The 144,179-nt window shown below is 43.7% G+C and overlaps 4 protein-coding genes across 4 annotated transcripts in view; all 4 read right to left on the reverse strand.

Moving 5' to 3' along the window:
* Positions 1-7,327, reverse strand: part of mrtfba (myocardin related transcription factor Ba) — a 36,738-nt gene extending 29,411 nt beyond the window's left edge. Inside the window, exons 1-2 of the mRNA XM_080456095.1 lie at positions 7,226-7,327; positions 705-792 (exon numbers count right to left, since the gene is read on the reverse strand). The gene's annotated coding sequence lies outside the window, so the exon portion shown is untranslated. The remainder of the gene's footprint in view (positions 1-704; positions 793-7,225) is intronic.
* A 2,557-nt stretch (positions 7,328-9,884) lies between these two features.
* Positions 9,885-20,467, reverse strand: ercc4 (excision repair cross-complementation group 4). Its single transcript, XM_080456099.1, has 11 exons — positions 20,152-20,467; positions 18,041-18,221; positions 17,541-17,736; positions 16,801-17,008; positions 16,254-16,434; positions 15,594-15,722; positions 15,251-15,355; positions 13,303-13,885; positions 12,635-12,727; positions 11,980-12,092; positions 9,885-11,079 (listed from the first exon to the last, which is right to left on the reverse strand). Exons 1-11 carry the CDS (start codon positions 20,326-20,328, stop codon positions 10,337-10,339), a joined length of 2,709 nt encoding a protein of 902 aa, XP_080312225.1. The 5' UTR covers positions 20,329-20,467; the 3' UTR covers positions 9,885-10,336.
* An 8,972-nt stretch (positions 20,468-29,439) lies between these two features.
* LOC308105032 (protein diaphanous homolog 1-like) lies at positions 29,440-32,845 on the reverse strand (the record flags this gene model as incomplete). Its single annotated transcript, XM_080455667.1, is given in 2 exon segments — positions 29,440-31,531; positions 31,533-32,845. Coding segments are annotated over 2 exon segments (3,405 nt in total).
* Positions 32,846-50,007: 17,162 nt separating this feature from the next.
* cpped1 (calcineurin-like phosphoesterase domain containing 1) lies at positions 50,008-112,102 on the reverse strand. The gene is made up of 6 exons (XM_080456269.1): positions 111,921-112,102; positions 105,273-105,491; positions 82,910-83,082; positions 82,091-82,222; positions 80,806-80,938; positions 50,008-53,324 (listed from the first exon to the last, which is right to left on the reverse strand). The coding sequence occupies exons 1-6, from the start codon at positions 111,985-111,987 to the stop codon at positions 53,092-53,094; spliced, it is 957 nt and encodes a 318-aa protein (XP_080312395.1). The 5' UTR covers positions 111,988-112,102; the 3' UTR covers positions 50,008-53,091.
* Positions 112,103-144,179: the final 32,077 nt, after the last annotated feature.

The raw sequence follows: 144,179 nt of genomic DNA on the forward strand, positions 1-144,179 counted from the left end.
TGGGGCAACCTACTCATTATTTCAAGAAAGGTTCATGAAAATCCACCCATCTGTTATTCATTTTGACCTTTTTCAACCTAAACAGTAATGAGTTATGTTGGGCAGCCTACTGATCATTCCCTTAAAGTTTATTGAACATCTGTCCATCCAGTCTGAACCTGTTACATCCAGTCTGAACCTGTTACATCCAGTCTGAACCTGTTACCTTGCAACATTTATTTTGAGATAACTTTTTTACTTTAGTGACAAGATATAACTGTAGCAACCACAAGCTGCTCAAATAAATGTGTTTAAACATGACCATTTTCCTTCTATTTTGTTTTCTTGTTTTGGTCACAATTTAAAATCTGGCAATTTCCCACGTCCTCAAGATACATGGGGTGTAATTCACTGCATGAGCATGCTGACATTTTGTGCGAGGGTTTTATCGTCGCTGTAAAAGGAAACAAGAGCTTCAAAAGAAAACAGGCAGAATTGAACATCCCTGAGCATGCAATGATTCACAATGTGGTCACCCGGTGGGCTGGGGATCCAACCATGATTTCCAGGTTCGTGGCGCCGCAGCAGGCCAATCACACCATCAAAATCTATAATCAGTGTATGCCTAAACTATGTGCTGATAGTCTATTGATCGTCGTAGAGGATCTAAAACTTTCTAAACACAATAATGCACAATTGATTTATATTTATGAGTCTGTGCTTACCTCCGATGGAAGAGAGGAGAGGAGGGACAGAGGGAGAAAAGGAGACGTCTCACTCTGCTTGCAGATACCCTAAGCCATGTAGTCCAACCTGGGGAGGAGACGAGAAAGCAAACATTACCATCTCAATTGGCTTGATACCGGAACCTGAAAGTTTTGCCTATGAGGGTAAAGAATGCATGCATGCTTAATGCAACAATCAGATATCTACGCTCCACGAACAGGCGGCGTTGGTAGCGCGGTGAGAATTAAAGATTAAGTAGCACTTTAAAGTTGCCTGATTAAAAAGTAGTGGACGCCCCTTAATTAAGGCTGCGCCCGGGGACAACCTCACGATAGATGCTCGCGGGTTGCTAGGGCAACCCGCAGCGGTCTCTATGGCGATGGAAGTGGACACGCAGTGCAGAGACAATGGCGGGACGAGCTGCAGAGTGCTCTTATCGCTGAACGCTCTCAGGTTTGAGATTAAATCAGCCTGAAGACGGAGGCTCTGGGTAGCCTTTCAACAGAAGTACACTTGGTTTACAAAGAAGCTGGGCTGCATCGCAGTTGGGATTCAACCGGATACAGCCTTGCTAAGTCATTTCAATTGAGACATGAGTTTGTGTAAATGTGAATCAGAGGGTGACAGAGACAAAGGGAGAAGAGAGAAAGGACAGGAGGGACTTAATTTTTTTAACCACTTAATCCCTACATAGTGTACAACAGTACTTTGTGAAATTAATAGCAAAAATAGCTGATCTACAAGCTCACAACGCATCACATCGTGTCTTTTTGAAAATGTTTGAAAATGTTAAAAAAAAAAGAGCAAAACATTTGAAATTTTCATTTTCGCTTATAATAACGTACCCCAAAACAGGGATGCCAGGTTGAAAGTGGTTATAACGACTTCAAAGTAGTTATAACTACTTCAACCTACAGTATATACTTCGTTGACAGGTTTGTACTTGGCCCCCTCCTTTTCCCCTCTACATCAAATCGCTTTGCTGAAGACTACAGATCTACAAGTTCACAACGTGTCTCATTGCAACGTATTGTGAGCGTGTATATCTGTCTGGAGTCCTGGACATAAAGAGCTACTACATGCTTTATGTGGAGGAGGTGTATAAAGTGAGAGTGAGAAAGAAAGAGAGAGAAAGAGCGATCAAGTGAGTATGAAAATACTATAGTGAAGAGGAAGAGATGAGTGAATCAGTAGGAAAGGGGGGATGAAAGAAAGAGATAAAGAAAGGAGGGAGGGAAAACAAGCAAACGACTATCATGGCTGACTAGGCAGCGGGGTATAAACACGGATGCTTCCCCGGCAGAATCAAAGTGCAGGTCCAGATGGCACAGACCCGCGTGCTGCTCTGCTAACAGTGCTAGCAGCAACAAGTACCATGTGTTTCATCAAAGAGGCCACACACACACACACACACACACACACACACACACACACACACACGCGCACACGCACGCACGACAGTCTTAAACCTGGGTCTAATGGTAGATGATGGTGGGCAGATATGACATCAAGAAAAATTAAATCTGCACACTCGGGATCAGGGGGGCCTGGGTTTTTAGGTTCACTTCACCTGAGAGCTATTCTCACTTGGTTCATGACAATCACAGAGGCTTTTATATGCCAAGTACAAAGCACAGACAGGATTGTTTTCTTATGACCGTGGTACACAGGTCATTTGGTACACTGACTCATTCATCACAGGGACTACAGGAGCATTACATTATATATACATAATATGATATACTGTATGTGTGTACAGACAGACAGATATATATGGATATATACTGTACACGTACATATTTTCAGCAGTTAAGTCACATGTTTTCATTGTGACCGTTGGGTGTATGCGGCTGCTCTCTCACCACCATATAAAGGCATAGTTCTGCTGCACAGTGCAGGTGTGTGTGGAATTTCTTCTTTACGACTCTCTACCTGCCTGCCTGGTATCAGCCAGCTGACAACCACAAGGCTGATCCAAACAGCAGTTCCGTGTATATAGGGCTGTCACGATTATGTGTTTCTGTTGTTGAACATTGGAGCATTATGAATAGAAATTATATTTCTGTTTGACTTAGCCAGGCTTTGTAAACTAAAGTTGCACAGGGCAGATATGACAAATAACTATTTAATAACTTTATACAAAAAAAATAAACATTAATAGTGGAAATAGTCGATCTACAAGCTCAAAACTCATTGCGATGTGACGGGTTTTGAGCTTGTAGATCGGCTATTTCCACTATTTTTGAAAATGTTTGAAAATATGTGAAGATTTTTCGACATGGAAATAATTATGACGATTATGCAAAAAACTATTGCGATTATTTCAAATAATTGCGATTAGGCGATTATATAATAATTGCGACAGGCCTATCAGTGAACACATTGGTGGCAAACTGGCCACTCAGGTTTAGAGTGCATTATGCTCCTGTACTTTGCCTTGTTGTGATACATAAAGTCTAGGAGCTCATACGTAATGGGGAGGCAGTGTCTCAGGAGGTAGAGCATCAGCCGCCTGAGAATCGGAAGGTTCCCGTTTCGATCCCAAGGCCCCTCCCGACTTAGTGTCGAAAAGGAACCAAAGACATATAACCCCTAAGTGAGCTGGTTGGTGTGTAAAGGCACTATACTGTAGAATGCACCAGGCACCATTTAATGCAGTGGCACAGTGTAATGGATACAGTATATACACAGTACTGTCTATCCCACCCACCTGTATGAATGAATGAACCATTGTAAAGCGCTTTGAGCACTTGGAAAAGCGCTATAAAAATGCAATTCATTATTATTATTATTATCTCTCTGCCTCAAATCTATACAACATGCATTGTTGAACCCAATATTTAATGGAGTGCGGCTTTCAGTTCGGACAAAGCCATTCATTCTTTGACAATACGACTATATGACTACTACTCTCAATTACTTACACAGCCGTAAGGGGGCTTATATTTACAGGTATACTGTATACAGTAATAGGACATTCTTTAGGAGGAAAGCATGGCTGGATTTAGACACTGCGAGAAGGACTGAGTGCTCTCAAACACACTACAAACTTTCAGCAAAGACAACTATGAAAAAGAATGACTGACACTTAGGCCTATAATTGTGCACCAAAACATAAATAGGAGGCGATTTCAAGACACACCCGTGGCGTTGTAGACGTACGACTATGCAGGACAATAACAAACACAGAGAACAGAGGTGCTCTGTGCTGCTCCCAAGGCTTGGCATACTGTCAAGAAAAGGTCAAGGGTCAACTACACTACAAATAGACCTGTCTTTGAAGCCCTTGGAGTGACAAAACACAGTGATGCTCACACACGGACAGCATGCGCACGCACACACGCACAGCACACGCACGCACGTCGCACGCACGCACGCACGTCGCACGCACGCACGTCGCACGCACGCACAGGACACAAACGCACACACACTCATGCATTGCATACTGTACACATTGCCAAAAAGAAAAAACTCAAACTCACTTGTGCACACATGCATGAAAACCCGCTCACGTGTTTGTGTGTGTCTATGTGTGTGTGTCCACATGAGATAACTGGTAGCAGTCTAAGGTCTAGCTGATAAACAAGGTTCAGTCAGGGTGGTCTGGTCTATGTACGCCCATATAAACACACTCCATCACCTGAGTGTGTGTGTGTGTGTGTGTGTGTGTGTGTGTGTGTGTGTGTGTGTGTGTGTGTGTGTGTGTGTGTGTGTGTGTGTGTGTGTGTGTGTGTGTGTGTGTGTGTGTGTGTGTGTGTGTGTGTGTGTGTGTGTGTGTGTGACAGAGAGAAAGACAGAACAGAGAGAAAAACAGAGACAACAGAGAGTGAGAGAGAAAGAGATTTGAACGGTGAGTGCAACCAGCAGCAAAGAGAGCATACTCTGTTTACTAGCCTCAAAAATGCATTCGCTCTCTCGACCAATCAGTATGTACAGCTATTTGAGTCAACAGTTTTGGGGCCTGAAATAGACCACTGTCTGTTCCAACGAAAATGACCGCTTTAACCCGGAGATAAGACAACACAGTGATGTCATTCATTTGGCTCATTCTCTCCAGTCACTGTTCCGCTCTGTTCCCGCAAACACACAGAGGTTTGGTTGTGAGTTTCCCCCCTGGCTGTCTGGTCGTCAGCGAGGGTTTCCTTTTAAAAATCAGTAGTACAAAATGATAAGAGCACACACGCACACACACAGGCGTGCACACACACACACACACACACTCTGAATTCTAAGGCTACAGAGCAAGAGACAAATCCCAAGGGACAGGAACTAAAAGGTGAAACAGGACACAACAGATTCCACTGCAACACACTGAACACAGTCATACTTCAGCAGGATTTAACAGAACACAAAATAGATAAGACATCAGTAGGAAGTCAGTCTGTCCTTCCATGTTCCAACAATGACTACACAGTCAAATCCTCACAGTTAATTTAACTAACCCGTAATATGGTCCATTTGTACACTCAGAGTAAGAAATGGATAAATGAACACTTAGTAGACGGTTGTTGGCTATATTAAAACAGATCCAGGACAATGAAAACAACTGTAAGCGTGAGGGCAGTAGTCTAGCAGAAGGCCTAGCTTTCTGGGTAATTATTACATTTTCTGGGTAATGATAAATGATGATTTTTTTTCTATGGCTCCTTTCTCCAAGACACTTTACAACGTGCATTACATTCCCCCCATTTTCACACATCGAGGATGGAGGAAAACCATGCAAGGAACCAACCTGCTCAGCAGGAGCAGTGTCTTGCTCAAGGACAGTATGACACTAACGGAGGAGGAGCTGGGGATTGAACTTGGAACTTTCTAATCCCAAGCAGCTGCTCTATCCACTGAGCCACCTCTGCCCTGGGTGAGTTAATCAAGATCAAGATGTTGCTAAAATACCTAAACCTGTTTTGCAAACAGTAATAACAACATAAAAAAAACTTTGGCAAACAACAACCTTTCTGCACAGAACTAATCTGTCATGATTGTGGTAACCCGTCCCTAGGCTTAAATGACCATTTAAAACCCTGATGACAAAAGAGAGAGTGAGGATTGGGCCAAGACTGGAAGAGCTATCACATCATTTAGGGGCCAAGAATGTAAATAGAGTCTGCAAAAGCTTGTGCCTGGATTACCTTGTCTCACTTTTATTGTCATTCAACCAGACAACACAGTGGAAAAACACATCTAAAATGAGCTTGGTAGGCACAAGCTTGCAAAGCGATACTGTGCCCGCCACTCTGCCCGGAGACTGAAATTAGTCAAACAACTGGGCATACGGTTTACTGAAGAAACAGCCTGTGGAGATAATTGCTTTCCCATCCGGCCGCATCCACACAGCAGCATTTGACAGCTTATAATTCACACTTTACCATGAAACAAAGCCAAGTTATAGGACAGACAGGACCTCCTCTGAGAGAAAACACACACACACACACACACACACACACACACACACAGAGGTTTGGATTTAATACAGTGCTCCATCTCTGCTACCCTTGATCAGATTCAGTGATGCCACCATTGAAGGCTTAATGTTAGGTACAGCCTGTGTACCTACATTAAGCCTTTAATGGTGGCTGATACCTGTACCGTACAGGTATCAGCCCACCCCACCCAGAGATGACAAGCCAACAGTCAGTCAGCATTTCCAGCTTTCAAGACCAAAGACGCCTAATGATGCCCCATGATTTAGACCTTGGGAAACATCAAGCTGTCATGAAAAAGGTATAACATTGTCAACTAACCTTAAACCCCACCACTAGGCCGGTCACAATTATTACATAATCGCAATTATTTGTGCATAATCGTCATAATCGTTTCAACGTTGAAAAATGTCCATACATTTTCAAACATTATTAAAAAATAGCAGAAATAGCAGATCAACAAGCTATTTTATATTTTTTTTATTAAAAAAATGTATATATATATATATATATATATATATATATATTTAAGTTATTTGTCATATCTGCCCTGTGGATTTTTTTATTACGAAGCCTAAAAGGCCAAACAGAAATGTAATTTTCATTCATATGTTCCAATGTTCAATGCCAAACACACAATCAAGTCGTTAATCACAATTATGTGTGACAATTAATCGTCAACTTAAATGTTGTAATCGTGACATCCCTACACCCACCACCACACAGCATGTTAACCTTGGCAGAAATACTGAGTCAAGGTGCAGGCAGATGCTGTCATGGTGTTGGTGGGTATAGGTAGGTAGGTATAGGTAGGATGAGGGAGAAACTAACATCAATCTGACAGGTGAACACAGCAAAGTGCTTCGACTGACATGTTCACCCGTCCCGCACAAACCATGTTGTCGTTCTATATTCTAACCGTGATGATGGAGCCACTGACTGAAACATGACGGATCATCAACAAACAACCTCTTCAGTTCACATCCATCCACACAGCTAGAAGCTATAGAGTGTATTAACTGACAGCAGGCTAACATCATGCTAAAAACAAGACCGTTATACACCGCGACATCATGTGACATCACCCGATGTCATCTTACCGAATCTGCCAGAGAGGATCTAGATCCGTGCTGAGAGACTCACTGAGGGTGTCTGTGTGGAATTATTGTGTGGAATGTTTTTTCCTGGACATCCAAGTTTATTTCTGCGGAGTAAAATGGCTGCGACTGTTCCACTCACTGTTCGGGATGCACGGGGTGACGTCACCACGGCTATCAGACAGGAAAGCCTGTGGGAAGGGGGTGGGGGGAGCAGTGGTGTACAGTAACTATAAGTACATTTACTCAAGTACGGTACTTGAGTACAATTTTGAGGTACTTGTACTGTACTGGAGTATTTCCAATTTTCTGTACTTTTATTTCTAAAAGATATCAATCCAATTTACTGTGTACCCAGCCAGAGATAAATTATAAATATAATATAGACACACACACAGACAAACTATGCATTCAGTATGGGAAATCATGTTGAAATGACAGTATTCAAACACATTTCAAAATAGGATCAATGTAAGGATCAATGTATCAATTAGCAAGTATTTATTCATTTTTGGGCCAGAGTTTAAAAGCCAAATGCCATAAGCGATATTGCATTTGGCAAGCGCACAGCATTTGAGCTGCCATATAACATCTCTTCAACTCCAAATGGAGTGCTTTCTTTTTCAGGACAAGAACATATTGCACTTATTCATAGTTAAAAATGTTTACTTCATAAATGGACCCTTTTCACAGATGTGTTGAATGTCTATGACAACATATACCATAAGATGAAATTTGCCAAAGTGGAAGGAAGCAGCACTCCAAAATAAGGGTTTGCGAGACACTGTGGTAACTGCTTTCTAAAGAAATAAAGAAAAAGGTAACTGATTGACAGTATCTTGAAAACCCTTATTTTGGAGTGCCGCTTCCTTCCACCTTGGTGGACTTATTGAGTTAACCTTATCAGCTGAGCACCCACGCCCAAAGGCAAGCAGGGGACGCACACCTGGCTCCAGTTTCAGACCAACATACAATATACCATATTACAGGATACAACAATCAGAGTTTGGTTACTGTACCAGAATTCTCTAGTAAACAGGGAAATAGTTCTGTAAGATTGATTGTAATGGATGAATTGCACTGAGTCAGGCTGACCCAAAATTATGGAATCTAATGTCAATTTCTTAGTCTTTAGGCCTACACCTGGATACACTAAAAGAGCATGCACACACACTATATTCATGTATAACATTCTCTGCAGTAGGTTGCCTAAATAATCACCCCCCACCCCCCTGCAAATGAAGGAACAACATGACCACCACTTAAAATGCTATCATTACTGCCATCATGGGTGGGGTCATCTGATGCTCTGTCACCTTGGTACATCCAGTGTGAAAACAGTTAATGTTTTTTTTTTCTTTTTACAGATGACAATGAGTAGGCCTAGTTAGACCTGAGAACAATAGTCTAAGAATTGTGTATTGTGACCAAATATGACAGCATTCTTGTATTTCAGTGTTGTGAGCACACACACACACACCCAGACAAAACGTATATATAACAAAAATGTATAAGAAAATTGTGACGACCCTCATCCACCCTGCTTGTTGTTGCTTTAACAGTGTCAACAGTAAGTCAACAACACACTGAAGCTTTATTGACAAAATGTACAAAACACACACACACACACACACACACACACACACACACACACACACACACACACACAGATACGTACATACAGAGCGAGAACATCTCGCACCCAAAGCGAGAATCATACCTCTAGACCAGGGCTGTCAAACTCATTTTGGGGTGCAGGCCACATTGGTCAAAATGTGGCCCGCATCACAGAGTCTAGACTATGTGAATCTGGTGAAATCAGACAATTTGGTGGTGGTTAAGGTTAGGTAAGTAGTAGTCTGGGAGGCTTCGGCTCAAAGCCTGGACAGCAGGGGCGCGGCCACTGATTTCTGATTCAAATCAACAGCCAATGAAGAAAAGGGGGCGGGATCCACATGCAGTGGGTCTTACATGTAAATAGGAGCGACGGGAAGCAAATTCCGCTTGAGAAATTGCGGCCGCCATTGTTGTGTACTGCTGTTTGCCTCTCGTCGGACTTTTTAGACGAGTAGACCGGTAAGAGGCGTGTCCGCTCAGATTCTGAGCGCAACGCACATCCGGCCCACAGATAGCAGGGCTTTGGCCCAGAAGTTCCTTCGCCGCTCCCGTTTGTATGCGAGGCGAAAAACTTCTGGGAACTCAGATTAGGTAAGTAGTGGTTAAGGGTACAGTATGTAGTGGATGGATAGGGTTAGGTAGCCTATGTATTGGTTAATGTAAAGGTTACGTATGTATTGGTTAGGGTCAAAGGTAAGGTAGCCTACTATTTTGGTGTGTAGTAGTGAATTCATGTCAATAGAAATCAGGTCCAAGTACAGTATATACGTGCTACTACGATGTGTTTACCATAAGGAGACTCCTCCCCTCCTTCCTCCAGGCTCTTCCCCTCCTTCTCCGTCCTATGTTTGCCACGGTTACCAGTCATCACCACAGACGTTCTCTTCCTGTGGACCTGAAAACACATAAGATTATAATCTACTTTAAGATAGTAAACACAGCTGTAGTTAATTAAATTGATAGTGGGTATGTTTGATTTATGTATAGCAGTTGGCAAGCATTGACAATACTATTGACTTGTCAGTGCTTACTCTTTGGTATACCTAAATCAAACACTCATTATTTATTAGCTACAGCTGTCATGACACATCAGTGAAAAGGGTCCATTCCATGAGTTCTACAGAATTGTGTTCTACATACAGAATCAACTTTATTGTCACATCACAGGTTTACAGGTGTATACAAAACAAAAGTATTTTTTACAATTACTACATAATTTCCATATTTAATATTCGCCGACAAACAATTTATACAAAAGTACGAGACCTGAGTTAAATACATAGATTCAAATGCACCAAAGACACTTTAACCTAGTTTGAAATTCACTGAAGGCAAAGTCAGTCCTGACAGTCACAAAACTGTACATATAAAAGAAGGGCTGCATGATACTTGGCTCCAAGCATGCAATTGCTCTATTGGTTACAATTTATAAGGAAACACATTTTTTTCTGTCTTTTTAAAGCTTAATACACCCTTATATATAAGCTTTCATGTCCATCATGTCCGTTTGCTCTTCTGGGCAGGTGCAGGGACATCAGCAATATTGTGCAGAAAGTCATAGAGCATCTTAGCATTGGAAGTATGCCCCAGTATCTGTGCAAGCTTGTCCTGACTGAATTTAGCTAAATCTGCCAGGCTGTCAGCATTGCTGATAAGTGCCCTGTAGTTCTTGGCGTTGACCCCCGGCATCTTTAACAGGAAGTCGTACGGTCCGGGGTTGTAGAGGTCGGCTGCCTCGGCCACCGTGTCGGACGACTCGCCCGTCACGGCCTGTGCCACCGCAGCATCTGGTTCTGGGCGACCTTTCTTCAGCTCTTTGAAGAGCTCAGCTGTGGCGTGGGGTGAGGCGCACCATAGGATGCGGAGGCGGGGGAAGTGCAGGGTGAGGAGGGTGAGTCGGGAGATGACGTCGTTGGGCGATATCTCCTGGCGGAAGTCGGTGCGGGCCACAAGGGAGAACGGTTTCGCCGGGTCAAACTCGATCAGCAGCACAGGCTTCTTGTAGTAGCGCGTCATGGACAGGCACTGGGTGTAGAGGCGGCCGCTCTGCAGCGATCCGATCAGGTCGCTGACGCTCTTGCGCTCCACACAGATGTCGTCGGTCAGGATGTAGTCCCCCACCTCGAGGGTGATGGGGTCGATGTCTAGCCCGCGCCGGTGGAGCAGGGAGGGCAGCTCGCTGCGGAACTCCCGCATGTCCACAATGACACGTGACGGCTCCTTCGGCTGCTCCTGTCCCCCTGTTCAAAACCAGACACAGATGTCCTTCACTTTATTTTATTTCATTCACATATTGTTTTTTTTTACGGCATGGCTCTGAAAGAGGGCAGCCGCCTATAAGAGGGTGTGTGTGTGTGTGTGTGTGTGTGTGTGTGTGTGTGTGTGTGTGTGTGTGTGTGTGTGTGTGTGTGTGTGTGTGTGTGTGTGTGTGTGTGTGTGTGTGTGTGTGTGTGTGTGTGTGTGCGCGAGCATGTCATTCTGTCTGGAGCTAATCTCACAAACCGCTGGACCAATCAGTGCCAACGGTGCACACTGCCACTAATTATAGTTCGCATGTTTATGATTTTTGAAATATTTACCCTTTACTTTTCTTAATTACTTATAAGGGAGGTCAAAGGGGCTTGAAATGCCCAAATTTGGACATGGATGACCCATATACTATATGATGACGTCATAGGTTACATTTAACTTATAACTGTTTGACTTTCTACATAACTAGCTAGCCTCTTTCAGAGCCAAGCTGTCTATAAGTGGGATGAATGACGGTCGAATCAATATGGAGTCATTTGTCATAGATACGTCATAGAATGGCCACATGAACTCCAAGATCTACATGAAGCCACGCCGTTATTAGACTCCATCTTGTTTCTTTTCTATTTAATCATGTTCTGTGCACATCCTTGACGGTCAGACGGTGAGAATAACACATTCAAATCCAGGTATAAAAGGATTATTGGCTCCTGGACAAGCACTAAAGTAACACTTTGAATTCAGATTTTCTGAGAGGGGAAGGAGGGGACATTTCACACATAGTGATCAGTGAACAACAATCCTGATGGAATGCAGAAAGCAATGTTTGTACAGAGTCTAACAACCACAGCTAGTGCAGTAGAACAGTACAGTAAATGAACGGGACATGCCTGCTTTGCGAGTGTTGACGGTGGCGTTGGCAGGCTCCAGATTTCTAGCCAGGTCCAGGTTAGTGTCTTCTCTGCCCTCCCTCTCCTCTGGAACCACCATGGTGGCCTTCTCCCTGCCGTGTCACACAAAAATATTGGGAAATGATATATTGTCGCTGTCGGGTGCTTCCAATGAATCCAAAGTATTCAAAGTTATTATTTAGTCACATGCTCTTGTGAACACTTTTTATTGGTTAATATTTATAAAATTCACAGACAGACTTAACCACTTTCGACCTGGTAGCCCTATTTTCTTGACAGAATTCAAAATACTTCCAACAATGACTAATACATATATATATATTGAGCTACTTCGGAGTGTTAAGGCCGTTTCAGACAGGGAGCGAGTGACGCGGGCGTTCATTGTTGTTTTGTCCTCCTGCGGGTAGCAGGGGAAAAAAAGCTGACCACAATCCAGCTCTTGCCGCCCGCGGGTGTGTGCACGAAACGAGCACGAGAGCGAGAATTTCACGGAACCGCGCCCGCTTGCCTCTCCGCCCCTCAACTTCTCCGTGCGTCCCAAATAATCGCCCGTCCATCTCACATTGAAAATGAATTACTAAGGCGCGTCACTCGCTCCCCGTCTGAAACAGCCTTTAGAAGAAACGGTTCTCACCTGATCAGGTGTTCAAAGGCTTTCTTCTCCTTAGAAAGAGCCGTCAGATACCTCTGCTCCTCTGTTGAGCCCCCATAGATAAGGAAATACACCCTGAGAAGTACAATGACAAGACACCATGAGCTGAACAACAAGACTTGAGTGAGAATGAGACCAAACTAAGACCAAACTAATATTAAAACACTGAAACATGTAAGGCCATTTCCATGTTGAAAACAGCCATATTATAAAACATCTAAATAAGGCAATACTCTTTCCAAATCTTCAACATTTATAATAACTTAACACATTGATTGCCAGAGTTATTTCAGATTTTTTGCATTTTATTGCCAGAGATCTTTCATTGAAAAAAAAAAAGTACTCAGGAGCATTTTTTTCTTAAAAACGAGTTAACTCGATCTTGGCAATCAAGTGATGGATTTTAAAAACGAGTAAAAATGAGTTAACTCGTTCTTGGCAATCAATGTGTTAAGGGCACCGGCGTACTCGGGATATGATGCAAGTTGGGAATGCATGCTCCACCCGGTCATGCAAACGATACCCATTGTACCCGTCTTTCTGTCTGTGTCCCTTTTATACCCATATCTTTTTTTACTGAGCATCACAATGAAGGGAAACTGTGAAGGGGTGTGGACTGTCAGCACTCACATAAACACACAAACACACACCTCAGCGGCGTCCCCGGCCGACTGGCCTTGTAGATCTCCAGCTGGCGGACGAAGCTGAGCTCAGCGTCATACAACACCACAAAGCTGGGTTCCACCTCGTGGAGCACACGTGTCAGGCTGTATGGGTCGCTGCAGCCCCTCAGCGGGTGGATAACCGTCATGGGCTCCTTCAGCAAGCCGTAGTAGGCGTCGGACGACAGGTCCAACTTCAGCTGCTCTTCCTCTTCTTCCCCGTCCATCAGTCCATCATCGTCTATGCTACTGGCCGTCCTCTCAGCTTCGTCCCTCTCAGGGTCTTCGTCCTTCCCCATCATCTGGGTCAGGGTCAAGGATGGTCTGCTTTTACTTTTAGAGGTCTTCTGTGCTGCTTTCTTCCCTTTGGATGTCTTCTCAGGCTGTCGGTTCACGGTCCAGCCTTTGCCATGCCTGTGTGAGTCCATTTCTAAGGTGGCGGCAGCGGCCGCGTCCCGCTTGCCGACAGTACGCGTGTACAGCCGGTTGAGCAGCGCGTCAGAGCCGCGGTTGATGTACTGCTGCAGCTGGGCGCATGTCCTGTCATCACTGGCACAGATCAACACACGGCCTGCAGGGAGAAAGCAAGTGATAGACGATAGAGGATGCTTGGTTGATAGATAAGATAAACTGATAACAAAACAAGCAATCCATAAGGGTTTAAAAAAGCGGTCAGACGTTGTTCCCTCTAGAAGGTCAGATAAGGCTACCTATACTGGGACATGAGCTGAGAGGAGGGTTTAAAGGAGGTTGATTCTCCTTAGGGAAGGGTGTCTAATACAGCACAGGGGAAGGCATGATTAACCTTTTAAAGTATAATTTCAGAGCTCCAAAGACACTAACAAGTCATATTAGGGATTTTGCCATGCAAAGTGTGACGGCCAGAGTCATGACCAATTGACTCTAATTAACGAGCCATCACCAATTGACACTGTTTAACCATGATTGACACCTGACAATTTCCATGCTCAGGACTGAGATTTCTACAGGTGTGTGATTAAGTGTGGGAGATTCAGTCTGCATGCTGGCAGCAGCACTCAAGGACAGTTGTCGAGCATTCTTTATCCGTTTTTTATTTTGTTTGAAAAACATTGCTTGAAAATAATTTGGTTTTGGGGTTGCTATTGTTGATTGGTTCTTGAATTACTTTGAATGCAATTTATGTTGAGGTTGATTTATTTTTTCTTATTTTTTATTGAATACAAGTTTTTTGTAACCCACCTCTGGTTAATACAAAGACTGTTCTAAAAAGCTACAGGTTCTTTATTTTTTTATTGAGTCCTTTGTTCGGCTTCCTTCGCACCACCTGGCTAAACAAAAAAAGGAGAGACTTCACACCTACCTGGCACCACTAAAAAAGTAGCTAATTGTGGACTCTGTTACAAAAGGCAAGCAGCATTAAATGCTTGAACAGTGAACCTGAGAAAAAAACATGACTTCAGAGATGACTTCCTGTTCCAACAAGCCATAGACTGGTACTATGTTAAATGATGTTGGGTACCGCACAAACTACTCTGACAAATGCGTACAATGGGTATCGCATAACTGGAGGGGCATGCGTTCCCAACGGTCATGCCCCGTAGTACACTTATGTGCTATGTTTATGCATCCATTCTTAACATTCAATTCAAAGGGAGTTTATTGGCATGAGAAAACATACGTTTACATTGCCAAAGTAAATATCAAACAAACCAATAACTAAGAAATGTATGTACAATTAGTAGATTTTGCCATGCAAATCCAAGCAGCTTTAAATACTTGAACAGTGAACCTGAAGAAAAAAACATGACTTCAGAGATGACTTCCTGTTCCAACAATCTGTTGGTAGGTATCTGTTGGTAAGATCTGAGTGCATTTTATGTTGTCTTGATATCTAAGATGTCTGTAGACCTTTTTCGAAAAATGCACATAATTAGTGTAATTATAGTAGTCTGACCTGGTTTATGTTCAGAGCTTTTGTTCTCCTTCTCAATCTCCTGGAGGACCTCAGTCAGAGCCTCCCACTTAGGACTCTTCTCCAGCACCAGCTCTCGCTTCGACTCTGAGATGCACACATGTACACGCACAGTTTAAAAGAATATTCTCTGATTCAAAAACTAATACAATAACATTAATTATTACAAGTATAATAGTAGTAATTTAATTAAGATAAGATGTAACTGAATTCCACACCCCAGGTTACTGTTGCTTGCTTACAATGTTGATGATTTAAGAATTAACTTAGTCTGAACTATGTAGCTCTGGCCAAAACTATTAATTCAAAATGCTTTGTCAGTTACCCGTGCCTGAGGTCTGCTTCTTCTCCGTCTCTGCTGCCACTTTGAGCTTCTTCTTGCTCTCTGGGATGCGGTACACTCTGTTCCTGGCATTCACGAACATGGAGGTGCTGGAGTCCAGGAAAAGCCAACCTGGTGGTAGCATGTTCACATGATAAACCAAATAGCAGCTCAGTAGTAGCAGCAAAAGCAACAATTGTAGTGTAAGGGTACAGTGAGGGTGTGTAATGCAACACAGCCTGGACAAGAGCTTGTACTCATTTTCAAAAGTCAAATGCAAGCACATTACAAGTAAGTACCATAGTTTCAGTAAAGTATTATCTGAAGAGAACACCCGTCGCTTTAGATATTACTATGCTATTACCATATTGTGCTGCACATTATTCAAAATTGAAGCACTTGCCTGGCATACGTTTCTGTACTCCGCATACTGCCTCTATCTAATCCTACTGTATGCACCTGTTGTCAGCCATGCTTACTGGTGTGCAAAAGAATATAAATGCTTTATAAAACTACAAATGACAGGACAAAGGGTGTGACAGGGGTGTTTTGCTGATTCAAAACATATCCAGCTTCCAATAACCTTACAAGGCAAGACAGGACCTCCCCATGGTGAAGTTGGGGTTGGATGCCAGCAGTGCAAACACATTTAGTCAGCCTCACCAGAGTTGTTGCCAAAGCTCTTCTGGCTGGTGTGCAGGGACTCGAGCAGGTTGAGGAAAGTGACACAGTCGTACTGGGTCAGGTAGAGCAGCAGAACTCTCAGCACCTTCAGATCTTGGACCAGGGCCTTGGTTTTGGCCCCCAACTGGTGCCACAGAGGATCCAGGTAGTGACGGATGGTCTGGGTGGGGGGAGAGGGCAAAATAAATAAATAATAATAATCAGACTCCATGACTGGAATGAGTAATTACTTAATAATCTTGAGCATGTAAGCTAAAAGCTGTAGGCAGCTTCCCTCCTTGTTTATAGATTATTGCACTTGTGTAATAACCATTGTTTTTATATTGACTCTCTCAATGTCATTGTTCACAATATTTATATATTTTTTTCTTTTCTATTAAGAAACAAATCAAAAAGAGGCTTTGCAATTTTGACAGTTATAAAAGGTGTGGGTCTTAATTGCAGTTAATTTCCCACAATGTCTCGGTTCTATCCTCTATTCTGTTCTCTAGTCTAATCTCTCTGCAATGGTGCCATTGTGGCAGACCTTCTCGAAGGCGTTGCCCAGCGTGTTCTCCAGGGAGAGGTCTTCTGCCTCCAGTGTGGGGTTGTAGCGCTTCAGTTCCTTCAGGCAGGCACCCATGATGTCCAGGATGGAGCTCTGGATGGTTTTCATGGCCGGGGTCAGAGTCACATGCAGCTCCACCACCTCTGGCTTGTGTCTGTCTAGAGCCGTGTTCACCGACGCTTGGAACCTGGGAGGGAGGGAGGGAGGCGGGTGAGCGAGTTAAGAAATAGAGAGACGAGAGGGAGAAAGGGAAAGAGATAGAGAATGGTATCAGACTTCAATACTTTGCCAAGTCTCAACCTCATTTCCATTTGTTAGTTAGTGCATAATTGGTGGCATGTCTATAATGTCTACAACACTTGCCAATGTTCTCTGTATCGCTAGTAACCTAGTTTTCTACCCATTGTGACGTATCTGGGTCACAGAAGAACTACAGGCAGGGTTTCAACTCTGTGGCTGAGGCCCACGGAATGAACGCAAAGTTAGTAACCCCGACAAACTCACGAAACATATTTGGATGTTCAACTTCCTCCCTTGCAATGCACACTGGTAAATGAAGACATCCTCTGTGTCTGTGAGCAGAATTCTGCTTTCTCAGTGAATGCGATTCCATTGACAACACTGACCATCAGAAATGATTGCACATCCACAAAAAAGTGGCAAAGTTATCCTTTAAATACCAATGCAGAAGTCATGGTTTTTATCAGAATCCACCAGACCTGGGCCAGAGGTAGAGTTTCTTGACAAAAAGGTTCCTCATGACGCGCTCCACCTGGCAGAATCCAGAGGAGAAGGCTGTGGCCTTGTCTGTGAAGGCCTTAATGAAGCCAGTCTTGTTCTTCTGTCTAAACAGGCGCAGGATGAAGGCCTCCTGGCATGACTCGATGATCTTATGGGCCCGGTACACCAGGATGCCTGGAGACAAGGGAGTGACACAGCAGTGAAAAGCAATATCAGTTTTATTTGCTTGTTTGTTTTTTCTGCAACCATGATAGATTCCACAGAGTCAACTGTTTCAGGGTTAACTCTTGAAAATAACCATTTCAAAGTAAAGCACTACTTGTATAACTTACAGAAAGTTACCATCTTGCTTAAAACATTCAGACTCTTGCACAGACTAGACAATCTATATTTTACAGATATTGAATGGTACACTTCAGATGTACACTTTTTTATTTTGTGAACACAGTTTCAGAACACAACTTGAGCTGTATGAGACCTGATATGAGGTGTGCAGGGATGCGGTCTGTGAGGAAGTCCACCACCAGGATTCTGCTGGTAACAAACAGGACCCCTCCCTGGGTGTACACATTATAGCGCTCTGCGCTCTGGATGTCACTTGTCACTGTCCTAGGCAGGTGCGTCACACCCTCAATTCTCAGCTGCTCTGTAAAATACTCCTGGGAAAGACAGGGAAGGAGGACAATGTAAGCATTGTTCATTCTGCGTTTTTTCAACATGTGTTGTTAAGTCCCCCTACATGCTAGTAAAACGTCAGGGGACACCATGAATGATGACCTTTCTGTAGAGGAACACAATCAGAAGTAAATGTATAAAAATAAAAATGTAATCTTGTGTCTAGAGCTGGGCAATTCATAAAAAATATATCAAAAACAATATTTTGTATTTATTTATTTCTTATATAATCAATGAATTGTCACAAGCTAAATTCTAATAATCGACTGAATTGATTAGTCAGATTAACCACTTAAGCTCTATATTTAACTTGATTGTACAATGGTGCCGTGAAAAAATAACAACGCAAATATATGTAAATAATATCTACAAGCTCGCAATGCATTGTGAGCTTGTACATATGCTATTTTCACTAATTTCTTTTTTAATTATCGTTCATTAACATAATCGAGGAATAACTTTGAAATAATCGTGATATTGATTTGAAGTCATATCGCCCAGCCCTATTTGTGTCCTTGGCACAATGATAAGTGTTTATCATCACTTGTCTAGTCTATATTAGGGGCAACTTTATTTTTCTAACTTCCTGAATCTTACAGAACTTGGATGCTTGCCACCAGTTCTGCAACTGTTACACAGCCACTCTCCCTCGAGTCCCTCCCCTACACAAACAAAGTGAAGGTGATGACGACATGGAGTCGCCTATGTGATGCAATCACTGCACATATAGGCTCCAAGAGTAAGACAGCTACTTCCTCCAGGCAACCACCTGACACACACAAACAGGCAGTTACGCACACACAATCATACTCGTAACACCACAGACACCTGCTCTATTATTTAAAAACACCCCCAAAACACACAGGCACCTGACACCTGAGTTGATGTCAGTACATAGAACTACATGTACACACAAACAGAGCAACTACCTTTAACCGCTGTCATTTGTCTCAAAGGTTTTATTCCAAGTGACTGCAAAATCTTGAAATATTGGTAAGCACACTGACTTAAATGTACACACACACACACACACACACACACACACACACACACACACACACACACACACACACACACACACACACACACACACACACACACACACACACACACACACACACACACACACACACACACACTCTCTAGTGCTATGACGTCATATTGATCTGTGTATGCCCATATATAGAGATCAGGGATCTCTATATATGGGCATACACAGATACAGACATGTATTGTATATGATTGAAGTTTTTATTTTGTTTCTTGAACTTGGGAATAGATAGCCCGCATAAATATCCTTATGCAGAAGGATATTTCAGAGCACTGCGGTACCTAGCCCTGAAACATGACAGTCATGGATGAACTTCAGCGTGGTGTTTGCACTTTCTCTGTTTACGGTCCGTACATCTACATTAACGTTCAGGTTTCAAATATAAAGTACTTACCCCATGGCCACGTATGTTACAATTATGTACGGGCCGCAGAAGTACCCGTATCTTCCGTATTGTTCAATAAAACGCATTTTAATCCGATCGGTGGCCATTTTCTCCGTATTTTCTCAATGCTTTCAACCATGCGACCCTATCGGTGTATTGCACTCATTACAACTATGAGAAAATGGCCACCAGTCGGATTAAAATGCTTGCTTTTTATTAAACAATACGGAAGATACGGGTACTTTTGCAAGCCCGTACAGAATTGTAACATCCGTGGCCATGGGGTAAGCACTTTATATTTGAAATCTAAACGTCTATGTAGATGTACGGACCAAAAAGGGAGAAAGTGCAAACACCAGGCTGAAGTTCATCCATGACGGTCGTGATAGTCGTGTGATCCATGGCTATGCACTGCAGCTCCCATCATAAGCCAGGTCTGCAAGTGGGAAATGTAACGTTGTTATGTAGTTGTTCTGACCTGTTCTGGAGTGGTTGCGTTGAGCAGTAGGACCAGGCTGTCCTCCACGCAGTGAACCCGCATGAACTGCAGCAGAATGCGGTCTATCCCCAGACCCTCCGCCGTCAACAGCAGCCCGTCATTTTCCAACACGTTCAGGAACATCTCCGTCTCAAACTCCAGCAATGGCCCCGCCATGATTGAATAGTCACGACTTACATCAACTGAAACAAAGATAGAGTCTCGTCTTCACAATGATAAAAAAAAAAGATTTATAGCTAAAAATGTAGGAGAAATTCATAGAGAGCCACTTATGTCACAGATGTTGGACAATGTTTTGAACTTGCACTTCCGGTCACGTGAGACGGCACAACACTACAAACAAGGAAAAACAAGTCAAATCTAAAACCTAGCGCCATCTGCTGCACTGGAAGTTATAAATAGGTGAAGGTTACTTTGAATTTAATCTCTCAAGAACAGATTCTGCACTGGAACAAACAGCAGAGGGCGCTGTTTTTCATTTTCAGTTGGCGATGGGTTCCCAGATTGCTTTGAATTTGACAGTGGTGGGAAAAGTAGCTACTAATTTTTTTTTTACTTAAGTAAAAGTATAAATACTGAAATGTAGAAATACTCTGTTACAAGTGAAAGTCCGGTATTCAAAATGTACTTGAGTAAAAGTACAAAAGTATTGGCATCAAAATAAATTTAAAGTACCAAAAGTAAAAGTACTCATTGTGCAGAATGTCCCATTTCACAAGTTCAAAATGTGTAAAAGATCTTTTGAAAATAGCAGATCTACACGCACTACACGGCCACGCATTGCGAGCTTATAGATCTGCTATTTTCAAATTGCCGAAATATATGTAGGGCCCGGCTGAAGTGGTTAGTGCGTTTTGTAATAATCATCAAAATCTACAAAGTAACTAGTGAATGAAGTTTTCATATAATTGTAGTGGAGTAAAATTACAATATTTTCCTCTGAGATGTAATGGAGTAGAAGTAAAATTATTGAAAATTGGAAATACTCCAGTAAAGTAAAAAAATGTAATGTAATGTACTCAAAATTGTACATAGGGACCTAAGTACAATACTTGAGTAGGCTACATGTGCTGTTACTTTACAATTTGAAACACCAGAATTGTGTTACTTCCCGGTTTATTCTATTATGGTTATGACTCATGCATGTCTGCACCTTTAACCAGTTTATTTGTTTGTTTGTTTGTTTGTTTGTTTGTTTGGTCAGAGGGATTGAATTTAAATATACCCCCCATTCATGCTATTCTGTCATTTTGTGTATATGTGTTAGTAGTGATGTGGAAATAATGTTCATTCAAAACAACTGATGATATGCGACAGGATTTGTAATACTGAAACCCAAGAGACAGTGCTGTGCAAGTAATTTCTTCCTTCCTTGACAATGTAGAACAATGCAGCTGACCATTTCATTATGATTCCATGTCTCCAGCTCTTTGGCAAAACAGAAAATACGTTTTCAGGTTGGGATACCAATTTAATCCAATCAGAAAAGAGAGAGAGACACCATATAAACAAGTGAAATTGGAAGTTATGAAAGGAATAAATGAGCAGACAATATTGGAACCTGGCCTGGCATTGGCCGGACTGATGGCGTGGATTCATTCACATACGTTCCAAGTGTGAGTGGATCCACACCCAGATGACTCTAGAAAACAACACTGATGATGTGTCCAAGTTTGTGCATCAGTTGATGTTTTATTAACTGAAAACTCTGGGAGTGGGAGTACCAGTGACAACCAGGAACAGACTGGGTGACGACCACGAAGAGTGTGATGACATCTGGAGAGACAGAGGACGGCCAAAAACTACAGTATGTGGCAAAACCTGCAAGGAGGGTTTAATCCATCAAGGCAGAATGAGATGTTTGTGCCCAGCAGCAACGACAAGGCAACACACATGAAGAATGCTCACTTCTGGTCAGACGAAGGAGGAGCCAGGCCCGGAGGCAACCCACGGTGCCTGGGGCCTCTTAGTGTCGCCAACACCTGCTGCAACATCTCACCTAACCTGGCCTGGCATTGGCTGGACTGATGGCATGGATTCACTCACATACGTTCCAAGTGTGAGTGGATCCGCGTTGTCGGTCTGGCTAGTGCCAGGCTAACCCTAACCCCTAATTAGCACTGTCTCTAACCCCCAAGAGACAGTGGGGCAGTAGCATGCCACTTGGACAGAGGCCGGGGTCTGATCAGCCTCGGTCGGGTCGCCTGGAGGAGGGTGTCTATTGCAAGACCCGAAACACCCAGTGACTCCAGGTAACAACACTGATGATGTGTCCAAGTTTGTGTATCAGTTGATGTTTTATTAACTGAGTACTTTTTCCACCACTGCTCAGAACGCAACTGCATCATCTCCTCCGGACAGCCCCAGCATGGCTCATGATCAGTGGTGGAAGAAGTACTCACATTTTGTACTTAAGTAAAAGTACCAATAACACAATGTAAAAATACTCTGTTACAAATAAAAGTCCGGTATTCAAAGTTTACTTGAGTAAAACTTTACGTATTCGGATTAAAATATACTTAAGTACTGAAACTAAGTAAAAGTGCTCATTTTGCATTTCACAAGTTTCCAAAACGTATTAAAAAGCTTTGAAAATAGCAGATCGCGTTGTGAGCTTGTAGATCGTCTATTTTAAAATAGCCAAAGTTTAAATAGGGCTGAATTGGTTATGTATGTTTTGTAATAATAATTAAAATCTACAAAGTATAACTAGTATAAAGGTTTCAAATAATTGTTGTGGTGGAGTACAAAGTAGGCTACTATATTTGCCTCTGATGTAGCAGTGGAGTAGAAGTAAGAGTAATACTAACTGGAAATACTCCAGTAAAGTAAAACATACCTAAAAAGTGTACTTATAAGTACAGTACTTGGATACATGTACTCAGTTACTTTACACCACTGCTCCAACGATGAAGGCTGAAACCAAACTACAAACATGAGTATCCATGCTCTGACCTCAACACGCCCATAGAGAGCAGTAGAGCACTTCGTTTTGCCAACATAATGTATTGCAGTCTAATCCCCTCATATGTGTCCAGCTGTACAGGACATGTTCAATCTCCTTGAGGAGAGACGCTCAGTGTGTTGGAGTGAGAAATCACTGTTGCCAACTCTGCTTTTTATAAGCGACTTTGGGCTTGTTTTTTTTATGTAAAGTTGCTTGTAAATATTGGCAGTTGCGGGTTGCGGTTTTTCGGGCTTGTTTCTAAAGTGAAGTTGCTTATTTGGGCTTTTTTCCTGATGTTGCTTCTTCAACCAGTGGTTCTCAAACATTTTCAAATCCAAATTAATATGTTTTTGTCCACGCCCCCCCCCCCCCCCCATCTGAAAATATTTGTGTCAGGTTTGTGTACAATCTTTCAAAAACATATACATAATGTCAAGATCTTTTGGAAAATAGTAGATTTACAAGCTCGCAACGCGTTGCATTAGTGAGCTTGTAGATCTGCTATTTTCAAATAGGCGACGCATATACAGGTAGCCTACTGGTAGTGCTCATGTGGCCTATAGTCGCTTCTTTTGGGCTTGTTTTCATAGGGTTGCCTATTTCTCTCGCAAATTCTGGCAACGCTGGTGAGAAATGAAGACGAAGCCATTAACGGCTGAGACGAGAGGCAGGAATAACTTGCCAGCTCATTGCTTCCGTATTTATTGCATTTTTATCGCACATGAAATTTAATCAAATGATCCGGGGAAAAAAAAAAACACACGGTCACGGAGTGGCAGGTTAGCGCATGTGAAAAGATGACATGTGATGCCACTATTGAAGGGGAGTCACAGTGTTCATTTGGCCATATATCCTCATGTCATTGGGGATGATGCTGTAAATGTAAATGAGTGGGAGCAGCTTGACATTGATGACGGGCTCGAGGGCGAAATATGGGATGTTTAACTGCTTGCAGAGAGAGAGAGAGAGAGAGAGAGGGGGGGGGGGCTTCCTTCTAACCAGTGGTGGAGGGCGGGGGGGGGCTTCCTTCTAACGCTAATTAGGAAAGGAGAGAAGCAGCAGGGTTTTTGGCAAATGGGGGTTTCAGTCTGTGAACCGGCAAGGCTCTGAGGGCTGTAGCTAACTCAGAGTTTACTAAAGTTAACAGCCACTCTTTAAGGCTCATCTGTCATTCTAAACCAAAACTGGAGGAGCCTGCTGGTAATGCTAAAACAGAGCCGGAGGCACAGTTAGTTATGTTTTTCAACCATTTCAAGTGAAATGAGCCCCGAACCTCCAGGCAGAAGGAGCGAGTGCATTCTCCGGCAGCAGCACTCGCTCTCCCTCCCTCCAGGGGGCCCCTGTAGGCATCCCCCCAAAAACAGAAAAACAAAACAAACAAAAAAAACACAAAAAAGACAATTTTGTTTCTTTTTTTGTTGTTTTTGTCGTTGTTCAAAACACATCCTCAGGAAAAACGTTCCTCTTCCTGAACCTTTTGGTCACACATGCCACATTGCAGGCAATTGACCATCATCACCTGCCAAGGTGAAATTCATATCTTGTCAGGGGGGCCTATCTGGAGGAGGTGGCAGATCTGTCACGATGGTGCCAGGAAAATAAAGACCAAGACGTTGTAGGCCTATGCATTCCCGCAGGATACAACAAGTGCTTGAGCAGGGCAAAAATGATTATGAAGGACAAACACCACCCCAGTAATGGACGGTTTGTGATGAGGACTGGCAAGCGTCTGAGGTGTCTCAAAGCCCAGGGCTCAAGGTTCAGGAAGAGGAACGTTTTTCCTGAGGATGTCAGAGTGCTGAACAAAGGACAAAAACAACAAAAAAAGAAAAATAATTGGGTTCAATTTCTAATTACCCCTTGGAGTTTTTTCTCACACTTGTACTAACGTAGATATATGTGTATTTATATATTATACTGTGTATACCTTACTGCACATTACATAAATCCACTACCCCCCATTTAAAAAAAATGTCTGCACATTTCCCATTGCTGCTATAAAGTGTTTATTTTGCTGCCAATTAAAATACATCTCTATTACATCCTTTATTATAATTTTGTTCATGTACAACAGTATATACAAAGTAGGTGTGCGTGCGTGCGTGCGTGCATGGACGCCGGCTTTTGTGCGTGGCCATGGGGGCTGAACTTGACCACCACTCGGCCCCCCCACTCCCCCCCCCCCACTGCGTCGCGGGCATGTACGTGCGCGAAGCGCGCGATTTTTTTTGCTTAATTAATTCATTAAATGACCATAAAACAACATTAACAACACTCTACCCATCCAGTGTCCCATGCATTAATAATAATAAAAAAATAACTGTGCACAGCTGGACAAACTGCAATAATATTATAGCCTAATAATAAAATACCTATACCATATAGAAGAATTGAGGTACTTTTACTTTACTGGAGTATTTCCAATTTTCAATACTTTTACTTCTACTCCATAGACAAATATTGTACTTTTACTCCACTACAATTATTTGATTTGTAGATTTGGATTATTATTACAAAACTATTTATACAGTATATATACTTTGGCAATTTGAAAATAGCAGATTTGCGACGCGTTGTGAGCTTGTAGATCTGCTATTTTCAAAGATTTTTTATACATTTTACACATTTGAAAACTTGTGAAATGGGACCTTCTGCATAATGAGTACTTTTACTTTTGGTACTTTAAAAACATTTTGATACCAATACTTTTCTACTTTTACTCAAGTACATTTTGAATACCTTACTTTTACTTGTAAAAGAGTATTTTCACATCGCAGAATTGATGCTTTTGTTTAAGTAAAAAAATGTAGTACTTTTTCCACCACTGGTATTCTGTGCATGCAGTGAGTGACTGTTACACAGGACCTCCAGAACATGTTTAGCACAGCCAGGCACGCCGATTTATGTGCACGGCCGTGGAGCCGCAATAGCCCCGCCCCCCCGCCGCGAGCCGTTTCTGTCTGGGCTATAGACCGCCGAAGTCTGACGTCATTTACACATCCTTTGTTTGTCTACCTGGTTTGCAGTTTTCCACCCCCGTTCTGAATCCCATAGACGTATTGAATATCGCGTCAAATAAGAACTGTGTTCCAAAAATAAACACATGACCCCGGCGGGTTGACTCTTATGGATATGAAGCATCAACTGACGGTGAGAAAACGCTAATGTTACTTCCGCCGAATTGGTTACATTTTCGCCAGAAACAGACTGTATCAAATATAAGTGACTGACTATCATAAACGATACAGAACCCCCTCCCTGACAATAACGCCGACACGCGGTGTTTATTTTTGGACCACAATTCTTATATGAGACGATTCTAAGATGACCCAATGTTATTCTCCATAGAGAAATTACTTCCGCAAACCTGGGGATGAACGAGTCACGTCAGGACTTCGGTGCTCTATTGTTCTAGGTGTCAACGGCGTTAACACCTATCTGCGCCCTGCTATAGTAATGGTAATGGTAATGGTAGGCTACTGTAAGTTTGAGCCTGACATCTGAGATTCATGAGGGGGCTGACCAATTGACTGTGGGGGCGCTAGCCCCGACGCCCCCACGTCATCGGCGCCCCTGCGTGCGTGTATCACAGTAAATTAGAAAATCAGTCAACTGAGTTTGCAAACTGACTGATTTCAGCCATCCTAGTCGACAAAATGTACTGTTTTGTAAACAGTACATTTCTTTAATTTGTTTTATTTGTTTATCTCTAACTGTGCGTGACATACAAACCAGAGAGTACAAACTGCTCAGTCATCAAACATACCAGTAGTGTTGTAGACCCAAACATAGACAGGAGGATGCACAAAGCAAGCGCAGATCACACCTCACAGGGAAAATGCATGATACGTGAACACAATGATTATTTAATAATAATATTAATCTAATTTAATGATAAAATACATAAATAACTTTGTGGAGTGTGTATGAGTGGTGGCCCCACAACAGCAGTTTGAAACGAATCCGCCCCTTAACAGAGCATTATAAAGAATTTTCAATCACAAATTGATGACAAAGCTCTCCATGCAAGGGTTGGAAGTACAAAAAGCCATCCGCTTTAGGGCTGTAAAGTTCTCTGTTGAATTGCAAAGCTGGTATGTGTTGTTGCTAGGAATAAAATATGCGTTGGAGTGAGCAAGTGTTCAATTCACTGACTAGGTTGTCTGGAAAAATCTCTCTCTCTCTCTCTCTCTCTCTCTCTCTCTCTCTATCTCTGCCCCAATTCATAATACACTGTCAGCTGATTGGTTCCCGCTGTCTGTCTACCGCCAATGGTATGGGTCACTCACATTATAGTACCTTCTAAAAAATGAGATGCTACATCTTGAGGGGCTACCCTTTCAATAAATGATGACACCGCAGGAACAAAGACTGATTGTACTGTTCGAGCTCTGGTCTGATGTCACACATGTGTTGGTTCTAACTAGGCCGATGCCCGTTTGGAATGATTAAACGATGCCTGTTGGGACAACATGCCCCTCTGGTTATGCAATACCCCTTGTACCCTTTGTTAGGGTAGCTGTTGTACCTGTTGTGAGAGTAGTACCCATTATCATGACATGACATAGACCTTGGCGGCCAGTCTATGACGTCGGTACTATGACGTTATATTGATGACATCAGGGATCTCCATACATAGGCATAAAAGGTAAGGTCCCTGGGGGACTTGGGGCAACCAAGCATATAGTGCACCCGGGAGAATACAATCCATTCTGTGTGTGTGCACAGAATGGAATGGATTGTATTGCGTGTGTGCGTGTGTGCGCGTGTGCATGTGCATGTGCATGTGCATGTGCATGTGCATGTGCATGTGCATGTGCGTGTGCGTGTGCGTGTGTGCGTGCGTGCGTGCGTGATTGGCACTTATTTCTTAACATACAATGTAAAAGATTAACATTAACACACAGTAGGCTATATCAGACAAAAGCAATTCACATGTTTTAAACAAAACAAAAATATTGAAAGAAGCAAGCGTAAAGTGGTCTTGGCCTGGGACATGGAAAACGTCATACTGCATCATAGTATGTTCAGTTTAAAATGAACACCAAATCACAATAATGAGATTGGGAATGATTGTACCTTTGCATTTACATCCAACATAAGTAAGTCTTTGTGTTAAACTGATAATCGGCTGGTTGTTTAGAACCGGACTCAAGAGCCACTGTGAGGCCTAGCTGGGTTGTACGGCCAGCTAGTCGTCCTGGTACTCTAGAGAGAGTTAAGATGATCTTCGAGCGTCGCTGAGGACACTGGGTTGTCAGGTGAGTTAATCCTGCTTGGATCGCTTGCCGATGAGGAGAGAGAGAGTGGTTTCAACCATGACATCCAGAGTGTTTTATCCTGCTGTGGGTAGCCCCTGACATCACTGTGGTGATGTCAGATAGTGTCAGACATCTCCTCATATGGAGCTGCCTATGTCAGTTATGCCCAAATATGGGACCAGGAGTCAGTCCTGGACGTGACGGTTATCTCCATATATGGAGTTTCTGGGAAGGGTTCATGTCAGACCCCGTATCTATGACACGTCTTGGGTCTCTATGACGACCTTGTAGGTCGATCGTCTCCATTTATGGGGATCTCCATATATAGGCCAGTGCTGGCAAGTATGCCCTGAACGTTCGCAACACTTTGGATTCTCCCAATATAAGGCAGTGATATAGAAATACAGAGAAAGACAAACATTGTGTAGAGCAGGGATCTTCTAAATGTTTAAGGCCAAGGACCTCTTAGTTAAAAGAGATGAAGCAGAGACCTATAGCCTGGCTCCAGACCATAGACCCCACCCACTCCACTGAGTGAACTGCTTGAAGCTTCAATCTGATAATCAGGCTGGCAGAGACCCCACTACATACGTATATTGTATAGGATTGTGTTGCATATTAGATATTATTATTACTACTACTAATAATTATGATAATAAATTATTATTATTAGTATATATTATTTAGAGCTTTCCACGCAATTTGATGAGAAGCATTGATGGTTGTCTCATCAATGTCTGTTGACTGTTGAGAGATTTGAGACTAGCTTGGAAGTATTCCACAGGTTTTTCATTTAAGTGACTTTTTTTGGTGGATGTGAGAGAGTCCTATAGTCCTTGGGAAACCATAAACCATTAACCTACGTAGGCCTACATCTAAATGATTTGCCATATTTACATTTCCTTACCAATTACAAATTACAAATCCTTATAAGCTATATATTTCTGGGATACATAGAAGCTGAAACTCCACAAGATATTCCTCTACACTTATTTAGTGAGAACATTGCTCCTCTTGCTGAGAGCATCTCAGCAGGCGCCCCCCCCTGCCCCCTTGCCTTCAACTCCCTTGGAAAACGCTGTTCGCAGCTGGGTTGGGCTTCCTCCTAAAAGCAGCACCAGACTGCAGTGCCTCCAAGAGGCCATACATGATACCAGTTTCATCACCCTCTACGTTGACTTTAAGGAGCAGACTCTTCTTGAGTTTCTGCCCCTTCTCCTTTTCAGACTTCTCTCTGGCCAGCTTGTCTCTCCTGATCTTCTCCTCAGACTCCCTTCTCTTCTGATTCTCCATCACAGCTTGCTGAAACATGTTCTTGAAGGTGTTGAGGTCTCCAAAGAACTCCTCAACAGAGATCTTCCGTGGGTCAAAGACAAAGTACACTCCCATGTCCCTGTACTGCTTCTCCATGTTTGTATGCATCAGGTCCAGCTTCTTGTACTGCTCACGGGCGCTGCCCACGAAGCTGGACATCTTCACCACAAACAGGTCCCTGTCACTCTGCGGAGGAGGAAAGGTTTTTAGGACTTTCTCAATGTTCTTGATCTGACATCCCATCTGGTCCAGGTTCTTCTGAAGCATCTCTGCCGACACTCTGCTGGCCCTCTCCACGTGGACCAGCTCCTCAGGGAAGCTCATGACGTTAGGGTACTGTTCCTGGCACACGTCAGCCAGGAAGTGGAGCAGCGTCTGCTTCTGGTCAACTGACTTGGTGTCACGCAGCTTGCAGAGGTAGGATACGGTGAACCCGAAGGCCTTGGCGTTGCGGGAGCCGGCGTTCATGTAGTTTCCCAACAGCAGGATGATCTGCAGCAGCTGGGAAAAGTTCTGGCTCTTCCTCAGCTCCTCACAGGCCGCTGTCACAGATACCACGTCTGACTTGAGGTTGTCCAGCTGCTCGTCAAACTGCAGCTTGAACAGGATGGCCTGGAGGCGGGGCTTTAGACACTTCACACTGGACATCACCACTCCAAACTGTTCGGCTTCAGCAAGGTCGTCGTACTGATCCTTCATCTCCGCCAGGACATTCATCTGTTCCTGTTCCGGTAGAAGTTTGATAAGGTTCTGCAGTATGGACTCAGTCAGAACCTTCTCATTGACCTCCAAGATGAAACTTTTGATTTCTTCATAGAGTGCACGGAATGAACCCAGGAAGATAGAGAGGTTCTGGGAAGACTTGGAGTCCAGCACCTTCAACTCCTTTACTTTCTTCTGTGTTAGTTTCTTGTCCTCTCCACCATTCTGCAGATTTTTGGCTTGGGAAGTCTTGGCCTGTGAGAAGGCAAGGGTCAATTTGGCAAAGAGCTCGTTGTTTTCAAATTGCTCCTCTTTGACGTTGGTCCAAAAACTCTTCTCTGATAGATCCTCTGGTCCAATCTTTCTCCAGTTGGCTCTCTTCAGCCGCACCTCAGGCTTGTACTCCTTCTTAGCCTTGAGACCAAAGGGGAGTGGCAGGGGAGCAGGGGCTGTCCAGGCACTCATGCCAGGCGGAGGAGGTGGTGGAAGGCCTGGACCGCCAGGAAGTGGTGGAGGTGGTGGCGGTCCCATCCCAGGTAAGAGCGGAGGGGGTGGGGGTCCTGGCATGCCAGGGAGGGGAGTAGGAAGAGGCATGCCTGGCAAGGGTGGAGGTGGAGGGGGTGGAAAGAAACAAGAATGCCCGGGTAAGGGTGGTGGTGGTGGTGGTGGTGGGGGAGGTGGGATCACCACTTGGCCCGGTAGGGGAGGTGGGGGAGGCACACCCGTTTGCGCCCCGGGGGTTGGTACAGGAATGTTAACGGTGACAACTATAGTCTTGGGCTCTTCCAGATCTTTAGATAGCTTCTCAATTCGCTCATGCAGTGTGCTAAGCTTTTGCTGCAGTCCCTGGTTCTCTCTGTCTGTGCCCGGCTTGGTAGAGGCCAGCTGTTCCTTGAGCTCAAGCAGACGCTGCTCATAGTCTCCCTTCAGCTTCTTCCACTCTACCTGCCGCTTGTGGCGTGCCATCAGCTCCGCCTCCAACTTCTTCTCCAGTTTCTTGGCCTTGGCCTCGCTGGACTCCACCTTGGTTTGATTCACCATGTTGTCTATCAAGCCCGCAATATCAAGGCTGAGTTTGCGGCACTTGAAGTCTGGGTCGGCACCATTTCTGTGAAGCACAATCTGACCAATACACCATCAACTTGTAGTACTGAGGCCTGGCCAGATAATCATTGCGGATCAGCAGCAGGTGCTGTAGCAAGGACAGGAAGTAGCCTTTGGCTTTTGAGTCCTTCACTGTGTTGACAAGGACTTCAAACACCTCCCTCACATCGTCCATCTCAAACTGTATGTCATTCAGGCGTGCTTTGAGTTCATCATAGTCCTCCTCTGCCTGCTCATCAAACACATTGAGCTGCACCCTCAGTTCGTCGTTGTCGATCATCCTCACCTCCTCCGTTAGCTGGTCTTTGAATCCCAGTCTCATCAGTTCAGAGCGGATGTGGATCCTGAAGTCTGGCTCCTCTCCTCGACTGATCAGAGCATTGATGAGAGTAATGCAGCCGACCTTTAGAGCAATGTTTGGTTTATTCATGCCAGTCAGAAGAGGCTGAAACCGCTCAATGCCCTGTTTCTCTGCCTCCACTGTTATGGCCTCCAGAACACGTTTGTGAAGGTTGTCTGAGTGATCTAAGATGCAGATGGCGGAGAGCAGCTTGACGGCGTCCAACATCATGACGGGCATCCTGGGGTTGATGGCTCGAACCAGCAGAGGAATCCCCTCAGCCGAATCCAGCATGGATTTCAGTCCATACTTATTATTCATGAAAGCTTTGAGACAACGGATGATCTCATGTTGACACTTTACTCCAATGTCGGGGTACTCAACTCGTTCCTCTTGCAGTCTCCTCAGCAGGCTGAGCAGCAGGGCAAGGCCCTCATCTCCAAAATTCTGCACCCAGCTGACAGGGTTGTTATTGAGTGAGACTCGTAGCGACTCCAGACAGCCCAGCAGTTGTTTGTCTCGGATATCGGACTTCAACTCCTGGATGTACACCATGACTAACTTGGTGCCCTCCTTCTGGTTCTGACCAGCTTTGGAGGTGTACAGGTACTGGGAGACCATCTCTCGCTTAATGGTGATGTCTTTAGCTCGCAGTGGCTTCTGCTTCTCCTTGTTCAAGTTCATGTCCACCAGCATCTGTTCAAACAGCTCCAGGATGTATTCGTCAGTGTGGTCGTGCAGCATGGCACTCTGGGCGTGGATCTCATAGTTGGATGTTGAGGAGTGGTGCCTACTGGGTGCAGAGCCCATCTTCTTGTCCTTCATCCCCATGATGGTGAAACGCTCCAGCTCGTCGGGAATCAGCTGTTTGAGTTTACATTTCCTTTTCACATCTCCATCCTCGTATCTCTTTCCTTTCTTATCCTTCTTGGGAACAGAAGCTGAGGCCTCGTTTGGCTGAGGCGCGGCAGTAGATTCTGCTAAATTCCCACAGTATGGATTCATTACTTGAATTCACTGCGCTTTCACTGGTTGTACTTTGCCCAAAAGTAGTTTTTGCCAGACCCAGGGGGTCGGCTGGTTGTTTAGAACCGGGCTCAAGAGCCACTGAGAGGCCTAGCTGGTTTGTACGGCCAGTCGGCCAGTCGTCCAGTCGTCCTGGTACTCTGTATAGGGTACTCTGTATTGGCCCCCGCAATAGCTCTATCCTCTTTTATGTCTCGGTTGTCTCTTCTGTCTTCTATCTTCTGTCTTCTATCTTCTGTCTTCTATCTTCTCCGTCTTCTATCTTGTCTGTTTATGGTGTCTCTTTCTCAATCGTCTCCTTCTGTACGTCTTGACTGCCTTCACCCGACTCTCTCTCGCTATGGGGACGTGTGGTGGTCAGATCTTATAGGCTTGGCACAGCGCTGGGCGGGCGGACCTCTGACGTCACTCTGACACAGCCATAAGGAGTTCCCAATGCAGCCACGCCCAAATATGGAGTATGCTGTCCTCAATGTGTTGTTATGACATCAGCGGTAAACAAATCAGTCAGCTCCATGTACGGTCACAAAATGGGGCATGCATGTACTGATGACATCAGACCCAGGGGGTCGGCCTACAGGAGGCTAACTAGCCACAATTAGCACAAAGTGGCTAATCAACAAAGCCGCCAATCTATGGGAGGAAAAGTAGGAATTCCAGCTGCACACTTTCTTCCTTGCAAAGAAGTACGGTCACCAGCCAGTGCAACCACATTAACCAAGTGTCTTCATCATATTTAACTTAAACTTTTATACATAATGGAAGTCAATGGGGCTCTGATCAGGCTGAAACCATGCCCAAATTTGGAATCATTCGTCATAGATATGTCATAGACAAATGACATCATAGATGAATGATGTCACAGGCTGGCCACATGAAGTCCGAGATCAGTCTATGTTCATAGAAACACTTTTTCTATTCAAGTTCTTGAATTTTTATGTATTTTTGTTGCCAGACCCAAGGGGTCGGCCTACATGAGGCTTTGTCCCTATTTCGTCCATACATGGGCATAAAAGAGGGTTCAAGTTTCGTCCCCCATAGTGATGGAGCTCACTTAAAAAAAAAATATTTTTTGAAGTGCATAATCCTATTTATAGGTTATTAATGTCATCATGTGTCTCGCTAGCCAATCACAGTGCTGAATAGAGTCAGCCAATTTCGTCCCCCTTAGTGACCTATTCAAATCCATGACCTATTCAGTCCCGACCCTTAGTGACATATTCGATCCCAACCTTCCCATATATGGAGATCCCCATAGATGGACACAACCGAACTACCCAAGTCTGACATCATAGAATCTCTCCTAGACTTCTATACATGGAGATAAACATACCATAGCTCTGACATCAGAGAACCCCTCTTGGAACCCCATATATGGAGCTAACCGAAACGTCCAGGACTGACATCATAGGCCCATCTTTGGGCATAACTGACATAGCCCGCTCCATATATGGATATGATTGACATCACCGTAATGACACCAGGGCTGCAGCCAACGAGAAAGGCAACGGAAATCCCTGGTTAATTGAGTTCCATCAGCGATCCTGAGCAACATTAACTCCCTCCAGAGGAATAAGCATCAATACAACCAATAAGTAGTTGGCTCTACAGCCTAAAACATTACATATCAGTTTACCTACTTCTTGGATACTATCATAGCGGCTTTCAGAATCAAATCTGATCGTACATACATTTCATGAATGAGGCTTAAAGAGAGTAATATTAGCTCCCCACCTTATTCCAGGCTTTCGCCTGTGAGAAAGCCTGGAACAAGGTCAGGTGCGACCTCAGTTGTATGTGACTCAGCCTTTTGGAAATGGCAAAATGTCACAAACTGTATTCGCAAATTGAGCTTATTACACTACAGCATCGGCCTACTGAAATATAGATGAGAAGAGAAGGATGTTGTCATGTAGCGGGCCATTCAAACAAGTCAGTGAGCCTCCGTGCAATGCTAATAACACTCTCACAGTTAATTGCTTTGTTTACATAAAGGGGGAGCTGATTACCCCGCAAAAAGCGAGGAGACCTACTTTTCTGGGGCTACTGTTTTGACAAAAACAACAAGCTCAAATAAAGAACGATAAGGAGATACGTAGATAAAGCGAACCGTTCCTCATGATTAAGATGAATGCATGGATGAAAAAGCACAAAGGGGGTGGAGGGGGGACTGGAGAGAAATGAAATGATAGATGAAAACAACATTAAAGCAAATGTATGGCTCTTATAAGAGGCATGAACAAACTCCTTGCCTGTCATATCCACTTTGGCAAATCACTGTGACAGTCAACGGCAATAAGGATGGTGTTGGGAAACATACAAAGATAGCAAATAAAGAGAGAAAAATAGATACAGAGAGGGAAGGACGAAAGAGCGAGCGGGGGTGAGAGAAAGATACAGTATTCAGAGGGAGATGGGGAAGGAGAGGAGGAAATAGTGTGAGGGAGAAACAGAAAGAGTTAGATGGATGGTTGGGGAGAGAAAAGGCTATGCGAGATATATACAAAAAAAAGTGGCTGAAGTGGACGAGATAACAGAAAACGGGAGGAGAGAAAGGAAAGAGAGAGAGATAAACAAATTGTCCCTGTAATGTCGTTGAACTAGCACAGCGCCTGGCTTTGTCAAAGAACATATTAGATGAATAATTCAAAGCTGGCAGTCTGGATGTTTGGGGGGATATTGCTTAACTTATAGTGTGTCGTGTGCCGAAAATAGCAGATCTATAAGATCACAATGGGTCGCAATCGTAAGGCATTTTGAGCTTATAGATTGGCTATTTTCGGTGTACAACACCGCCGTACGTAAGTATAATTCCGGCTTATTTCAGTGGGTGACAGAGGAGGCACTCTACTGCCTGGAGAGGATGGCAATGATGTGTCAGTGCAGTGGTAATGACAACATGTGTGCATGTGTAAGTATGTGGGTGTATGTGGACGCGTGAGGGTTTGTGGGCGTGTTTGTGGGTGAGAAGTGGAGGTGGGATTTTGTGTGTGTGTCTGTCTTTCTGGGTTGTGTGTTGAAGCAATGGAGAATTAATGATGGAATTGGTTTCTGAGTCTAAAGATAAGATAAGATAAGCTCTTATTGATCCCCGCAGGGAAATTCAGATAAGAGTGTGTGTGTGTGTGTGTGTGTGTGTGTGTGTGTGTGTGTGTGTGTGTGTGTGTGTGTGTGTGTGTGTGTGTGCGTGTGTGCGTGTGCGTGTGCGTGTGTGTGTACACAGGCACGTGTGTGAGTAAGCAGACACAAACTGAAACAACCCCACCTGGTGTGGGATTTGCATGGATGCTACCAAAGGACATTAACATAGTTTACACCAAGTCCTGAATCTCATGAATGATGATTATGGCTTGTTTCAGTTGCCTGTTCCCCAGTACGAGACACAAACTGAGACTTTGTCTTCATCAATGTTTAGGATCCAGGTCTGGAGACCAAGAGAGGCCTGTCACATCACATCAACTTTGAATGGAATGGAATTTGAATGGATTGGTCACTACTGAATGCTTTTGCAATGAGTATCCGTCGATTAGGCTACCAGCCGGCATATTCTGTTCCCTGTTGGTTCATGCCTACAGGTACTGTAAGTCTTAGGGTCTGAATTTCCAAGGTCATCCTTGTTAATCCTAAATTATGCTTCAGCGAAAAAGTGATGTGTGTGACATGTCACTCAACAAAAATAATGTTTTATTTTTTTAAACTAATAAAAGGGTTGACACTCAAGTAAAGTTGATAACACGTTTTTCACGTAATTGTTCATGAGCGACATATCGCACAATGCTTTTTTGCTAAAGCATGAATTAGGCATTACGTTATTAAGGTGGACTTGGTGGAACTCACTAATGCCTAATAGCTGCAGAGCCCTGTCACAAAGTTTTTGGAGAACCATTACCGGTTGTTACGAGCTATGTGCTGCCACATTGGAAAAGTGAAAACAAAAGATGGAGATCTAGGTTGTTTCTTTTGTACTGTTGTTCTCCTTATCAGTGTCTCACCTTAACCGCAACACTTTCCATTGATTTCCATTGACTCTATTCGTCCCCAAAACCCCATAACCCGACTCTATACTAAACCTAAACCTAAGACCCTTGAAAATGAGCACCAGCTAAAGTGTCCTTAATTTCCATGCTTTTCTAGTCCTTATATCCTCACAAGAATAACGATGCAAGAACACATGGTGTCTTTCTCTCACACACACACACACACGCATGCACGCACGCACACACGCACGCATGCAGGCACACACGCACACACGCACGCACGCACACATGCACACATGCACGCACACACACATGCATACTCCCAATTAAAAGGCTGAAAGCTGTCAATGTGATACAGAGAGTCAGAGATGGAGGCGGATTTCAAACATTAACCTTCCACTGTAAGTCCTGTTAATCCAAACACTCACACAACACCAGGAAGTTCACACTAAATGAGTGGGGGATGAAAGCCAGGGATAGCCTGTGTGGGAAAAGATATCTGGATTAATTAAGTATTGTAACGGATGAAGTTGGTGTGTGTGTGTGTGTGTGTACGTGCGTGTGTGTGTTTAAAACAGCGTGTAGCCAATGCGCATTATTGTGTGTGCGTACATAATACATATGACACTGTGTATATGAGCGTACATGTGTGTGTGTGTGCACGGTTATGTTTAAGCATATCATTTATGCACGTAGCCATGTGCGAGGGGGATAATTGTTAGTGTGACATACATGCAGAGCAGCCACCTCATCAGTGAACCTACACAGTCATAAAGAAGCATGTTTGATTGGATTTTCCTGTTTTAATCAGAACGGCTCTATTTTCGATGGGTGGTGGGACCCGACTAATTAGAAAGCTGGATTAAAAGTGAATGTCAACATGTTAAAGACACGCGATCTGGCACTGTAAACAGAATGTAAACTACACCTTTTAAATGAAGCCTTTAAATGAAGCAAGTGTGTGTGTGTGTGTGTGTGTGTGTGTGTGTGTGTGTGTGTGTGTGTGTGTGTGTGTGTGTGTGTGTGTGTGTGTGTGTGTGTGTGTGTGTGTGTGTGTGTGTGTGTGTGTGTGTGTGTGTGTGTGTGTGTGTGTGTGTGCGCGCGCGTGCACGTGCGTACTTGTATGATGTGGTGCATAGCTTGGTGACATGCTGAACGCAGAAAGAGAGGTGGACCAGTGATGGCAAGGGTTAAGGAGGGATGTAAGAAGTTCAGGGAACTCATGCCTTTCCCATAGCATCCAAGGAGCCATCACTGAAGATGAAAGGGCAAGTCTACTCAGCCTGCATCAGATGTTGCATGATGTACAGAAGCGAGACGTGGGCCCTGGGGGTGGAGCGCGAGGAGAAGCTGGACTGAGTGGAGATGAGGATGATTAGATGGATGTGCGGCATGTCAATGAGGGAGAGAATGACGAGCGCAGAACTGTAGATGGATGACGTGAGAGGAGGCGATAGCAGATGTGGTGAGAGGGCGAGGCAGATTGAGATGGTACGGACACATTATGGATGGAAGTAAATGACTGAGTGAAGAATGCAATGACGTTGAACTTGGAGGGGACAAGACCTATTGGCTGGCCAAAGACGAATAGGCAGATGACCATGTCAGCTGCCATGAGAGCACTCAACATCGACCAGGAGGTGGTCATGGACTGTCCCGGGTGAAATGAAGCCATAGCGAGGATTCAGTCCAATCCAGTTCGGCCCTGGACAGAGGACTTAAAACAGATGATGATGCGAAACAAGAGTTAGGTGTTCTAAAGAGTTAGGTTTTCTCACTTTTGAATAGAAGAGATAAAATAGAAGACAACGCAGAGATTTAAGCACACTAGAGATCCTCACTTCTACAAGGTGATATAAAGTGTGCAACCTTGATGCACATACATAACTACAGTAGTAACTACATAACTACACCTGTATTAATAGGTGTTTTACATAACTTCCTAGTTAGTCACTCATCTACATATTTATTTATTTATTGTTTCTTTACAGTCCATATTTAACCACTTAAACACCATATACTTTGTTGACCGGGGTCCCCCAGGGCTGTATCCTTGGCCCCATCCTTTTGTCACCTTTTGTTATGTGCTTGTAGATAATGCTGTTTTTCACCGAATGTTCACCTATTATGACATGCCCAGAATAGGCACACTAGGCCCCTGTGGTTACGTTTTAGGACTTAAATATTTGCATCGTTCTGCTAAATACTTAAATTACAAATTGTAAATAATATAGGTTAAGGAGAGGTCAGCCTTTTTCTCCACTATACAGTGAATAACCTAGAGATTTTACTCGTCTCACATTTCTGTACCCAGCCAATGGCAATTGAAAAGGATGCACGGGGTACTAAGCTCTCCACTTACACGCACCATTCAAGTTAAAGCAGCGGAGCATTCCACATTAAATACTCGTACTCAAAGGATCAAAAGGAAAGGAGCCCAAACTGTTCAGGATAATGCATTACTTCACTCTGTGGGAGCAGCAAATGCATGTGTGAGCGTGTGTGTGCGTGTGTATGTGCACACGCTCATGCGTGCCCCTGCGTGTATACGCGCACCCTGCAACGACTGGCCGACCACCGGCTTTTCCCCATGCGCCGCAATAAGCACCACCTCATGTTTCTCACATCCTCCCACAGTGTGCTGCCGCCCCCATGTGAGATACTCCCTTCTGCCGTAATGAGTTCTGTTCCCGCAGGGGGATGAGAAGTGGGGATTGACTTGATCGGGAATGAGCGCGGCGCCCCACAGCATCGTACATACGATAAGCCTGAGCCGCCTCCCTCCCTCATTCTCTTTCTCCTTCCTTTCTCCTTTCATCCTCACCCTGAGAAAAAAGAAAAAAAAAGAAAACAGAGTGCCAGAATATTAATATTTAGAATGATTGTTGCCTGGCTTTTCCGCCTCGCCTCAGAGGCGTTTTTTTTTTCCAGCGATGCGCGGCACGTCGGTGCTCGTCACTTTAGCATGTTCTTACTCGTCATCTCCACGACTAATGTTCCCTCCACAGTTTATTGCTTGACGAAATGGCTCCATTAGTGTCGAGGCCTGTGCTAATGGCATGCAGATGGGGCCCGTCGGCCGCTGAGAGCTAGCTTACCGAGTTTGCGAGAGGGTGGGATGACTGACAGGCAGTGAACTGAAAGTCTCTATCTTTCCTGTGCGCGCTCTGCTGGGTGCACCTGTTTGTGTAGCCTATTTATGTGTGATTGTATCTGGCCCTGTATGTGTGTGCGAGCGTGCCGTGCATGCACATGTGTTTGCATGGGCGTGTGAAAGAGTGCGTACGAGAGCGTGCATGTGAATGTGTTGTTGCCTATGTTGGTATAAGCTTTTTGCATGTGTGTGCGTGCATGTGTGTGCAATGTGCATGCATGAATATACTTATGTGTGCATGAGAGAGAGAGAGAGAGAGAGAGAGAGAGAGAGAGAGAGAGAGAGAGAGAGAGAGAGAGAGAGAGAGAGAGAGAGAGAGAGAGAGAGAGAGAGAGAGAGAGAGAGAGAGAGAGAGAGAGAGAGAGAGAGAGAGAGAGAGAGAGAGAGAGTGTGTGTGTGTGTGTGTGTGTGTGTGTGTGTGTGTGTGTGTGTGTGTGTGTGTGTGTGTGTGTGTGTGTGTGTGTGTGTGTGTGTGTGTGTGTGTGTGTGTGTGTGTGTGAGTGGGGGTGTGTGTGTGTGTGTGTGTGTGTGTGTGTGTGTGTGTGTGTGTTGGTACCGTGTTATCTTCCCTTTCCCGTTCCCTGTGGAGGGCAGACGTTTTAGAAAAGTGTTCACCACTACTCAGCTGTGAAACCTCTCTGCTAGCATTCAGGGAACTGGGAAATCGTCACAGGAGACTTGAGGGGGAATGCTGCTATGACAGTTGGAAATGGCTGCTGTGCCAGTGAGGCTACATGCTGCACAGAAGAAACAAACTACAAGCTGGAGATGGTGGCCCTCAGGACCCCTCAAACCCCAAGCTAAGAGGACATGCTGTCCATGTCCTTTTCATGTTGTAAAAAGAAGAACGGATCCGCCACGCTGGCAGCTCTGCCTGGCCCTGGTTCAATCGATCTATCTATCAAGTGATAAATCCTTCACCAATGATGGCTGGTCATGGAAACTAATATTGTGCCATACGATAATTGGATACTATGTCAAATGTTTAGGAGGAGAGACTCTCTTATTTTATTGCTCCCCAAGCCGGAGCGTTATTTCCAAGCCTGCCTCTGTCCCCTGGTTAAAGGGATTATCACACCCTCGAGCCTGTTATGAGATAAAGCGAGTTTCAAGTGTGGGCAAATTTTCCTACCGTATTGAAATTAACGGAAACCAATGGCTCCCTTAAGAATCAAACAAGCAAGCAACATATATTATATATATATACACTATACAGTATATTGTGAGCCATATTCAATGGGTTGAACATGCTTGCATCTGAAAGTGTGAAAATGGACCCGGGGTGTGTTTCATTACATTACATTACATTACAGTCATTTAGCAGACGCTTTTATCCAAAGCGACTTACAATAAGTGTATTCAACATAGGTAGGGAACGAAAACTACTAATCACCAGAAGTCTTTAGTGCATTTTCTGCAAAAACAAGCAACCAAGAGTATACCTAGCGCTAAGGTAAAAGTGCAATATATCAGCTACCTATTTCCTTAAACAGATGAGACAAAATAGCTAAATCAAATGAGCATGAGCTAAAACAAATAAGTGTATCGACTAAACAAGATCCAATAAACAATACAGCAATAGAAAACAAGCGTTCGTACAACTAGTTAACAACAAGTAGGTCAGGCAGAGAGGAAGGGTAGTGTTTCCTGAAGAGGTGGGTTTTCAGCCTGCGGCGAAATATGGGCAGTGACTCTGCTGTCCTAACATCAGTGGGAAGTTCATTCCACCACTGTGGGGCCAGAACAGAAAAGAGTCGTGACCGTGTGGATCGGCCAGAAGGACCCTTGAGTGACGAGGCAATCAGTCGCCCCGAGGTGGCAGACCGAAGTGGTCGGGCAGGGGTGTAGGCATCGACCATAGCCCGGAGGTAAGAAGGAGCTGTTCCTTTCACTGCCCTATAGGCTAGCACCAGGGTTTTGAACTGGATGCGAGCCGCTACGGGGAGCCAGTGTAGAGAACGGAGAAGGATGGTTGTGTGGGAGAACTTGGTTGAACACCAGACGAGCCGCAGCTTTCTGAACAAGCTCCAGAGGTCTGATGGCAGATGCCGGAGCACCAGCAAGGAGGGAGTTGCAGTAGTCCAGGCGGGAGATGACGAGAGCCTGGATGAGCACCTGGGCTGCCTTCTCCGTGAGGAAGGGGCGAATCCTCCTGATGTTGTAGAGGAGGAATCTGCAGGACCTTGTCACTGATGCGATGTTTGCCGAGAACGTCAGTTGATCGTCCAGGGTCACACCCAGATTATTCGCAGTCCGAGTTGAGGTCACCACAGCATTATCAATGGTGATGGCCATGTCTCGGTGCGGACAGCCCTTCCCCGGGAGGAACATCAGCTCGGTTTTGTCCAGGTTGAGCTTCAGGTGGTTTGTCGACATCCACTCCGAGATGTCAGCCAGACAAGCAGCAATGCGTGCCTCCACTTGGGTATCAGAGGGGGGGAATGAGAGGATCAGCTGGGTGTCATCGGCATAGCAGTGGTAGGAAAAGCCATGGGAGTGGATGACAGCACCCAGAGATGTAGTGTAGAGAGAGAAAAGAAGAGGACCCAGAACCGAGCCTTGGGGAACCCCAGTTGTGAGCCTGTGTGGTTCTGACACAGACCCTCTCAGCATCACCTGGTAGGAGCGACCCGTCAGGTAGGATGCAAACAGGGAGAGTGCAGAGCCTGAGACACCCATCCCCTCGAGGGTGGGGAGGAGGATCTGATGGTTCACCGTGTCGAACGCTGCAGACCTCGTGTTTCAACCTCGTTCTGCGATCTTGGTCGACTTCAACCCCTCTCCCTATACTGTATGTGTGCCGTTAAAAGACCCGCTGTATTTTTATTCAATTTTATCATAACACCCTCTGTAGAGGTGGAAAGAATACAGTAATTTATCCATGTGTAAAGTAACGCAGGTAAACGATAATAATAATAATGGAATAATCCTGCACTAACTTTGTGAAGCAGTCTGTCAAGTGCATATAACAGCATTTGGCCACTGTCAGTCAGCAGGTAAGTGTTTGCTGGGGACAGAAAGTTGTCAGAGGTCGTGTCGTACATTTCAAACCATGCTGGTTGAAATGCTTCTTGGTTTCTAAGAGTGGGAGTCCAGGCGGCAGTGTGAAGAATGGCACAGTGGGTAAATGTCACCGACAGCCTTCTGTTCTGTTCCATATCTGACTAAGAGAAGAACAAACTTTTATCTGTTCTTTTTTTTTAAAGGGAGAAGGGGCAATACAGCCTTCCTGGTATTTTCTCTTTCAATTGGGACTGTGGGAAGGCTAAGAATGAGACAACATACACAGTCAAATCTGGAGTGTTCATTTAACCACTTAAGCCTTATTTTATACATGGATATTAACAAATATTCAATCTAAACGCTTACGACAATTTAAAATTTACAATTTAGGCATTTATCAGATGCTCTTAACCCAGAGCGATTTACAGTAAGCAAGGACAACATAAGGTAATACATCAAATGCATAGAAATAGTCATTTAGGATCATAAGTAAACCAAGATCCTATCATCAGTCTAAACAGTAGAATATAAAAAAACAACAATAATCTGTACATTGAAACTACCGGTATACACACTATAAAGGATATAGCCTTTGCATAAGCCTGCAAGGTCGTCCAGGCTAGGGCAAGTGCTATGGCAAGTACTACAGGCGACACATTGTGAACTTGTATATCTGTTATTTTGAGTGCAGTATATAGGCTACAAATTGTATCAGTTGTATGGCTGTGTTGTTGGTGACTCCATTATTTGGTGAAATACAGTACGATACAGTATTACTGTATTCCATGTTTTGCAATAAATGGTTATATCTATCTATGATGTGACTGATTAGTATTGTTTTGTTTTAGACAGACCTTGTGCCTTTTGGCACATACCATACAACAGTCTGAACAACCCTTAAAGGTCTATCAAACCTCTTTTACAGAGTATGGGGTTGTCACGGTAGCAGTAGCCATGGCTACGGGGCCTAATCAGACATGGATCTGCGTTGACTTCAGAAAGAGTGAGCGATAGAGAAAGAAAGAGAGAGAGAGCGACGAGGAGGGCCAAGTCTGCTCTCGCACAAACAATATTCCACTACTAGACTTTCAAGTTTAAATGGGGGTTGTATCTTGCCTTTATTCGCTCTATATTCTGTTTTCTAAAGATTTATATTTGAGGCACAGGCAGCTTTATTTTTGAAAAGACAGCGAGTGATGAGAAAAGAAATAAAGAGGGGACGACATGTGCCAAGGTATGATCTAGATTCAAAACCAGGACACCATGACTATTACATTCAATAACAGGGCTGTATTATTGTTGTTTGTTCTTTGTTTTTTTTTAATAGGAGAGTGGGCTGTCCAACCCTCTTGTGTCTTTGTTTTATTTACTGAGACAGATGTTAACAAAGCTGAGAGGGAGACAGCAGAGAGGAGGCACAGAAGAGTATACTGGTGGGATTCCATTAAACTCACTGCCTCTCAGCGTTAAGCGAGCAAAGAATATCTGCAAAAGAGACTGATACACAGCCCTCTCCTCCTGTCAAAGAAAAAGGGAAAAGTGTCAATGGTTTTTGCATACAGTATTATCCCCTATCAGCTTAGAATAGTAAAAAAAAAACTCCCGCGCTGACCCTATTGAACGCTAAACTCACCATAACGTGGTCGCATATGGCTGTGTTATAGGAGCCTCGATCCCTGCCAAATTTCCCAGCCTGTCTCCTTGGCTGGATGCCCAGGGAGGGCAGGGAACAGGATGGATGCATAGGCAAAACTAGCCCAAGGAAAGGTTAGCCCGCCCCACACACACACACACACACTCACACGAAAGGCTAATGTTCATAATTTGTACTGTACGTCAATTTAGGCCAAAACACTAACTGTGCTCATGGTGGAGTAATGGTTAAGGGCTGTTACTTCCCAAAATAATTCTATTACTTTGAGTATAGGTTTCCCATTAGAGGCATGAAAACCCCTCACACCGACCTCATTGAATGTTACACCCACACAACATGGTCGCGTATGGCTCTGTGATGGGAGCCCTGATCTCAGCCAGCTCCCCCAGTCTGTCTCTGGCTGGCTGCCCAGGGAGGGCAGGGCCTAGGGATGGATGCATGGACGGGGCCCTATCAAGCTCTCTGGTGCCCAGATGGCCCACTGTCTCAGCAGGCTCGCAGCCAGGAAGTGGGTGGCGCCCTGACGTCAGGCTGCAATCGGACATGCCGACTCTCATTTACTTCCCCATGCACCAACACCTGTGGACATAAGTTGGGAAAAGACATTACAAGGGGTTGGTTTGTTTACAGAGAGTGTGTGTGCATGTCATCCACAATCTGGTGCCATTTTAGTTTGACTAACTGGTGATCAGTGTATGTGTGTGTGTGTGTGTGTGTGTGTGTGTGTGTGTGTGTGTGTGTGTGCGTGCGTGCGTGCGTGCGTGCGTGTGGGTGGGTGTGTGGTGCGGTCGTTGGTGGGGGAGGAGAAGGTTGTTGACTTGTCAGAGGTGCAAGTCGACGTCACACATGCTGCATTCGTAATTGGATTAATTAATGAAATGGGTAACACATGACATTCTGGATGCAATTTAATCACAGAGCAGTTACCAATTTGTATTGAACTACAGCATGGGGTGAAGCATCATTGGGTGCCGTGAGTGCCAGCCTCCCATGACTAACGATCAGAAACATCAGACGAACGTCTTCACTGACATTCACACCAACACGACTAATGTGATCAGTGGGCTTGTTAATTATAACACACCTCTTGTTTTCTGTCGCTTAGAATGCCCCATGATGTTTTAATGTTGGCATGACAAAAGAAAAGTACAAGAGAGAGAGTAGCTTAACAACTTTCAACCTGTCGTCATGTCAAGTCATTATTGGTGACATGATGCTAGCTTGTTGAGCACTTATTCTCGCCGAGCAACACCATCGTACGATGAAGTATGAAATATGGCTTAAGTGGTTGTTATAAATATTTAACCAGGCTTACTGCACTGTGAGGCAATCATTATTGGAAAATAAACCCCTAGATGGACTCTACTTGACTCTCTTAGAGCTGCTAGTATCGGGTTGATCCAGAGTTGATTCAGACGGCTTCACGGTTGTGCGAGCTGACGGGATAAACTAAGTGGCAAGGCATAAGTCGGAGGTCTTTCTGCCTTTGCTATAGCTGCAATCCATAACTTGTTGGTGTGTGAATAATTGAATACGACATAATTTAACCAATCTGTGTTGTAGAGGGTTAGCTAGAAAAGTCTGCGGAGCACAGGTCTCCGCCAGGCCGGGTTGCCTACCCAGGGCCCCTAAACTTTGGTCATAGTCACTTGGAATGGTATCTAAACAAATCTAACTCATGCATCTTGATCGCATGACCCCAGAGATAATGTGTACCGCAGATTAGCTGCTCACAGACGGACGGACACGCACACACACACAGACATGTGTGTGTGTGGCCGAAGATAAAATTGAATAATGTAAAAATTAAGATAACTAACAGCAGCACTCTCACCGACTACAGGCCAGTTCCTCTCTGACGTTGCATCTCATGAAGATCTTTGAGAGAATGCTCCTGCAGCACCTGAAGACGCTGGTGAGTGACTCCCTGGATCCCTTCAGAAGTTCTGAGTGACGCAGGTGGATCATGGCCTGGTTGCCTACAATACGGATAAAGTAACACTGGCGATCCCCAAGGAACCGTGCTGTCATCTTTTCTGTTCACCCTCTACAGCTGAACAGAAAAGATGACAGCTTCCTTGGGGAGCACCAGTGTTGTCTACACCTTGTAGAAATGCTACCCCGCCACCCAGCTTCCTCGCACCAAAGAAAGTTTGGCGAGGACTGTGTTATATACTGCCTCAGAACTCGGCTAAGTTCTGAATGCTAGACCCTGCCCACTCAGTGTTCTAACTGGATCTCTGCTGTTTATTTTCATCGATCTCTGACATGCTTTGAAATAATTTATCTTGGATATTTTGCCGCTTCTGGCAACAGACACAGTGGGCAAAGTGTGTGCTATCTCTATACTTATTTGACCAGGGTCCCCCGATCTACAATCTCATCTATCTGCTAGTAGATCTGCTATTTCACCAACATTTTGTGAAATGGCATGAGTTGAGTTGAGATTGAGTTGAGATTATTCCCTGGTTTAACCACTTAACCACTTGAAACCTACAGTAGCATCCCTATTCTGGGGTGATCATTTAATGTTCACCCCAGAGTGGTTAAACCAGGGAATAATAACTCAACTCATGCCACTTACTGTCCTGATTCGTGTCCAGAACTCCCACCATTCATCATATTTTGCATATAAGTTACAAATTCTATTAATATGGAAAGCTAAACAATATTTATTTTTATATTTTACATGTGTAATTGCATGCGTTCCCTTTGTAGTTCAAATTTAACTGCCGCCAGTTTGTGACTGGAACACACTTGCTGGGGAGTCGAGTTGCCGTGAGGGGACATTCTATTCCGCTAAAACCCTCTTCTACTTAAGCTGATAATCATATCAGAGTTTTAGCGGGAATTATGCTAAAGCTACACAAATCCGTTTAGATATAATTCTATGTTTGAGTCAAATTTTTGATGAAGCTTTTTACTTGTATTGTTGTTTACCCAAACAAATCTCCCAATTACCCAGAGTCCCTCCAGGCTTGGAGCGTGTAAACACACACACACACACACACACACACACACACACACACACACACACACACACACACACACACACACACACACACACACACACACACACACACACACACACACACACACACACACACACACACACAAAAGGACATTTGAGCGAACCAAACAAAAGTGGAGTCAGACATTATGCAGGCAAATCAACTGATGCAAGGAAATAACTTTTCCAGCCTGACTCTTGTTTCCAATCTATCAGTAACTGCACCTCTGACTCTCAGACCATGTAATTCAGCTGTCCATGACGGTACAACGTCACAGTCTGAAAACATGTCATTTTGACTTTTAACTGCATTATGTATTAGAACTGGTTGCCTGACCTATTTCAGTTAATAGATTGCCAACAGCATGAATTCTACAATAGTGGTTCTGAACTCCCAAGTGATGCAAATTACTTTTAATGAAATAATCCTAGAAATGTTTAGTTTCTTCACCAAACGTTTTTAAACAAATTCAGAAATAGTGAAAATAGCAGATCTGCAAGCTCACAATGCATCTCAATGTGATGCGTTGTGAGCTTGTAGATCGGCTATGTTCTGTTGCATGCTTTCCGATTATTAATTTAACAAGTCATCGATAGAATAAACGCTAACAAAATAATCATTAGTTGCAGCCCTGGTTTTCATTCTAGCCTTCTAACCACGTACCCATTTAGACCTGAGAGACACCATGTGAATGCACATGTCTGCCTAGTAGAATAGAAAACTGTCAGTAGCCTACTCTGGGTCCTGGAGTTGTGAACCTGTGACCTGTCTTAGAATATGCAGCGCATGCCATAGTGGAGCTGTACCATTGTGGTTTCAAAGCCTCTTGGTTTGGAAGTGATTCGCTAATGGGCTTTTCTGCTCCATTAGGACCCTAAAAAGCAAAAAAGACCAACGGGAAATGAGCTTACCTTTTGTGTCTCCAATGTGGTTCACTTATGAGACGGAACATCCCTGCATGCAATCAGCGAGCTAGTCAGCCGCTCATGTTGTGCAACAACAAAAGATTATTCCCTGCGACACCTTTTTATGCTATTTATGTTTTGTGATGTTTCTAAAGCATTTGTCCCTTTTTAGTGTTTTTTAACCGGTCTGTATGTGCTATGGGACACCTGAATTTCCCTCTGGAATTAATAAAGTATCTATGAATTTACCTCTGAGATGAATAAAGTATCTATCTATCTCCATCTCCCACATACTACACATACACATTACTAAGTGAACCAAGATGGCTGACAGTGCTACTGTGATCTGTCTAAGATCCTGTCAATCCTCACTATTTTCTCCACCAAAATTTCACCAAGCGTTTACTTTAACATCCGACAGTGAAATCGGCAAAACCAGATTGAGCCCTGGGCCAAGCACTTACCACCTGGCCGGGCCCAGGCTTCAGCAGAGGCCCAGCAGTTACCATCAGACGGGCTCCAGGCTTCAGCAGGGACCCAGTAGAAACCCATCAGCTACCATCAGACGGGCTCCAGGCTTCAGCAGGGACCCAGTAGAAACCCATCAGCTACCGTCAGGCTGGCTCCAGGGTTCAGCGGAAGCCAGCTACCACCAGGTAGGCCCCAGGCATCAGCAGAGAAGCAGAAAGATAAAAGCAAACTGGCAACCGGCACTGTGGGTATTGAGTGTGCGTTTCATGTGAGTCTCTGTGTGTGTGTGTGTGTGTGTGTGTGTGTGTGTGTGTGTGTGTGTGTGTGTGTGTGTGTGTGTGTGTGTGTGTGTGTGTGTGTGTGTGTGTGTGTGTGTGTGTGTGTGGTGGTTGCATAATGTACTGTATGTGTGTATGCGTCACACAGATCTAGACAGACCGTCAGACACACACACACAAACTGTGGATTTAGGTACACAGAGACAGGGCATGGGATCAATAAACAAGAGGTAGCTTTCATCAGCCTCGGTAGAAGGAATCCCCTGAAACCACACTAAGAGGGAAAGGGAGGGAGGCTACAAAGCTCCGAGTTCCTTTAGGGAATCGGCTCTTTTGCCATCGCAACATTTCTTCATTAAACCAACCACCCCATCCCCCCTGCCTGAAAATATTGCAAGGCTTTGCAATTTCTACCTCCTTCTGCACTTTTACTGCAAAAGAGCATTGACGTCCTCTTAACGGAACGACAGAGGCAGCGTTTTTTTTAAACAAATTGTTGCAATTTTACAGCCATGAGACGGGATCGAATGTCAAGGTTTACAGGTGTGTGCGTGCGCGCGGGTGTGTGCGTGCGTGCGTGCGCATAAAGGAGAAAGAGTGTGAGAGTATATGCCTGTAATGAAAATGTATAAATGCACAAACACAGACATCACTCAGAAAACAACAACAATGATAATTCAAAAAAATCAACATTTATTATAAAAATACAATCGATAGTGTTACAAGTAGGATATTCAATATGGCCATCAGAATTCAAGACACGGAAGAAGTCAACAGAGGAACGTGTGTGCCATTAGATTCATGGAACTAATTGAGTCAGAAAAATCACACATAAAAGAGCAATAGAAGGACAATGTGATTGAGCTGGGAGCTTGAGAGTGCAAAGGATTGGATGTAAAAATAGATAAGGACATGAGGTTCCGTCTCAGACAGGAAATGAAGGAGATGGACCGAGTTGTCATTCACACATCACAGTCATTATCCGTTCCTCAGTACCTCCCAGCCACACACACACACACACAGACACTTAGACCCTCTATAACACTGAGGGTTTGGACAAGACCCAGAATCAGCGGGGTGAAATGAGGTCATTAATTGCCTCGCTGACGGACAAATCACCTCTAGTACCCCACTGACGCACGCACCCTCATGCACAGACACACCCATGCACCTAAGCACACACTTTTTTCTGCCCTATCTCTCTCTCTCACACACACACACACGTGTTGCGAAAGCGTTGCCATGACAACTCTCTTGAGTTCCCAGTTGGCTAGAGTGTGTGTGGGTGTGTGGGTGTGCATGTGTGTTGTGTGCGAATAGGGTGGGCGTCATTGGTACAATTCAGCGGGGTCTCGCAGAGAAAATCACTTTCTTGCCTAAAATCTCTCCCATTCACTGACATTCAGCACCACAAGCTGGCTATAGCTGGTGGGCTATTCTAACACCGTGCAGCTGTGGCTGTTGGTTGGAATAATATGAGATGACTGCAGACACCGCTGGGCCCCATGATGGCGTAGCAGCGAAGAGCCACACATCTTTTTACCGATATGATGGGCCCCTGCTGGTCTAAGATGAAAACCTGTCAGGCTTTCCCTACTCTTCCCAAGGCTCTAGGTCTTGAGCGCAAACATTTCCTAGGGTACTCGGGACATGAAAACAAAACTCTTCCAAGGTTTCTAGAGCACGACACAAACTTGTCACAGGGTTTTAGAGCATGAACACGAACACAAACACTTCAAAAGATTCTAGAGCATGACCACAACATACTAGGGGTTTAGGCTACATACTGCAGCAGGGTATACAGTACATCAAGTGCAAGGATATACATGGGTAGTGGGTACACACCAGGTATAAGGGCATATAGTCAGGTATCTGGTTATACTGTATATTGGTCAAGTAAGGTACACATGACAATACACACGTTCAGTAGGTGAGCTTGCATAGTATGGTTAAAATATTATTACACCAGTTAGCACAAAACACAACGGCTATTTTAGGACCATTAAAGGTGGTTTCTGAAAACATTCTCTCTCTGTCAGACCAATGGCTAATTTATACTTTGTTGTTGTATGACTGCGTTGCTCACCGAAAATAAATGTCTATAAATTGAAATCGTTATTTTCCGTGAACGACTCGGTTCATAAGACAAAGAATAAACTAGGCTTAAATTACACAGACATGTGATGATGCCACAGTGTATCATATTAAACTCAAACAATTTACGCCGTACAGACATTGCGGGAGGTTCATTACTTAAGAATGTTGGATTCCTGAATACAATAAGACAGCAGGCATTCAATAGAGGCCCGGAACCAGTAGGGAATAGTTGAATAGTGGGTAATAATGGTTATGAGTAAGTGTCCTACATACAGGTTGACCCGACCTCCTGCTTTTTTGACTCATCAGTGAGTCATCCTTGTGAAGAGGTAGTATATTTATGGCTTAGCACTCAACTGTTTATTTAGTTTTTTTCTGGCAAATCTGTAATGCTGTTCCAACGAAGGTCATGCTGCCATGTTGGAGGATCTCACTGCCTGGTCTTTCTAATCATCTATTTCAATACCTCACCATATTAAAACAACAGTTTGCATACCAATTACATACAGATTATATACAGTTCTAACAAAAAAAGATTGTATGCGAAGAATCCCTGACCCCATGTAAGTAACGGTTTTCAAATCTGCCCCGGATGAAAATAGCTGAATAGCCTATAGACGAACAATCACAGACCATTCCTTCCAATCTAGTGTTGTCACTGGTCCAATATGGCAGCACGTCCCCTCACAAATCACTGCTAACGGTATTCAAATCTGCCCCGGATGAAAATAGCTGAATAGCCTATAGACGAACAATCACAGACCATTCCTTCCAATCTCGTGTTGTCACTGGTCCAATATGGCAGCACGTTCCCTCACAAATCACTGCTAACCACCCAACTCCACACATTCTGTAAAAGGCCTCTGTTGCCCGCTCTCTGTCGCCTTTGTTCAGACAGAACTAGAGAGATACCAGCTGTTGGGTAATCAAGGTAATTATTGCAAAAACATTCAGTAGTGCCAGAATCAATTGTAAATCTTCAATTCAATTCACAGTTTATATTGCTGCCATCAAGGTTTGACAACTGTTTTCATTACTGCTCAAATATACATTCCTCAAATTCGCTAGTGTCTGATTGTGCCCTGCTGAAAAGGAAGCAGCTGCTTAAATCATTGGTTCTCAAAGTGAGGGTCCTTGGGGGGGTACCAGGGGGTCACCAGCAAAATTTGTCAATAAAGCGTCACTATCATTTTGACCCCTTTATCCATATTTTATACTTTGGCTATTCAAAAATAGCAGATATACAAGCTCATAGCGCGGCACCGCATGCCACGCTCTGAGCTTGTAGATCTGCTATTTATTTATTTTTATCTTGAAAATGTCTGCAAATCTTATTTTTTTTTAAAAAAAAGGCAAAGATTTTTAACACAAATCTTTGCTTCTGGTGGTCCCTGGCACAACCTATTTTCAGATGGGGGTCCGTGGCCAATACATATCATTTGGGGGGTCGCTTTGTCCCAGTTTGAGAACCACTGGCTTAAATTATCCCTCATTTCTCCCTATCCTCCTCCTCATAAAAAGGGGAAATCTAAACGGTAAATGTAGTCCTAGCTACTAAACAGAATCATGGAGGGACACAGGAAATGCACGTATGATAAGGGGTCACCAAATGGCTACACCAGCACGCCTCCCACCTTTCCCTATGTTTCCTCCCAGTGCTGTTGACGGTGCCTACTCAGGCCTGCTGAAGCAGCAGCTTGCGTAGGTCATCGTCCATGCCCTGGGCGCTCAGCTGCTCCAGGCTGTAGTAGCGGTGGACCACGCCCTCGGCGGTCACCGCCACCACCCTCACCCCGTGCGTGTCCTCGCCCAGTTGGCAGCCGACGGCTGAGCTCACCACCATGTCCAGCCCGTCATGGAGGCCCCCCGCATTTCTGTGGTAGTGGCCGGAGAAGACCGCCTTGACGCCTGCAAGGGAGAGAGAGAGAGTTAACCCATTTACACCTGAGGGCGTCTTCTAAATCAGTAGTTATCAAACATTTTCGTGCCATGGACCTCCAAAATTATAAGTATTTGGCCGCGGCCCGCCATCTGAAAATGTTTTGTGCCAGGGACCCCCAGAAGAGAAGATTTGTGTTTTAAAACACTTTCAAGATTTTTCAGAAATAGCAGATGTACAAGCTCGCAGCGTGGCACGAAGTGACGCACTGTGAGCTTGAATAACAGTAAAATCTAAAATGACAGACACTTTCCCGTTTTAATGAGTTAATTAAGAGAGAGAGAGAGAGAGAGAGAGAGAGAGAGAGAGAGATTGAGATTAAAGGGATAGTTCACCCCAAAAAATACTTTTTTTCTATCAATTAGTCACCCCATGGAGACTTGAATGAATGGATATAATTAAGCCAATAAATTGATGACCAGCGGACCGGTAGACAGCGGTTCCGGTAGGACACACAATGTCTTTGTGTCTCCTATACCGGAACCGATGCCAGTCATCAAATTATTGGCTTAGGAATGCGAGAAAAACAAAAAAATATTCATCAAGTCTCCATGCATGGGGTGACTAATCGATAGGAAAAAATGTCATTTTGGGGGTGAACTATCCCTTTAAGTAAAGCACTGCATAGGGTTTCGGTGGATTGATTTGGGTTACTCTTCTTGAGCTTTTATTTCTTTTTTTATGGTAATGTAACAGACTTGCTTCAAACAAAAGAGGGTTTCAGGTGTCTGTAGCAACCGGTGCGTCTGGTCACAGACGTAGATAAATACCTCTACATGAGAAGAGGATCGCTGTGAGACGTCTTGTTCCAATGATGCGGTATAAAACGCCTTTTGAACGCCAAACTTATGTCCAGCTATCAAGCTGAGCAGGGTACATTATTTATGGCCTGCATTACCATGGGCTGTTGTAATCCACAGTACATGTTTCAAGAGGCAAAATTGTCAGTGAGAGAAAGACATTCGGAATCATTCCCTCAAAAGGAGGAAGAGTTTGCCAATTTACATATGGCCATCCTCCTATAATTTCACAAACCTCTTTAGTGGTGTGAGGGTGGTGAGACCAAAATTGTTCTGCCCGGTTCTCCTCAGTGACTGGAGCAATTGATCTGAATTTGCACACAGCCATTTACCATTACCATGTGCACCTAATAGCGAAGCCCGTTTTTCGATTTCCCCAACTGTCAGCTGTTTATTCGCGTTTTTATGTAAAAAATAATGTTGCCATGGTTACGCCTGCCCAGCTGTGGGATGGCCCCGCGAGCTATGGGACGAACTGCCTCCCGGGTTGCCAGATCATGTGCGCATATCCCCCCACGGGTATGCACTAGTGCTTGTAATAAGAGAAGTGGGAGTTGTTTTGGAACTAGAGTTTATTAATTCAACTCCACCGTAATTATGTCTAGATATATTAATTTAACCAATCAACCCTCACCATTGAACTCACACAATAAGTAATTCATACTGAAGCATGACACTAACATTCAGACAAACTCATGTTTGCATTCAAACCATTATAGCTATAGTATTGAAATAGCTATAGTTATCAAACTCAACCATATTGTGACTTCAACGCTACCTGTAAATATAGTATACATAAGATGAATTAACAATAATCAGAACATACATTTTCATTCCAAATTCCAACGTCTTTGTGTGAGAGATGAGCTGTGTAGAACAGGACATCCCTGAGTGGTCTAGCCTGGCCAAATAAAAGTCATAGAAGACTCCTAAACAGTCAATGACATCAGTCATTTCCACAGAGTTGAAAGTGTTCTTTTCAACCAAGCCAGGATGTCAGCGTTAATGGACTAGTTTAAAGGGGGAGAGACAAGAGGAGAAGAAACGACCAGTCCACATGAGTCCATGTCTTGTGTGTGTGTGTGTGTGTGTGTGTGTGTGTGTGTGTGTGTGTGTGTGTGTGTGTGTGTGTGTGTGTGTGTGTGTGTGTGTGTGTGTGGGGGTGTGTGTGTGTGTGTGTGTGTACAATATAAAAGAATACTCAAAACAAAATGGTAATCAATATCAGGAAAAGAATAACCCTAATTAAGTTATTTATCAGGATAAATAAAACATTGAAAGGGAAAAATAAATGGAAAACAAAATTACATCATAGAAAGCAGCACATAAATTCAGTCTCTCATTGAGGCCTGGATATCGTGGGAGCACTTTTAAGTTCAGCACTGCCCCCACCCCCCCCCCCCCCTCCACCCGCCCGCACTGCTCCCAGTTTAAAGACTATAAGTGCAGCACCGTGTTCCATTAGGCACGATGTACCTGTCATTCTGTCCGAGCGGTGCTGCGAGCAGATGCATATGTTACAACTACGCAGCGTTATGCAAAGCGACCCTTAATGGCAGTGGTCGGCTCCACGCAGAATAGCAATGCCTTCGTATTAGCTCTATCTCAATGCTTAATGAGACCGCTGTCACATTAAGAAAGCCTCTTAAATTCACAAACAGACAGATGGAGGGTTAGAAAAGTAGAGAGGAAGAGTGCGTACTAAAAGTAAAGAGAGAGGAAACAATTAAGAGGCAGCCGTGCCTTTATTTGTGCCCGAGACATGGACTGATGATCTCACCTCTCTTGGTGATCTCCGTCTTCCCCATTGCAGCTATTTAAACTCTCCTAGATCTACTTTTAAATACTTTTAAATGCAGGCAAATGCCAGCTGAGGATTACTCAACTTTTGGAGTCCAACTTTAAAGATTAATGTCACCCCCCTCCCCATCCTATGTGCTCTGGTATATAGAAGCTACTGATTTGAGAATATTTTAATATCCATGTCTGTTGCCCAGATAGGCCTATGGTCAAAGAAGTTTTACTTCTTGTGAACTTGTTAACGTCAGTTTCGGGTCCAACGCATGACAGGGGTCATACATTGGATCTAGTTTTATGCCTTGGTTTCCCCATTTTAAATATCGAGATGTTTAATATTGGTGTCTTTTAAATCCATACTGTCTACTCACCCTTAAACTTCCCTCCAAGCCCCAATCTGCTGTATAAACTCAACTACACATCTTTCAAACACTTTCTCGCTCACTCACTCGCCTCATCTCTCAATTGCCTCCTGCACACTGAGGGCGTTATCTTAAGCGCCACGCTATGGGCGCGCACAGGTGTGTATTTGATTATGTGCGAGCGAAGAGATGAGTCCAATAGCATGCATGACCGTGTGTTTGCACAGATGTGAGTCCTTCCTTATTTTCTCCCTATTCACTGCCAGGAATTCATTCATCCGTCTCCGGTCCCCTTGCCAGCAAAAACTGCGATTTTACTGTACCTTTAAAAAATCATGGAATATTCTCCGTGACTGCCGTCCTCACGGGGGGTCCGGTAGAATCGGGGGAAGAAATTGTTCGGCCTCCATTCCAGAGCTATGGTAGTTTGAATGTGGCTTGTTTTAAAAAATATATATATATATAAATCATGAAAGGTGCCTTGATTTTTTTTTTTGTGATCACGTGATTTCTGGGTGTACTCTTCTTCGGTGGTGCTTGGATCATTCACAGGCTGCGGAGCTGATATGGAGTCTCATATCACTTATATCAACATATTGCCCAGCCCTAGATGGTAGCCTGTGCATCGGTCTTCCCAGATATCTGCACAACAAAGAACAGGAACACAGCCCCACTCCTTCCCAGTTTCCACTCTCTCCAAGCTACAGTATGTATTCATTACTGTTGCTGCCACAATGTCAGCATCGTAAAATAGCACTGAATCATCAAATCTGTTTCTTGCGCAGAATTGCGCAGCACCAGAATACAAATGTGACCCACATTCATATTAATAGTCAGAAAGACATGAGGACAGCGGTGGCACACCCTGGACTGTTGAATAATGAATCAAATACAGATGCAAATGGATGATCTGGGAACTGTGTTTGCACCTAGAGTACTGTATGTTCAGGATTAATTAATTTGCAGTCAAAGCCTGTGGGCTGTGGTTATACTGTGTGAGCAAGGGCAACACGGCATGAAGACCACCCTGCTGTGCGTTGCGGGTGGGCCTGAAGCAATATCATTTGGAGCACTTCCACCATTTGAACACAAAACTGACTCATACAAATAGAGCGGGCTTCATGGGTAGGCAGTTTGTGTGTGTGTGTGTGTGTGTGTGTGTGTGTGTGTGTGTGTGTGTGTGTGTGTGTGTGTGTGTGTGTGTGTGTGTGTGTGTGTGTGTGTACGTGTACGTGTACGTGTACGTGTGTGTGTGTGTGTGTGTGCGTATATATAACAAAAAATACAAGTTTTCATTTTCAACAACTTTGTAAGTTGTGTATTTTGTGAATTTTCTCAGAATGCAATGATTTCATGACCAGGGGAGAACTCTAGCCAAGGGGGCTTCCACGTTGTTTTGTACCTTTAGGTTTTAAGAAAGTCAGCCTTTACTATGCACTAATTCGGTGGTTCTCCACCTTTTCAGGCCACGACCCACCAAAATAATCATATTTGAACCCTGATAAGCACTTGGACTTGTATGAGTTGAGGCATTACAATTAGTTTGACTCGGTTCCACAGATAAATATTGTGTTGTGAGGCGTTGTGAGCTAGTAAATCTGCTATTATATTTTTTTTGCTTCTTTCTTATATTATTAACAATTTGGCCAATGTTTGACCAGTTTTTATAGTATAGTTTGTTGTTACTTCTGATGCAGTAATGGTCTTTTTTCATTCATTCTTTCTTTTTGTTTTAGGTATTAAAAAAGGTTTTAAAATTCCTTAAATTGTCACTTCACTGTCATCTGGGGACCCCCCCCCCCCCCAAAAAAAAAATCATGTGGGGACCTCCCTGGTGTTCCAGACACACAGGCTGAGAACCACTGCTCTAAGTAATTTACATATGTTAAGTCCTGCGGTTCCTCGGTTGAGTCCAGCAAATGAAAACACAAAGGAATGTACAACGGAAGCATAAAGCAAAGGGGGAAAAAACACCCATTTGATGATCACTAAACTCACTCTGTGACGCGGAAGGGGGTGAAACATCGGTTACATTAGTCTCGATGCGAACGCTGCCTGTGACTTCTTGGTAACCCCAAAGTATGTGGTGCACTGTGTGTGTGAGAGAAGGGAATTTAGGCCTGTAATTATCATGAGAACTGAAGGACTGAGTGAACCAGCTGAAATTAAAGCTCAAAGTACTTTAAAATGGATTTTTTTTTTTTTACCTCTCAGGAGAGGACCCTCCACCAGGAACTGTGTAATTACACTTTTTTAATATGCATTACAGCCAAATAAGCGTGTGTTTGTGTGTAATATGCTTGTGTATATTATGCCTTAATGTCTACAGCATGTATGTGTAAATGCAAGTATATTCAGTCATAATCAATGTTGGGTAATGTTACTTTTAAAAGTAACTCGTTTTATAACAAGATTTCTGCCATTAAATAGTAATTAGTTAAAGGATTACCTGAGAAAAGTAACTAGTTAGAATACTATTAGATTCATTTTACTTTACCAAAAATCGAAACCCCTTTGCGATTTCTTCGTTGGTTATATTGTCCAGAGGGAGTGAAGGCTACTCATTGAGCCTCCTGTACACTTTGAATGTAATGACTATCGTCATTGCATAGTCTAGTCTATGGCCCATAATCTTTCACTCTGAGGGCTGACAACAGGAATGACGTACGCAATATCCCCTTTACAGCACTTTATGATTATGTTTTGATTACAAGTAAACAAAATCCAGAGTGTACACTGAAACCTACTGGAGGGAGTGTTGTGGAGCTGTGCTTGGCTTGGAGATGCTTCTTCAAACTGAACCTGACAGACACTTGACACCCTTGCATTTGATGTTCTCATCCCTTTCACGAATAAATTCAAAAATAATTTGAATACTTCCATGACGTAAAGGCTGAATGCTTTCTGCCTTCTCTGAATCTCTGCCATGTCGATGTCGCTACAGTAGTTGATCGAGCTGACACACAAAACTGGAAACTTCTCCTGTGTGCCTTGTCAAAAAGTAGGAAATAAACAGAAACAGTGCAAATGCATCTGGATTTTCTTTTAGATATGTGGCAACATTAGGAACAGAGAAATATTTACATATTACATATTTACAATACATAACTAAGTAACTGAGTTCTTGAATTGCAAAACCAACACGTTGTGTTACTGGTGGTCATAATTATGGCACACACCCAGGATCCACATCCCAGGCCAGCCATAGCTGAATGGGTAGGGAGGCTGCCTTTGAAATAGAAGGTCCTAGGTTCGATTCCCGGCCCCGGCAATGTGTCGCAGTGTCCCTGAGCAAGACACTTAACCCCTAACTGCCCTCCCACGCTCAAGGCTGACCACTTGGGCAGCAATTAGCTGGGTGAAGCTGAATATCCCCCATGGGATCAAATAGGTCTAATTAATCAACGTGTGATCGTCCATGTGTGCATGCGTATATACTGTCATAATAGTCAATCCTTGGGGGCACGTTTGCCCAATGCAGAATTGTTCAGATGCTATGTACAGGTTCATACAGTATAAGGGTCACAAGGTCCTCCAGCAAAGCAGGTGGCTGTGAACAAGGGAGGTAGAGAGCTTATGACTCATCTATACTATATATTATTATTATCTATGGTGTGTCCAGGTATTTCTGCTGCGTCCAATATGTCTCCCACCCAAACCCAAACACACCTTTAGTTCTGCCCATTCATCATTGTCTCCGCCAGGCCGAAAGGCATGGCGAGAGAGTATGTTTTGCCCCCTGTCCGTCCGTCCGTGTGTGTGTGTGTGTGTGTCTGTCCGTCCTGTCTGTGTGTTAGCAGCTAATCTCCGGCACCGTTGGCCCGGTCGCTGCGAAACTGTGCACACCCACTCCCTGGATGCCAATTCAGAACCTCTGCCCACATGGGCCTGTTATAGCGCCACCTGGAGGCCGATGTGTGCAAAACCCATTTTTTCCTATTACTCCTACAGCTTTTAACTAAACGTCATGCAAATCGGTACACAGTATCTCTATAGTCATGTGATCAACCCGGATCTGTTCAATTTCCCATATTCCATCCTCATTGGCTAAGGTTGGCTTCCAAAGTTTGCAGGATTGGTGAGTTTTGAACAAACTGCCTCAAATCATGAACGCAGCTTGCCATTTCCATAAAATTGCACACGCACATTCCCACTAGGCCGAGGAAGAAATGCCACTTAAAACTTTTCAAATCAGCCTCATGGTGGCGCTATAACAGGCCGATTTGCATTTTTAACTATAACTGCACCGATCTGCGTGAAACTTTGCACGCACACTCCCTAGAAGCCAAGGAAAAACATCTGCACTGCATTTTTCACATCTGCTTTTTACAGCGCCACCAGGAGGCCGACTTATGTCAAATACATTTTTGGATAATAATCCTTCAGATTTTATCCAAACATCACGCAAATCGGTACACAGTATCTCTATAGTCATGTGATCAAGACGCATCTGTCCGATATTTCATATTCCATCCTGATTGGCTAAGGTTGGCTTCCAAAGTTTGCAGGATTGGTCCGTTTTGAACAAAATGTCTCAAATCATGAACGCGGCGTGCGATTTCCCTGAAAATGTGCACGCACATTTTCACTAGGCCGTGGAAGAAATGCCACCCTTTTCACATTGCCCTGTTATAGCGCCACCAGCAGGTCTACTTTAGCAAAACAAATTTTTGGAACAAAATGCCTCAAATCATGAATGCATGCACATTCCCACTAGGCCGAGGAAGAAATGCCACCCTTTTCACATTGGCCTATTATAGCGCCACCAGGAGGCCACAATAACCTACCTGACCTGGCGGAGACCTGTGCTCCGAGGAGCACTTTTTCTAGTTCATATTTCACTTGTTCAAAAATGTCAGCAAAGGATCAACTTGTTTGTCCTCTTTCCAATCTCCTCAGGGAGGCTCCTCTTTCCTCGGCTTTGTCTTCTTCTTCGCCAGTCCCATAGAAACATCATCAACATGCCCAGTCACTCACTGTGAATTTGCTGGTCAATGACCTGCTCTATTCACACATGGAGGCCATGGGGCTCAATCGCACATTATACAGACTTTGTTATGGGGACTATGGAGCTGGCAGTGTGGAGTCTGTTGCATGTCCAGTCCAACTGACTCTGGCATTTTTCTTATTGTATTTTTTTTTTTTTGGTCTTTATTTATACAGAAGAAATCCCATTGACGAGATCTCACACACTGTATACACTTCTCAAACACTGTGCAGCCTCTCCGCATAATGTCTAGATAAGTTGAGTGCTACAGTGGGTGGTGCGGACGGCCCAGCACATCGTCCGAGGTGAAATTCCCTCCCTCCAGGACATAAATGCCAAGAGGCGTGCCGTGTAGTCGAGGCTAAGCAGATTATCACACACTTACAACTCAAGCCAAAATCCGTTCACGGTGCCACTATCAGGCAAGAGATATCACAACATCAAATAAACTACAGGACCGTTTCTATGGCCATCAGGCTGCTGAATAGGCGTGTAACCATGTCAGTCATAATAAGCTCCCATTACACAGGCACTATCACTTCACGTCTTTATTTATTATTTTGTACACACGTTTATATTTCAAACGTTTTGTTTTGAGGTATATTGTTCTCATTATTACATAAGTAACTGCAATTCCTGGGAAGCTAGTACACAAAATAATTCCACCCACTCCTTTACACCTGTAATCTTGTGATGTAATTACTTTAAGGGCTTAAGTGCATGGATATGCTTCTTAGCCCCCCCTCCCACCTACTGTAGCTGAATATATCAAGGGCATAGAGTAGCCTAAGGGAAGTGAGCCGGGTTAACCTGCCTAGAGTCTAGTTGGAGTATAGGGATCTCATTAGCTGATGTTAAGTCACCCTGACACCCTCCAGTCTCAAGGTCTCAAGCACTGCTCAGGGACTAGATCGTGGTGAGCTGAAGAGACAATCTAGTTGGAAACAAACAGCTACTGTAGTTCTGTCATAGAATATCTGGAGGCTGTCTACACAGATCTTTAACTTAATTACCTCCTCATCTCTGACCCTGATTTTTTAACACCCTGTGCTGCTTCCACTGTACAATACAGACCTTAAGCATGTAAGCTGCTTCTCCGAGGCCCCCCTTGAGGCAGTTGTGGAACAGTAAAACCGTTTCGTTGTCACTCTTCCAGCATTACAGCATGTTTCCCCACTGCCACCGGTAAGCACTGTGTAACCAAAAATTCCACGCAAAGGTCTCTCGGGGTCACTTTGCTGGGCTTTTAGCGGAGCCATTTAAGAAACACAATCTGACAGTGGCTCTGTGACAACACCATACAATGCAGAGCAATCCATAATTCATCTGAGCATGTCTGTTGCAAAGCGACATCGTTATGCATTGTCTAGAGATCGAACCACTCGAAATGGGTTCTCTCGTAGAAAAAAAAGAAAGAAAAAAAAAGAGAAAACGGCAACAACAATCACAAGGGTCCTCTCTGGAGCAAAAAAAGAGAATTTCAATCTCACCAATATTGTGTGCATGAATAGAATATAAACAATAGGGCTGGGGACGACAACAAAAGAAAGAGAATAGCAGAGGTGAAAAACACAAATCACTTCAGATAAAATAAAATATCTGACTACATTTACCAGTACAATATTGTGACAGAAAGGAAGTCAGGCAAGGCTTCCACTCAAACAGGAGGGGAATGTGATGCATCATAGATCCCCCTTCCAATTCTTTACTTTTTTAAATATACATTTACATATACACTTAAAGGTAGTGTAATTGATATTTTTGTTTTTTTGTTAAAAAGTTAAAAGCTCTATATTCTGAAAGTAATCATTGTTATAGACTAGAGTGTTTGTTCATTAACAGGGGTCTCCCCGTCTCTCCAGCTCTAAACAGAAAATACATTTTTAGATGGGTTGCCAATTTCATCCAATCATGAGAGAGTACTCATTTATCAGCTTCAATTTGATAGTGTTCCAGTTTAAATTGTGTCTTTTCACGTCTTTGTCATGCACTTCCAATTATCCTTGTTTATCCTGTATGAGTTCTCTATCCTGATTGGATAAAGTTGGCATCCCGACCTGAAAATGTATTTTCTGTTTACTAAGAGAGACAGCGAGAACTCTTTTACTTAACAAACACTCTATAGCAATTATTGCTATCAGAATATAGATCTATTCAACACTTATCACATATGGCTTTAAAGAGGTATGAAAAAGTCTCAGTGAACATAAAAAGAAATTGCCTGTGTGAAAATAACAAAATAAAAAAGCAAGACAAAAAGAAACTGGAACATAGAAGTAGTTGAAATTCCGCAAAGATCCCACTAAAGTCGACATAACACCAGCCAACCTATAGGAGGACATAAATACCACCTGGCAGCATCGTTTAGTGAACAAAAGGCGACGCTGGAGGAAGTGATTGGTGACGATCAAGAGTCTTGCAGGGAGCAGTAATGGGGGAGATTGCGTGGCTGATTAGAGGTCCTACTCACATTGTCATTAAAGCTATTAGTCAGCGGCAGCAGGCTCACTAGAGAGGGGGAAAAGGCTAATGGAGGCATGAGGTGACAGGCTGACAGACAGAAGGAGAAAACAGCTGTATTATGTATGGATGTGCTGGACAAAGGCTTTAGCATGGGCAGTCACCCTTGTGCCAGGGATGATTACCTCACATCCTGTGCATTGAAAAGAAAATAGAAAAAGGTGCCCTTCGGGCATTTTGCCCTTTCTTACATGAAAGCCCCCCCGTACCTCCCTCACACCGCTGGGCAGCCTCCCTACTGTACCCATTACCTTTGAGTGTAATCTATATTGATCATGTACATATATTGTACAGATATAGTAGTACGCAATGCAGTATTATTTCTGAAATGCAAAAGTCGTGGGAAAATTTGTTATGAATGCAAAATGTTATTTAATTATGATTGAATTAATGACTTATAAGCAGCAGATCCTTATACACATTGCTGTCAGTTGCACTAAATACAGCACAAACATGAGAACACTTGATTTTGCGCAGTATGTAAATGGACTGGACAGATGTGCAATATATGGACCGACTGTGCAATAAATGGTGACGTTGTTTATAGTTTTAATATTTTAACCTGTTTTTATATGGAGTGTACTTTTTTTATGTCTTGTCTTTTAAAAAAACTGAGTTTGAGAGCTGCTACCTCAATTTTGTTGCACTTGAACAATGACAATAAAAGAGTTTATGATTCTGAGTTACTCTCTCCTTATGTCCCACAATAAAAACGTTCATGCTGCTGGTTCTCTTTCCCTTGGAGAAGGTTGTGTTGAACTGTCCATGAGCGAACACAAACTGAGGCAGTATTGATGGGAATGGGAATTATCGTTCTTTTCACTAAAACGTTTTGGCGTGTATAGTCCAACGGAACATCATGTGTGATTGGTCTTACACTCGATGATATTGTTTTATTTCTACAATCTGTCAGCAACGTACCATGTACCGTTTTGAAGAAAGGTTGGCTGCAGATAATTCCCCTTCGTACATGCTGTCCATCATTGCTGTTACACACCGGCATCACGGTCAGAAAATAAACAACAGTCTACTGCAGTGTATTGTCTGTTATTACACAAATATATTAAGCTACAACAAACACAACCAGATGGCAATTAATTAATGGAGAGAGATAGCCCACACTTTGTCCATTGTCTGTCAGCAGAACAATTCTGTCAAAGCATGTCTGTGATTGATTAAAATAAACAGCAGCGAAACAATTCCAGAGCCATTGAGATAGAAGAGTTGCGTCAATGGGGGTTCACAGTGGCCAACAAGGGCAACATAGTGGCCAAAATATGGGGCAAAAATGTAATATTAATGTTATCTGTACAATAGGCCTGTCCCCGACTAAGGATTTGTTTAGTCGACTCTAATTGGCGACTAATTGCCAATAGTCAACTGGCAGTCGACTAATAAAAAAATAAAAAAATAAATAAAAAACTTTTTTTTTTTTTTTTGGGCCAAAATACATTTTATTTCAAAGGGCCAAGTCTACACAGTTTGTTTTGTCTCCAGCAGAGTTTCTAGTGTCTCTATCTCTCTCTGGAAGAGGTTGCACATGAACTCTGCAGCCGCACTGAGGCGCTCCAACACAAACAATACCAATACAAAGACGAGGAATAAGAAGAATAAAGTGGAAGTTACGTGTGGTTGCAGGCGTAGACTTGGCCAAAAAACAATTTAAAACATTTTTGGCCCTTAATCTTTTTTATTTTTTTTTATTATTTTTTTCCGACTAGAGTCGACTAAGAGACACTTAGTCGACTCGGACCCCCCGCGACTAACCAGTCGACTAGTCGACTTAGTCGAGGTCAGGCCTACTGTACAATTTACAAACTGAAAGTGGAAAACTGGAATACACTCCCCAATACTATCAAAGAAACCCCCACCCTCCCTCCAATCCTTCAAAACCCACCTTTTCAATATGACCCCCCCCCCCGTTCTACTGTTTTTATTGATTTTACTCTATCATAGTCATAGCCTTTTTCCTTTTCCTTTTTTGTTTCTTTCTCCTCCCCCCATGTAAAGGGTATTTGGGTACATATAAAAGCACTATATAATTTTTTGAGATATGAGGTCTATGGTCGCACGGGCACAGATTGGTAATAAGTGAGGTATGGAGGTGGGCAGAGCCACAGATGCAGAGTTAGTGACAGATGACATAGTTACGGCAGGATACAACCCAAAAATTATCCTGCTAGCCTAATGCAGATTTGATTACCCCTCAGCTCCCTGTTTGTATGTGCATCATCAGAGAGAGAGAGAGAGAGAGAGAGAGAGAGAGAGAGAGAGAGAGAGAGAGAGAGAGACAGAGACAGAGAGAGAGAGAGAGAGAGGATTTTAACATTACATCACTGAATTCGCAGCAGGGGCAAACAGATGCGAGATAGCCGCCACCTCGATTTCACATTTGCTTTAAGGCAACCCAGGGAATAAAAGTACACGTTTGCTGTGGAGACCGAGCCGGAGCGCTGTTTTGGCTGTAATAGCCGGAGCGAGCTGGGTGGGGGGGGGACGGGGCCGAGGGAGGCTTATCTGGCTCGTCACAGTGTGTGTTCAGAGAGTGTGAAATAGCAGTATCAAATACAGCAGCCGATTGGTGAGTCCTCCCTCAAACACGCACCTCTTCTTTCGCCACGCTTCACTGCATCCCACCCAAACACACACACACACGCACACGCACACGCCATGCTTCACTGCACCCCCCACAATCACCTCTCCACGCCCCCCCCCCCCACCTATCCCTGAGACCCCCTTGGTCTATTTTCTTACTGAGTGGGTGCCTTGAACGTACAAATAAATAAATAAATACACTCCTCGCTGCACTTAATAACTTCACATCTTGTTTTCAGCTTTTGTGGAAATCCCATTTACCTACTGTCAGCCGTTGAAAGTGACGCTGGCTCGTTTGTGCTTTTTCTTTGTGATAAAGACTCCCACCTGGGGACCAAGCCTCTCGCTGCGCTGACAAACCAGGTGTGTGTGTGTGTGTGTGTGTGTGTGTGTGTGTGTGTGTGTGTGTGTGTGTGTGTGTGTGTGTGTGTGTGTCTTAGGTGTGAAGCAGGGAGTGATGGTGGCAGTGGAGGGGAAGCGTGCTCTGCAAATACCCAGAGTAAGCAGTCAAGAGAAATGAATACATATTGAAAGCAACAGAGGAAAATGTACACAGAGTCAAATTGAATTCAGGGCAGTGTGTGTTTGGGGGGTGGGGTGGGGGGGGCTAGTTGTATGTGGAAATTGCACCACAAGGACTTGGGGGAAGTCCCTGCCTGTCGAGAACACATCTGTGTAGCCTACTTTCTTATTTACATGTTTACCGCGGCCGTGCTCATCTTAATTATGGCTCTATTTGAATATTCTAAAACTGCAATCATTCAGCGTTATTAAAATGCTAATAGTGCTGGGAGACGCTGCGCCACCACAAAAATGAAGAAAACGTCTCTCCACGTCTAATCGTTTTTGATGTAGACCCATGCTGCTCTCCTTCCTTCCTTTATTTCTTCCATCCCTTGCTCTTTCCTTTCAATCTGCCCTGCCCTCTCCCCCTTTGATCTCTCCCCCTCTTGCTTTCATCAGTCACTTGCTGGCTACAAGACTGGAGGCTTAATTGTGAGTGGAGTGTCCATCTTGGAAAGTGCACATATCAGTGACCATGTCAGTGTTAAGGTCGTTTTTTTCTTCTTCAAGGCTGTCCTGTACAGTATCTGTGTCTTTCTCGATGTTTTATTATCTCTCTCTCATCTCTCTTCGACAGAAATGACAGACTAAGCTCTGAGCAAAGCCACCACGTCGGTGGTGCAGCAGTGAAAATTGCACGTGTACACGTATTACAGACCGTGTGTGTTCGTCCACAATGTCTGTGTTTTAGATCACTTTTGCACATGCACGAGTGCTTTCTGTGAGTTGTTATGCAAGTGTCTTTTTGTTTGTATTGTGCCTGTGTGTATCTCCTGTGTGTGTGTGACTTTGCAAGCGTGCGCGTGCTTCAGAGGGCGGGGTTGTCATTAAAGTAAAGGCTTGGCAAATAATTCATCATGAGTTGCTGGCTGTGGATAATTTGCATGACAGAGCGAGATACAAAATGATACAGCGGTCCGAGACCTCTCGCCGGCCCATAACCCATAAATCTCTTTCACCCATCAGTCTCCATGCGGCAGCACCCTCCATTCCTGCGTCCTCCTCGCCAACATAACCGCACACTGGGGTCGTACAATTACAGCACAGTAACAAGCAATCACATTTTCTCTGGATACTGTGATTAAGATTATTAGTCATGATTATTAATTCTGATTTAGATTTGGGGGATAACCAAATCATGTAATTGCTTTTTTTTATTTATTTCTTTACTTCAGTGAGGGTAGAGAATTAAATTGAGCGCTTCAATATTGCCAAGAGGCTGCGATTATTAATTAATTGAGGACTATTGAAGACCAGATTAATTAAAAGAAAGAACTTCGGTTAATTGCGCCACCCTGACACACACCCACACAGGGAACTGGCCAAGTGCATCTACATTGCAGTAACAGGGCCAAAGCGGGTCCAGTAGTGCTTTTGTTGTCACTTTGTCATCCATCTGTTCATGCTTACTTAGTAGCCTTTTTGGCTGGGGCCCACCCAGGCCCACATCTACAAATCTATATCTGAATTGTGCATGTGAAAACTTGTGCTTATAGGAATGCATTCTGCCGTCTTGATTACACAGGTTTTCCCTTGCCTTTATTTAACACATTAACTGCCAGGTAATTAATCCACCACTGCCAGCGTTTTTACCTTATTTTGACGACCCACGGAGACCCACGGAACCCACAATGTGGACACGGATGTAAACAAAAGCTGTCTGGGGGGAGGACGAGGGTCTCTTCTATCTAACGGACAAAAATAATTGTAACCGCCATCTTCCATCTGATAACATTGCAGTGGGAGATTTTTTTTTGTAATTAACGTAATTTCCGGGCCTATCCTTCTCTGGAAGTCACAAAGCAGCATTCATAGGTTGGCAAGAAGCGCCCTCTAGCGTAATCACTGAAAACACCACGATGAAGTAATATTACGTTCAATGGCAGTCAAGCGTTGGATTTGAGATCCTAAGGCTCAGACTGCCAATGACAAGATTTCGTTTTTTCAGTGGTTTTACGCTAGATGGCGCTGTTCGCTAACCAATGAATCCCCTTTTGACTCCCAGTGAAGCAAAGAAATCAGCAAATCCCATGATTGCAAAAAAAACAGCCACATTCACTTCCATGTTAATGGATTTAGAAAAATTGCCTCTGCTTTCTGTTGCTTTTTGGCGAAAACAACCTACATTCAACTGCCAATAACTATGGAACGGATGATCGCGACAGATCGATCATACAGGAGATAAATATTCTATGATTTTTCAAGTCAAAGAGTTAAGCATTGGCATTTATATAGTTTCCTTCATGAAAGGGGATGGGAGCAAGATTGGCATTGATACAATACAAATACAGCTATCTGTGTGTTAATTGTGGCTTCGAATTAAGCATCAGCATTATTAATACAGCTTACTTTATCAAACCGGGTAGGAGCCAGATTGGCGCCGATACCAATACAACAGATAGACAATAATCTATCCGTGTGTTAATTGTGGCACTGAATTAAGCAGAGCACCGCAGGAGTAGATTACTAAAGCCTCTCTGCAAAATCTACCGGCATTCCTCCACACAGCCGTCATAGACGTATATCTGCCAGGCAGGCATGCTGATGGCATCAATAATTAATAAGAAGAGGAGAATGACGAAACCCACGCTTTACAAAAGTCCAGTTCCGCCCTGAAACCCTGAAGGAACACAGGAGCCGTGATCATGCAATGTTAAAAGACTCAGGAAACATGCATACTCTTTGAGGAGTGTTACAATGATGCATCTTATGGATGTCCCACTCAAACACACACACATTAAATCACTTCAGACATTGTCACTGGGAGTTAATGCCTCGTCCTGACATCGACCGGAAACAAAGACAAGAGAACATCTACGGGCATCTCAGTCAATTAAACAGTATATGAGATGGTGGGATGTGCACCATTGTTGTCAGTCCCCCCACGGACTCTGCAACGGCACCACTTCCCCGGCCAAAAGCACAGTGACATGTACAACTGCTGCTCTGCTAGTTCCACTAGTGCAATAATTCATCACCAGCGCCAACCTCTGGCAGTAAGAGAGGAGAGGAGGGGGGGGGGTGCGGGGGGCAGAAAGAAAAGATTGGGATGGAGCGGGTAACAAGACTGAGATGGAGAGAAAAGATTGAGAGAGGAGAGAGTGCAATACAAAAAGAGAGAGGCTAGGAGGAAGGAAAAGCAGGCGTGAGGGAAAGCGATAGAAAGCAAAGCGTGAGCATTATTCACCACCCTCATCATTAACACAATGGGGTTAAAGGCTTATCTACTGCCTGTTATCGAATCCCCCGTGGCTGATGAATGTGTCTTCAGCTACGAACAGAGCAGGACCCTCACAGATACACAACCAGAGAGAGAGAGAGAGAGAGAGAGAGAGAGAGAGAGAGAGAGAGAGAGAGAGAGAGAGAGAGAGAGAGAGAGAGAGAAGAGGGTAAAAGAGAGAATCAGAGTTGAAGGAGAATGAAGAGACAGACCAGAGCAACACATTTTCTTACAGGGCTTACTTGTGCCTCTAATTAGCCATGTACTGTACAACTGTGCAGCCGATAGCTGTGTTGGAAATGTATTTTTGTGTTGCTTTCCTGTTTATTATTATTGTTACTGTATTATTATTATTATTATCAATAAACAAATTTGTATTGAATGCTAACGATAGGAGGTTGAAAGTGTGTCATGTTTGTGTGTGCACGTATACATAACAGTATAATCGGTCGGTTTCTGTATGTTAAGGCGATGGGGACCTAATTACTGCAATCCATCTATGAGGAAAGGCAAGGAAACGGGAAAGAGGAGGATAGCTGAGCGTACGGCTGGGAATCTTGCTTTCTTTTTTTTCTCCCTATTTACTCCCTATTTTGGCCATGTAGAATTTCTTCAAAGATTATGTGAGGCTTTGTGAGCTTGTACATCTGCTATTTTCTCACTATTTGTCATATGACAAAGTATATAGGGCTTAAAGTGGTTACGTCTATAAAGTGTTAATTAAGATATTAATGCTGAGTAATATGAGATAAAACAATTATTATACTATCTTAGTTTTTCAAATTGCCCCTTATCTAAATCTTAAGAGGCCTGTCCTTATCTCAGGTGAATCAAAAAGACTTGGTTGGTTGCCCACCTCTGAAAGAAGTGGGAAACCGCCTGGTCCCAACATTTTCGTTTCTAAACTTTATTTCAAGAAACCTTTACAGACAGACCAACTCTGGCATGGGTGGTTGAAATGGATATTGGAGATTGTGCAGAATGAATAAAGAGCAAGGTAAAGGGGATTTCTCTCTCCATAAGGGACTCCCCCACAGAGGCCATTATTAATACCCATTATAGTCCATGAGCCAGACAAGATTTCATTATCGAAAGAGTGGGCAAAACCATACTTATATTAAATTGTTTATAGGGTCAATATAAGTAAATAAATATATGATAACCTTTCCACAGGAGCAGCTTTTTCATATTTATCACAATTTTTGTTATTTTCCCCATACGTAAATGACAGGTGACATTTAAAAAAAAATAGGTATCATAATGAAAACTTCCCCAGTTGATTACTTACATGAAGACAATGATTTATCGTATTACAAGTTTTCTGAAATTGTATATTTAAATATGCAAATTAGGCATTTAGTCCATGAGCCAGAGCCCCAAAATTGAGCCAGATATTGAATATTCCCTCGTTAAAAACCTTTGACTCCAACATCTTAACAAAATGAAATAAGAATGTTGACTCTGGCTTTGTCCAATGTTCCAATGTTGATTCTGGAAAGTTATGCAAATTCGGGCATATTTTCCTAATGCCTAATTTGCATATTTTAAGTATGTATGGGGAAAATAACAAAATGTGTGATAAATATGAAAAAGCTGCTCCTGTGGAAACGTTATCATATATTTATTTACTTATATTGACCCTATAAACAATTTAATATAGGTATGGTTTTGCCCACTCTTTCGATAATCATTGCTCAATTTTGGGGCTCCGGCTCATGGACTATTATTATTAGTTAATACAATGCTAAAATACACATACTGTACATTAGTCAGACTGAGCTTGTTAACTATTTGAACCTTAGCATCCTTTTTGTGGGCATCTCATAATAGGCAAGCATTCAGCAAAAATAGCAGATCTAAGCGATCTAAGTGTCACAACTATTTTTGGGCGAAGAGATTTGGTGTAGTGGGACCAAAGGATGGGGCCTATTACAGACCCCTGGGGGACACAAGGATTTAAGTGGTTAATAAAGACCATGTGTAGAGAACTACATTTGCTTTGAAAGGCACTGATGGCACAACTTCAATTGAAAAATTACCAAAGATAAGAATGATCAATGAGTAACTAATAAAAGTAACAATTAAAACGATTAAAAAGAAAGCATACAAATTAGCAACATCATTAAACAAAAAAGATGGTTTGAGTCCCTTTATTTGCTCAGGAGGGATGAACACAGTGTCAGGCCATGGTGTCTGGTATGAGTTGAGTAGGCAGTCAACATTTTCCAGGCTATTGCCTTCTCTGTGACAAGCCAGGGGAAGACTAATTGGTGTCACACCCATCCCCTTGCGCAGCTGCTGAGTTGCGATAACATATACACGCTGACAATATATCACCTTATTCTATGCAAACGAATGCATCGCTGCATCCAAATGTAAAGGAACACGCATGCGTGTGCATGCACGCCGGCACACACGTAAGCATGAACAGGAAAAACTGGGGGGGAAAAAGAAGAAGAAGGAAAAAAAAAAACACACATTCACACAAGCCTATAAAAGATTAAAATGCCTCACTGAGGGAAATTCAATTAAATGTTATTATTTGTCTGCAGGGGCCTGTGTTCTCCATTTCCATTACATGTTGCTGGAGTGTGTGTGCACGTATACATCTGTATACATACACACAGTATGCGTGTGCGTGTGAGTGTGAGTGTGAGTGTGTGTGTGTGTGTGTGTGTGTGTGTGTGTGTGTGTGTGTGTGTGTGTGTGGCTTGGAAATCCCAGCAGCAGCAATAACCACCTCACAAATGCTGATCCAAATCCCCCGGGTAGTCAACCAATTCCAGGTCAAACCTGAGAAATGGCCATATAAGAACTGAGCCACACACGGCCGGGTCTCACGGTCACGTAGCTTGCCTATACGATGACTGATTTGATACAACAAATGTCTGTCTGTACAAGGTCCAGGTGTTCCATTTCAGAGGTGCCGTCTGTGGGGTGAGAATTACACGCCATTCAGCCTGTCATTACTGCCTCACATCTGTCTGCCTCTGCTCACATCACACCCAAATTGACACGGGAATCGTCGCACTGTAGAATCCTGAGTGTTCATTTAACTAAAAGGTCCATTTGGTTGCACCTTGTACACTCTCAGATTTTTACAAAGGGTGGCAGCCGGTGCAGAGTTTTATCATTGCACCCTTAGGGCTAATTCCACTTTCATTGTACTTTCCTCTCAAAAAGGGGTTCAAGGAGTGAGAGGACCTTAGCCCATCACGCTGGCAGCCGGTACAAACGAGAAGCAAGACCTTGCAAACCCCCCCATTATCATCAATACTCCGGCAGTTCAGCTGAGACAAAAGAAGGAATCGCTCACCTTGCATTGAAATGCAGTGTAGTCTCTGAAGGCTTTTGGCCAGACATTAGTAAATGAAAAGAAAGAGAGAATCACTGTGTTTCAACCATCCCGGGTGTTTTTCTCTTTTAGAATGTTTTTCATTCACGTTCATTCATTCCATAAGGTGTAGTTCCAAAATTATAATCTAAACAAGCATCTACTTGTTGAAGTTGTGGCAGTTGGGCGGCAACAACAGGCAGGTTGATAACATGGCACAAAGCGCTGCGTTATTGGCCCAAACATGAAAGCGAGAGACACAAAGACACACAGAGACAGATACATAGATAGATACATCTATGCCATCTAGAACAATTCAATTGTAAGTAGCTGTAGGGTCAGGGTAACATGGCTCTGATGTAATGATCAGTACTGATCAACCACATATTACAGAAGCAGAACATCTGGGGGGCGAAAGGATCAAAGCTTCCGCTGCGAGGACACATTCAACGTCCAGAATAGGAACAGGGTGTGGAGTGGGGGTGCATTACGCATGAACAATCGGTGGGAGGAATGGAGGGGATTTCCGTAGCCAATTTATATACACATCCAGGAGAGACGTCATTCTCCATGGATGAAAAGAGAACCCCCCCCCCACTCCATTGTTCGGAGATGGGCAGACGAATGCACAATACTATCTCTCAATGTCCAAGAACACATTACACTGTTTTTTTTCCACTCTTAAGAAGCACACTATCCAACCGTCCACCCCAGGACCACTGAGGTATATTTTTACATGCATGCCCCGGAGGAGAGATGCCAGCATGTTCCACACATCTCTCTCCTTCAATTTCATCAATAAATGCAGGCATGAAAACATCTCTTTTCATGAAGTTCAATATTTTCCTTAAAAATGCTACTCGATTTGGGAGAGTTTGTGTTCTGCGACATTGTGCACGCTATGAGTTTGTAGATCTGCTATTTTTGAATAATCGTGAAAATGTGTGCAACTCTTTGAATAAATACAGGTTAAAGCCAACATTTTTAACTCAAATATTTGCTTCTGGGGGTTCCTGGGAAAACACATTTTGAGATGGGGGTCCGTGGCCCAATACATATCATTTTGGGGGTCCTTGACATGAAAAGGTTTGAGAACCACTGTGATAGGGGGTGATGGAGAGTTGAACGGAGAGTGGAGGTTAAGTGTGGTGAGCTAGTGGCCAATGAGCACTCCTCCCTCTCATGCTGATTGCAAGATCAAAGCAATATTATTAGAGAGCTGTTTCTGACCTTTGTATTCCTTAGAGTAGGATCCTTGTTACATTGATCTATATCAACTGAAGCTTGTTCTACTGCTGGGCTCACTGTTGGGCACAGAGTCAAAACATTCAGTTTTTTATGCATCACATAACTGGATAAAACTCCCAGAAAACTGTAGGTCTTTTAAATCAAAGCTGAAGACTTTTCAGTTTGCCGCTGCATTTTAAACTGAGATACATTTCTTGTGCTGCAGTGTAATGTTATTCCATTGTCTGTATCTGTTTTATTTGAGCGTATCTTATTTTCTCTTAACTCTTTAATGACTATTTTAATTGCATTAAAATGTCCTTCCATAATGTATTCATGTTTTGTGTGTAGCACCTTGTTGCCTTGTTATTGTAATGTGTAATACAAATCAAGTTAAAAGTGCAACTGTTCTTGTAACAGCACGTAACACCTACTCAACTCTTGCTATGTCCTCAGGTGACTATTTATGTGTCACAATATGCACACCTGAAGAAGAAATCTCAAAAGTTAGAAGAACTCCCTCCCCCAATAAACTCAGACTACTACACTGACTATCTTTCTGTCTGTTTTGATAAAGGAAAAAAATATATATAATGTAACGTGATGTTGGGCAGCCCTCTCGATACAGTGTTTTTTTTAACCCTTTGCCCTGGCTTTCACAACGTGACCCCGACGTGAGTGACTCACAATGCGGCAGTGATCATCACAGCCAACCTCTCATAATAACGCATGCCTTCAGGGCAGACTAGACTACATTACACTCCAGAGTTGGATAGGCGGATTTCCTACAGCAACGTTCTCTGAGACTCTCCATGGCGAGGAGGGGACGAAGCAGTGAGCAGAAGGAACATTAAGATGGAACAGGAGATGAGAGTCAGCAGAAGGACGTCAGTGGCCAACGTCTTGAGCATCCAGATGTGATCCATGAGTCCATGATGACATTAAGGCCACGATTATGTTCCCCCCCGTCCAGTGGCTGTGGTCATTATATCAACTTTAATGACTACAGTATAATGCAAACGAACATGTACATAAACAGAATGTCAACCCATATAAATGATATGCTCACAACTACATGTAATTACAACATTGAAAACTTAATCCCATATTCACACAATAAATAATTCCCCCCCCCCCCACCCACACCTCCACCCTTACAAAAAAGAAGAAAAATACGGTGGCATTGTTGTATTCACAAAAAAATGTAGTCACCATAATTGTTACACGTCTCCATCTTGAGGAGGCTATGGGGCACGTTTTTTTATGTAAAATTCCATGCTCATGAATGAAACATCGTAATTAGCATAACATAATAATTCTCCATGTTGAAGGGAAGGCATTCAAAGACCAGAGCTTCCCCCCGCTCCCCTCTTGGTCTCAGTAGAGAGCAAACCCACAGAACCCACTGTGTACTGTACTGTACAGTAGATAAGAGAGTATCATTACAGCTGCAGATCGCAGTTATGCATGGGATGGGACTGGGTGGTCAGCGCCACTGGGTAATCTACAGAGACACTGCTGATACAACATCCGGACCGCAATCAAATCCCTCCATTCCGACAGACTAGGAGCACCAGCTATACATGCACGCGCACACACACACACACACACACACACACACACACACACACACACACTTAAAGACAGTCTTATAGACCCAAACATACACACATCACGTTGTACAGTACATTCTGCGGTACAAGGTGCTGCGGTGAGCCGTAGCATGTCAGTAGTCAATAATTAACCAGCATGCCCTGGCCCTACACGTATAGTGAGAATTCATGATTACCGACAGGATATGTGTAAGAAGACGAGACGTGTGAAGATGAGGAGAGAGGGGAGAACAGGGCCTTGGGCATGTTCCGGATGGAGCGGTACATGCATACAGTAATATTAACCCCGGTGGCCCCGGCATGTCGGAAACCCGCGTGCGCACTCTCTCTTAAATGTTTAACCAGCGCTCCCGAGGACGAAAGAGAAGCAGTGATCCATTATGTGCGAGAGAGAGAGAGAGAGAGAGGGAGAAAGTGGGGTCGTCCGATCACGACAGGCCATAGCGGTTAAGTGCATGTTGAAATAATGGGTGGATAATTCAATTAATGCTATCCCTCAGCCTAGGCAGTCACCTTGCTGTGTGTTGGAAAAGCACGGCACATGCACACTTTCGAAGATGTCCTGTCAATCATAAGTGCTGCTGTTGGGAGTTGGCCAGCAGGCCTGAGAGTGTGCGAGTGCGTGTGTGTGAGCGTGTGCGCGCGTGCATGCATGCGTTAGGCCCAAGTCGTTTCTAAAAGATTTATTCTGGTTCAGGGAGTTTGTCCCCCGTACCCCTCCTAGCTGCCTCCCGCCTTTAACAACTGTTTGGCATTATTCTCCATACAGCCAGCCAGTGCTTTGATTAATTCAATTATGGGGCCGTGTGTGTGTGTGTGCGCTTGCGAGTGTAAGTGAGAGTCATCTCTTGCGGCGAAAGACTAATGGCATAGTAACCCCTGTACGGTTTGTGATGGGGTGATCAGGTCAGGGTTCTTAACTGAGCTACAGCCGTCTTGGAGATTAATAGGTTTAATAGAAAGCAGTTAAATACAGTGTCTTAGCCAAGAGACTAGATATTGAGACCACATCACAGCAGAGTAAGTCCATGATAATGGGTATTTGACTTTTTAAGTCAAAACAATCCCATTTTCCACCACACAAAATGCCAAAAGGTGAATTAGTGTGTGCGTGTGTGTGTGTGTGTGTGTGTGTGTGTGTGTGTGTGTGGATGAAGGGATTTGATTGAGGGCTGGGTATATGTATTATATTTATAACTACTATCTTGACTGTAACGATACACTTTGTATACTAGATAGATGTACAGTGTACATCTATCTAGCATACGGAGTGTATCATACAGTACATGTTTTATTGGTTTTCTCTCCACTGAGACCATGATGGGAGCAGGGAAGCTCTTTTTATTATAGTAATTAAATGTAGTGGTGAGAATATTGTTCATTATGGGCTGACGTTCCGTTTATGCATATGGTAATTGTCATTAGTCATTAAGCTGAGACTCTTATTCACCACAAACTACAATGATTACAGCCACAAGATAAAACCGGATTAAAAAAAAAAAATACAACAAAAGAATATCCACCATATCTGGATGCTCAAATCATTGGCCACTGACGTCCTTCTGCTGACTGTCTTTTCCTCTTCCATCTTAATGTTCCTTCTGCTCACTGCTTCATCCCCTCCTGGCCATGGAGTGTCTCGGAGAACGTTGCTGTAGGAAATCCGCCTATCTAATGCTGGAGTGTAGTCTAGTCTGTCCTGGAGGCATGCGTTATGAGAGGCTGGCTGTGATGATCACTGCCGCATTGTGAGTCACGCCGGGATCATGTTGTGACTATAATGTTCCTATCAGATAGCAACGTAATCAGCGGGGGGTTAATGCCAGGGCGGCAGGGTTCAAATACACCGTATCGAGAGGGCCGCCCATTAACACAACGTGACATCGACTTGGATGGCACATGGAATTATGGCAGTTTATTGGAGGAGATTATAGATACATTTAAGATTTCTTCGAGAGATTTTCTTGAGAGATTTTCTCAAGAGATTTCCTCTTCCGTTACTTTGGTAAGTTAAAACATTATGCAAATTTGTGACACATAATTAGTCACCTGATAACATAGCGAGAGATTTAGTACCGTAGGTGTTAAAGTTACAAGAACAATGGCACAAAACAATCCTGGTTTTTCCCCACACAAAATGCAAAAGATGAGGAAGGAATATAAAATTGGAGACTTTCAGCTCTAAACATCTTTGGTAGAGTGCTGTCCAAATATAAATTCTGATATAACGCCTGATGTTGTAACTAATTAGCATACACACGGATAATGAAGTTCTCACTGTTTAAGGCACAGCACAGCACTTTTTGTTCCTTTGCAAGACTAATATATTATTTATTGTCTCCGCCAGGCCGAAAGGCATGGCGAGAGAGTATGTTTTGCCCCCTGTCCGTGTGTCCGTGTGTCCGTATGTCCGTCCTTCTGTCTGCGAGCAGCTAATCTCCGCCACCGTTGGCCCGGTTGCTGTGAAACTGCGCACACACACTCCCTGGATGCCACAGCAGAACCTCTGCCCCACATTTTTCAGATCAGCCTGTCATAGCGCCACCATGAGGCAGACTTTTGCAAAACACATTTTCTGCGTGAAACTTTGCACGCACACTCCCTAGAGGCCAAGGAAAAACCGTTGCCCTGCATTTTTCACATCTGCCTTTTAGAGCGCCACCATGAGGCTGACTTTTGTAAAACAAATGTTTTCCTGTTACTCCTTCAGATTCTGTTCAAAAAACACGCAAATAGGTACACAGTATCTCGTCAGTCAGACGGATGTGACCGATATTTCATATTCCATCCTACTTGCCTATAACATTGGCTTACAAAGTTTGCAGGATAGGTCCGTTTTGATCAAAATTCCTCAAATCATAAACGCAGTGTGCGATTTCCGTGAAATTTTGTACGCACATTCCCACTAGGCAGAGGAAGAAATGCCCCCCTTTTCACATTGGCCTATTATAGCACCACCAGCAGGTCTACATTACATTACAGTCATTTAGCAGACGCTTTTATCCAAAGCGACTTACAACTGTGTGCATTCAACATAGGTAGGGAACAAAACCACTAATCACCAGAAGTATTAAGTGCATTCTCTTCTAAAACAAGCAACTAAGAGTATACCTAGCGCTAAAGTAAAAGTGCAATATATCAGCTACCTACTTTCAGAAACAGATGAGACAAAGTAGGAAAATCAAATGAGTAAGAGCTAAAACAAATAAGTGTATCGAATAAACAAGATCCAATAAGACAAGAGCTCGTACAACTAATTGACAACAAGTAGGCCAGGCAAAGAGGAAGGGTAGTGTTTCCTGAAGAGGTGGGTTTTCAGCCTGCGGCGAAAGATGGGCAGTGACTCTGCTGTCATGACCATCAGTGGGGAGTTCATTCCACCACTGTGGGGTCTAATTTAGCAAACCACATTTTTGGAACAAAATCATGAATGAAGTGTCCGATTGCTGTGAAAAGCAAAGAACATGGAACCCTTTTCACATTGGCCTATTATAGCGCCACCAGGAGGCCATAATAACCTACCTGACTTGGCGGAGAAGTGCTCCGAGGAGCACTTTTTCTAGTTTTTTTATTTGAAGCTAGAGTAAGTTATGAGGACTGGTCTGAGTCTGATGTTGCTATATACTGTACATGTACTGATTTGGTTCAACTGTATAATTCATTCAAGAAATCCAATTACAATTTAGGTATTTAGCAGATTCTCTTATCCAGAGCGACTCACAATAAACAAGGTAATTAATCCACCGCTTATCTTGATTTGCCCCCGCTACGCTCAGTGCACCACTCTGATAAAAAAAAGAGAAGAATAAAGTAATAAATAAAAGCTACGTTGTAGTTGGCTGCACATTTTGCTGCCATTTGGAGGCCGGTGTCCAAAAACAATTAGAGTGTTGTTTTACACAAATACATCCCCTTTAATCAGTGTAGAGACTATAGACTATAGATCCTAGAGACCTAGACTACCCCTATGAACCCTTCATGTGGATGTAATTTGTACCATGGACAGCAACTATGTTGCAAAACACACACACCATCCCAGTTTACTTTTTACAAATGCAGACCTTTTTGAAAACCCGCTTTGCATTCCAGTCAAAATGTGTTTGCGCTCTGCTCCGCTCACATGCACTGCCTGTAACTGGCCGATAAAGTAAGTCTCCAACAGCAAAACCCCATAACTACAGAACTGGGGAATGGTAGCATTTCTCTCTTTTTTGGGGGGGAAACAATGTGCTATCTTGAAATTATTCACCCAAGGTGGACAATACAGATTTATAAAAAAAACTATGAGACAAGAAACTGAGGGCAGAGAGAGGGTGTAAAGGACATGCAACACAAGTCCCCATCCGGAATCAAACCCACTATCCGGTCGCCTACCAGCACACCTCAACTTCTGTTTGTGTTTGTTTGTTTGTTTGTTTGTAAGCTCCTCACCTGCCTTCTTGAACTTGTCCAACAGGCTGTGTCTGACAGCCGTCTGCAAGTTGAAGTAGTCATCGTCTTCGTCTGGGTTCTTCAGGTACAGCGGGATGTGCTGGAACACCAGGACATGTTTGGGTTTGGGCTCCTGAATGGAGACACATACGGAGATGCCACAGACATCGATACCTTCAGGAGGAAATTCAATTCTGACCCACTCCACCGAAATGAGCCAGACGCTCCAGAAACTCAATAATAAGTTACAGTGTTTTTTGGCAAACTCTGCCCTGATTTTGGCAGAGCAGGTCACCGTTGTGGCACAGGAGCAGACGATGGCCATCATCCAAAATGCTATGTCCAGACTTCTGTGTCAGAACGAAGGAACATGATCCAATGAAGTATAGAGTCATAAATCAGTCCAGACCAGGATAAGACATGATCCCATTTGTTATATTCAAGGTACTGTAGAATAAGGGTTCCCAAATTTTACAGGCCGCGACCCCCCAAAATAATCATATTTGAACTGGGGACCCCCACCCTGACAAGCACTTGGAATTGTAGCCATTACATTTAGTTTGACTCGGTTCCACAGATAGATTTGTGAAAATAGCCGAACTTGTAGATAGGCTATTTTCACAATGTTTGCCTCTATGTAATATCTGACAATTTGGCCAATTTGGTATTAAAAAGGTCTTAACATGGCAAGTGAATGTGGCTGTTTTTTTTGCGATCACGTGATTTGCTGCTTCACTGCTTCAGTGGGAGTTAAATGGTGACTCATAGGTTAGAGACCAGCGCCATCTAGCGTAAACCACTGAAAAAAACACATGACAAGTGACGCGTCAATTAGACGTGTTGGCAGTGTGAGCCTTCGGCCAAATGACGAGTGTACTCATCAATGGCGGTCAATGAGTTAAAAGTCATTCAATTGTAACTTTAGAAATGTGCAGCTACCCTGTATACACGTATACATGTTGGTTTCTTTACGGTTGAATGAGAAAACAATGTTGCACAATAAGCTAATCAACTGGGGACCCCCAAAAATAATTTGGACCCCCAGTTTGGGAACCACTGCCGTAGAAGACCAGCGCAAAAACAACAGAGCATCTTGTGTAATGTGTATGTAACAGGGGAAGAACACTGACTATAATTCATAGTGACCAGTTACCAACATCCAAATTTAAACAATAACATGTTGTTATTGTTGCTTGTTTTGTATGATGAAATCTAATCTGAAATCTTATGAAACTAAGCAAATACAGAAATACAGAGCAATCGACAAGCATGCCCCTGATCTTACAGTTGCTGTAGAGGAGGAGGCTTTTTGTAGCTGCTCCTCCAGCCATTGTTCCTGTGCCTCCTTCAGGTCGGGACAGCACGACGAGTCGAAGAACAGCTGCGAGTTCAGCACCAGGCACAGGACCCCACCCACCTGGGACATGCAGGGGAGAAATTAAACAAGAGAGCTTTTCACCGAAATGCTTGTGGGTCACACACACACACACACACACACACACACACACACACACACACACACACACACACACACACACACACACACACACACACACACACACACACACACACACACACACACACACACACACACACACACACACACACACACACACACACACACATCCATACCCCGCCACGGACACAAAACTCAACCTACTGCACACTGGCAAAGCCTGCTGGGATGACTTATGACTTGAGGCAAATCCCATCATGGGGTAACCCCACGAATCATCTGAGCTCAGTCAGAAACATAATACAATACAAAATTAAAAACTACTTTATATCACTGTGAGGGGTCGGGGTGTTGCCCAGGTCGTGGTTCCCACTGACAAACAGCAAAATGCAATTCAATAGCCTCTCCCGAATCTGAATAACCTCTGAGCAGTGTGGGTCGAGGAGATTGCAAAAATTCTCTTAAGTGACCCAGTGACCTCGATTTAATTAACACATTTCCCATGCGAGCGTGTGGGGTCATGCAGATCGCGGAGGCAAGGCAGGTGAATAGCAAATGCCGATGGCTGACCCACGCCACACATACTGCACATCCCATGGGCCCACATCCCACCCCACACCAATGCTCCTTCCCTGTGCGCTCGCTCACCCAGAAACTGAAGAAATCGTCACCCCAGGCTTGGCAGTACTGCTCCACAGTGTCTGGGGTCGGGGTGTTGCCCAGGTCATGGTTCCCACTGACAAACACCAGCGGGATGGATGGGTCCGTCCCCTGCAAGGCCTCCTTCAAGTCCTTCTCCTGAGCCGCCCTGAAGGGGTCGCCTGAGGGCATGGAAGGGGGAAGATTATAGTGCATTAGACCTATGCTTAACATTTCCACATCCTCCAGGTCAGCCCTCTGATCGTCATTTGAGATCAGGCCCACCATCACTGTGTTGTCAGCAAACTTCACAATGGTGTTGGAGCTGTTTTTGGCCACAAAGTCATGGGTGCAAAGAGATTACAACAGAAGACTTCAGTACACATCCCTGTGGGGTACCTGTGCTCAGGGTTCCTGTGCTAGTTTAAGAGTGACACGGACTACCTGTGGTCTAGCTGTTAGGAAGTCCAGGACCCAGGCACTCATGATCGGTTTCAGACCCATATCATTTAATTTGCTAGACAGCCTGGTGGGGAATATTGCGTTGAAGGCCAAGCTGTAGTCAATGAATAACAGCCTGGCGTATTCCCTGTTGTCTAGAGGGGAGAGTGTGACATGTAATACCTGGGAGACGGCGAACCACTGCTGTGGTTCTGTTGGAGCGGTAGGCAAAACTGCAGTGGGTTCACAGTGCTGGGGAGAGAGGAGCATGTGTGGTCTTTTAAAAGCCTCTGAAAGTACATCATGACTACTGAGGTTAGCGCTACTGGGCAGTAGTTGTTTAAGCCAGCTACCACTACCCTTGCGTTGCCCTGATTAAACTGGTCCTATATCAGAAAAAAATAAATAGATTAGTGCCCTTTGCCATCTTTTTTTCGACACCTTCTATTCCCCTATAATCCCAGAAACAAGTCCTGTTTCATATGCAGCAGAGCGTGCTTTCAGAGCAGCACGGACAAATTGATTGGCCCAAGGTTTCTGATTGAAAAAAAACCTTAACTTTCTTTTTGGCCACGAAAGGGCACGAAAGTTTTGTAATGAAACCGGTTACTATGTCTGTAAGCTCGCTGACATCATTTCCGTAACTCCGTTGGAACATCATTCAAACACCCCTCAGAGAGAGCTAAGCCTCGTCAATCCATCGTCTCACCTCTTGTGTTGCGACTGCCTCACGTGTTATCTTTTGTTTGTAAACCAGAGTAGGGAAAAGTATGTCATGATCTCTGAGCGGAGGTATGGGAGTCGTTATGTAGCTGTCCTTATACTGAGGTTAAACGTGGTTTAGTGTTCTACCTCCTCTGGTGGGACAAGTATGTGTTGGTAAAATGTGGCATGATTTCAGGTTAGTTCTTTTAAAGATCCCTAAAATAATAACAACTGATTTCTGGTGTTTGATTTGTAGTCTGTTAATCTCATCATGCAGCAACGGCAGCTGAATGAATGTAAACACCCACGCATATCACAGAGTTTAGCTCTTGTGGAAGATAGGGTGGGCGGCTGGATGGGCGGCTGATTATAGATAAAGTTTCAAGGTTTAAACTTGCAATATAGCTGTGGCAACATAGCAGGCAGTGTCATTCTTGTACTTCTCAACAGTGTGGCCAAAAATGTAATAAAAAATACAATACGAATATTATTGTCATAATAAGCAACAAACAAAGAATCAATACAAATAGCATAATGCAATTTAATAAATTGAATAAGTGAACTGAAGTGACCTGTGTGGGCAAAGAGCAGAGAAGCAATGAGAATCAAATCTATTTATAATTTAGAGTGTGTATCAAACAAATCTATCAGCCACACTGTAAACTTAGCCTTTCTCTGAATTGCCCCTCCCCCCCCACTCTCTCACTCTCTCTTTTCTTTTATTCATCCGTGTAATTATTTTACTGGCCTAGTTTTGAAAAGAGTGGCTTCCTTTAGATGTTTGGACAGGCTAAGGGCCTTTTACAGCAGAACATGTTATGCATAACAGAGACACGGAGAGTCATAAAACAAAAAAGGAAAAGAAAAACGGAGCAAGATGAGAGTTTTCACCTGTCTCGCTTCCCTACTTGGGACAACTTTGCATACATACATACACACACCCCTCCCCCCCCTTCTGTATCATAAACCAGCATATCCATGCTTTCATCAATATATCTGTATTCCAGTCTGGATAGAAAGGGATTATACAAATGTTATGACTAACACTCTTGTCACTGTTTAGCAAAGCATAGTTTTTGGACTGAATCTGACATTTGTATGGTGATATTTTAGACACACTTGAAAAGCACTATCCGCAAGCTCCTTTTAATTATACATTTCTATGCAAACCAAACCAAAAGTGACAAAAAAACAACAACATAACAGATGGGAACAATTCAGCTAGTGGAGTTACCCAGTTTGGATAAGGTAATATGTAGTATTTGGTATTAAAAAGGTCTTAACATGGCAAGTGAATGTGGCTGTTTTTTTTGCGATCACGTGATTTGCTGCTTCACTGCTTCAGTGGGAGTCAAATGGTGACTCATAGGTTAGAGACCAGCGCCATCTAGCGTAAACCACTGAAAAAAACACATGACAAGTGACGCGTCAATTAGACGTGTTGGCAGTGTGAGCCTTCGGCCAAATGACGAGTGTACTCATCAATGGCGGTCAATGAGTTAAAAGTCATTCAATTGTAACTTTAGAAATGTGCAGCTACCCTGTATACACGTATACATGTTGGTTTCTTTACGGTTGAATGAGAAAACAATGTTGCACAATAAGCTAATCAACTGGGGACCCCCAAAAATAATTTGGACCCCCAGTTTGGGAACCACTGCCGTAGAAGACCAGCGCAAAAACAACAGAGCATCTTGTGTAATGTGTATGTAACAGGGGAAGAACACTGACTATAATTCATAGTGACCAGTTACCAACATCCAAATTTAAACAATAACATGTTGTTATTGTTGCTTGTTTTGCATGATGAAATCTAATCTGAAATCTTATGAAACTAAGCAAATACAGAAATAGTTTGGATAAGGTAATATGTAGTGGCATTTTAAGCGTCATTCCCAGCACTGTCTGAATTGCCTTTATTAACATTTGGCCGGTCCTCACGGGAACTAATGGAACGGAACAGAATCCTGATGGAAACCATGGCGACAGCTGAGACCTCCGCCATCTGGACTCATTATTCCAATCACAAATATTTGACCAGTACCACCATTACATGCAAAGTCTCCCCAAACGAATCAAGCTAGTTGGGCGGGCGTTCATTAGATGTCAGATTATATATTGTCATGTAGGAGCATTCCAGGTGCTACTGTTGCAGACAGGTGTCAAGCTTAAGAGGTATTCAGCCCCTGTACATCAAGAACTACAAGAAAGGCTTAACTTGATTTTCCTTGTTTTTTCTCCCAATATAGCAGCGGTGAGCGGATTTCAACCTATAAATAGTAGAGCAGGCTCTTTAAATTGTGTACTACTGATTGCCCTCTTTAGAATGTTTAGTCATTGCACAGGCAAAACGGAAATTGCAGAAAGCATAAACAGCACTATAAAGGGTTACTCCGCGTTGCCCATATCTCCACCAGGCTGGGTTGCCTAGCCAGGGCTGGGTAAGTTGTGGGTTGCAGCCGTAGCTGATCAATTTCACATCAGGTCTCATCAGAGTCAGCGTAGACATAAGGTTGTTACACATCAGGAGTGATGTGAATAAACGATACGGAAATGCCTTGCGATTATTTCACATCAAACTTTTATTTTGGTGATGCAGGTTGATTGACCTCATTTTAAAAAAAGAATTACGTTGCTTGATCGCCTTGTTATAATAGCGCTCTGTCTGTGTGCATTGTGGAGTCTCGCCTCATACCACCTATCAGGTGAGTGTATCCCCAGGGCCTGCCAGCATAGTGACGGCAGAGTTCAGCACCTCGGCCAGCGCCGTTGCCTAGGGTGCATCGTTGAGGGGAGGTACGTTCAATTTTTTTTTTCCAATCAGCTTGATGTGATAACACCTGCGCGCTGACTGACAAGTTTGAGTTGGTTCTGATCAAGTGTTTGACTATAGCCAGATTCCATTCCCGAAAATCTCGGCCACTCGCTCACTCCCACTCGGTCACTCCGACTCCAAACCGGATGTGCTCAGGGTCCAATTATTCAGTTGCTTCATGGAGGAGGCGAGTGGAGTCGAGTGGAGGAGCCGAGGAGGCTCTCTACTTCCGCATTTAGCGAGTGTACATCAAGTGTAGGCTCGACCACTCTCCACAGCTCCTCCGCGGCAGACTTCCGCATCACGTGTAGACGTTTTTTTTGTTTTTTCCCTTCTCCCGTGACGTATACATGGTCCTCCTCCACATGTGGCCACACAAACAATGCTTGAAACCCGAAACCATGCCCCGAAAACACCGGCTGCCCCCCCCTCGCCCCCGCCGATCACTCGTTGCCCATCTGACACACACACACACACACACACACACACACACACACACACACACACACACACACACACACACACACACACACACACACACACACACACACACACACACACACACACACACACACACACACACAGTGTAAATTCACTGAAAAGACGCAACAAGCCACTGGCTTTATTGCTTTGTATGATATAAAGTATAATACAATTATATACATTGTAATATATTGTGCACACTTATACTGTCTCAAAAGCTGATAGTTCATTTCTCTCCGTGCATGCCTCAATGCAGTGCATGGACTACTATAAATTACTGTGACAAAGATTATGTTTAAAATAATGTATTGTATTTATATATAGACTGAATATAGGGTGACTATATTCTGAATTCCCCAAAAAGAGGACACTTTACGCTATTTAACTATAGCCGTACTCATTCAATTCTGAACCGATTCTTAAATTTTAAAATTATCTATTTGCTGTGAAGGGTCTTCTTTCATGTCTATCAGTCATGATTTATTTCGCTATCAAACAATATCAAGCAAAATCACAAAATCGTCTGAGTTTTTTTATTTTTTCTTCGTCCCAGAAGTGGGGAGGATATCACCCAAACTCTCAAAACACGGACATTTGAAGGATTTTATAAACCCCCCCCCCCCAGACAGCCCCCCAAAAGAGTATATGTCCGGGTAAAAGAGGACGTATGGCCACCCTGCATGAATGATGTAATTCAGAGTCAGACATACTCTGTAATATACGGTGGCTGTTATACGCAGCAGTGCCGTGCGGGACTGCTGCGGGGGTGGGGGGTCTGGGGACTGTACGAGCAAAAAGAGGACGGGTCAGGATTTAATTCATAAATGTAAGTTTGCTCATCCTGGCGCTTCGTTCACTATTTCAGGAATAAATGGCTTTGCACAAAATGTTAACTATAAAGATAACAATGTGGCCATCCACATTGATGAATTGTCTATTCTATTCTGTATTATTCTATACCTGCATATTATTCTATGCATATATATTATTTTCATGGCAATGACAAGCTATATGATCGGCTCGGTTGGCTGTGTTGGCTGTGTTCCAGTGATCCAGCTGTGTGAGACGTCATAAGTGATCGCGGAATTTGCCGTCGCTTTGAAATGACGCGCTAAGTGCGGTCCGATCCTTTGAGGCCAGCTGGTCGGCCACTCTGTCCTCGCAAATAACCCTCGGCTCCTCGCAGGGGCGGGGCTTAGGCACGAGTGGAGGAAGCGAGGAGAGTGAGCGAGTGACCGAGCTTTGGGGAATGGAATCTGGCTTTAGTAAGCTCAACGCTCTACCTCTGGCTCTCCATGCTGGAGGAACACTCTCCCATCACGATTACACTCCACTGGTACTCTATCGCACATTTACTGTGTTAGTTTACTGTGTTACAATCTGGGAACCCATCGCCGAATAAAAAGTAAAAACAGCGCCCTCTGCTGTTTTTTACTTATTCACTTGGCTCTGGGCGGAGCTGAACGGACGACCCGTGCGCAGGGAAACCGGGGTTTTGGTCTGCCTTCAGCCTTTCACTTCCAGTGGTGCGACTATGTTTTCATTCCCACTAACAATCTTTCTCCACGGAACACTAACACCACTTCTCCCAAAGAACATGGATCGTTTTGGTTATAAGCCCACTTGTTTCTATGATGAAAGAGCAATTTAAAATGTTACTAACTTTCCGTGGTTTTGTCGGCTTCGAGGACGCTATTGTTAAATGAGTTTCGGTTTGTTTCTAGTGGGGAAAGCACACACGTAAATCCCAGCCACTACATTTGATTGGGTAAAGCGTGGCCTGCTTCCTGATCTGATGGCACGCCCACTTGTAGCCAATGTGCACGGGTTGTCAACGTGGCTACCGACAGATTGAAGCGCAGCGATGGATCTGTTCTTGAGAGATTAACTGTGTTAACATGCCTGATACTGTAGTTTCTGTCTCCTGGCAATATAGGAGAGTGACTGAATGCTACGTTAAACTGGATTTCCCCCGACCGGGAAGAAGTTACATTTGAATTGCAATGTTGCACTTCCCCATTGACCCTTGTAATATAACCCCCCCCCCCCTCCCTGAATAAACCGTCATTATTTGAACTTTACACTTCCTCCGTGTTGTTGTTTTGGGTCAGTCTTCATAGCATGTACAGTACTCATAACACAAACAGCAGTTGAAATTAATGTGAATTAATCGCATGAAATAAACGCTCCCAGTGTGTACGGACCTTTTCATTGCAGCATGGTTGGAGAATCTGACAGGCATCCAAACATGTTGTATGCAGCCACAAATTCATTTAACAATATGTAAACTATGTAAAAATATTCAATTTTGTAAAGGTCTACATTGAGTACTGTGTGTCATTTATCCCTAACATGAATAGGAATTTCCAAATGGTTTGTAATTAAGAGGTGACATAATTATAAGCAATTCAAATCTAGCAATTTAAAACAATGTAACAGCAATGTGCGCAACATTATTCTGGCCTGTGGGGTTCTGCCCAATATTGCGCAGGTTAACAGGGTTGCATGTCGAAGTTTCTTATTTCTGTCCGTATTCAGCTTCTCCATGTCGTTAACTCTACGGTGAAGAATATCGAGAATATTTAAGGCCATGATATTTATTTACCAACGCCCAACCATTCTCAAGGCCTTGACAGATTGAAAGTGTCAATGACGCTTGCGTCATGCGAGGCCACTAATTGCACCACCACACAATAATAATTTGAACTGCACCGGAAAGACCCTAATGGAACGAGTGAGGTACCGTCCGTAACACATGCAAACATGCACACACACGCACCCACGAACAATCATCAACTACTTTAATACGTGCAAAGGAGAGCGGAGTATGTAGTTTCACAGACAAATCTATATTTTTTTACGATCTGTGCAGACCCTCGTCTATTTTATAAAGAAACAGACTTGTGTTTCTCAAAAGACAATTTAGAACACTCAAATAAGTGAAAACACATACATACAGTACATACACACTGAATGCCGGCATGCCATATGCACATTGTGTTTCGGCGGTCCGTGCGTGCCCTGCGTTAACGTTGCGGTAATTGGCAAGATACAAATGTTTAATCACACATGAACCCTGTGCATGTTAAATAAACACTGAGGATTTTATTGTGTATGGAATATGGATATGGAATATGGATGCATCACTCCAGGGAACAGATGGGTTACATAAATTACTGCCTAGCAGCTCAACTCAAATCGCCTGAAACAGTTGTGGCATCTGCCGTTCACCTTAGGAAGGCCCCGACAGAAACAGCAGTGCCACACACACACATCGTCCTTCAGCCAGTGCTGCCCCTTGGCTTGATGGCTTCACTGCCAGCTTGCTATACCCATGAGCCATCAGCTCACATGACACGCCCATGAATCATCCCCTCTGCTGCCACACAGACCTCAGGCCGAGCCGCGGTCGTACCCCATCAATCTGAGTTTGAGACACTTTGCCTCAGATAAACGGAGGTCGACCTCTAAGGTGGGATACTTGCTGCCGCTTGACCCTGTTGAGGTGAAAGCGACAGCAGTGTTAGTAAAAATATTCCCCAGTGGCTCAGAGGAACACGCCACAGCGGTGTTCGTGAGGCTAGCGCTCGTTTTGCTTCGCCTCAACTGTGAGGCTGATGAGGATTGATCTGTTACCTCAGGTCGAGCTACCTTTTGAACGGATGAATGTTCACACTGAGTTGTCAAGTGTTCTGTTCCATGGTGCACGAGTTGGCTCATCTTTCATCCGTTTATCTCTGTGCTTGTTATGGCGGCAGGTTGGCTTGAGGCAGGAGATTTTGCCAACGGGACGGACAATTGCTGCGGTGAGCTGGCAACTGGAGGGTGGCGGGAATCACATCTTTGGTACCCACCACCGCTGCCCTTAAGCAAGGCACTGAACCCGAATAACTGCTCCTTGGCTCTGAATTGTGATGAATGTGTGCTGTGCCACACCTAAATTGCCTTTGTCTAGCTTAATAATAAAGTAATCATGTCTTTCCTTGTTCTTTCCAAAGACATAAAACGTACAGGCACAATAATACCCACTCTCTGTAGCCTTGACTCAAAGTTGTGGATGCTTTTCCAAAGTGCTTAAGCCATTATTATAATACCTAGACAAGTTTGCGCTGAGCCCACCCAACATGGCCCCCCCTCTCTCACTCACAGGCTGATCATTAGCGGCACACACACACACACACACACACACACACACACAGGCCTCGAAGTTCTGCTGTCACACATTTTCTAAAGCCAAACGGTGGGATATTGAAAGAGACAGGCACCTCAAAAATCTATGACCCACAGTGGAGGAGGAAAGCGTTGATGCTGAAGTTGTGCTGATGTGGCAAGAGGCCTGGACTTCGTGATGGCGTGCTTAGTTGAGATGGAGTGGCGTAACTCCTCTCCTCTACCCGTGGCATTCCTCAGTCAGTGCCCTGCTCCTAAGCCCCCACAGGAGCCTATTAGGAGTACTCCCCATTGGAGAGCAGTCCTATCACTCACACACACACACGCACAATCAATATACAATGCATTATGTCTCCATTCGTGCGGAAAACAAATCCCCCCTCTGATGTCTCTCCTTCAAACTGGTTTCTCCTCTCCTCTGTGCCCAAGCGTCGCAATTCCACTGAGAGACCAGCATGGAGACCCACTTTATCTGCCTTCAACGGCAATTAGGGGGCTTCCACAGTTGTGGAGAGGGTGAGAGCTAGTTCTAGGACAACCTCCTTGTCACCTTCGGGAGGTTGCCAAACTTGCGCACGCATAAACACACACACATTCAGTGATGTACTATACGTACATGTACGTGCCTCATGCACGCATGTGTGCTTATGCACGCACAAACCGTACTCTCCACTTCACACGAACACATTCGCAGGCATGAAAACACACACACACTCTTCTTCACCTTCCCAACATTGGAACACGAGCACACGTGCACATGCGTGCGCACATGACACTCGCTGCTCATACACGCTTCACCCCGCTGTATCATGCCAAACGTCACACCAACTCAGGCCCCAAGGGGACAAGGCTGCGATGCTTTGTAGTGCTCATTAGGAGAGCGTTAGGGCCAGCATGCTTCTCTAATCTTATCACAGCCCTCCATCGCTCCTCTTCGTCATGCCTACCCCCCCCCCCCCCCCCAAAGAAGAAGGGGAAGAAACACGAGAGAGAGAGAGAGAGAGAAGGGGGGAGGATGGAGAGGAAGCTGAAGGAAGTCCTTGAGATGAGAGGGCATCTCCTGGGGGTAAAGCTTGGAGCTGAGCAGGGACGGGATAGGATCACAGAGCTGTCTGTCAATAATGATGAGCCTGGATAATAAACCCCCCCTGCCCACTGCTCACATCCAGAGCGCACACTGCTTGAATTTCATAATGGGGGGGGGGGTCTTGGTCAGATTATGACCGGGCCCAGCATGGAGCCCAGTGGAACGCCGTGACAGGAGGCAAATTAAACCTTGGCGGAACAAACTATCACCGGCTGGGGGCCTATCAGTGCGCCCACCTGCCTGCGTGTGTGCACTCGTGTGCGTGTTAGCATGTGCTTGTGTGCACTAGCTATGGTATATCTACACGCTCGTACCCTTTGCTTTGATAAAGGGGAAGGATGTATTGATCTAACACGGAATCCCTTATAACTCAATTTCCTTTTCTGCAAGCTCTTTTTACACCAAAGGATAACTGCCCCCCCCCCCACACACACACACTTCTTATAGGCAAATGAAGGTTCAGGTTGGTAAAGTAAGGTATGAGTTAAGGGATAGCAGCTGCTTACTAAAGACAATAGACAGAAGCAGAGAGAGGGGATGGAAGGGCTTACAGAGAAACATGAGGGGACACAATAAGAAGGGATAAAGAAAGCCAAAGGAGCAGTGAGAAAGGCGAGAGAGGAGGAAGGAAGAAACAGAAGTAGAGAATGAGAGACAACAGGGAAACGGAGAGAGAGAGAGAGAGAGAGAGAGAGAGAGAGAGAGAGAGAGAGAGAGAGAGAGAGAGGGAGAGAGAGAGAATCAGTTGCCAATTTCCTGTCAGCAACAGGCAGCAGTGTTGACGATGCCATTTGACAAGCCAGTTCCCCCCGGCTGCTGCCCGTTCATTCTGGGCAGCAAATAAACACTCATAGTCCCATATGAATGTCAGTGAGCTGAGAGCGAGAGGGGATCTTATACTGTATCTCTCCCCTCTAAACACAAGCACACATACTGTACTTACAAACATACATACATAATTACATAACATACTGTACATACATACATACATGAAGTGTGTGTATCTGTCTGTCCATCTATCCATCCATCTATCACACACACATATACACAATCATCAATAAAACACCACATATATGCGTATACTCTATGCCTGGTAGGACACCATCACCGCCATGGTCTGTGTGTGAGTGGTGTGACAGACATGAGGCGTAATGGAGATGTCACACACAACTTGTCCCGTCGGGGGTGACAGTAACGATGGATGACTTGCGTGGCCGCGGTGTCTTTTTAAAAAGGCCCCCGAAGCCTGCCGGTTTATAAACGCCCCCGACGGGCAGCATCTGCCCCAGTGCACGTGTGAACGGTGTGAACCTGGGGCCTTGGAGGCATTCTCTGTGAACTACACATGCTACTGATCAGGCTGGGGAAAGGGCAGGGAGCAGGAGAGAGAGATTGAGAAACAGAAAGAGACAGACAGACAGAGCGAGAGACCGAGAAAGACAGACCCAGACACGTGATCACAACAAACAAAAAACATTCTAAAACTTTACAGTTTTCCAAAATAGCCTATTCAAAATGTTCAAAAACTATAGCGGGAACAGAGGGAACAGTGTGCGTGAATGTATGTCAGGTCCTGTATGCACTGAATGAGTTACTGTACGTACTGCAAACTTCACACAGGAGTGCGAACGACAAACTACAAAAAAAAAACTGTGCATTACAAAATATGCAGTGTAAAGTTTGTGCATCACACATCTATATCCGTGAGGTTACATCACGCGATATGACGCGTGGTGAGCTTGATGTTCTATTTTCATCAAGTGATACCTTCACAGTATAAATCAGGACTTTACGGATTTAGTGTTACCAATGACAAAATTGGTGTATAAATCACTCACTGTGTGCAAGCACTCTGCAACACGGATGGATTATGATAGCCGCAATACTTCCAATGATGACCCCTTTAAAGAAGACATCACCCCAGTGTGTCCGATGATAGCGCAAGGAGGAAAGAGGTGAGTAGGCAAGAGCACCTTCTCCACCTTGTAGAATGTCTCCAGTGTCTCCAGGCCATCTCCATAACTAAGACAGTGGGGGGTTTATAAAACATATGCAGCTCTATGCAGTCGTATAAGGATTTCAGCATAATTAAAGTGAACACAGTAAACAACAAATTAATCAACTGTATGAACAGACATGACTAGGAATTGTCAAGTAAACACGTGTAATTTAAATAAATTAACATTTTTGAAACCTTAGGGCTTTGAAACATTAGCCTTTGATGCAAATTCTGAACTTGATGGTGGTAGAAAAGAAAAAAGCTCAAAGGCGATCAACATGTCTTGCAAAGCCGACCCACCACCACTAATTTGGCTTTGCTCAATCTGGTGCGGCTCAGTTCAGCTCAACAGGCATTTTGCATTGGCTGTGGGCATCACCAGTAGGTAACTTTTCAAATGATTAGATTAACCTTTAACCAGTCCAAGTCACAAACCGTCCAAGATGCACAACCAATGAGTTCAGTTGGGTAAATCATACTCTCCCTGAACTCAGTCAGGAGAAAAGCGAAAACATTATTGCCCTCGAGAAAGGCCTTCAATGGTGTTGCTTTTTTAACAACAATTTATTTTTCAATTTCCTTCCCAATTTGAACATTGCCAAATCCCCCCCATGAGTACTGCATGCAGTCTCTGTCGCTGCCAACCCCCAATATTGGCCTGGGGAAGGAGTAGACAACCACATGCCTCCTCATGGAGTCAACAGCAGCTTCCTTTCTCCTAACGGTAAAGAGTTTCACTGGGCGGGAGGCACTGCTGACAGTAAGCAAATCCAGATCTCTGTGGTGGTGGGAAACTCCCGCCACGAGGCAGCCCACTTGAATTAATGTTAATGCTAATTCTAAAGCAGTATTGACGCTCACTTCTTTAAGTGCAGCTATTGTTGTCAGAATATGCTTTCAGCTGATACTGTACTCTTTAAAGACAGATTTACAAGTGTAACTGGAATCAATTCCTAACGCAGCGCAGGGCAATGAAGTCAAGAATGAAAAGATAGGAAAGGACTAGGCGTGTTCTAATACACAATCAGATTGTATGCATGGGCATGTCTGCCCAAGTCTGCCCATGGAGCCCCGTTAATCAGATATTTACAAACCTACCTGACTTTGGATCTTGAACATCTCTGTTCTCCAAATGCCTGCTCACAAAATGTGGCTCTGCGCTCCATACGAGAAGTTAACATTATGGATATGATAGGATTGTGATCTTAAAGCCATACCGGGTAACCTTTTCAATTAAACTTATTTTTTTGATTTGGCCAACACAAAATGACATAGGCACCGGAAATGTACCGGAATGTATTTATTTATGTATTTTACGGTTAATAAATACAATTTCTGATCACAGGTATTTAATGTTTAAACTTTTGTATCTGGGTAAAACCCATAATATTCTCAAATACAAGTAATTTATTTCTTTGACACTAAGCCTAAGTTGTCCATGCTGGCATTGATTTCACTGACAAGTTCTGTGCTGTGACGTATTTCCTCCTGTAAGGCGACGGAGGCTTATTCCCTCAAACAATGGTCTTTAATTAAATTTCTCTCAATAACAGGTCAACTGCAAGTCTCAAATAAATCTCTGTCGCTGCAAGCCACAGGTCCAACTCTTCATCTCAAAACCAAAACACAAGCATTCCTTTCTGCACTCTTCATTACCATAATAACACGCATAAGTAAGTAAGTAAGCCTTGCCGAGCCATATGAGGCCCATAGGGCAGGAGCCTATCTCCTGTTTCTGTAGCTTGATGTATAAGTACATCCCCTGGACATGATGCTAGTATGTCGCAGCGATAATAACAGGCATGGTAAATCTTTAACATATATCGCCCAGCCCCGTCCTCCTCCCCCGCCCCCTGGCAATCAGATTGTGTATCAGGGTTTTTGAGTGGCCACTAATCACAATGAAAATACAAGAATTGCCCAAGATCAGAAAGGACGAGGTAATAAGTGCATGACTCTTGCAGTGTGGTTAAAAATGGTGATCACTTTTTTATAGTAGTATACAGTAAGTAGAAAAATGGGCAGAGAGGAGGAAGGCAGTAGAGTAGCACTATGAATGAGCTCAATTTAAATGTGTGCCGTGTATGAGTAGATCTAGAACATTTGGGTAATCGTTTTAAAAACAAGGACATTTTGTGCATCACGTTGTATTGTTGAAAGTGCTCTACTCCCGTACATGTGCACAATGTTGCAATCTAGGCCAATCTTTATCACGGCCGAGTTAAACATGTAAACAGAGATACAGAGAGAGGAATGAGAGGCTTTCCTGCTGACTTTTCTCTTTGTATCCATTCCTTGAGGCCTTGCAGATAGGCCTCATGCTAGCACTCTAATTGTCATGCAAAAGGCAGTCTGCGTTGGTTAGAAGCTCGCGGCTCTTTCTCTGCGCTGAACATTAGCTCTGCAGCACATCTTGCCAGCCTGTTACTTTTGTGCCGTTATCAAATTAAGCAGCTGGACATGGAGCCAGTGTCCACTATGTCTTAGCCACTCATTTAATTAGTGTCACCAAAAAGGCACCTGTTGGCTGCTAATGCAACTCCAGTATGTGTATAAATCTACAGTATGACCCACATTAAGATTCAATTTGGTTACGACTCTTTAAGAATTCATTGCATCATGACATTTCTAATTGTCTCCGCCAGGCCGAAGGCATGGCGAGAGAGTATGTTTTACCCCTTGTCCGTCCGTCCGTGTGTGTGTGTGTCCGTCCGTGTGTCCGTCTGTCACCAGCTAATCTCCGGCACCATTGGCCCGGTCGCTCCGAAACTGTGCACACACACTCCCTGGATGCCAATTCAGAACCTCTGCCCCAAATCTTTCACATGGGCCTGTTATAGCGCCACCAGGAGGCCGATTTGTGCAAAACCCATTTTTTTATATTACTCCTACAAATTTCATCCAAACGTCATGCAAATCGGTACACAGTATCACTATAGTCATGTGATCAACACGGATCTGTCCGATTTCCCATATTCCATCCTCATTGCCTAAGGTTGGCTTCCAAAGTTTGCAGGATTGGTCCGTTTTGAACAAAAAGCCTCAAAGTATACACACAGCTTGGGATTTCCGTGAAATTTCACACGCACATTCCCACTAGGCCGAGGAAGAAATGCCACCCTTCTCACATTGGCCTGTTATAGCGCCACCAGCAGGTCTAATTTAGCAAAACACATTTTTGGAACAAAATGCCTCAAATCATGAATGCAGTGTCAATGCAAGAATAAATGGCACGGTTGGCACCCTTTTCACATTGGCCTATAATAGCGCCACCAGGAGGCCAGAATAACGTACCTGACCTGGCGGAGACCTGTGCTCCGAGGAGCACTTTTTCTAGTTTCACCATGATTTGATTTCATTATTTTGATATTTATTATCATTTCTGGGAGGATTTATGTGTTGAATTCACACAAAAGGAGGAACCAATTTACGCAATATTACTGAAATGATACAATAAAAACAATATGGCTTCAAGCTTGTGCCATATTCCAATTTCGTTTTCCTACCATATTCTGTGATTAAAGGGATATTTCACTTTCAAACATGTTTGGGGTAATTTTGACGTCTACTCAGGCTTTTGTGAGCACCCCAGACAGTTTTTAAGTTGATTGATTCAGTATTTAGATATTTGATATTATTTTTTTCAGACACGCCCCCTTCCTATAGAAACTTCAAACTCAATTTGAACCATGATAGATTAAACAAAAACACCCGTCCTTGGTTCCGTGACTGATAGTGTCCTTCTAATGCGTGAGGGGCTCGTGGTTTTTCAATTACTTTTTAAATGTATTTTATTACATTTTTAAAAAATTATAATAATAAAAAATAAAAAAACACGTCCGCCTCAGGTATTAGAAGGCCAATATCAGTCACCAGAACCAAGGACGTGTGTTTTCATTGAATCTAACATAGTTAAAATGGAGTTTGAAGTTACAAGGGGTTTTTACTGTATAGGAAGGCCGTGTCTGATGAATATCAAATGTCTAAATACTAAATCAAGCAACTTAAAAACTGTGTGGGGTGCTCAGAAAAGCCTGAGTAGACGTTAAAATGACCTCAAACAGGTTTGAAAGTGAAATATCCCTTTAAGGCCTACTGTGGCCAAGTTGTAGCCAACAACTACAGTAACACAAAGCAGTAACAAAGGATCCTGATCCCTAAAGGAACTGAGATCCAACCATGGACTGAACGACACTGCTCTCCCAACGTCCATTCAAACATTCCATTGATGCATGTTGAGCCGCCACCTCAAGATTGAAGCATTATGCCTTTTTACAACACTGACAAGTAAATCAATTTTCAATCAGGAGTTTTACTTCTGCTGAATATTGTGATTGCAGTATGAAGATAAGTGTGGACAAATATTTTTCTGTACTTAAAAATATCTACTAAAAACTGTGATGGGTGCCGGTGGAGAAAGTAACAGTTCAAATGAAAAATGTGTTCTTTCTGACATACAGTGTAATTAGTTGGCGAGGCACTCTACACTGCATGCAAATACATTGTTAAGGAAGCTGGTTCCATCCTAGGAAAACAAATGACAGTGCCTCTTGGAAGCTGTAACATTAAATTGTAATACTCAGTAGGACATTGTAGTCCTCAGTAGGAGATCACAGTGGGAAATTGCAACGGGAAATTGCAAGAATCAGGTGTATGAAAAACTAATCCTCAGTGTTAAATTAACAATGAGAGTGTAACACATACATTCCCAGGTAGACAAAGACTTGTTTTTATATATCCCTGTGTTGCAGAAAAAGAATATAGAGAAAAAGGGAAAAACATTGAGCATCCGTGTAACCTACAATAAGTTAAACACACTTCAAGCAGAGTGGGAAAATAACACCAGCCACCAGCAGGAATGGTTCAATGTCTGAGGTTGTTCCCTCAGGCAGGTAATAAACCACTGTTTCGGGATTTACTTCCACACTCCATTCTCTCTCTTCCATGAAGGATGGTGTCTTGTTAGACTTTCTTCCAGGACTGTGCAGTGCATTCCCCATACAAAACCTCCTCTTTGAGATAGACAATGGGAAAGCTTAAGGTGCTTGCAAACAGATTTTGGCTGTCTAACGTAAACGGTCATTGTGCAAAATGCAAAATTGCGATTGTCCACATTTTTAGACTGTGCAAGTTGAATTGATTCTACCTGTCACATTGTGTGACGAAATTGCAACCTACGTCAGCTGATGTTGTACCTTGAATAAAAAAACAACAAGAAAAAGGACAGGAGGACAGGTCTTAGCGTGGCAGAAGGGGACAACAGGTGTCAGCAATAATTGCTGACACCTGTTGTTATTATCTGCCCTGCCAATTCTCCAAAGGGAGCTGATAATATCTCCAGCCATTTTTTCATTAAATTGTCAGCACAGTTTAATACATGAAATCTGTAAAAGCTGTACATTTGCCACGGTAATTTGTCACGTGTTGGTAGCATACCTTTCTCACTTTGACAACCGTCATAGCATCAGCCACACTGCACAAACATGGCGAAAGCTTGCTGACTCTAACAGAACTCCATCATAGTCTACAATGCTGTTAATCGCAGACCGTGACCCCATCACACTGAACAGCCCAAGATGCATACAACAACATATTCCGCCACCTTTATGCTACGATAAAAACATTTTGTGCAAAGCAGTGAGTAACGAGCAAAGTGGACTTCAATGTATTCATGCTTGTTATTAAATTACTAAATTATTAAACTTAAAAACCATCCCTATGCCATTGTTTTTGTACAAGCAACCATCCAATCATTATTTTGTAACATTTATTTTTACATTGAAACATTGAATGTGTCCTAGAGGCCACAGGAAAGTCCCCCAGGGGCCGGATTTGGCCCACGGGCTGCCAGTTGAATATCTAGGTCCATGAGTGTCCTGAAGTTAGTATTGTATGCCTATGCCTTGCTGGCCGGCGCAGTGTGGAAATTACACAATTTTGTAGAGAAATGTTAGGCGTGAAATATTTGAGGAAGTTCTTATGTCCCCTCACTTTTTAACAGACACTATGCCCTTGCACCCAAACAACATCTATTATTTCAAGAACTAACCGTCAGACAGGATAACGCTACTGGAGGAAATTTATCATAAGAATAGATGAAACACTACATTGCTCCAGGAGTGTAGGCTAAGCCCATTACTTACCAACTAAAGTCATATATCAAAAAGTCTTCATATTCCCATTGACTGCCTACACAGTATATTCTGCAACAGAACCCTTTTCCAAAGCTAGAGCTTGCCTTTTATTTTAACAGCTCAGAGGCATCCAGGTGCTTGTTCATAGATAAACATCACATGCTGTCACAGTAAGTTCAGTTGTTTACCAACTGGAGCTTTCTATTAGTGACAAGGAAGAAGAACCCAATATTTTCCCTTCATTCTTGCCTTAGTAATTGTCCTGTTTTGTTGTAGAACACAGCACAAAACATTACAGGCCTTTTGTGTTGTTAAACACAACAACAACTACTTGATTCAAATTGATTGTATGTGCAACTGCAATCACAATCTTTTTGAGGCTATTCAAAACTTTCTTAGGTACGACATGGGAAAGAGACAGGAAGGGGTAGTGATGGCATCTGACAAAGGTCATTAGCTTAAACCGGTACATTCAAAATACTGGTTGGTTATCTACTAAAGTTCCTGGCAACAACCGTTACAACCAACATACCCTGGTGTTCAGGCACAATATTCAACAGAGGAACAGTGCGTTATCTAATAATGTAGGTCGTGACTTCATGTAAACGATAACATTCAGATCCCAGCCATGCCTTCACACACCCATGAATCTAAGCAAAGATAACTATCTACAATCCAGGACTGCAGAGTTTATTGCAGGCTGGCGTTTCATTGCCACAAAAAAGAAAAACATTCTGTAACTACATCGCCTGTGTCTCCTCTGTAGAACCAAAACGTTCATCAGTAACTACAGCATCTGATTGTGTCTGGTTCTGCTTCTCCTAGATACATATCAGCTGCTCTTATGAGGGAGTGGGTTGTTTATAGATTTACAGGGCAGGGACGTGAAGCATACTGATATGTTAACATTCAAATTATATTCTAACCTACCTTGACGGAGGATATTGTGCAACGTATATTACAACAGCAGCCATTGTAGAAGGTATTCAGCGAGCGATTGTATCTCTATTTTATAAAACTGCAACTGGATGGTTAAAAAAAACAGTGATAGTCTACTGGTCACCAATGAGTGTTCTGTTCTAGACAGAAATCATGTCTCTCGCCACCACTAAGCAGATTTTCTGCAGAACTCTGGTTGTTAAGCTAGTTCATACTGTCAGTTTGAATGACTATGAAGCTAAGGCTGGTAAATTGGTCTATTCTACTCTATGGAGGGCGTTCAGACATCAGTTAGGGATTCAAACAATTCCTCTTACTGTAGGGAATGGAAATAAGATGACACAGTACTTCTGCAAGCATGTGATGTATAGTGAATTTGCGGGGATCTCCACATTAACAACAGCTGTACAATATTTTGTAAGAGGGTCCATGTACTGTATAACTGCCCCTGGACTAATACTTATCTCCTCACATAGTTCAGTATATTAATTAGATTAAGACAATGTCCGCAGGGGTAGGCAGCATACATTAATCATTATACTACAGACATTTTCTATTCCCTTTTAAGCCATTAAGACCGGGAACGCATCTGTGTCATTTTAAGATTTCTTTGGCTATTCAAAAATAGCAGATATACATGCTCATAGAGCGGCACCGAGTGCCGCGCTATGAGCTTGTAGATCTGCTTTTTTTTTTTTTTATTGTGAAAATGTGTGCAAATCTTTGAACATATATATTTTTTTAAAGCGAACATTTGTAACTCAAATCTTTGCTTCTGCTGGGGGTCCCTGGAACAAAATATTTTGAGATGGTGGGGGGGGGTCCGCGGACAAATACATATCATTTTGGGTGGTCCTTGACAGGAAAAAAGTACCACTGATATCCACTGATATTATAACAACATAAGTAAAACATTTAAATAAAAGTTAGGATTTAGAAGAATTTGTAGAATCCCCTGAAGCAAAGATTTGAGTTTCAATTTTTCGCTTAAAATGCATTCAAAGATTTGCACAAATGTTCACGATTTTACAAAGACAATAGCAGATCTACAAGCTCGTAGAGTGGCACTCGGTGCCTATGAGCTTGTAGATCTGCTATTTTTGAATAACCCAAAGTATAAAATAATGGTTATAGCTAAAAATCTAAAATGACACAGTACTGTACATGCGTTTTCCGGATAGAACGGGTTAAAGACAGATTGGGTATCGGAGAGCCTGCACAGGCTATGTGTCAGACTGTCAGCTACCGTGCTGAGTGAGTCTGGGGGAGAATGTACAACAGTAATTGTAGGCTAGTTATAATTATGTGAAGACTTGTGTTATGAAATGCTAGGATAGAATGGAATAGAATCCCTACTTTCAATGTTGCATCACATCATTCCTGCCTGTACCATTAAAGACATAGGCTGTAATATTCTAAACGCCTGGTCCGGGGACCACCAGCGGTCCAAATGGACGCTTATGGGTCTGTACCTCAATTTGGTTCCATTTTGTTCACTCTCAGAGTTAAATTAACGCTGAGGATTTTACAGTGTAGATAGGGAACCCAGAGATAGCAAATTGTATCAAATGGGGGTCCTGATGGCCTGATGTATATCAAACTGGGGGTCCTTGAAATTAAAAAGGTTGAGAATCACGGCTCTAGCTCATTCAATTTTCTTATTTCTTTGAAATGTGCTCTTTTTCTATGGAGCACATACAGCCTTGATTATTTGTGGTTGTGCTGTTATGATAGAATGTGTGCACATCCATCTCAACTGTGTCCAGGTAAATAGAACTACAAAAGGAAGAAATATCCATACACTGAAAATGTGACCTTCATCGGGCATGCTGACGCCCACTGACAGAAACACTGTGAAAGAACAAATTAATCCACTAAGATTTGCAAAAATGTTAACGATTAAAATAAATAAATAAATAGCAGATCTACAAGCTCATAGGGCGGCACTCTGTGCCATGCTATGAGCTTGTAGATCTGCTATTTTTGAATAGTGAAAGTATAAAAATAATGGTTATAGCTAAAATCGAAAATGACAGATGCGTTCCCGGGTTAGACATTGGGAGCTTAATTGTCAGTATGCGGACATTTCTTCCTTCTGTGGTTGTAAATCATACCTGTAGAATATTGTTATAAAATTTAACTATGTGAAGACACAGCGATGGCCACTATTAAGTAAGCTTCTTATGGTAATGTTAAATCAAAATGTTATGGACCAAATGTTATTGCAATTATTGTTATGGGCAAATTGCTATAGTTACTGAACATACACGGGTCATTCTGCTTTATAGTCACTGATTAGCCAGGTGTATTGATTTCTGTAGATCAACATAACCCAGATGCTGTCGCAGGTGTTTTCAGGTTAATAATAATAATCAATTCTGCCTCCGGGCGCACACATCTGAGCATTTGACCTATTACATTACATGCTGTGCGTCACTGTCGGTCATGGAATTGTGGGATAAGATTATTCCACTATGTACGGTATAATACAGTAATTCTCACTACACATTCAGACTTACTATAGACTAGAGTAGTGAGTAATGGCTGATTTCAGACACGACCACAGAGGATATCTGACACACAGAGATACAGGAGGAACACAGGCAGATCGGTAAAATTACTAACAGACAGTTGGTTAGCTCATTGGTTCTCAAAGTGGGGTCCAGGGACCCCCAGGGGTCCTTGGAGGGGTACCAGGGGGTCCCCAGCTAAATAAGTTAATATAGCGTCACAATCATTTTAACCACTTTAACCATATTTTATAGTTTGGCTATTCAAAAATAGCAGATACACAAGCTCATAGTGCTGCACAGAGTGCAGCGCTATGAGCTTGTAGGTCTTCTATCCTCCTATAATTCCACAAACCTCTGAGCCCAAACCTCTGAGCCCCAAAAACCTCTGAGAGCAAAAACTGTTCTGCCCGGTTCTCCTCAGTGCCTGGAGCTATTGATCTCAAATTGCACACAGCAATTCACCATTACCATGTGCCATGGGACTGCGAAGCCCGTTTTTCGATATCACTCAATCTCAGCTGTTTACTCGCATTTTTATGTCAAAGAATGTCGCCATGCTTACGCTGGCTGCTCAAACTGCGCATGCGTCGCATCTACAGCCCCACAGCGTTACACTGTTGCACACACAGAACGTGCTTCGACCAAGTTACGTGTGTGTGTGTGTGTGTGTGTGTGTGTGTGTGTGTGTGTGTGGGGGTGTGTGTGTGTGTGTGTGTGTGTGTCTGCGTTTGCGACGGGACCCAGGGGGTCCGCGACGGGACGCGCGGGGGGAGGGCGCCGCGACGGGACACGCGCGACAGGACGCGCAGTAACCCCACGTTTGCAACTACTTTCGCCTGCGCACTTCACCGGGTATGGTCTAGTTTTTTTTTATCATGAAAACTTGTGCAAATCTTTGAATATATTTTTAAAGCGAACATTTGTAACTCAAATCTTTGCTTGTGGGGGGTCCCTGAAAGAAAATATTTTGAGATGGGGGTCCATGGCCAAATACATATAATTTTGGGCGTGCTTGACATGAAAAAGTTTGAGAACCGCTGCATTAGCTGACACACCAAAATGTAGACTGTGTTATAATGTGCCTACCTGGCATGGCGTGCACCAGGTCCCCACACAGCGCCATGAACCGGGGCCTGGGGTTGAGCTGATTGACAGCCGCCACGGCCTGCTTGGTGAGCTGGACCTCCTCGCCCCACTCGTCCCCTCCGCCAGCAGTGTCTCCATCTTTCCAGGCCTTCATCAGCCCCAGCTGGGGGTCTGCGGCCACGATGAAACAGAACGGTCCCTTCCACTTCCTCTCCGCATCTGGAAAGCAGGGGGGGGGGATAAATAAATCAGTTGGATGTTGTTGTAAACACATTCGGATCTACAGGAAAGAGGAGATTTTTTGCTTCTTTAAGTAGTCTTCTGTGAGGTTGAAATTATTTTTTGTTCAGCACACTGCTTTTTATTTTATTGTTTTATAATATTCATTTTGTTCTATTAATATTGTTGTATTATTATCAATATTAGTAGTAGTAGCAGCAGCAGCAGTAGTAGTAATTGTAGTATTGGTAATATAATATTCAGCAACGCTCACCATATGCAATATGGTGGAATGATATTATAAACTCCCTGAGGTAATGTGGATTATTGTATATGAAAGGAAAGGAATCCCTTTGATATGAAATGTCTTCAGTCCAAATCCTCAACTCACAATTTCTACCTGGGAATGGACTCTAGCCAAGAAGAAACAAAGAATCCGGTGCCAGATTCCGTCCCCCAGCCTTGATTTTGAAAAGTGTTGTGACATCCCACTTCTCTCTTCTAAAGAAAGAATGTTTCTCATTCAAGACCATTATTCACTCTCTGTTGTAGCTACATTGTAATGGTACACTGATAGTGAATGCTACTGGGTACATGGTCTTTTAATATTTGTATTCAAACTTTGACTTTGTGTCTCTATCTTAACAGCAACTGCCAAGCATATGACCCCAATGAAACCCAACTGTATACTATGCATTATAAATACAAATAAATCTATCCGTTTTTGACATCCCATAAATAACATAATGACTTCTTGGTAACGCAATCTGCACTCCCAGAGGTAAGTATTGAACAACTGACTTTACTTATTTTCCCCTCTAATCACCCTAATCATTGCTATTGATGAATTGTATCTGATTTGAGCTACTGACATTTAGATATACAGATCTGCATATATCTGGTGATTTTGCTCAAGTACTGTTTTTTTATATTGTAATAAATATAGAAAAAGCTACTTTTCCCCCAGTATCTATCAGCCCTTATGGGTACGCTGTTTAACACGCTAGTTAACAAAAGGATAGTCCTACGTGTCAGAGTAATTGCGGACAGGAACAAGTGTTTTACATGATCCAGCAGTATGGATTAACATTTCTAAATCAACAACTGTATGGCATATTCATCACCATTCATCACTGCGGACCGGGCCTCTCCATGGAGCATGACTGTGGATTGCTACTATATTATACTATACCACTATACTGTGTATTACCTTAACATTCTTATATTATACCACTATATACTATATATCATTATTGTTGTACTATATCATATTATTATATACTATCTTACACTATTATATTTACTATTAGTGTTATTGCTACTACTTGTACCTGTCTCTCTGTCTCTCCCTCTCTTCTTATCCCCCCCGACACGGTCGAGGCAGATGGCCTCCCACCCTAGTGCCTGGGTCTGCCTGACATTTCTTCCAGTTAAGGGGGAGTTTTTCGTTGCCACTGTCGCAAAATTGCTTACTCGGGGTGGGACAATGTCGGGTCTCTGCTCTACATTTGAGACAACTTGTTGTGATTTGACACTTTAATAAAATTGAATTGAACTGAAAATGCATCGATAAGCTTCCAGAGACAAGCATCGAGGTCTCTGTCGCTCCTCCCCGTCTGTCAGCTCTGCTGCCCGGCCACGGCTGCTTGCTTTGTGTCGCCTGGAGCTCAGTCGGCTCATGCCCATTTGTGCCTGACGAGATTGTCCGCTATTTAGCATTTTCTTAAAAAACACGCTATTTGCTACTACTCACAAAACTCACACAAATTGGTACACATTATCTCTGGAGTCATGTGATCAACATGTATCAGTCAAATATCCCATGTTGGGAGATTTGGCCTGGCGGAGATCTGCACTTCGTGGAGCGCACTTTAAAAGAGATATAATTCAATTAATATTCAAATATTTAACCATCATTTGACAGGCCTAGTTCACCATGCATGCGCGAGTGCATGTATGTGTGCGTGAGTGTGTGTGTGTGTGAGAGAGAGAAAGACAGTGACTAACACAAAACCACAGATATGTAGACACACTACACACAGGCACACACACAGGCGCGCACACACACACACACACACACACACACACACACACACACACACACACACACACACACACACACACACACACACACACACACACACACACACACACACACACACACACACACACACACACACACACACACACACACACATCCCCCCTACTTGCACACAGTAGGGAATTCTAGCTGATCAGCATCCTCAGTGCTTAACATGCTCTCCATGTCTCTCTCCTCATGTGCTGATGATAATTCTTTCCTCCAGAGAAACTCAGGCAAAGAATGAAAAGCAAAGAGAGAGAGAGAGAGAGGGGACCCACTCTGGAAAACCAGATGAGCAAAGCTGACAAAAAGCTCAGCGATGAACCCCTGATTATGATGATCATTTATGACATCATGAAAGAACTTAATCTTCTTTTATGGCAATCATCTTTGCAAAGTATGTAAATAAAAATTGTTCTGAGGTTTCAGTCCAGCTCGCCTATAGCCTTGATCTTAAAGGACAAGTCCGACTAAAATAACATATAGCCTTTTTTTCCTACTTATATTGATCCCAAATGGGGTCTATTTGCAGAATATATACCAGTGAAAGATAGATTATATCCAAATATAATATTTCACTGGTATATTTTATTTTTCATAATAAAAGTGCAAAATCTCTGAAAAAAAATATCAAAGCATGTCGGACGTTGATATAAACAAAGAGCTGAGACGCATGGGGGGGAAATAAATCACTATTCCAGCATTGTATACAGTGGCCGGAGCTAACTAGAAGCGGTACCAAATCAAGTATAAAACAGTTTTGTCCGGTTCAGCAAGTGAAAGAAGCTCAATTTAGTTTGGAGCATGCTGCCAGCTGTAGTCTTTTGTCAGATCTGCTGATCAATGCCGACATAGGCAGACAATTGAGCGAAGACTATGGAGCAGCTAATGTATGCAATATGCTCAAAAAACAACCAACTCAGAATTGTCTTAGTAAAAATCGAATTCAGCAGTTCAATATGACAATTCGTTATATCTACACACTACACAGTGAAAGTCAGGACCAGATTAAGACTTTTCAGTGACCCGGGCTTGGACCACGCTTTTGACGCTTTGACGATAGCAAACACATGACACAGTATGTCAGCACCGATACAGCGCCTTTATGTTTAACAGTCCGGTCTATTTTCAAATCAAAACAACTACATTATATGTTGTCAATACAAGTTCAAATTATAGTAAAATAAATAAATAAATACAATACAATAACATAATGGAGAAAGCAATGACCTATTGATTCTGTCATTCTTACTAGCTTTTTGAAACGAGAAGTCCACGAAGAGCAACTTCTTGGCCATTTTTAAACTGCTATAGCACACAGCTCCAAAATACGCTGCCATCTCCAAAGGCGTCATTATGTTACAGAGCGCTGAAGTCTCATTACCTTGTGTATCATCCTCTATGGAGTGTCAGTATGTTGTGGTAATTAATGCACAGAGCTTTAGCTGCAGACGTATGAGCAGACCAGCGGGTGAGTAGGGTACCAAGGCATGAGGCAGGCACAGAATGAAAAAACAAACAAACGGTAAGAGTTCTCTCTCCTGAATTGATTAAATTGGCACCCTGACCTGAACATTTATTTTCTGTTTACAAAAGAGCTAGAGAGATGGAGAGACACCTACTGAACAAACACTCTATAGCGATGATTGCTATCGGAATATAGAGCTATTTAACACTTAGTTTCAACATACAGGGATGCACCAATATAAAGATTTCTGGCAGGCTGCAAATGTTACTTTTATCAGCCAATACTGAAAATATTTCTCTTTGGATAAGGCTATTGGACTCAAAATGTTTCTCCAACATACCCTGAACTCCAGAAGCTCAACACAATATTTTCTGAATTTGGTCACAGCTCACACATGCAATTTATCTATGACAAAACAGCACCCACCTCTGTACAGATTATGCCCTCACTTGTGTGAGGGGAATTGCATTCAAACCACACAGGCACTCAAATATGCATACGGCACAAGCATTGCATACGCTCATACACTAAATGTGCGCTCTCAGGCATACAACGTAGTGAACGTTGTATGTCTGTGTGTGTGCATATATTCCTGTACAGTATGTGTGTATATGTGCTTGCTTGCACGTTTGTGCACTTTCAACGTACACAAACGTGCAAACACATATGCACACACAGGAATAGTATGAACATTTATCAGCCATCTTCTTTGTAGCTGTCTGCAACAAGCGACACGATTTGTCAAGCTTTCATAAAGCTCCTACATGTTCTGTGGGGAAAAAAAACGCTCTCAGAGCTTTGTGTTAGGCTGAACACATTCTGCAGTACAGCATCCAATCTCGCGCTCTCTCCAGTCAGTCGTATGAACTATTTCAGAGACCAACTTTGAACAAGAGAAGCGTGCGAGAGAGAAGAAAAAATAAATGATGACTTGAAAAGGAGCTTCCAAAGCTCCCATGACAGGAGATAAGAAGAGGCAGCTTTGTGTGGCTTCATCTGGGCAAGTAAAACTTCAAACATAAATCACAGAGATTTCTCAGGTGGCAGATGGTGCATTCAAAACAATACTAATCATCATTCGAGTCAAATGCACAGGGGGCTTGTTTTCAGAGAAAATAACGTAACACTGGAAAAAGTGAATTTCTCCGCCTGAAAAGCTCTTATGCAAGTACTGGAAGCACTGACAAGAGGTAAAGCAAGCAATGAATCAATGAGTTGATGAGGGTAAGAGTGCATCGCTTAATGTGATTATCACGCTTGGAATCCTGAAATACCTTTTGCTGTCGGGCGTTGCAGTATGCTTTATCTGTGATACATCTACTGTAAATCAGTTGCAGTACTATGCTCAACTTGCCCGGAGTCTCTACAGCAAAGATATCTGGACCCCACAACAACTCCAAACAAAGCTATTATTATTCTTGATGAAACATAATAGCCTTCGGCTCTAGATAGTATCAATGTTAATATCTATATAGATCTATACCCTACACATTGTACAAGGATGAATATAGTGGATCTATATTCATCCTTGTACAATGTAGGTTGTAGATTTATCAGCTAGCCAGCCAGTTTACCCACAAAGTAATGTACTATATAATATATAAGATTCATGCAGTGGCAGCGGCGGGCAGAGTCAGTGGTGGACGTGCAGATATGCCCATATATGGACTGGTCTAATAATGATGTTCAAATCATGTATACTTATTTTAGATTTTAGATGTTGGAAAAGATAGCCAATTTAGCATTGAGGTGCCCACAATGTTTAGGTGCCCACTCGACCTGTATCTATACTGGGTACCAGAACACGAACACATGTGTCATCATCAGCTTGTGTTGTCAAAACAAATCCTAGGATTCACGCATCATGGTACCAAAGGACTGGGGCAGATCTTTTGTTTTCTATAGGTTTTGGGGTAGGCTAGGATATATTTGTACACTTGTTTGTAGTGTATAGTATACTATAAAAACTAGAAACAAAGTAGCTGAAATTCTTATTCATTAAAGTAATGCAGAGGTTGATCGTGTGAGAGAGAAGGTTCACATGACAGACACTTGATTTTGTAAACAAAATAGCAAGTCAACAACTAGCTCATGTCCAGTCCAGAAATCCATAGAAATTCTAAAGAAAAAGAAGGGAAAAGCAACAGTGTCGTCACGACCAGTGGTGGAAAGTAACATGTATGTAACAGTACATGTACTACTGTATCTAAATACAATTTTAAAATACTTTTACTTCTACTCCACTACATCTCAGAGGCAAATATTGTACTTTTACTCAACTTAAATGATTTGGAAACTTTAGTTACTAGTTACTTTGTAGGTTTTGATTATTATTACAAAACATACATTAAACCACTTTATCCCTACTGTATATACTTCGGCTATTTGAAAATAGCAAATCTAGAACCAGATTTTCTTTTCTTTTTTTGTACTTTTACTTTTGGTACTTTAAGTACATTTTGATGCCAATACTTTTGTACTTTACTTTAACGTGCATTTTGAATTCTGGGACGTTTACTCGTAACAAAGTATTTCTACATTGCAGTATCGATACTTTTACTTAAGTAAAATATCTGAGTACTTTTCCCCACCACTGGTGTTGAACAAGACGACAGTGCCATATACCAATGCTTCTCAAACTTTTACATTTCAAGGTCTCCCCTTAACTCTGACAGTATACAAAATGGAACCAAATGGACCCGTTAGGGTCCATTTGGTTCCATTTGTACACTGTCAGAGTTACATACTTGGTAGGGGTCAATTTAAACCCTCCTAAGGGAACCCAGAGAGTCCCTGAAATCCACTTTGAGAACCACTGCGACAGACACAGTGCGTTAGCATTAGCCACACAAGCTAATGACAGCGGTCAGTCAGCTACCTTCGTTCAGTCCGCAGAAAGTTCGTTGTTTGGCCCTCAGAAAGATGTCTTCTTTATCCCCGGACATGCTTTGTTACCGCGTTGTCCAAACCAAACGGCTTTTATTCATGCGTCACTTTGCAAATAATACAGGCGTTCACATTTACAACTTGTTTTTTGTTGTTGTGCTGCAGTGCTGACTAGTCGAGTGTCGAACGAACTCGCTATGGGTGATCGACTAGAGTGCCTGTTTGACTACTTTCGCTATCAGTCCATCGTGCGGTTGCAAATTTGCGTCGCCTGCGAAAAGCAACTGATCTAGCAGTGGTGTAAAGTAACTAAAGAATATTTACTCACGTATTGTACTTGAGTACAATTTTGAGGTATTTTTTTACTTCACTGGAGTATGTCCAATTTTCAATACTTTTGCTTCTAATCCTCGACATGATATCTCTGAGGAAAATATTGTAGTTATGCTCCACTACAATTATTTTAAAACTTTAGTTACTAGTTACTTTTTAGATTTAGATTTGTATTACTAAACATACATTAATCACTTAAGCTCTATATATATTTAGGCTATTTTAAAATAGCCGATCTACAAGCTCACACGTGTCACATTGAGGTGTTGTGAGCTTGTAGATCTGCTATTTTCAAAAGATTTTTATACATTTTGAAAACTTGAAATGAGACATTCTGCATAACGAGTACTTTTACGTTTGATACTTTAGTTTTGTACTTTTGCTAAAGTAAATTCTGAATACCAGACTTTCACTTGAAACGGAGTATATCTACATTGTGGTATTGATACTTTTACTCAAGTAAAACATGTGAGTACTTTTTCCACCACTGTCTACAAGCACGCATTGTTAGTGCAGTTATTTTTGCAAGCGACACAGTCATGCTTTTTTTTAGGGATTATCCAAGACAATCGACTTGTTTTTTTGTTAATGCAGGATGTTTTTTGCAAATATATCCTGATTCCTGACAAATTGTTAAACCTCTAAAACCTTCTAGATCTATGGTATACGGCAGTGGTTCTCAAACGTTTACATTTCAAGGACCCCCCTTAACTCTGACAGTATACTGTCAGAGTTACAGACTTGCAGGGGTCCATTTAGAACTCCCTAAGGAACCCCGAGAGTCCCTGGACACCACTTTGAGAACCAGGTATATCCTATAGTTTGCTGTAGTGAGGCGTTGGTATCGGGCTTCTAAAAATAATAATAATAATAATAATAAATGTAATAATAATAATAATAATAATAATAATAATAATTAAAAAGGTATTGATCATTATTATCTCAGCTCAGCTGAGATTTAAACAGTTTAATTAGCTAACTTCAATATTTGATCATGATTAGTAGGTTGCAGGCTACCCAATCCGTTTCTTCTCATTGCTTGCCCCCCACCTGGTTGTCATGGCGGTCAGGGATTTTTGGACATAGGCAGGGCTGTTCAGCACCTGGACAGTTATGACTGTCTGTTGGCTTTATCAGAACCTTGGACAGTTATAGCTGTCTGTTGGCTTTATCAGAACCTTGGACAGTTATAGCTGTCTCTTGGCTTTATCAGAACCTTGGACAGTTATAGCTGTCTGTTGGCTTTATCAGAACCTTGGACAGAGACAGGTCTGTTCAGCACCTGGACAGTTCTGTCTGATGGCTTTATCAGAACCTTGGGGCTGTTCAGCACCTGGACAGTTACAGCTGTTTGTGGGCTTTGTTTGAACCTTTGCCAGAGGCAGGGCTGTTCAGCACCCTGGACAGTTACAGCTGCCTGTGGGCTTTATTAGAACCTTGGACAGAGGCAGTTACATAATGTGTTTGCCATTGTAAACCTGCTGTACCCTGACTGGCGCTGCATGGCATCTTTTGACATAAGTCTGTATGGCTCGGATACGGTAAAAAAAAATCTGAGTGACACAGCACGCAAATCTGATGGCCCACTTTCAAAGGGCGCTGGAATGTTTATCATTCCATGATGACTCAATACAAATGCATATGCCTGCTGTATTATCTAGAATAGATAAACTGTAGGGTCCAGTAATCCAGTGGAACGCCAAACCGTGCCATACTGTACATGCACCCTACTAACCCAGGCTTGGGTTAAATAGGCCTACAGTTCTTATGCACTGTTCAAAATAAAATAAATAAATAATTGGGTTTAGCCCCAGTTTATAGCCTATCTATTTCAGTTGTTGCCTTTTCGAGTACAGTATACTTGACAAACACATTCATATCGTTGACATTCAAACATTGGGACACGGTCACCTTGTCCCAATGTTGTTATAGCATTGCACTGCCTGCACCGCAATTATTGCATGCTTGGAAAAGAAAAGAAAAGAAAAGATACAAATCAGCTGAGTTGAAAATATTTCACCAAAGAAGAAATCGTCTGCAGGGACTGATACTGGTGACAGGACCAAATTATTATCAATAATAGCAATTTGATGTTTGCTTATCTCAGTTAGGTACAGTAGGCCTATTAATTTATTAGGTTACATGAAAATGGTGCCTCGCTGTAGGAAAATATAGGCTACTGTAGCCTGTAGGCTTCTATATGTCTGACTTTTACACATTATGTTTTATTTATTTTCATATGGACACTTTGAAGAAAAGCAATGCATGCATGCCTTTTCTGCCGCAATTTACAATTCATTAGTCAGACCTCGTCTTAAGGTTTCTGACTTTTTGTGGCCTGTCTCTTTTGTTTGTGAAAAATCCCAAGGGGGTTTGGGTTTGGTTGACTGTGGTATACCATAACGTTCGTTTTATATAGGCCTATTATAACAATGGCAAATAGGATACATTATTCTACATCTTTCAATAGTGTTAACAGCAACTTTCAAATTGATTAACACAGTATGCAAAATAACATCAATCTCATGTGGTTTGCTCGCTGCCCTTGTATAATTTGGACAGAGGAATATGGCGGGTGTGGAAAATCCTTTCAAAACAGAAATCATTTAAATCTGGCTAAAGCGTGCCATGCCTCAGGATCTGCAAACATCTGGGGGAAGCGCCAAGATTTTCCAAGATTTTCGCCTCTGCCCCTGAAAGAGTGCAAACTGCAGTTACTGCCTGAAGCGATACATTAAGCTTCTTAGAGTTTGGGATTTCTATAACAAAGGCATAAGGCAGCCTACGCCTAGAACTGCAAAAGTGAAAAAAAAGAAAGAAAAAGAATCTCCCACGTTTTTCTTAGACAGCTAAAATGAACATTGGTGTGCATTTTAGAGAGGATTATCATATGATCTCACAGTAGTCTCTCACTCACTCACTCTCCTCAGCATTCGCAAGCCTTCATTCCCTCCCCCTGTTGTTCTCTCTCTCTCTTTCTCTCTTTCTGTGTGTGTGTGTATGTGTGTGTGTGTGTGTGTGTGTGTGTGTGTGTGTGTGTGTGTGTGTGTGTGTGTGTCTCTCTCTCTCTCTCTCTCTCTCTCTCTCTCTCTCTCTCTCTCTCTCTCTCTCTCTCTCTCTCTCTCTCTCTCTCTCTCTCTCTTCTCTCTCTCTCTCTTCTCTCTCTCTCTCTCTCTCTCCCCCCCCTCCCTCCCTCTCCCCGCACCAGTCTCAAACACCCCTGGTTATTTTATGCGCTCTCTCTCGTCGTTGGTGCGGTTCACTTCTGCCTCCACTGCCGTGCGTAAGAGCGCGCCGATGGATATATGAAGTTTTTCATACATCATATATATATCATGATGCGTTTTTGAAAGGACATAGCCTACATATGCGCAGCGTTCGGGAACGCGCAGTCACTTGGAGAACGGCAACTGAGGTTACAGCAACAGTTTATTGCATGAAAAGTCGACCCAATGCTTTGTAATCGTACGTCTTTGGATGAGGACGCGTTCGTGAAGATGCTGATCGCCGCGGATGGCGGTGCGCTGCCTCTTGGACGCATGTTTCTGGACTTTTCATAATATCCATAATTTCATCATATCTTTCCTCCGAGTCCTTTCCTTTCCGCGTGAAGTTGAACAGGGGGGGGGGGAGACAGATCGAGCACGATGAGAGGGAAATACTTTCTCCTCGGCTACTTGTTGGTCAAAGTTATGGCCCTCGTGTGCAAGGCTGACGGCGAGCCGGGTCTCCTCGGCGGATTCGTCATGATCGCCACCTCCAACGGCTCCTCCAGGGAGGAGGAGAGCGTGGTGGCGGTGGAGGAGCATGTGGGTCCGCACCTCGAGGACAGGTGTCGGGGCTACTACGACGTGATGGGCCAGTGGGACCCGCCGTTCATCTGCAAGACGGGGGACTATCTCTACTGCTGCGGCACCTGTGGCTTCAGGTTCTGCTGCTCCATCAAGAAGTCGCGGCTGGACCAGAGCACCTGTAAGAACTACGACACCCCCGGTGTGGATGAAGACCGGGCAGACTCCCTTCAAGAAGATCAACAAGATGCACGACACCACCAAGGACAAGACGAACTTGATCGTCTATATCATATGTGCAGTAGTGGCCATCATGGCCCTGGTGGGGATTTTCACTAAGCTGGGTCTGGAGAAGGCTCACCGCCCCCAGAGAGAGAACATGTCCAGGTGAGACACTCTCACTCACTCTCTCACTCTCTCTCTCTCTCCCTCCACCCCTTTCATAGCTCCCTCATTGTAGTACAGTAATCTGATACATGGTGTTCTTTTGTTCATCTTTTGTACATCTGAAATATATGATGAAAATAAGAATTAAATGAGTCTGACAGGCTGGCAACAATAAGTGACACCATTACCATTAAACATCAAACCCATAAAGTCTGCACAATTTGTGTCATAGCTGTCAATGGCTGGTTTCAGTCTTATACAATTAAGATGGGTTTGTTTCTAAAACACCATAGGCTCCTTAGCTATAACAAAAAATAGAGGTTGCTCTGAAATGTTAGTATTTTATTAGACAAGCTGTCTTGATAATTTTTTCGAGTCAAGCAAGCTGTTTAAAATTCCAAATAGTCATACTGAATGAAACTACTATAGGCTAATCTATAGTTATTCAATAGTTAAATGAAAATGGCCATAATATATAATAAGTACAGCTAAAGCAGCACAAGGAGGACCAGATCTCGCCATTATGGGGGAATCCCGATATTTTCCACTTTTGTGACACAAGCCAGACATTGTAAACGAGGAGATGCTGTGAAGCAGCGCAGACCTACTGAATAATTAAACCCAGCAAGATAAGCACAATTCTGACTGTCTGTATTGTATTGCTGCCTGCTAACAAATATCTCCCACCTTCTCTTTTCTTTCTCTACATTTCTGTCTCCCCTTTACTGTATCTCCCTCTCTTCTTGCTGATGATCTCCCTCGCTTCATTGTCTCTTTCTGTTCTCTCTCATCACCCTCCCCACATTATCTTTCTATTTCTCCCCCTCCCCTTCTCTCTGTATTGTTCACAGGGCCGTGGCCAGCGTGCTGCAGGGTGGCTGCCCAGGTGAGCAATTTGGGGGGAAATGAGGGAAAAAGGCAGAGGAGGGAGGAGGCCTCTGGGGATGTATGGCAGCTCAGTGTTGCTTTCTGGGGGCGTCCATTTCTTTTTTATCGAGCTTTTTTATGTGTACATCTGGGCACCTGAATAGATCCACTGTTGTCTGTATGAATTGTGCATAACATAGATCACTGGCAGTTGTTTGGGGCTGCAGTGGAGATCTAGCAGAATAAAAACTGCATATAGGATCTGGATGGTTCTTTGTGTGATGGAAGAGGTTCCCATGTTTCCATCAAGTCACTGGCATTGATGTCATATCACGGATTAACAGCCCAAAACGGAATTTACAGCATAAGGGATAAAGATTAATGTCTGAATGCTTCTCTTGAGAGAAAACACTGAACGTCAATCATCTGTATAAGGGTTTCTCAACCACTGGGCAGGGCAGTTGTTCTGTTCTCTAACACCTTCAATAGAAGATGTTGGGAGGGGTAGCCAACTTCATGGTACATGCAAAATTCAGGTCACAGTATAAAACCAGTGGAGAACCACTGATGTAGATCAGCTGCATGGTGTTACTGTAGTCTTCTCACTGCGGAAATACAAGAACACTGGGAAGTGCTCATCTCTTTCTCTTGCCAATTTAGGCATTCAGCAGATGAACCTTAGTCAAGAAACGATACGAAACGGTAAATAGTCACATAAGTATGTGTGCAAAGAGAACAATGTAGTGTTTCAAAGACACTAGGACACCAAACCTATACCATCTGTCTAAACAACACGCTATCTAGCCTAAGTGGACCATAAACAGACATACAGCGCAGCACCATTCCATGCAGGTTTTCGCTGTTTGTTTCAAATGTCAGCATGGGTTTTTATCTCACGCTGGCCAGATATCCCACAGTTTCATAACGGCAGAAAAGCGAACAGGAGATCCGCCGCCTCCCTTTCAGAGCTCTTCAAATCCAGCGGTTATTCAATGTTTTATTTCAGTCCATGCCCACATAATTTCTAAGATGTGGAGAGAGAGAGAGAGAGAGAGAGAGAGAGAGAGAGAGAGAGAGAGAGAGAGAGAGAGAGAGAGAGAGAGAGAGAGAGAGAGAGAGAGAGAGAGAGAGACACAGACACAGACACAGACACAGACACAGACAGACAGACAGACAGACAGAAACACTGAGAGACAGAGAGACATAGAGACAGATCGGGAGGGAGAGAGAGGGAGAGAGAGAGAGAGAATGGGTGATGCAATGGTGGGAAGAACGTGGTAGAATACAGAGCTGTGAATGCCAGCTATTTCTGTTTGCGTCCCGTGGGCTACCGTGGTAATGTTCTGGTTAGGCTTTGTATTTTCTTACACAAAAAAAGATCAAACAACTCACAGACAGATACACATTGTGTATACATTCATGAAAATAAATAAAAGGGGGTAAAGAAATCAGGCAAGTCATAACACATGCATACACATGCATACATAGATACATACAGTACTAGCAGGCTCATGCACACACGCACGCACGCACGCACACATGCACCTACAAGTGCACATATACACACATGCACACATGTATGCATCCACACACGCACACAACAAATGGATCACCAAATAGACCGCCGAAGTCTGACGTCATTTACACATCCTTTGTTTGTCTACCTGGTTCGCAGTTTTCCACCCCCGTTCTGAATCCCATAGACGTATTTAATATCGCGTCAAATAAGAACTGTGTTCCAAAAATAAACAAATGACCACGGCGGGTTGACTCTTATGGATATGAAGCATCAACTGACGGTGAGAAAACGCTAATGTTACTTCCGCCAAATTAGTTACATTTTCGCCAGAAACAGACTGTATCAAATATAAGTGACTGACTATCATAAACTATACAGAACCTCCTCCCTGACATTAACGCCGACACGCGGTGTTTATTTTTGGACCACAATTCTTATATGAGACGATTCTAAGATGACCCAATGTTATTCTCCATAGAGAAATTACTTCCGCAAACCTGGGGATGAACGAGTGACGTCAGGACTTCGGTGCTCTATACTGTACTCTTATAAATACAAACTTACAAGTGCGTGAGTGTGTGCACGCACGCACGCACGCAACGCACGCACGCACGCACGCACGCACGCACGCACGCACGCACGCACGCACGCACGCACGCACGCACGCACGCACGCACGCACGCACGCACGCACGCACGCACGCACGCATACACACACAGTATAATCATCTCAGGCAGTACAAAGTGTTCAGATCCCACCAAGATTGCATCACCCCCTTGCTTTGCTTTGTTGCTTTCTCGTGTGCTCATTTCCCCCAAAATGGCAACAGATAACACAATAATACAGAGCAAAAGGAAAATCTAAGCGCTCTACGAGCCTTGATGATGTATTTTCAGATGCTATCTTATGAGTGCAGCTGACACACTCATCTAGTCTGAAGGAGGTTTGGCGTATAATTCCTCCTGACTGCAATCAAATCTCATGGCACCTCCTTCAATTTGGGAGGTCTTGTGTAAAAGAAAACGCCAACATGGATTATACACAAAAAAGCCAAAGCTTGTTTCCATTGTGGTCCACCTTGAGACATGAAACAAAGCCTTGAGAGCATGAAACAAAGCAAATGAAATCCTTATATATAAAGTTAGAAGCAATACATACAAGACAAGAGGTACCCTAAGAGAAGAATCCAATGCAGAGTGGGCTATCCGGGGTAGGGATCTAACTATGACCAGTTAGTGTTGAGAGAGATGGGGCCATGATTTAAGGTCATTCTTAAATCTTGCTAGGGAATTTAGGGATTTCAGGGCTGAAATTCCACTGAGTAGTGGCTGCGTAATACAACACATTTTCCCCTTAAGTCAGTAAGTAAGTAGGTCGGAGAGGCTTATTGTCGGTATCAGACGAATCTATCGTAGGAGTCTATCCCCGTTACAATGTGCTAGACCCCTGGGAGATGGACTGCTGAGGTGCAGCGCCACACTTACCATCAGCTCCCAGTACTTACCGTGCGACTTGCCGCACCCAAGCCGTGCTACTCATACACTGAGTTGGCGGTGCCTGGGATCGAACCCATGACCTTGTGGTCCAAAGGTGAGAGCTCTACCGACTGAGCTACCCAGACAGCGTCCTAAAACCGGGGAGAACAAGATCATATGAACTTCCCTGGTTGAGTACCTGTGAGCATCCCTCACTCTAGGCAGGTAATGGTGATGCCATCACGCCATTGTGTCTCAAAACAAGCCAGGTGTATTCCTCTACACCTCTATGCAAACTGGTGTTGTTAGACAGCGGTTGATGTCAGCGCAAATCGCTGCTGTTAGGCAACGTTAATGTTGTGTGTTACTTCAGACCAGAGCTCGATCAGCGAGTGAGTGAGAGAGAGAGAGAGAGAGAGAGAGAGAGAGAGAGAGAGAGAAGAGAGAGAGAGAGAGAGAGAGAGAGAGAGAGAGAGAGAGAGAGAGAGAGAGAGAGAGAGAGAGAGAGAGAGAGAGAGAGAGAGAGAGAGAGAGAGAGAGAGAGAGAGAGAGAGAGAGAGAGAGAGATGGAGATATGGAGAGTGAGGGAGGGAATGAGGAAGGGAGAGAGGGATTAAGAGATGAAGGATGGGAGGTTGTGTGTGACGTTAGACCAGAGCTCGATCAGCGAAAGAGACAGAGACAGAGAGAGAGAGAGAGAGAGAGAGGGAGAGAGAGAGGGAGAGAGAGAGGGAGAGAGGGAGAGAGGGCAAGTGAGAGGGGGAGAAAGACAGACTCATTCACCTACTGTATGCAAATAACCTGATAAAATTGCAGATAAAATTGATCACAATTATTTTTAATATTTAGTTATATCAATGGAAAAATAAATAGCACACTATCAATATTGGTATTGGCCAGGGTTTCGCTACTCTGCTAACTCAATATTGGCCCATCATTTCAGTGTTTATCAGAGCTCTGGGGAACGAGGGTCACTACCACTGATTGTCTGTAAGAGTGAAATGTATAATGGTGGATGTTACAGCAGCATTTCCATATTGATTATACTAGTAGAGAAGAGATGAGGTAACCTTGTTAAGCATGAAGCACTCTGAATACACCCACTGACTGATGGTATCATCGGCATCATCATGAAAGCAGATCTCATGAGAAGAGGGGAGGAAAGGTTGTGTTCAACAGCGGTGTTCATTTTTGTTACACAGGGTAGGGTTGTTTCTGCACGTTAGAAAATCAAAGGGCCGTAGCTGATTTTGTTTTCTGCATGAGGAGCTTTTTTTATTGTCATTCATGCATTCTGTTGTTCTGCCCTTTCCTGCCATGCTCTATTCTGTGGACGTTAAGGTTCAATGCAGTTGTTGGGCGCCTTGATTGTCATCCTTCTGGGGTTTGTATTTTGATATCTTTTGTTGTGTTTGTTTTGAGATGAAACGGTTTCATGGTTGTCCAGCAACACAAACCTAAATTAAACATTATAAAATAAATAAGGTCAATCCTGCAGTTATCCACTTAGGGGAATTGAGAAGAGAAGAGAAGAGAAGAGAAGAGAAGAGAGTCCTATCACCTGTGACAACCAGGAAGGACAACACTGTGGAATAGTAATTATTACCACCGATGTGGAACCTGCCCAAACCCAACCCTCTAATCCCAGAGTTTGTGGGTAATCATGTGGAATGCTATTAACCTCTGTCATCTGACAGGATCCTCCTGGGAGCCCTCTGATTGGTTTACAGGTTCCCTCCATTGGCCAAGGAGACGATTCATCACACAGAAAGAGAAAGAGGTTGAGAGAGAAAATAGGGACACGCTATTGTTGTGCTAAGAGATTGACAGAATATAAATAGAATGAGAGAGGTAGGGTTAGTATTTCATAGAGAGCGCTGCCAGTGGGAAGGATATACAGTAAGTAAGAGGTGGAGAAGAGAAGTAATTACAGTGTAAAGACCAATGCTGGGGTGAATGGGAACAGTGCACACGTGCGCACAGCCGCACACTCACACAGCAGGCATGCGTGCGTGCGTGCACAAACACACACACACATGCACCAGCAGAAGGGGAGTTTGCTCAGGTGTAGTGAACGGATGATCTATTTTAAGTGCAAAAGGCGTATTGATTATAGCTTATGGCTAGATTGCCCTATTACCAGCATCTGTGAATCGGGTCTGGCTGGAGGCCTCCCCTGGCTTATTTAGGAGGTGGAAATCCCTTTGGGACTCCTGCATGTGACTGCCACACACAAAAAAAACTCTGCGAAGCAAACAAGGAAGACCCCAGCTGCTATAGCATTCATATTCATATGCTATTCATATTCACATTTTTGCTTGATGCAATGTTTACTGAAGCGTAGCGGAACAACTAGCAGAGCCTCAGTTCCCGGCATCTAGGTTTCTCCGTATGATGATAACCCTCAACCCTCATCACATATCGCTCACAGAATACAAGCAAGACGCACATGATCAATTAGTGATACAAACCCAATTGAATCATGTGGATCCACATGGCAACAGCGTGGCTCCAATGTGCATCTCAGACTTGATGCTGCAAGCCTGTGACGCATATCCCCGTCTGAACATAATGTGTGCCCATACAAGATTTGTGTTGTTAAAATGTTTCAAAAGTATTCACAATTTCCCCAAATATTTCCATTTTCTTCTTAAATAGCTGATCTACAAGCTATGCTATATTAACACATTTAGCTGGGGATCCCCTGGAACCCTATGAGGGACCCCTGGGGTCCCCAGACCCCACTTTGAAAACCAATAGTTTAGACAGCATGACCCCTAGGTGCCACTCTGTAAAAAGACATCCTGTTTTGGTAGGGCTCTGCATGTATACTGCAGGAGCTTCACTATTAAGCTGCCCTTCGAGTCCAATGATGACACTTGCTCCAGGGGATGGAAGGGGGACAGGGGTGTTGGCACCATTGACGCTTGTGACACTTCAGTGGCTCTCGCTTGTGCCACAAAGCGAGAGCCACACAAACACAGAATAGTTGAGCCTCCCTCCACCAACCAGCCCACCGATCCCCATCAAGGCCAGCTGCCAGGCTTTCATGTTTGGTCTCAAAACCAAGAGACTTTGTTGGAATCCTTCAAGAGACAAGAATGTCGAGTCGCTGTGCTTTCAGAATCAAAGAGCACAGAGACACAAAGGAGGGGAAGAATGGAGACGGGAAAGAGAGACAGAGAGAGAGAGATAGAGAGAGGGGGGAGATGAAAGAGAAGGAACAAGAGAGGTGGAGAAAGAAGAGAGGGATAGAACAAGAGGAACAGGAAGACAGAGGGGTGCAGTCTGTACAATATCAGCAGGCGACGGATCTTCGTGGTTACATTGAGGCTGACTGAAGCTAAGCTTTTTTCAGAGGTCTGAAGGACAGCAGAGCTTTCTTTCTCTCAAGTAAAACTGAAGCAGAATTTGTTTTGGAATACGCTTTTGTGATTTTTGTTTCAAATGCACAGTGGATGAGGGAGTTGGCTATGTGATTTTTATTTAACTTAAAAGTGCAGTATAAATAAAAAAAAAGTAGCACTCTGTGGAACGCAAATCTCTGCCAGGACACATGCGTGTTGTCATCATGTTTATTGTCATGTTTATTTGGTGTTAATCAGATGTGGCCTTGAATTGAACGTTGTCTCTCTCTCTCTCTCTTTGTAATCAGCTAGTAGTAGATTCCATATGGTGGATGGACAGTGGCTAGTTCCACTCCATATTCTTGCAGACACATATCCCATAGCCTGGATCTAATCTGCGATTAGAAATTCACAAGGTTAACATAGTGTGGAAATTGGCCAGCTGGCTGTGTGCGCCGTTACGCTGATCAGTCTAGTAGTTTGCAAGATTATGTGGGGACACGCGAACGCACACACGATTCCAAAGAGTGCAGGCTACACCCTTAGTTTTTAGCCTCGATTTTGGGACTGTAAGAATGCTTTTGTCGACCTAAGCGATCTCACATTGTCCTGAAGGTACAATATTTCAGCTATAAGTAATTTGAGACCAACCTGAAGTGCTTTATATGTGATTAAATAATTTTTCTTCAGTCGATGGGTAACCAGTGTAACACAGCAAGAACTGGTGTAATGTGTGACCTGTGTTGTGTGTTTGTTAACAACTTAGCCCTACTTCGTTGACCAGGGTCCCCCAGGGCTCTATTCATGGCCCCCTTCTTTTCACCCTACTCCAAAACTCTTTATCCATTGCCTGTTTTTTGCCTAATTTTTGCCCATTACGACATGCCCAGAATAGTCAAGTCAAGACAAGTTACCTTTATTTATAACGCATGTTTAAAAAACAACCAGTGCTGACCAAAGTGCTGTACTTCAAAGGTAGGGTAAGAGATATTTAGTTTTTGGTAAAATAAGTGTTAAATGGCCCTATATTCTGATAGTACTCATTGCTATAGAGTGTTTGTTCAGTAACAGAAGTCTCTTTGTATTGTCTCTCCTTTGGTAAACAACAGAAAACACATTTTCAGGTCAGAATACCAATTTTATCCAATCAGGAGAGAGAACTCACACAGGATAAACACGTGAAAATGGAAGTGATGACACATAGAAATGAGCAGCCAAAACAGGAACTTTACATTTTAAGCTGATACTCTCTCCTGATTGGCTGAACATGTGCAACCCACCTGTTTATTAAAGAGCTGGAGGGACTGGGAGACCCCTGTTACTGATCAAACACTCTATAGCAATGATTACTATCAGAATATAGTGCTTTAACCTTTAACAAAAAAACTTTTGTTTTCAACAAAAAAAAGTGTAGTTGTTAATGAGGATCTTATTTTGGCAATGGTTCAATACAATTTGCTTCTAGAGGAACAATACAATGCTGTACTTTTCCACATTATGTTCTCAAGGCCTATAATGAGGACTGTCTGGGTTGAGTTGGAGGGCATTTTTTGTGAAAACATAACCTCTGTCCTGCCTTTGGCCTGGCTGAGATAATTAACAAACACAAAATGACATACTGGTATACAGACAAACAGTGTCACACAAAAGACAGAGAATAACTAGAAAAGTGTGCTCTGAGTCGGAGCAAAGGTCTCCGCCAGGCCGGTCTGCCTAGCCAGGGCCTGCAAACTTTGGTCATAGCCAATTGGAATGGGATCTGAAAAATCTAACATCTTGATCACATGACCCCAGAGATAATGTGTGTGAGTTTTGGACAACATCTGTAGGAGCAAAAACTGTGTTTTGAAGAAAAGTGCCAGAAAACGTAATCTGGCACAAACAGGGCCTATAAGTTGCATCATGATCCAAGGAATCCAGGGAAAAAAAGATGTTGATTGTAGGCCTACGGTTCAAGAGTTATAGGCCAAAACATGAAGTGGGCTGTTGTAGCGCCACCATGAGGAGATTTGAAAAATTTGGGATGGAGGCTTAGTGGTAATGTTCGTGCAAGTTTTCCGAGGGACAGCGAGTGCATTTTCCGGCAGCGGCTGCTGCCGCGGAGCTGCCGGCGGCGCCAGCTTTGGGAGTGTGCTGCGTTTGTGTAACGCAGTCCCCACCAATATTATTTACGATTCTGTGCCTATCGGTACATAACTCGGACGGCGCTTAGTCGACTAGCAGACCATCGGCCGGTCGTCGCGGGCACTCGCGCCTGGAGGCGCTCGGGCGCGACTCCTTGGCCTCAAGGTCTGCTGAGTCGGCGCGCCTCCGTCATGGTCCAAAACTATACTTTATCGGCGGAAAAAAGAAGTTGACTGCCGCTCCTCCACCGGCAGTTCCGCGGCAGTTCCGCTGCTGCCGCTCCTCCACCGGCAGTTCCGCTGCAGTTCCGCTGCTCCGCCGGCAGCTGCCGCTCCACCGCCGGCAGTCACTGCCGGCAGCTGCCGCTCCTCCACCGGCAGTTCCGCGGCAGCAGCCGCTGCCGGAAAATGCACTCGCTCCTTCTGAGTTTTCCAGCAATCGGGCGCTGCATTCATGATGTATGGCATTTTATATTAAAGACGGGGTGCTGTGATTTTCGGTGATTTCCCCCCCCCCCTCAAACATAATCATCAGGTATTATGGTTATACTAGGAGAAAGTGTTAAAATTATGTTTTTATGTGGACACGCCTCCAGTTCATGAAATATACCTGGTTCTCACCTTAGCATCTCCTCCACCACCTTAGCACCACCCACCTGTCTTAGTCCCTCCTCTTCCTCATGCCCACACCTGTTGTGTTATGATAATGAGGGGGAGGGTATAATTTTACTGTGTCATTAAAGTGCTGTTTTTCTATTGGCACGTTTGACCCTCAAGGTTTCAGCCTCCAGGAAGAAACTCAATAGTCAGAGAAGACATAAACCACCATAAAAACACCACCAGGGGGCTTAATGAAGTTCTATCAACCTCATAGACACATGAAAAACAGAAAAAGTGCAAAACCATGGCACCACCTCTTTAAAGGGCAAGACCACTTTGGTAGAGGTTTGGGTTGTGTAGTTACCTTGCCATGATGTAACTCCAAAGGTGGGCAAGAAATAAAAAATAATTGCTCCATTGATTAGAAATTGATAATTCAAAATATGCTCCTCATTGACTTACATTGTACGGTAAAACTGCTCTCAAAGTCACTCTTTTAGCACAAAAACGAACGCAAACAAAGTTGATTCAGACAATATAGAACATCACCAAACCCAGTACTGTTTTTTTTTTAAATAAAAATGTCAACTTCCTGTTGATTTTGCCATTTTTAATAAGTAGAAAACCCGGACTGGATCGGCGGATCCGGATCCAGATCTTCAAATAGTAAAATCAACAGGAAGTTGACATAATTTTTTTTAAAAAAAACAGTACTGGGTTTGGTGATGCTCTGTATTATCTGAATCAGCTATGTTTTGGTTCATTTATGTGCTAAAAGAGTGACTTTGAGAGCTGTTTTACCGTACAATGTAAGTCAATGAGGAGCATATTTTGAATTATCAATTTCTAATCAATGGAGCAATTATTTTTGATTTCTTGCCCACCTTTGGAGTTACATCATGGCAAGGTAACTACACAACCCAAACCTCTACCAAAGTGGTCTTACCCTTTAAGATATGTTTTGGGGCTTTATTGATAGGAAGGCTGACAACAAATGGGGAGAGAGATGGGGGGGTGACACACAGCAAAGGTTGGCGGGATCGGGAGTCGAACCTGCGACACACTGTCAAGCTGGATTACCAGCATATGTGGTATGCGCCTGGACTGCTAGGCCAGCGGGCGCCCCGATGTATGGCATTTTGTGCAAAACGGCCACCTCTACAAACTTTGGATGCCGAAAATAGCTAATTGTAATGGAATGTGAGAAATGTGACGTATACATCTTGATCACATGACTACAGATATAATGTATACCGATTTGTGTGAGGTTTGGATAAAATCTGTAAGAGTAACAAAAAATGCATTTACCAAAAACAAATCTTTCTCATGGTGGCGCTATAACTGGCCGATTTGAGAACCAAAATTGGGTGGAGATTCTTCCTTAGCTTACTGGGAGTGTGCGTCCAAAGTTTCCCGCTGATTAGTCCAGCGGTGCTTGTAGCATGTCGTGCAAAACGGGCCCCTCCAGCAAACTTTGAAAACCAATTATAGTCAATCGGAATAGAATCTGACAAATCTGACAGATGCATCTTGATCACATGACTACAGAGATAATGTGTACCAATTTGGGTGAGGTTTGGACAAAAGCAATAGGAGTAGTAGAAAAATAAACGCAACATGGCGTAAATTGTCAGATGGAAATGGACATGCAATCAAAAAATAATTTTGATTGTATGACCTACGGTTCAAGAGTTATAGGCCAAAACATGAATCAGCCTTTTATAGTGCCATGAGGTCGATTTGAAAAATGTAGGGTGGCATTTCTTCCTTGGCCTAGTGGGAAATGGTGGGAATGTGCAAAGTTTCACGGCAATCTGACGCATTTTGAGGCATTTTGTGACTATTTTGGGGCAGAGGTTCTGCTCTGACCTCCATGTGTGTGCACAGTTTCACGTTGATCGGGCCAACGGTGAGATTGGCTGTACATAGACGGACGGATACATAGACGGACGGATGGACAGGGGCGAAAACATAGTCTCGGCCACGCCTACAACATAGAACATGAGGTTTTCCATTGTAGTTGTCTAATTGGGGAAAAGTGTATTACCTAATCTGGGACATCAGATTAATGCATTTAAATGCTTGCAGTATAGTCTGAAGTAACAGATTGTTACTACATAACATCCCAATACAATTCAAAGTCTAGCAGCAGTCTAGGACTTGAGGAATGGAGTTGAGAACAACAGGTCTATTGGACAAAGCAGTAGCTAGTATTAGTTTAACTGAACATAATGTGTGCCCTTGAAGAGGCTTCTGCGAAGGCTTCTGCGAATCTGGTGAATAACTGCTGTTTTATGGATTATTGCAAACAGAGTTTTTCCCTCAGTTTGCTGTGAGATGCCAATTATTTGTGTGAATGTGCCTTCATTTGCTATGCACTGCAGTAGAGCACTAGTTTGAGAAAAGTGACACACACAATTCTGTATTCATGACTCAATTTGCCATTAGACTTAATTACCTCTCACGCAGTTATAATCTTTCTAAACATGCAGAGATGGGAAGTATGAAATTTTAATAGGTAATTGCTTCTGAGACTGTACTGGCATGAGGAAAAGCACTGTCGGCAAGACACTACTACGGTGTGTGTGTGCGTGCGTGCGCATGAGTTGGGCCTTCAATTAGGAAAATATTCAGAAAATATGCAGGTTTGGGATAAAAGGGAAAAAAAAGGAAAAAATGCTAAAATGTTGATGTCCCACATCATCATCATAGGTAATGATAACTGTGTGTGTGTGTGTGTGTGTGTGTGTGTGTGTGTGTGTGTGTGTGTGTGTGTGTGTGTGTGTGTGTGTGTGTGTGTGTGTGTGTGTGTGTGTGTGTGTGTGTCTGTGTGTGTGTGTGTGTGTGTCTGTGTGTGTGTGTGTGTGTGTGTGTACCATTTCGTGGCACAGGAAGGGGTTTGATGTGTGTATGGGGGTATGTGTCTGTGTAAGTTGCATGTACGCGTGTGTCATTGTCTGTATACTGTAGACATATGCATACAAGCGTGCAGGCATGCCATGTACGCTCCTGTCAATTGCACGTCTGCAGCGCTGAGCAGGTCCTTCGTTAAAAACTAGGTGACTATGTGACCTCGTCTTCCTGCGCTGTCATCCGACCCTTCGTGTGTCACATCACATTGTCGGACAGATGGGGGGTGGGAGCTGGCAGGCAGTGTGTCTCTCTCAACCAGAGCCAGAGAACCACACAGTGCAGCGGTGAGTTAGTTACATCTCCAGGGATTTGGTCACAGTCGAGTCGTGACCCTTTTTCAATCTCAGCTTTGCAGTGTTGCATTTTACATTTGAGAGTTTTCAGAAGAAGATACAATGTGACTTATACAGTATCACCAATGTTGAAACTGGCAGGTTGGAAAGCTGAATTAGCAGCCCTCGGGTGGTCTCCCAGCCATACAACTTGTAGGACAAGCTCGTATCTTACCCAGCCGGTTCACATCGACCAGCTGTAGACACGCTCTCTGTTTTAGGTACAGAGGAATGGGCAATGGGCCCTGAGAGGAGTCACCAGCCACTTCTTTTCACCTGACAATAAGGAGTTTCATGGAGGGGTGGGTATAACGCATGAAGAGGAAAACACTCTCCAACCTACTAGTAGTAGTAATAGTGTTTCTCCCTGCTGAACAGGCACCTTGACCATCCCTTAGGAGTTGCTAGTGCAGTGGCAGAGATTGCCCTTCCCGCCCGGCTTCCCACATTCGCTCATGGCCAATTGTGTTCGTTGGAACACCTGGCGTAGCCAGAGGCATCGCGGGTGATTAGAATCCTTAGTCACGGTTGTGGGCAGGAACTTTACCCCTGCGGCCACCCGAGCGCCATTCACTCTGTTTATCCTGAGCAATAACTTAGGGTGTAATATTTGTTGATATTTTTCACAGTCCTGGCCGTTTTGTAAGGAAGCATTGTTATCGCTACAATGCTAAACACTATAGGAAGACATATTATGTGACCCACTCTACCAAATTCAGTCTGATTTGGTGAAGATTGGTGAAGCAATAGGAAGCCCCGCACAAATCCGGGCGGCTGTGTTTGGATCCGCCCTTCAAGACCTTCGATTGAGCTCGTTGCCTCAGGCTACTATATTTGTAATGTTGAAAACAAATGTTCACATCCCACAGCAAGCAAATTATGAACACTGGGACTTTGTTTTACTGTAATCCTATAAAATGAACAAAACTGTCAGTCCATCCATCTGTCCTCATCCATTTTCTCCTCAGTGGGTTAACCAATTGATCTGAATTTGCACATGGACATTGACCATTGGCTTATGCAGGGAGAGAGGAAGTAGATTAACTTTCCTCAAATGTATACTGTTTATCCGCCTTTTTGCCACGGCATCTATAGTCGCAGACATGGTCCCATATACCTTGGATGGATGGCAATGGCGTAGTTCTATGACATCTGTAGTCACTGTGGCGGTCCCAACACCTTGGTGGGTGTGATGGTTGGTGGGTGTTAATGCGGGTATGCACTAGTCTGAGGGAAGAAAAAATCTCCAAATTAGTTCCAGCCACAGTTGAGTGATTTCAATAGTGTAAGTCCCATGTGGTCCCTGATGTTCAGGCTCCAGGAAGAAGGAAGACAGAAGCACAGTAAAGACACAGCTCAGACCATCAAGACAGCACCTCCTTCTCTCTCTCTCTCTCTCTCTCTCTCTCTCTCTCTCTCTCTCTCTCTCTCTCTCTCTCTCTCTCTCTCTCTCTCTCTCTCTCTCTCAAGAGCCTCATTGCGGCACCCTGTCTCTGCCTAATTATCTTAATGTGAGGCCTCTCGGCAGCCCAGGGACACCATTAGGTTCCTGTTTATGAGGGCTCCGGGGCTGCCCAGCCGGTTCACATCGACCAGCTGTAGACATGCTCTCTGTTTTAGGCACAGAGGGAGGCCAGGCAGACAGAGCAATGGGCCCTACTGAGAGGAGTAAGGAGCAGGGAAGAGAGCATAGAGAGAGAGAGAGAGAATGTGGAACAGGAGGAGAGTTGTCAGGTAAAGTGCAGGGAGGGAGGAGAGATAGTAGAACAGAAGGTGGAGAGGCATAGAACTTTATGAATAAAGGAGAGAGAAGAGAGGGAGATGGAAAGTACAAGGGAGTGAAAGAGAAAGAGAGGCTGGAAGAGAGGAGAGTGAGAGAGACGAAGGAGAAACAGGAGAAGCCAAAGAGATGGTGGAGTGAAATCTGCTCTGACACTGTGATGTTGTTAGAGCAGGTGCAGCATTAGTAGTATCACTGAGCATTCCACTACAGTAAAGTGTTCATTTATCCAATTACAATTATTATTATACTATTTTGCAGACGCTGTTATCCACAGCGACTTACAATAAGCAAGGTAATCACATGTGCATGTAGATCTGGCAGCTCACAACGCGTTGTGATGTGACACGATGAGAGGTTGTAGATCAGCAAGTCTTTTTACTATTCATCGTACGACAAAGTATATGGCTTAAGTGGTTAACACTCAGGATTTCATTGTGTATTACAAACAATTTCGGCATGCAAGGTTATTCAAGAAGAATCAAATGCACATTCCTTAGTTCCATAATAATATGCTGTAGGACATTGAATGTCATGGCAAATATTTGTGTTGACAGTAAAGTAAATCTCGTCTCTTCTCGTTGAAGAATGACAGTTGAGATTTTTACCCTCAGTAATCAACATCAAGCAATGCCCGGGCGAAAATGTAGTCAAGGAGAAGACATTTGATCAGTGCAGCAAACGTGGTGGCCACGTTTTACATGCTGAGTAAATTCCACAGCAAGGCCACTCACAGTTCAGAGCGCAGATGCACTTCTGCTTGCACTGATTGGTCACTGCTACTGTCTGTTACTATATCAACCTGTGTGGTTAACAGTTATCAGGGGTTACCAAGGGGTTATCAGACATCCCTCTCTTGGTCCTTTCATCAATCCCCTCATCCAGGGCAAATAAAGGCATACATAGAAGATCATCACCGGCATTTGTTGTTACCCAAGATTATCCAACCGAGGGCATATCGCCTACCCATAGCCTTATAAATACCAATGTCCCTTCAGCATTGAATTCTGCAGCATCCGTGTTTCGTGGCCTATATATTTCCGGCCATATTTATTGACAAGGTCGCTTACAGTGACAGTTGAGTGTGTGGTGGCAGTTAGCACATTCTCTGTCTTTTCAACACTCCCCTCACCCAGGGCAAATAAAGGCTGGGAATGTGATTAAGAGAGATGTCACCTCTTCCACCCACATTTCCACTCGTCTGAATCTGAACATCCGACAGAACCATCACCCAGCGATGAGTCCTTTAGCTTGGGTTGTCAGAAAAGAGATTAAATCCTCTAACATGGTGACGTGTCTCTCATTAGCCACTGTAATGACTCTCCAAATGTTCAACAGTATAGGCCACTGTACTACTGGTTTTAAGATGTTTCTCGTCTGGTCTCGTTTCCTACAGTATCTGTTCTGTTCCCATACTGTATGTAATTTTCCATCTTGTCATAGTGATTTTGTAATGAAAGAGGCAGTGGGGATGGTGAATATCTTAACTTCTAATCAGCCAAACGCCGGCCTCTCATTTCACCTCCTCGTGAATATTAATCACTTCATTTACTCATAGGAAGCCACATCTCTCATTTGACAGGTAATTACGTGTGATTATGTGTATATGTGTTGTGTGCGAACAATTGTGTATGTGTGTGTGCACATCTCTTGCCAAATGTGTGGGCCTGCACGTGCATGTGCATGCATCTGCGTGAGTGCATTTCTAAACATGCACTTGATAGCCCCTTCACTTACTCAAGCGCTCGCTTGGAACGGGAACGGGCGCGTGCACACGTGCGCACACGTCAGGTGCGTAACCCGTGGAGGGCATCACTCCAACATCACATCCATCCATCTCCATCTATTTCGGTCTCATTTACAATTGACTCCCAGTAATGATACCGCCTGTCGGTTTAAGCGGACACGCCTCCCATCTGTATATTTGAACAGGTGCGGCTCACCACTGCTTTGTAATTAACTGCCACACTGACTTCCTCCTAATCGATCGTTCAGATTAATGAGTTGAGCCTTTTCTCAAATATTGGTGCCATTTCCCCCTAATATAATTCCCACTAAAAAGTGAAAAGTCATCCGCGAAACAAAACAAATGCTTGTAAACATTACGTTTCAAAGTCGAGGGCCTGGTTTTGTGCACTCAAGAGTTGCACATCTCAAGTGGCTGTCGAAAGAACGGGGATAATTGTGCACTCTAATGATAAGAAAAACCTGTCTGGTCGTGTTTACGTTGCCCTCACTCTAAGAGGGCTACTGAAATAAAGCAGTAGTGTTCCTGTTAGCTGGAACAGTCTCTCTGTCAGAGATACAGTGGACCGAGCCAAATCTCCAAGCACCATTATACATCTATTTAGCCCCCCCCCCCCCTTCAGCATGTAGCTGTGTAACACTGTATAGGAAATCCCCTGTAATCCGGAGCCATTGTTATGCAGTTCCCCCTTTCACTCAGTTCCTAATAGGGAGGAAATACAGCCTTAATCTTCCATTTTACATTCAATATCAGTATATATTCCTGCAGCACTGCTGACAGTGTTTCACACACTGCATTCAGCGGCAGTCAGTCACGGGCCCATGGCAGACTGTCCTCTTACAGAGTTGCGTCAGCGCTGATTTTCCCGCCCTCCATCATTATGGAAGCTGAACTGCGTCGCCACGTGCTGCTGGGCACTCACTTCTCAACATGCGAACGTGCTGTGAGGACTTGGCTCGTAAAAAGGGAACAGCCTGTTTTTTGGGACGCGCAGGCCAAAGATGCCCAAAGGTGTCAAAGGCTCTTACCCTTCACCACCAGTCAGTCAGTCTGTCTGTCTGTCTGTCCTCTCCATTCTCCGTTCCCTAAATTCCTTGCCTTGTGGAGTACGTCAGCATGCAGGTGCCTGAAGATGTCCCACACACATGTCCTCCATTTCATTCCCCTTGAGGAGCGGGGCAATGATTCTGGAGGCATGTGGGTGAGGAAAGCAGATTTGCACAGAATGCCACCAGCTATGGCAAGTCCCCAGTGGAGAGAGAGAGCGAGAGAGAGAGAGAGAGAGAGAGAGAGAGAGAGACAGAGAGAGAGAGAGAGAGAGAAGAGCCTCCACTGTGCCCCGCCTGCCTGCCTGTACCTCCCCTATGCTCACTCGCTGTCACCCTCGACATGGGGCAGTTGCTTTGGGGAGATGTATTTTTTTCCTCCCACCCCCCCCCCCCCCTCTCTCTCTCTCTCTCTTTCTCTCTCTCTCTCTGCCTGTGGGGGTCAGTATGGCATGGCATGTTTTGCAGCCCTGCCCTGAGGACATAAGGATTGTTGGCAGGAGTGCCAACAATCCCTCCCCTCTCCTCCATACCACGCCTCGCGCGCACACACACACACACACACACACACACACACACACACACACACACACACACACACACACACACACACACACACACACACACACACACACACACACACACACACACACACACACACACACACACACACACACACACACACACACACACAGGTGTGGTGGACATACTCTGATTGGCTGCTCGACCACCCACCCACAACACGCTGTCTTATCCACACAATCTCTCTCTCCACAGCGCATGTACGCATGCCATGCACACATGCTCATACGCGTGTATGCACGGACACACGAATATGTAGATACACACCAAAACACACAGACACACACAGACACACACGCACGCACGCCGAAACACACAAAAACAACTTAGCTAGCTGGATGCTGCCCACCACCACTTCCCACTCTCCCACCCACCCAATCTCTCGCGCCCGGGCGCGCGCGCGCGCGCGCACGCACGCACGCACACACACACACACACACACACACACACACACACACACACACACACACACACACACACACACACACACACACACACACACACACACAGATATGCAAACTTACATACGTACACACACAAACAATCGCAAAAAATACACAAGCATGTGGACAGACAGACAACCTGCCTTCCCCCTCCCACAACCCCAGCCCTGCTGGGAGCTGGCTGATGGATGGGGTGGTAGTAGGGGGCATGTGGCTGGGTGAAGTGCGTCACAATCCTGGGCTCTTGCTCCGACAGATCTACTGCCTGTCCTGCTTCATAGCCAGCTACCTACCAGACTGGAACGCCTCAGAGGGAAGGAGAAAAAAACTACAAAACAGGAGAGAGGGAAAGAGAGAGAGAGAGAGAGAGAGAGAGAGAGAGAGAGAGAGAGAGAGAGAGAGAGAGAGAATTAGCTGTTTTGCACTCCTTTGACGCTCCTTTCTGCTCGCCTCCTGCTTTTGGGATCCGCTTTCGCAGTTGCTGTCTTTTTTTCCTTCTTCCCTTCATCTTTGTTGGTTGTTATCTTTCCATCATTTTGTTTCCATGACTAGTCTGGGTAGCTTCCAGCTCACTGCTGACGTTGGAGGTTTTACATTGTGGGGGTGGATCTGAAAAGGAGAAAAAAAAAGTTGCGTGAAGTTTATGTTCTGCTTATGTTTTGCTTATGTAAAGGTGTTTTGTTTACTTGACATTATACTTGACACATACTACTTCCCCAGTAATATATTTTTATTGGTAGAGCAATTATCTCTGTAATATTGACTGACGTATTTCAAGCGTCACAATTTGTCCATGGTTGTTGTGCAACGTATTTTGGAATGGAAACCTTCACATGTAGCTATTATATAGATGAGAAGCTTGGAGGTTTGCTGGAAATGCACTCGGCTGTCTTACTTCCTGCTGACTCCGGAATGACAAAATTGGCAACTTCAACTGACAGAGGAATGATCTTGCTTGAAGGAGGGAGAATGGGGGGGGGGGGGGGGGGGCATCAAGGGGGGATTTCCCTCAGGGAAACGTTAGAAGTCTTTCTATATTTCACCCCCATGTAACCTGCCATCTGAAATGAATGCAGACAGACAGACAGACAGACAGACAGACAGACAGACAGACAGACAGACAGACAGACAGACACACAGACAGACAGACAGACAGACACACAGTGGTATCAAAGAAGGCAGCCAAGGTGAGCACTTTCATTGAATACAGAATGTACAGCCAGCAGGTCTTTCAACCAACCTTGTTTTAAAGCACAAAGTCATAACAGGATAAAAGCTTTGGTTATTTAGCTGTATGTTGCTTGTATACCTGCTGCCTCTTACTACTCGTTTTCTGTTCTATGTCTCTTACCTCTCTGGCCCTGGGATCCCATACCCTTCTACTGTAGTAACCTCAGACATAAATACATAGACTCTGCATTGGTCACTGGGGCCATACTGTAACACCACCCACCCAGCATGGCATAACTCCACTACAAGAAATATGCCTGAGTCGTATACAAGTACATAAGAGACTCTTCTGTTTTATAATCACTGCTGTTATTATCTATGCAAGATATGGTATTTTGGTGTGAAACCCCACATTTTCTAACCAAACCGCTTGAAAATCGGTCGAGAATTCAGCGATTCAGTGGTGATTTCAATTGTGGAGAGAGCTCTTGCTTCCATAGACATTCGATGCATCACTTCAAAGAGCAGCACTAGCCAATGCAGTATCTACGTGTATACAGTATGGTGACATCTACCAAATACCCGTTCTCATTTAAAAATACATACCTTTTGTCTAGATTACACACTGCTCCTACTCCAGGATATACATTTAGTCTGGACAGGCGGAAACAGAGACTTAGTAATGAGACACCTACAATGGGTCCTTCCCTTTTCTGGAAAAAACAAATATTTTCAGTCTTGAATACCAGTGATTAATTCAACATGGATAATAAATTGAGCTTGTTGTCTATAGCAGGGGTTCCCAAAGTTGGGGTTGCGGGAGACTAACGGTGGGGTCGCGAAATTATTTTGGGTCATAGGAAAAAAAAAATATATATATATATATATTTTTCTTTTTTTTAAATTCAACAGAATGGATGAAATACAACCTAAAATGATTACAAATACTACATTTGACCTTTTTTTTTTTTTCTTTAAATTTTTATCCCGCGATTTTTGTAACCCATTTTTTTCACCCGGTGCCAATTTCCTAAGTGATCCTGGGCGCTACACCAGCCCTACACCAGCACTACACCAGTCCCCCACAGTAGGGAGGCCAGGGCCGAGCTCATGCTTCCTTCAGGCATGAGAGCCAACTGACCTTCTTGTCACCTGACAGGGGGGAGTTTCCCTGGTTGGACGTAGCGCGTGGAAGGAACACGTTATTCCAACCAGTTCCCTTCCCCTCCATCAGGCGCCCCGGCTGTCATGGGGGAGGCGGTATAGCGACCAGGATTACTACATGTTTTTGTGAGGGTATTAACTACCCTAGGAGACACGGGGAGAACATGCAAACTCCACACAGAGTAGGCCCTTTCGCCAACCCCACCTAGGGTATGGTCGCTGATGACGCGGAGGAGAAGACACGCCCCCAGCGCCCATAGCGTCCCCGGCGGGAATCGAACCCAGGACCTTCTAGCTGTGAGGCGACAGCGCTACCGACTGCGCCACCGTGCCTCCTTACATTTGACCATTTTAATATGATTTCAAATGCGCACCGAACGTGCAAGTTTATGTGCATAAATTACCTCCAGGTTTAGGTGGGGTCGCGAGTCAATGGCCGCCTTATTTTGGGGTCGCGGGCTGAAAAGTTTGGGAACCCATGGTCTATAGCTGCAGTTGTGCCTACATGCACAGGAGAAAAGCTATTAATTGAGGGATTTGTAACAATTCAAGCAACCAACTGCAGAGTAGATCTGCTTCATGTTTTCATGTGTGTTAGTATGGACAGAGAAACTGTACTAAAACACTCATGTGGATGGAGATCGTTTTGATTTTAATGTATTAATAGTGTGGACGTTTTCTAAGGTGACACTTCAAGTGTCACCTTAGAAAACCTGTGTGAAGTGACTTCACACAGGTTCCCAAAAAAGCACAGGTTGTGCAGTTGCGATGCGAGAGTGTAGTCTAGCCACCAACATCTCGGGCCAGCGAGAGTCTCAAACTCTTTAATCACACCATCGTGGGTCAGAACCTTGGTATGAGTCCGACTATAGCTGTGCAGTTGAGTATACTCTGTGACTCATCATAGCCCTTAATATCTTTTGGCCAGATCACAGCAGCATGGCATTGTGTGCGTGCATGTGTGTATGTGTATGTGTATGTGTATGTGTATGTGTATGTGTGTGTGTGTGTGTGTGTGTGTGTGTGTGTGTGTGTGTGTGTGTGTGCGTGCGTGCGTGCGTGCGTGCGTGCGTGCGTGCGTGCGTGCGTGCGTGCGTGCGTGCGTGCGTGCGTGCATCCATAGGTGCATGAGTGTGTGCATATGTGTGAGTGCACTCACACAGCAGACTTTTACAAATGCTTAGCTTATTGGAAAAAAAGAAGAAAAAAAAGATAGTGTCTAACAGTGGATTATCTACCTCTCTGTGGTTGGGATGGATGCAGGCAGTCTTTATTTAGTTATTCAACAACTCCTTTATCACTCGTAGAAGTATTGTATGCAGATGTAGTGTTGTGCTTCCATTGTGTCTTGTGCCTGACTCATTTACATTTTAGTCATTTCACTGATGCTCTTATCCTGAACCACTTATGGCTACTGAGCAGGTAAGGGTTTCTTGCCCAAGGACACTTAAGACAACACAGATGCAGTAGTGATTTGAACTATAGGGACTTTTTCATTATGCGATGGTTATTCAAAACACTTGCACTACCAGCTTGACACCCCAAGGCAGTTGTACCCTTCTTTGCATGCATAATTATCGCATGCAAATTTTTAAAGCATAACGATCTCCCTGGCTCTCCCATCACCAACCAAGGACGAGGAGGGTTAACCAGCCTTCCTAGGGCTCTTCAACACGGGACCTCCTGTCGGCTCCATCCAACCAACGACGCGATCCAAGGGACACACAAGTCCCCGTAGCACGGAGGCCTACCACGGCCTCACTCTCGTCTACCCGCGGCAGCGAGCACCGAAAGAGCACCAATGCGCCCTTCTCCAAGAGGACATCACCGCGGTCAACTCGGCGACCCGGCCTCCGCCACCGTCGACGCCAACTCAGTATTACCTTTACACTGAGATTCCCGAACTCTGAGACCACTCGCTAGAACCAGTGCCAAGTTGGGCTTAGAGCGCGGCTGTGTACCTTTCTCCCGAACCCAGAGTCTCCGGACTCAGGCCCTCTCCGGGTCTAAAGGTGTGTTGAACCATTTTGATTTGTGCATTAATCTTAAGGCGACGTTACTGTGTTTACAAGAGAATATCTGTTATAGTTGAGCCTAGCTCAGAAGGTGTCACAATAATGCATTCCCAATGCGATTCCTTCTTTTACTCTCTGTGACTTTTTCTCTCTCCTGTTTTCTTATCTCCCCACATTAACTCCATACACAACATAAGTTTCTGTTTCCCAAGCGTTGCTTTATAAATACTTGAAGTCTGAATAAACCCAATTTTATTGTGACAAGGAAAGTAATGATGTCTTTTGTCTTTTGTCCGACCAGTTAAAATGTATCTCTCTCTGATTAAACAGACATTTATATAAACCTGTCCAAGAACTCACGTTACATTACAGTGACGTAAGATTCAATAATAATAATATATATATATATACCTATATGTATGTATTATTATATTATATAAATTTTTCAATGTTCCGGTTTCTAAAGATACTCTGCAGATTGTTCACGTTTATTCTGAAATTTCTATAAATGGATAAAATTATTTTTTTTTAAAAAAAAGAAAAAATTAGATTTTTTTTTTGATTTTTTTTTTTTTGAATTTGGATTAAACAAATTTTTTTTTTGGATTAATTTTTAGAGATTGAATTTAGTTAAAGTTTAAAAAAAAAAACTTTTTTTACTTTTTCTCACTTCTCTCTGATTAGTTTTTCCAAATTTAAAAATTTTGTTTCCTCTCTTTTAATCTCGGTTATTTTGGGGAAAACCCAAAGGAACCTTCAAAGACTTTTCTCTCAATCAAAGATACTTTACTATTCGAACCGAATAAACGTTTATTTAAAAAAAAAAAAAAAAACTAAACTAAGGAACCTGGGATTAATAATCCCTCTTAAATTTGTAGGTCTCAAACAAAGCTAAACACCTCAAAATAATTATCAGGGAAACCTTGTCTCATCTTCACACGGCCTACTAAGTACAATTCCACTGTTACTTCACCAGTATTGCTGCATGTACCACTCCTTCTAGTTTTGTCCAAAGTAATAGCTAACACTAGCTGAACGTATTTGGACCAAATACCGAACCCTAGTAGTCGCTCCTTTCGCCCTGTCCATTAAGATGGCCTCTGTGAAACAGGTCGATGAGCTACAGGACAAGGTAAAGGATTTGGAAAGTAAAGCTGCTTTGCTGACAACAGCTGAGCAGGAAATAGTACAGCTAAAAAACCAAATTGCCACGATGGAATTAGCCGTAAAACAAACTCCACCTTCCCCCAGCGCAGGGCCTGGACAATCAGGTCCCGCTGACGCGAGGATAATTCAGCTAGAAACAGAGGCGCTCGACCTTCAAGACCGCCTCTCTGAAGGACAATTAGTGAAAACTAGACTAACCCAAGCACTCCTGGATGTTCAAACTGATAACACTGACTTTCAAAGTCAAATTAGCGACCTGCGGAATGACGTAAACGTCGCCCAGGGTACGGTAACTGTCAGAGAACGCCTCATGGGGTCCTTAAGGGCGGAAATACATGGTTTCACACAGGAAAGGCAGGCATGGCATAAATACATCTCAGAAACGGACACTCTAATTGCAAAATTGAGACATGATCTGGAAGTCTCCACACACCAGGTCACTAGCCTAAAAATTGAAAGCCAAATTGCCAGCCATGACTTGACTAGACTAGCACATAGGGACACTGTTCTCCCGCCAGGGAGAGAAATACTTCCCCCGTCAGGCGGAGCCCCGGCTCCCCTACCGGGGATCCACCCTATGTACACTAGCCCAGGTCACGCTCTGCTAAATGGTAGTCAAACCTTTCCAAATACAGGGAGCCACCCTCCACCCTCTGTAACACCAACTGTCCAAAGGTATGAGGCGCCTCTCCCCTCCGGGCAAGCCGGCCTGAGCCTGCCGGGGCAAACCCAGCCAGTGCCACACGGTACAGGTACTCCCCCAAGGTCAGGAAACGGAACGGTGTCACCTCACGCTAACCCAGCCGGTCGACACCTAACCACTGACGATTTAAAAAAACTTGCTAAATTTATCCCACGCTTTAACCCCACAACAGATGGGGACGTGGATACCTACACCTATTTGGAGGACTTTGACTACCATTTAGAAGAATATGCCCCTGTCACGTCTGAAACCAAATTAAGACTCATTACGCTAACCTCCAACCGAGAGGTCAGCAGTTTTGTTAGACGGCAGACAGAACAAACCCGCCAAGACTGGCAGGCTATACGTGCGGCAATTATCGAGGAATTTGCCGACCACCAAAGCAAGAGTGGTATTACCGCCGCCATAGGAGTTCGCCACTCAAAGGACGAACCTATTAACGTATACTATGCAAAACTGCGTAGAGCGTACTTTGGCGATCAAAATCTACCCAATATGGAAGAAAACGAATACTTTAAAGCCTTGTTCTTAAGTAATTTGCATCCTTCCATTAAAAAGCAAATTCCCCTTGGGGTCGAACCGAGACATACGCAAGCTAACAAGCTCCGCAACCTGGCCCGAGAAGCGTTCAATAGAGATCGCACTAAACCCCAAGACCATACGGTATGCCCAATAGAAAGCCTTGAACTTGAGGGGGGGCACCCTCGCACAGACAGGTCCAACAACGGACCGGGTGACTACCCCTCACATCAAGAGCAAAACGATTGGGAACAATATGAAAGGCAAGACAACCGTGATCAGTATAGGAGAAGCGACCGCCAGTCTCCCTCCTGGAGCCGACCTCGCTCCCCCTCATACGACCGCGATCGTCCCTCCTCCCAAGATCGTAGTCCAGACCGCGGTCGCTCGCTCTCACGGTATAACTCTGGGACAAGACCTGGATTCCCTGAGTTGGTACAACAGCTCCCAGCTGAAGTCCCCAGAGAATCACGATGGCAAAGCCCAGCCCGTGAGGACAAGAATTTGAGAGAACCTAATCACTTTGTTCCAACGTATGCTTCATATGACACCACTTCACAATAGTTCGTGTTTCATCTAAAACATCAGGGGGGTCCGGTATATTTTTAACTTTTTGCGCATAGGTTTCTCAAACTTTGTGTCAAATGTTGAAAAATGGTTTGCATTATCGTTCATAAAACGTGACCAACCTAGGGGGGGGCACGACGATACATGCGTCAGGGTTACCACGCCAGACGTGGTGGCCCACAATGACAGCAACCCCGACCTGTATCTTGACACCAACAAGGCCCAAGCCTGTTGGAAGTAGGACTACCTTCCCACCACAAGGTGGGATGACCGCCGTGTGTGTTGTATTTTGTTTTGAAAAAAAAAAAAACCTTTATATACATTTTGCTTTGGCATTTTATTCTTACACTTTTATAGACATTTTTCTTTTGCATTTTAGTTTACTTTAAGTCAAAAGTAATTTTGGGTGCAATACCCGCCCAAACGGGCTCTTGTTTTACTGTTATAAAAATCCCAGCATGCGATCTTCCCCTTTCCTCCGGAAAGGCAAGCAAACTAAAACTTTAGCGCATACTGAGTGTGGCCCTACTCAAAACCACCTGTTAGGTTTCAAAGAAAACCCTGTAGGTTCAGTTAGATGTTGGGCTAATGTCTCATTGGCACTATGTTTTTGTTTTTATTCTTTCTCTGTTTTTCTCTTCTACTGGGCCCCCATAGAGATTCAGAACCCCATGTCATACCGTGTAAACACTGGCCTTGGCCAGAGTTAACTCCCCCGGTTCTAGGACACAGACGGTCCTGATATCAGCATGGTTTTATTGATTTCTTTTTGGCCCCATTAGAACCTTCTTAGCCAACAGCCAAGCCCGGCGGGCTAAGAATCCCATAGAGAAAGAACACCTTCTTTTCCCTCTCTCTCTCTCTCTGTCCTTTCACCTCTGTGCCCTTACGTAGGATGCATGCCACTAGACTATAGCAATGTCGCCTTAGGGTTATTGCCAAGTCTAATGGTGGCCGCCCTAGAAGGCCAGATGGAATGTGTGCCACGCTGTGTGTTGTCTCCCTGTTATCCAGTCGCTGAGATTCCTATATGCCATAAGACGACCCGGAACCTGCGGTTCGATCCTCTAATGGCCTAGTGGGGGTTTGTAGCCGACGTCTGGACAACCTCTCAACAGCTGGGAGCCAGGCCGGTGGCGTCAACAACAAGGGGCTAAACAAAGCCGTTTGAAGTTGTCCCACCACCATCCACTTCTGATAAGACAACAGATCAGGAAAGGGGGGGAGAAAGCCAGGCCAACCAAATGGCCACACACACACACACACACACACACACACACACACACACAACTCCCCCCCCCCTCTCTCTCTCGCTCTCTCTTTCTCCCTCTTTTTGAGCGCATCAATCATGAATCATGTTTTCACCACAAAGAAGACATTACACGTGACCTCATGGAGAGACATGTGGACAATAATGGACAATAATGCGAAAATGTAGTACTATGCTGTATTTCCAGATGCTTGGTGTGTAGAAGTGACCTGGGCATGGACCAAGGGGCCCATGGCTGATCTCGGTCATAAAATCCACTGAAGGGTCTGCTTCCCCCCCTGTGACTCAGAGTCAGCAATCCCACAGGAGATAAGGAATTAGCATAGTAATGATATTTGACCACATGAAAGGATTTTAGGGTATATAGATCCCACACAGACCACACACTTTG

This window comes from Gymnoscopelus braueri (assembly GCF_963280865.1).
Source record: "Gymnoscopelus braueri genome assembly, chromosome: 17".
Taxonomy (NCBI): domain Eukaryota; kingdom Metazoa; phylum Chordata; class Actinopteri; order Myctophiformes; family Myctophidae; genus Gymnoscopelus; species Gymnoscopelus braueri.

Bases quoted from the DNA above. Each gene is read 5' to 3' on its own strand.
- ercc4 (XM_080456099.1), bottom strand. From the start codon at position 20,328: ATGGCGGGGCCATTGCTGGAGTTTGAGACGGAGATGTTCCTGAACGTG. The intron at 17,009-17,540 runs GTCTGGTGGATT...CCTCCCTCCCAG, and splicing joins AAACTCTACCTCTGGCCCAG to GTTCCAAGCGTCGGTGAACA. The intron at 12,093-12,634 runs GTGAGAACCGTT...GTGACACGGCAG, and splicing joins GCCTTTGAACACCTGATCAG to GGAGAAGGCCACCATGGTGG.
- cpped1 (XM_080456269.1), bottom strand. From the start codon at position 111,987: ATGTCCGGGGATAAAGAAGACATCTTTCTGAGGGCCAAACAACGAACT. The intron at 83,083-105,272 runs GTAGGCACATTA...CCATGCCCTCAG, and splicing joins CCTGGTGCACGCCATGCCAG to GCGACCCCTTCAGGGCGGCT. The intron at 80,939-82,090 runs GTAAGATCAGGG...GTCTCCATTCAG, and splicing joins CCTCCTCCTCTACAGCAACT to GAGCCCAAACCCAAACATGT.